General features: G+C 50.1%; 1 long non-coding RNA gene across 1 annotated transcript; it reads left to right on the forward strand.

The window, feature by feature from the left end:
* The first annotated feature begins 110,194 nt into the window (after positions 1-110,194).
* Positions 110,195-113,888, forward strand: LOC144130052 (uncharacterized). The gene is made up of 5 exons (XR_013313946.1): positions 110,195-110,243; positions 111,287-111,451; positions 111,843-111,942; positions 112,453-112,548; positions 112,913-113,888. It is a non-coding gene; the product is annotated as an uncharacterized LOC144130052 (long non-coding RNA).
* Positions 113,889-144,179: the final 30,291 nt, after the last annotated feature.

Raw genomic sequence — 144,179 nt, forward strand, 5'->3', positions numbered from 1 at the left:
TTCTTGCCGGATTCATCTCCGTCGTCGTGGGAAATGCGGCGAATTCAGACAAAGGCTTCGATCGTCACCTGGTATCTACTGATGCTTTTCGGCTATCCGGTGCGGGGGGCGTATTCTTTACGAGCTCCGACGTCTTGGAGTGGCTGCACGTGGATTCTACCTTCTGCGCACGCTGTTCTATCAATTGTGGGGACATTTACACCTCAAGCCAGGTTCTTGTCTATACCAGGAACATCTGCGTCTTCCATGGGCAGTGGAAGCGGCTACTCCGTCCCAATAATGTCAGCTGATTTGCCGCTGTCTGTGCAGGGGTTTGCTGGATTCATCTCTGTCGTCGTGGGAAATGCGGCGAATGCAGACGAAGGCTTCGATCGTCACCTGATATCTACTGATGCTTTTCAGCTATCCGGTGCTGTGGGCGTATTCTTTACGAGCTCCGACATCTTGGGGTAGCGGCACGTTTATTCTAGCTTCTGCGCACCTTCTTCTAGCATAGTGGTGACATTCACACCTCAAGTCAGGTTCTTACCTATACTAGGAACATCTGCGTCTTCCATCGGCAGTGTAAGCGGCAACTCCGTCCTGATAGTGTCAGCTGATTTGCCGCTGTTTGTGCGGGTTCTTTCTGGATTCATCTCCGTCGTCATGGGAAATGCGGCGAATGCAGACAAAGGCTTCGATCGTCACCTGGTATCTACTGATGCTTTTCGGCTATCAGGTGCGGGGGGTGTATTCTTTACGAGCTCCGATATCTTTGAGAGACTGCACGTGGATTCTACCTTCTGCGCACGGTGTTCTATCATATGGCGACATTCACACCTCAAGCCAGGTTCTTGTCTATACCAAGAACATCTGCGTCTTCCATCAGCAGTGGAAGTGGCAACTCCCTCCTGATAGTGTCAGCTGATGTGCCGCTGTTTGTGCAGGTTCTTGCCGGATCCATCTCCGTCGTCGTGGATAATGCGGCGAATGCAGACAAAGGCTTCGATCGTCACCTGGTATCTACTGAAGGTTTTCCGCTATCCGGTGCAGGGGGCGTATCCTTTACGAGCTCCGACATCTTGGGGTGGCGGCACGTGGATTGTACCTTCTCCGCAACTTCTAGCGTAGTGGCGACATTCACACCTCAAGACATGTTCTTGCCTATAGTAGGAACATCTGCGTCTTCCATCGGCAGTGGAAGCGGCTACTCCGTCCCGATAGTGTCAGCTGATTTGCCCCTGTCTGTGCAGGTTGTTGCTGGATTCATCTCTGTCGTCGTGGGAAATGCGGCGAATGCAGACGAATGCTTCGATCGTCACCTGGTATCTACTGGTGCTTTTCGGCTATCCGGTGCGGTGGGCGTATTCTTTACGAGCTCCGACATCTTGGGGTGGCGGCACGTTTATTCTACCTTCTGCGCGCCTTCTTCTAGCATAGTGGTGACATTCACACCTCAAGTCAGGTTCTTGCCTATACTAGGAACATCTGCGTCTTCCATCGGCAGTGTAAGCGGCAACTCCGTCCCGAAAAAGTCAGCTGATGTGCCGCTGCTTGTGCATGTTCTTGCCGGATTCATCTCCGTCGTCATAAGAAATGCGGCGAATGCAGACAAAGGCTTCGATCGTCACCTGGTATGTACTGATGCTTTTCGGCTATCCGGAGCGGGAGGCGTACTCTTTACGAGCTCCGACATCTTGGGGTTGCGGCACGTGGATTCTACATTCTCCGCACGTTCTTCTAGCTTAGTGGCGACATTCACACCTCAAGCCATGTTCTTGCCTATAGTAGGAACATCTGCGCCTTGCATTGGCAGTGGAAGCGGGAACTCCATCCTGATAGTGTCACCGGATTTGCCGCTGTTTGTACAGGTTGTTGCTGGATTCATCTCTGTCGTCGTGGGAAATGCGGCGAATGCAGACAAAGGCCTCGATCTTCACCTGGTATCTACTGATGCTTTTCGGCTCTCCGGTGCGGGGGGCGTATTCTTTGCGAGCTCCGACATGTTGTGGTGGCGGCACGTGAATTGTACCTTCTGCGCACCTTCTTCTAGCATAGTGGCGACATTCACACCTCAAGCCAGGTTCTTGCCTATATTATGAACATCTGCGTCTTTCATCGGCAGTGGAAGCGGCAATTCCGTCCCGATAGTGTCAGCTGATTTGCCGCTGTTTGTGCGGGTTCTTTCTGGATTCATCTCCGTCGTCATGGGAAATGCGGCGAATGCAGACAAAGGCTTCGATCGTCACCTGGTATCTACTGAGCTTTTCGGCTATCAGGTGCGGGGGGTGTATTCTTTACGAGCTCCGATATCTTTGAGAGGCTGCACGGGGATTCTACCTTCTGCGCACGTTGTTCTATCATAGTGGCGACATTCACACCTCAAGCCAGGTTCTTGTCTATACCAGGAACATCTGCGTCTTCCATCGGCAGTGGAAGCGGCAACTCCGTCCCGATAGTGTGAGCTGATGTGCCGCTGTTTGTGCAGGTTGTTGCTGGATTCATCTCCGTCGTCGTGGATAATGCGGCAAATGCAGACAAAGGCTTCGATCGTCACCTGGTATCTAATGAAGGTATTCCGCTATCCGGTGCGGGGGGCGTATCCTTTACGAGCTCCGACATCTTGGGGTGGCGGCTCGTGGATTGTACCTTCTCCGCACCTTCTAGCGTAGTGGCGACATTCACACCTCAAGACATGTTCTTGCCTATAGTAGGAACATCTGCGTCTTCCATCGGCAGTGGAAGCGGCAACTCCGTCCCGATAGTGTCAGCTGATTTGCCGCTGTCTGTGCAGGTTGTTGCTGGATTCATCTCTGTCATCGTGGGAAATGCGGCGAATGCAGACGAAGGCTTCGATCGTCACCTGGTATCTACTGATGCTTTTCGGCTTTCCGGTGCGGTGGGCGTATTCTTTACGAGCTCCGACATCTTGGGGTGGCGGCACGTTTATTCTACCTTCTGCGCGCCTTCTTCTAGCATAGTGGCGACATTCACACCTCAAGCCAGGTTCTTGCCTATACTATGAACATCTGCGTCTTTCATCGGCAGTGGAAGCGGCAATTCCGTCCCGATAGTGTCAGCTGATTTGCCGCTGTTTGTGCGGGTTCTTTCCGGATTCATCTCCGTCGTCATGGGAAATGCGGCGAATGCAGACGAAGGCTTCGATTGTCACCTGGTATCTACTGATGCTTTTCGGCTATCCGGCGCGGCGGGTGTATTCTTTACGAGCTCCGACATCTTGGGGTGGGGCACGTGTATTCTAAATTCTGTGCACCTTCTTCTAGCGTAGTGGCGACATTCACAGCCCAAGTTTGATTCTTGCCTGTACTAGGAACAACTGCGTCTTCCATCGGCAGTGGAAGCGGCAACTCTGTCCCGAAAGTGTCAGCTGATGTGCCGCTGTTTGTGCAAGTTCTTGCCAGATTCATCTACGTCGTCGTGGGAAATGCGGCGAATGCAGAAGAAGGCTTCGATGGTCACCTGGTATCTACTGATGCTTTTCGGCTATCCGGTGCGGGGGGCGTTTTCTTTATGAGCTCCGATATCTTGGGGTGGCGGCACGTGGATTGTACCTTCTGCGCTCCTTATTCTAGCGTAGTGGCGACATTCACACCTCAAGGCATGTTCTTGCCTATAGTAAGTACATTTGCTTCTTCCATCGGCAGTGGAAGCGGCAAGTCCGTCCCGATAGTGTGAGCTTAAGTGCCGCTTTTTATGCAGGTTCTAGCCGGATTCATCTCCGTCGTCGTGGGAAATGCGGCGAATTGCTGACAAAGGCTTCGATCGTCACCTGGTATCTACTGATGCTTATCGGTTATCAGGTGCGGGGGGCTTATTCTTTACGATCTCCGACATCTTGGGGTGGCGGCACGTGAATTGTACCTTCTCCGTACCTTCTAGCGTAGTGGCGACAATCACACCTCAAGTCAGGTTCTTGCCTATACTAGGAACATCTGCGTCTTCCATCGGCAGTGGAAGTGGCAACTCCGTCCCGAAAAAGTCATCTGATGTGCAGCTGTTTGTGCATGTTCTTGCCGGATTAATCTCCGTCGTCGTGGGAAATGCGGCGAATGCAAAGGCTTCGATCGCCACCCGGTATCTACTGATGCTTTTCGGCTATCCCGTGTGAAAGGCGTATTCAACACGAGCTCCGACATCTTGGGGTTGCGGCACGTGGATTGTACCTTCTCCGCACCTTCTAGCGTAGTGGCGACATTCGCACCTCAAGCCATGTTCTTGCATATACTAGGAACATCTGCGTCTTCCATCGGCAGTGGAAGCGGCAACTCCGTCTCGATAGTGTCAGCTGATTTGCCGCTGTTTGTGCAGGTTCTTTCTGGATTCATCTCCGTCGTCATGGGAAATGCGGCGAATGCAGACAAAGGCTTCGATCGTCACCTGGTATCTACTGATGCTTTTCGGCTATTCGGTACGGGGGGGTGTATTATTTAGGAGCTCCGACATCTTGGGGTGCGGCACGTGTATTCTACCTTCTGCGCTCCTTCTTCTAGCGTTGTGGCGACATTCACACCACAAGCCATGTTCTTGCCTATACCAAGAACATCTGCGTCCTCCATAGGCAGTGGAAGCGGCAATTCCGTCCCGATAGTGTTTGCTGATTTGCCGCTGTTTGTGCAGGTTCTTTCTGGATTCATCTCCGTCGTCATAGGAAATGCGCGAATGGAGACAGAGGCTTCGATCGTCACCTGGTATCTACTGATGCTTTTCGGCTATCAGGTGCGGGGGGTGTATTCTTTACGAGCTGCGATATCTTTGAGAGGCTTCACGTGGATTCTACCTTCTGCGCACGTTGTTCTATCATAGTGGTGACATTGACACCTCAAGCCATGTTCTTGCCTATACTAGGAACATCTGCGTCTTCCATCGGCAGTGGAAGTGGCAACTCCGTCCTGATAGTGTCAGCTGATTTGCCGCTGTTTGTGCAGGTTCTTGAAGGATTCATCTCCGTCGTCGTGGGAAATGCGGCGAATGCAGACAAAGGCTTTGATCGTCACCTGGTATCTACTGATGCTTTTCCGCTATCAGGTGCGGGGGGCGTATTCTTTACGAGCTCCGACATCTTGGAATGGCTGCACGTGGATTCTACCTTCTGCGCACGTTGTTCTATCATAGTGGCGACATTCACACCTCAAACCAGGTTCTTGTCTATACCAGGAACATCTGCGTTTTCCATCGGCAGTGGAAGCGGCAACTCCGTCCCAATAGTGTCAGCTGATGTGCCGCTGCTTGTGTAGGTTCTTGTCGGATCCATCTCCGTCGTCGTGGATAATGCGGCTAATGCAGACAAAGGCTTCAATCGTCACCTTGTATCTACTGAAGGTTTTCCGCTATCCGGTGCGGGGGGCGTATCCTTAACGAGCTCCGACATCTTGGGGTGGCGGCACGTGGATTGTACCTTCTCCGCACCTTCTAGCGTAGTGGCGACATTCAAACCTCAAGACGTGTTCTTGCCTATAGTAGGAACATCTGCGTCTTCCATCGGCAGTGGAAGCGGCAACTCCGTCCCGATAGTGTGAGCTGATGTGCCGCTGTTTGTGCAGGTTGTTGCTGGATTCATCTCCGTAGTCGTGGGAAATGCGGCGAATGCAGACGGAGGCTTCAAACGTCACCTGGTATATACTGATGCTTTTCGGCTATCCGGTGAGGGGGGTGTATTCTTTACGAGCTCCGACATCTTGGTGTGGGGCACGTGTATTCTACCTTCTGTGCACCTTCTTCTAGCATAGTGGCGACATTCACAGCCCAAGTCTGATTCTTCCCTATACTAGGAACATCTGCGTCTACCATCGGCAGTGGAAGCGGCAACTCCGTCCCAAAAGTGTCAGCTGATGTGCCGCTGTTTGTGCAGGTTCTTGCCAGATTCATCTACGTCGTCGTGGGAAATGCGGCGAATGCAGAAAAAGGCTTCGATGGTCACCTGGTATCTACTGATGCTTTTCGGCATCCGGTGCGGGGGGCGTTTTCTTTATGACCTTCGATATCTTGGGGCGGCGGCACGTAGATTGTACCTTCTGCGCACCTTATTCTAGCGTAGTGGCGACATTTACACCTCAAGGCATGTTCTTGCCTATACTTGGAACATCTGCGCCTTCCATCGGCAGTAGAAGCGGCAACTCCATCCCGATAATGTCAGCTGATGTGCCGCTGTATTTGCAGGTTCTTCCCTTATTCATCTCCGTCGTCGTAGAAAATGCGGCGAATGCAGACAAATGCGTCGATCGTCGCCTGATATCTACTGATGCTTTTCGGCTATCCGGTGCGAGGGCGCATTCTTTACGAGCTCTGATATCATGGGGTGGCGGCACGTGGATTCTACCTTCTGCTCACGCTCTTCTAGCATAGTGGCGACATTGACACCTCAAGCCAGGTTCTTGCCTATACTATGAACATCTGCGTCTTCCATCGACAATGGAAGCGGAAACTCTGTCCCATTAGTGTCAGCTGATGTGCCGATGTTTGTGCAGGTTCTTGCCGGATTCATCGCCGTCGTCGTTGGAAATGCGGCGAATGCAGACAAAGGCTTCGATCGTCACCTGGTATCTACTGATGCTTTTCGGCTATCCTGTGCGGGAGGCGTATTCTTTACGAGCTCCGACATCTTGGGGTGGCAGCACGTGGATTATACCTTCTCCGCAATTTCTAGCGTAGTGGCGACATTCACACCTCAAGCCATGTTCTTGCCTATACTAGGAACATCTACGTCTTCCATCGGCAGTGGAAGCGGCAACTCCGTCCCGATAGTGTGAGCTGAAGTGCCGCTGTTTAAGCAGGTTCTTGCCGGATTCATCTCCGTCGTCGTGGGAAATGCGGCGAATGCAGACAAATGCTTCGACCGTCACCTTGTATGTACTGATGCTTTTCGGCTATCAGGTGCGGGGGGCGTATTCTTTACGAGCTCCGACATCTTGGGGTGGCGGCACGTGAATTGTACCTTCTGCGCACCTTCTTCTAGCATAGTGGCGACATTGACACCTGAAGCCAGGTTCTTGCCTATACTAGGAATATCTGCGTCTTCCATCGGCAGTGGAAGCGGCAACTCCATCCCGAAAAAGTCAGCTGATGTGCAGCTGTTTGTGCATGTTCTTGCCGAATTCATCTCCGTCGTCGTGGGAAATGCGGCGAATGCAGACAAAGGCTTCGATCGTCACCTGGTATCTACTGATGGTTTTCGGCTATCCGGTGCGGGAGGCGTATTCTTTACGAGCTCCGACATCTTGGGGCGGCAACACGCGGATTCTACATTTTGCGCACGTTCTTCTAGATTAGTGGCGACATTCACACCTCAAGCCATGTACTTGCCTATAGTAGGAACATCTGCTTCTTCTATCGGCAGTGAAAGCGGCAACTCCGTCCCGATAGTGTGAGCTGAAGTGCCACTTTTTATGCAGGTTCTTGCCGGATTCATCTCCGTCGTCGTGGGAAATGCGGCGAATTGCTGACAAAGGCTTCGATCGTCACCTGGTATCTACTGATGCTTTTCGGTTATCAGGTGCGGGGGGCTTATTCTTTACGAGCTCCGACATCTTGGGGTGGCGGCACGTGAATTGTACTTTCTTCGTACCTTCTAGCGTAGTGGCGACAATCACACCTCAAGTCAGGTTCTTGCCTATACTAGGAACATCTGCGTCTTCCATCGGCTGTGGAAGCAGCAACTCCGTCCCGAAAAAGTCAGCTGATGTGCAGCTGTTTGTGCTTGTTCTTGCCGGATTAATCTCCGTCGTCGTGGGAAATGCGGCGAATGCAAAGGCTTCGATCGTCACCTGGTATCTACTGATGCTTTTCGGCTATCCCGTGTGAAAGGCGTATTCAATACGAGCTCCGACATCTTGGGGTTGCGGCACGTGGATTGTACCTTCTCCGCACCTTCTAGCGTAGTGGCGACATTCGCACCTCAAGCCATGTTCTTGCCTATACTAGGAACATCTGCGTCTTCCATCGGCAGTGGAAGCGGCAACTCCGTCTCGATAGTGTCAGCTGATTTGCCGCTGTTTGTGCAGGTTCTTTCTGGATTCATCTCCGTCGTCATGGGAAATGCGGCGAAAGCAGACAAAGTCTTCGATCGTCACCTGGCATCTACTGATGCTTTTCGGCTATTCGGTACGGGGGGGTGTATTATTTAGGAGCTCCGACATCTTGGGGTGCGGCATGTGTATTCTACCTTCTGCGCTCCTTCTTCTAGCGTAGTGGCGACATTCACACCTCAAGCCATGTTCTTGCCTATACAAGGAACATCTGCGTCTTCCATGGGCAGTGGAAGCGGCAACTCCATCCCGATAGTATCAGCTGATGTGCCACTGCTTCTGCAGGTTCTTGCCGTATTCATCTCCGTCGTCGTGGGAAATGCGGCGAATGCAGACAAAGGCTTCGATCGTCACCTGGTATCTACTGATGCTTTTCGGCTATCCGGTGCGGGGGGCGTTTTCTTTATGAGCTCCGATATCTTGGGGTGGCGTCACGTGGATTGTACCTTCTGCGCACCTTATTCTAGCGTAGTGGCGACATTCACACCTCAAGGCATGTTCTTGCCTATACTAGGAACATCTGCGTCTTCCATCGGCAGTGGAAGCGGCAACTCCGTCCCGATAAAGTCAGCTGATGTGCCGCTGTTCGTGCATGTTCTTGCCGGATTCATCTCCTTCGTCGTGGAAAATGCGGCAAATGCAGACAAATGCTTCGATCGTCGCCTGATATCTACTGATGCTTTTCGGCTATCCGGTGCGGGGGCGTATTCGTTATGAGCTCCGACATCTGGGGTGGCGGCACGTGGAATATACCTACTGCGCATGTTTTTCTTGCATAGTGGTGACATTGACACCTCAAGACAGGTTCTTGCCTATACTAGGAACATCTGCGTCTTCCATCGGCAGTGGAAGCGGCAACTCCGTCTCGATAGTGTCAGCTGATTTGCCGCTGTTTGTGCAGGTTCTTTCTGGATTCATCTCCGTCGTCATGGGAAATGCGGCGAATGCAGACAAAGGCTTCGATCGTCACCTGGTATCTACTGATGCTTTTCGGCTATTCGGTACGGGGGGGGGGGGGTGTATTATTTAGGAGCTCCGACATCTTGGGGTGCGGCACGTGTATTCTACCTTCTGCGCTCCTTCTTCTAGCGTAGTGGCGACATTCACACCTCAAGCCATGTTCTTGCCTATAACAAGAACATCTGCGTCCTCCATAGGCAGTGGAAGCGGCAATTCCGTCCCGATAGTGTTTGCTGATTTGCCGCTGTTTGTGCAGGTTCTTTCTGGATTCATCTCCGTCGTCATAGGAAATGCGCGAATGGAGACAGAGGCTTCGATCGTCACCTGGTATCTACTGATGCTTTTCGGCTATCAGGTGCGGGGGTTGTATTCTTTACGAGCTGCGATATCTTTGAGAGGCTTCACGTGGATTCTACCTTCTGCGCACGTTGTTCTATCATAGTGGTGACATTGACACCTCAAGCCATGTTCTTGCCTATACTAGGAACATCTGCGTCTTCCATCGGCAGTGGAAGTGGCAACTCCGTCCTGATAGTGTCAGCTGATTTGCCGCTGTTTGTGCAGGTTCTTGAAGGATTCATCTCCGTCATCGTGGGAAATGCGGCGAATGCAGACAAAGGCTTTGATCGTCACCTGGTATCTACTGATGCTTTTCCGCTATCAGGTGCGGGGGGCGTATTCTTTACGAGGTCCGACATCTTGGAATGGCTGCACGTGGATTCTACCTTCTGCGCACGTTGTTCTATCATAGTGGCGACATTCACACCTCAAACCAGGTTCTTGTCTATACCAGGAACATCTGCGTTTTCCATCGGCAGTGGAAGCGGAAACTCCGTCCCAATAGTGTCAGCTGATGTGCCGCTGTTTGTGTAGGTTCTTGTCGGATCCATCTCCGTCGTCGTGGATAATGCGGCGAATGCAGACAAAGGCTTCGATCGTCACCTTGTATCTACTGAAGGTTTTCCGCTATCCGGTGCGGGGGGCGTATCCTTAACGAGCTCCGACATCTTGGGGTGGCGGCACGTGGATTGTACCTTCTCCGCACCTTCTAGCGTAGTGGCGACATTCAAACCTCAAGACGTGTTCTTGCCTATAGTAGGAACATCTGCGTCTTCCATCGGCAGTGGAAGCGGCAACTCCGTCCCGATAGTGTGAGCTGATGTGCCGCTGTTTGTGCAGGTTGTTGCTGGATTCATCTCCGTAGTCGTGGGAAATGCGGCGAATGCAGACGAAGGCTTCAAACGTCACCTGGTATATACTGATGCTTTTCGGCTATCCGGTGCGCGGGGTGTATTCTTTACGAGCTCCGACATCTTGGTGTGGGGCACGTGTATTCTACATTCTGTGCACCTTCTTCTAGCATAGTGGCGACATTCACAGCCCAAGTCTGATTCTTCCCTATACTAGGAACATCTGCGTCTTCCATCGGCAGTGGAAGCGGCAACTCCGTCCCGAAAGTGTCAGCTGATGTGCCGCTGTTTGTGCAGGTTCTTGCCAGATTCATCTACGTCGTCCTGGGAAATGCGGCGAATGCAGAAAAAGGCTTCGATGGTCACCTGGTATCTACTGATGCTTTTCGGCTATCCGGTGCGGGGGGCGTTTTCTTTATGACCTTCGATATCTTGGGGCGGCGGCACGTAGATTGTACCTTCTGCGCACCTTATTCTAGCGTAGTGGCGACATTTACACCTCAAGGCATGTTCTTGCCTATACTAGGAACATCTGCGCCTTCCATCGGCAGTAGAAGCGGCAACTCCATCCCGATAGTGTCAGCTGATGTGCCGCTGTATTTGCAGGTTCTTCCCTTATTCATCTCCGTCGTCGTAGAAAATGCGGCGAATGCAGACAAAGGCTTTGATCGTCACCTGGTATCTACTGATGCTTTTCCGCTATCAGGTGCGGGGGGCGTATTCTTTACGAGCTCCGACATCTTGGAATGGCTGCACGTGGATTCTACCTTCTGCGCACGTTGTTCTATCATAGTGGCGACATTCACACCTCAAACCAGGTTCTTGTCTATACCAGGAACATCTGCGTTTTCCATCGGCAGTGGAAGCGGCAACTCCGTCCCAATAGTGTCAGCTGATGTGCCGCTGCTTGTGTAGGTTCTTGTCGGATCCATCTCTGTCGTCGTGGATAATGCGGCTAATGCAGACAAAGGCTTCGATCGTCACCTTGTATCTACTGAAGGTTTTCCGCTATCCGGTGCGGGGGGCGTATCCTTAACGAGCTCCGACATCTTGGGGTGGCGGCACGTGGATTGTACCTTCTCCGCACCTTCTAGCGTAGTGGCGACATTCAAACCTCAAGACGTGTTCTTGCCTATAGTAGGAACATCTGCGTCTTCCATCGGCAGTGGAAGCGGCAACTCCGTCCCGATAGTGTGAGCTGATGTGCCGCTGTTTGTGCAGGTTGTTGCTGGATTCATCTCCGTAGTCGTGGGAAATGCGGCGAATGCAGACGGAGGCTTCAAACGTCACCTGGTATATACTGATGCTTTTCGGCTATCCGGTGCGGGGGGTGTATTCTTTACGAGCTCCGACATCTTGGTGTGGGGCACGTGTATTCTACCTTCTGTGCACCTTCTTCTAGCATAGTGGCGACATTCACAGCCCAAGTCTGATTCTTCCCTATACTAGGAACATCTGCGTCTTCCATCGGCAGTGGAAGCGGCAACTCCGTCCCAAAAGTGTCAGCTGATGTGCCGCTGTTTGTGCAGGTTCTTGCCAGATTCATCTACGTCGTCGTGGGAAATGCGGCGAATGCAGAAAAAGGCTTCGATGGTCACCTGGTATCTACTGATGCTTTTCGGCATCCGGTGCGGGGGGCGTTTTCTTTATGACCTTCGATATCTTGGGGCGGCGGCACGTAGATTGTACCTTCTGCGCACCTTATTCTAGCGTAGTGGCGACATTTACACCTCAAGGCATGTTCTTGCCCATACTAGGAACATCTGCGCCTTCCATCGGCAGTAGAAGCGGCAACTCCATCCCGATAGTGTCAGCTGATGTGCCGCTGTATTTGCAGGTTCTTCCCTTATTCATCTCCGTCGTCGTAGAAAATGCGGCGAATGCAGACAAATGCGTCGATCGTCGCCTGATATCTACTGATGCTTTTCGGCTATCCGGTGCGAGGGCGCATTCTTTACGAGCTCTGACATCATGGGGTGGCGGCACGTGGATTCTACCTTCTGCTCACGCTCTTCTAGCATAGTGGCGACATTGACACCTCAAGCCAGGTTCTTGCCTATACTATGAACATCTGCGTCTTCCATCGACAATGGAAGCGGAAACTCTGTCCCATTAGTGTCAGCTGATGTGCCGATGTTTGTGCAGGTTCTTGCCGGATTCATCGCCGTCGTCGTTGGAAATGCGGCGAATGCAGACAAAGGCTTCGATCGTCACCTGGTATCTACTGATGCTTTTCGGCTATCCTGTGCGGGAGGCGTATTCTTTACGAGCTCCGACATCTTGGGGTGGCAGCACGTGGATTATACCTTCTCCGCAATTTCTAGCGTAGTGGCGACATTCACACCTCAAGCCATGTTCTTGCCTATACTAGGAACATCTACGTCTTCCATCGGCAGTGGAAGCGGCAACTCCGTCCCGATAGTGTGAGCTGAAGTGCCGCTGTTTAAGCAGGTTCTTGCCGGATTCATCTCCGTCGTCGTGGGAAATGCGGCGAATGCAGACAAATGCTTCGACCGTCACCTTGTATGTACTGATGCTTTTCGGCTATCAGGTGCGGGGTGCGTATTCTTTACGAGCTCCGACATCTTGGGGTGGCGGCACGTGAATTGTACCTTCTGCGCACCTTCTTCTAGCATATTGGCGACATTGACACCTGAAGCCAGGTTCTTGCCTATACTAGGAATATCTGCGTCTTCCATCGGCAGTGGAAGCGGCAACTCCATCCCGAAAAAGTCAGCTGATGTGCAGCTGTTTGTGCATGTTCTTGCCGAATTCATCTCCGTCGTCGTGGGAAATGCGGCGAATGCAGACAAAGGCTTCGATCGTCACCTGGTATCTACTGATGGTTTTCGGCTATCCGGTGCGGGAGGCGTATTCTTTACGAGCTCCGACATCTTGGGGCGGCAACACGCGGATTCTACATTTTGCGCACGTTCTTCTAGATTAGTGGCGACATTCACACCTCAAGCCATGTACTTGCCTATAGTAGGAACATCTGCTTCTTCTATCGGCAGTGAAAGTGGCAACTCCGTCCCGATAGTGTGAGCTGAAGTGCCACTTTTTATGCAGGTTCTTGCCGGATTCATCTCCGTCGTCGTGGGAAATGCGGCGAATTGCTGACAAAGGCTTCGATCGTCACCTGGTATGTACTGATGCTTTTCGGTTATCAGGTGCGGGGGGCTTATTCTTTACGAGCTCCGACATCATGGGGTGGCGGCACGTGGATTCTACCTTCTGCTCACGCTCTTCTAGCATAGTGGCGACATTGACACCTCAAGCCAGGTTCTTGCCTATACTATGAACATCTGCGTCTTCCATCGACAATGGAAGCGGAAACTCTGTCCCATTAGTGTCAGCTGATGTGCCGATGTTTGTGCAGGTTCTTGCCGGATTCATCGCCGTCGTCGTTGGAAATGCGGCGAATGCAGACAAAGGCTTCGATCGTCACCTGGTATCTACTGATGCTTTTCGGCTATCCTGTGCGGGAGGCGTATTCTTTACGAGCTCCGACATCTTGGGGTGGCAGCACGTGGATTATACCTTCTCCGCAATTTCTAGCGTAGTGGCGACATTCACACCTCAAGCCATGTTCTTGCCTATACTAGGAACATCTACGTCTTCCATCGGCAGTGGAAGCGGCAACTCCGTCCCGATAGTGTGAGCTGAAGTGCCGCTGTTTAAGCAGGTTCTTGCCGGATTCATCTCCGTCGTCGTGGGAAATGCGGCGAATGCAGACAAATGCTTCGACCGTCACCTTGTATGTACTGATGCTTTTCGGCTATCAGGTGCGGGGTGCGTATTCTTTACGAGCTCCGACATCTTGGGGTGGCGGCACGTGAATTGTACCTTCTGCGCACCTTCTAGCATATTGGCGACATTGACACCTGAAGCCAGGTTCTTGCCTATACTAGGAATATCTGCGTCTTCCATCGGCAGTGGAAGCGGCAACTCCATCCCGAAAAAGTCAGCTGATGTGCAGCTGTTTGTGCATGTTCTTGCCGAATTCATCTCCGTCGTCGTGGGAAATGCGGCGAATGCAGACAAAGGCTTCGATCGTCACCTGGTATCTACTGATGGTTTTCGGCTATCCGGTGCGGGAGGCGTATTCTTTACGAGCTCCGACATCTTGGGGCGGCAACACGCGGATTCTACATTTTGCGCACGTTCTTCTAGATTAGTGGCGACATTCACACCTCAAGCCATGTACTTGCCTATAGTAGGAACATCTGCTTCTTCTATCGGCAGTGAAAGTGGCAACTCCGTCCCGATAGTGTGAGCTGAAGTGCCACTTTTTATGCAGGTTCTTGCCGGATTCATCTCCGTCGTCGTGGGAAATGCGGCGAATTGCTGACAAAGGCTTCGATCGTCACCTGGTATCTACTGATGCTTTTCGGTTATCAGGTGCGGGGGGCTTATTCTTTACGAGCTCCGACATCTTGGGGTGGCGGCACGTGAATTGTACCTTCTTCGTACCTTCTAGCGTAGTGGCGACAATCACACCTCAAGTCAGGTTCTTGCCTATACTAGGAACATCTGCGTCTTCCATCGGCAGTGGAAGCGGCAACTCCGTCCCGAAAAAGTCAGCTGATGTGCAGCTGTTTGTGCTTGTTCTTGCCGGATTAATCTCCGTCGTCGTGGGAAATGCGGCGAATGCAAAGGCTTCGATCGTCACCTGGTATCTACTGATGCTTTTCGGCTATCCCGTGTGAAAGGCGTATTCAATACGAGCTCCGACATCTTGGGGTTGCGGCACGTGGATTGTACCTTCTCCGCACCTTCTAGCGTAGTGGCGACATTCGCACCTCAAGCCATGTTCTTGCCTATACTAGGAACATCTGCGTCTTCCATCGGCAGTGGAAGCGGCAACTCCGTCTCGATAGTGTCAGCTGATTTGCCGCTGTTTGTGCAGGTTCTTTCTGGATTCATCTCCGTCGTCATGGGAAATGCGGCGAAAGCAGAGAAAGGCTTCGATCGTCACCTGGCATCTACTGATGCTTTTCGGCTATTCGGTACGGGGGGGTGTATTATTTAGGAGCTCCGACATCTTGGGGTGCGGCACGTGTATTCTACCTTCTGCGCTCCTTCTTCTAGCGTAGTGGCGACATTCACACCTCGAGCCATGTTCTTGCCTATACAAGGAACATCTGCGTCTTCCATGGGCAGTGGAAGCGGCAACTCCATCCCGATAGTATCAGCTGATGTGCCACTGCTTCTGCAGGTTCTTGCCGGATTCATCTCCGTCGTCGTGGGAAATGCGGCGAATGCAGACAAAGGCTTCGATCGTCACCTGGTATCTACTGATGCTTTTCGGCTATCCGGTGCGGGGGGCGTTTTCTTTATGAGCTCCGATATCTTGGGGTGGCGTCACGTGGATTGTACCTTCTGCGCACCTTATTCTAGCATGGTGGCGACATTCACACCTCAAGGCATGTTCTTGCCTATACTAGGAACATCTGCGTCTTCCATCGGCAGTGGAAGCGGCAACTCCGTCCCGATAAAGTCAGCTGATGTGCCGCTGTTCGTGCATGTTCTTGCCGGATTCATCTCCTTCGTCGTGGAAAATGCGGCAAATGCAGACAAATGCTTCGATCGTCGCCTGATATCTACTGATGCTTTTCGGCTATCCGGTGCGGGGGCGTATTCGTTATGAGCTCCGACATCTGGGGTGGCGGCACGTGGATTATACCTACTGCGCATGTTTTTCTTGCATAGTGGTGACATTGACACCTCAAGACAGGTTCTTGCCTATACTAGGAACATCTGCGTCTTCCATCGGCAGTGGAAGCGGCAACTCCGTCTCGATAGTGTCAGCTGATTTGCCGCTGTTTGTGCAGGTTCTTTCTGGATTCATCTCCGTCGTCATGGGAAATGCGGCGAATGCAGACAAAGGCTTCGATCGTCACCTGGTATCTACTGATGCTTTTCGGCTATTCGGTACGGGGGGGGGGGGTGTATTATTTAGGAGCTCCGACATCTTGGGGTGCGGCACGTGTATTCTACCTTCTGCGCTCCTTCTTCTAGCGTAGTGGCGACATTCACACCTCAAGCCATGTTCTTGCCTATACCAAGAACATCTGCGTCCTCCATAGGCAGTGGAAGCGGCAATTCCGTCCCGATAGTGTTTGCTGATTTGCCGCTGTTTGTGCAGGTTCTTTCTGGATTCATCTCCGTCGTCATAGGAAATGCGCGAATGGAGACAGAGGCTTCGATCGTCACCTGGTATCTACTGATGCTTTTCGGCTATCAGGTGCGGGGGTTGTATTCTTTACGAGCTGCGATATCTTTGAGAGGCTTCACGTGGATTCTACCTTCTGCGCACGTTGTTCTATCATAGTGGTGACATTGACACCTCAAGCCATGTTCTTGCCTATACTAGGAACATCTGCGTCTTCCATCGGCAGTGGAAGTGGCAACTCCGTCCTGATAGTGTCAGCTGATTTGCCGCTGTTTGTGCAGGTTCTTGAAGGATTCATCTCCGTCATCGTGGGAAATGCGGCGAATGCAGACAAAGGCTTTGATCGTCACATGGTATCTACTGATGCTTTTCCGCTATCAGGTGCGGGGGGCGTATTCTTTACGAGGTCCGACATCTTGGAATGGCTGCACGTGGATTCTACCTTCTGCGCACGTTGTTCTATCATAGTGGCGACATTCACACCTCAAACCAGGTTCTTGTCTATACCAGGAACATCTGCGTTTTCCATCGGCAGTGGAAGCGGCAACTCCGTCCCAATAGTGTCAGCTGATGTGCCGCTGTTTGTGTAGGTTCTTGTCGGATCCATCTCCGTCGTCGTGGATAATGCGGCGAATGCAGACAAAGGCTTCGATCGTCACCTTGTATCTACTGAAGGTTTTCCGCTATCCGGTGCGGGGGGCGTATCCTTAACGAGCTCCGACATCTTGGGGTGGCGGCACGTGGATTGTACCCTCTCCGCACCTTCTAGCGTAGTGGCGACATTCAAACCTCAAGACGTGTTCTTGCCTATAGTAGGAACATCTGCGTCTTCCATCGGCAGTGGAAGCGGCAACTCCGTCCCGATAGTGTGAGCTGATGTGCCGCTGTTTGTGCAGGTTGTTGCTGGATTCATCTCCGTAGTCGTGGGAAATGCGGCGAATGCAGACGAAGGCTTCAAACGTCACCTGGTATATACTGATGCTTTTCGGCTATCCGGTGCGCGGGGTGTATTCTTTACGAGCTCCGACATCTTGGTGTGGGGCACGTGTATTCTACCTTCTGTGCACCTTCTTCTAGCATAGTGGCGACATTCACAGCCCAAGTCTGATTCTTCCCTATACTAGGAACATCTGCGTCTTCCATCGGCAGTGGAAGCGGCAACTCCGTCCCGAAAGTGTCAGCTGATGTGCCGCTGTTTGTGCAGGTTCTTGCCAGATTCATCTACGTCGTCGTGGGAAATGCGGCGAATGCAGAAAAAGGCTTCGATGGTCACCTGGTATCTACTGATGCTTTTCGGCTATCCGGTGCGGGGGGCGTTTTCTTTATGACCTTCGATATCTTGGGGCGGCGGCACGTAGATTGTACCTTCTGCGCACCTTATTCTAGCGTAGTGGCGACATTTACACCTCAAGGCATGTTCTTGCCTATACTAGGAACATCTGCGCCTTCCATCGGCAGTAGAAGCGGCAACTCCATCCCGATAGTGTCAGCTGATGTGCCGCTGTATTTGCAGGTTCTTCCCTTATTCATCTCCGTCGTCGTAGAAAATGCGGCGAATGCAGACAAATGCGTCGATCGTCGCCTGATATCTACTGATGCTTTTCGGCTATCCGGTGCGGGGGCGCATTCTTTACGAGCTCCGACATCATGGGGTGGCGGCACGTGGATTCTACCTTCTGCTCACGCTCTTCTAGCATAGTGGCGACATTGACACCTCAAGCCAGGTTCTTGCCTATACTATGAACATCTGCGTCTTCCATCGACAATGGAAGCGGAAAGTCTGTCCCATTAGTTTCAGCTGATGTGCCGATGTTTGTGCAGGTTCTTGCCGGATTCATCGCCGTCGTCGTTGGAAATGCGGCGAATGCAGACAAAGGCTTCGATCGTCACCTGGTATCTACTGATGCTTTTCGGCTATCCTGTGCGGGAGGCGTATTCTTTACGAGCTCCGACATCTTGGGGTGGCAGCACGTGGATTATACCTTCTCCGCAATTTCTAGCGTAGTGGCGACATTCACACCTCAAGCCATGTTCTTGCCTATACTAGGAACATCTACGTCTTCCATCGGCAGTGGAAGCGGCAACTCCATCCCGAAAACGTCAGCTGATGTGCAGCTGTTTGTGCATGTTCTTGCCGAATTCATCTCCGTCGTCGTAGAAAATGCGGCGAATGCAGACAAATGCGTCGATCGTCGCCTGATATCTACTGATGCTTTTCGGCTATCCGGTGCGGGGGCGCATTCTTTACGAGCTCCGACATCATGGGGTGGCGGCACGTGGATTCTACCTTCTGCTCACGCTCTTCTAGCATAGTGGCGACATTGACACCTCAAGCCAGGTTCTTGCCTATACTATGAACATCTGCGTCTTCCATCGGCAGTGGAAGCGGCAACTCCGTCCCGATAGTGTGAGCTGAAGTGCCGCTGTTTAAGCAGGTTCTTGCCGGATTCATCTCCGTCGTCGAGGGAAATGCGGCGAATGCAGACAAATGCTTCGACCGTCACCTTGTATGTACTGATGCTTTTCGGCTATCAGGTGCGGGGGGCGTATTCTTTACGAGCTCCGACATCTTGGGGTGGCGGCACGTGAATTGTACCTTCTGCGCACCTTCTTCTAGCATAGTGGCGACATTGACACCTGAAGCCAGGTTCTTGCCTATACTAGGAACATCTGCGTCTTCCATCGGCAGTGGAAGCGGCAACTCCATCCCGAAAAAGTCAGCTGATGTGCAGCTGTTTGTGCATGTTCTTGCCGAATTCATCTCCGTCGTCGTGGGAAATGCGGCGAATGCAGACAAAGGCTTCGATCGTCACCTGGTATCTACTGATGGTTTTCGGCTATCCGGTGCGGGAGGCGTATTCTTTACGAGCTCCGACATCTTGGGGCGGCAACACGCGGATTCTACATTTTGCGCACGTTCTTCTAGATTAGTGGCGACATTCACACCTCAAGCCATGTACTTGCCCATAGTAGGAACATCTGCTTCTTCTAACGGCAGTGGAAGCGGCAACTCCGTCCCGATAGTGTGAGCTGAAGTGCCACTTTTTATGCAGGTTCTTGCCGGATTCATCTCCGTCGTCGTGGGAAATGCGGCGAATTGCTGACAAAGGCTTCGATCGTCACCTGGTATCTACTGATGCTTTTCGGTTATCAGGTGCGGGGGGCTTATTCTTTACGAGCTCCGACATCTTGGGGTGGCGGCACGTGAATTGTACCTTCTTCGTACCTTCTAGCGTAGTGGCGACAATCACACCTCAAGTCAGGTTCTTGCCTATACTAGGAACATCTGCGTCTTCCATCGGCAGTGGAAGCGGCAACTCCGTCCCGAAAAAGTCAGCTGATGTGCAGCTGTTTGTGCTTGTTCTTGCCGGATTAATCTCCGTCGTCGTGGGAAATGCGGCGAATGCAAAGGCTTCGATCGTCACCTGGTATCTACTGATGCTTATCGGCTATCCCGTGTGAAAGGCGTATTCAATACGATCTCCGACATCTTGGGGTTGCGGCACGTGGATTGTACCTTCTCCGCACCTTCTAGTGTAGTGGCGACATTCGCACCTCAAGCCATGTTCTTGCCTATACTAGGAACATCTGCGTCTTCCATCGGCAGTGGAAGCGGCAACTCCGTCTCGATAGTGTCAGCTGATTTGCCGCTGTTTGTGCAGGTTCTTTCTGGATTCATCTCCGTCGTCATGGGAAATGCGGCGAAAGCAGACAAAGGCTTCGATCGTCACGTGGCATCTACTGATGCTTTTCGGCTATTCGGTACGGGGGGGTGTATTATTTAGGAGCTCCGACATCTTGGGGTGCGGCACGTGTATTCTACCTTCTGCGCTCCTTCTTCTAGCGTAGTGGCGACATTCACACCTCAAGCCATGTTCTTGCCTATACAAGGAACATCTGCGTCTTCCATGGGCAGTGGAAGCGGCAACTCCATCCCGATAGTATCAGCTGATGTGCCACTGCTTCTGCAGGTTCTTGCCGGATTCATCTCCGTCGTCGTGGGAAATGCTGCGAATGCAGACAAAGGCTTCGATCGTCACCGGGTATCTACTGATGCTTTTCGGCTATCCGGTGCGGGGGGCGTTTTCTTTATGAGCTCCTATATCTTGGGGTGGCGTCACGTGGATTGTACCTTCTGCGCACCTTATTCTAGCGTAGTGGCGACATTCACACCTCAAGGCATGTTCTTGCCTATACTAGGAACATCTGCGTCTTCCATCGGCAGTGGAAGCGGCAACTCCGTCCCGAAAAAGTCAGCTGATGTGCCGCTGTTCGTGCATGTTCTTGCCGGATTCATCTCCTTCGTCGTGGAAAATGCGGCAAATGCAGACAAATGCTTCGATCGTCGCCTGATATCTACTGATGCTTTTCGGCTATCCGGTGCGGGGGCGTATTCGTTATGAGCTCCGACATCTGGGGTGGCGGCACGTGGATTATACCTACTGCGCATGTTTTTCTTGCATAGTGGTGACATTGACACCTCAGGACAGGTTCTTGCCTATACTAGGAACATCTGCGTCTTCCATCGGCAGTGGAAGTGGCAACTCCGTCCTGATAGTGTCACTTGATTTGCCGCTGTTTGTGCAGGATGTTGCTGGATTCATCTCTGTCGCAGTGGGAATTGCGGCGAATGCAAGACGAAGGCTTCGATCGTCACCTGGTATCTACTGATGCTTTTCGGCTATCCGGGGCGGGAGGCGTATTCTTTACAAGCTCCGACATCTTGGGGTTGCGGCGCGTGGATTCGACATTCTCCGCACGTTCATCTAGCTTAGTGGCGACATTCACACCTCAAGCCATGTTCTTGCCTATAGTAGGAACATCTGCGTCTTCCATCGGCAGTGGAAGCGGCAACTCCGTCCCGATAGTGTGAGCTGATGTGCCGCTGTTTGTACAGGTTGTTGCTGGATTCATCTCCGCGTCTTGGGAAATGCGGCGAAAGCAGACGAAGGCTTCGTTCGTCACCTGGTATCTACTGATGCTTTTCGGCTATCCGGTGCGGGGGGCGTATTCTTTACGAGCTCCGACACCTTGGGGTGGCGGCACGTTTATTCTACCTTCTGCGCACCTTCTTCTAGCATAGTGGCGACATTCACACCTCTAGTCAGGTTTTGCCTATACTAGGAACATCTGCGTCTTCCATCGGCAGTGGAAGCGGCAACTCCGTCCCGAAAGTATCAGCTGATGTGCCGCTGTTTGTGCAGGTTCTTGCCGGATTCATCTCCGTCGTCGTGGGAAATGCGGCGAATGCAGAAAAAGGCTTCGATGGTCACCTGGTATCTACTGATGCTTTTCGGCTATCCGGTGCGGGGGGCGTTTTCTTTATGACCTTCGATATCTTGGGGCGGCGGCACGTAGATTGTACCTTCTGCGCACCTTATTTTAGCGTAGTGGCGACATTTACACCTCAAGGCATGTTCTTGCCTATACTAGGAACATCTGCGCCTTCCATCGGCAGTAGAAGCGGCAACTCCATCCCGATAGTGTCAGCTGATGTGCCGCTGTATTTGCAGGTTCTTCCCTTATTCATCTCCGTCGTCGTAGAAAATGCGGCGAATGCAGACAAATGCGTCGATCGTCGCCTGATATCTACTGATGCTTTTCGGCTATCCGGTGCGGGGGCGCATTCTTTACGAGCTCCGACATCATGGGGTGGCGGCACGTGGATTCTACCTTCTGCTCACGCTCTTCAAGCATAGTGGCGACATTGACACCTCAAGCCAGGTTCTTGCCTATACTATGAACATCTGCGTCTTCCATCGACAATGGAAGCGGAAACTCTGTCCCATTAGTGTCAGCTGATGTGCCGATGTTTGTGCAGGTTCTTGCCGGATTCATCGCCGTCGTCGTTGGAAATGCGGCGAATGCAGACAAAGGCTTCGATCGTCACCTGGTATCTACTGATGCTTTTCGGCTATCCTGTGCGGGAGGCGTATTCTTTACGAGCTCCGACATCTTGGGGTGGCAGCACGTGGATTATACCTTCTCCGCAATTTCTAGAGTAGTGGCGACATTCACACCTCAAGCCATGTTCTTGCCTATACTAGGAACATCTACGTCTTCCATCGGCAGTGGAAGCGGCAACTCCGTCCAGAAAAAGTCAGCTGATGTGCAGCTGTTTGTGCATGTTCTTGCCGAATTCATCTCCGTCGTCGTGGGAAATGCGGCGAATGCAGACAAATACTTCGACCGTCACCTTGTATGTACTGATGCTTTTCGGCTATCAGGTGCGGGGGGCGTATTCTTTACGAGCTCCGACATCTTGGGGTGGCGGCACGTGAATTTACCTTCTGCGCACCTTCTTCTAGCATAGTGGCGACATTGACACCTGAAGCCAGGTTCTTGCCTATACTAGGAACATCTGCGTCTTCTATCGGCAGTGGAAGCGGCAACTCCATCCCGAAAACGTCAGCTGATGTGCAGCTGTTTGTGCATGTTCTTGCCGAATTCATCTCCGTCGTCGTGGGAAATGCGGCGAATGCAGACAAAGGCTTCGATCGTCACCTGGTATCTACTGATGGTTTTCGGCTATCCGGTGCGGGAGGCGTATTCTTTACGAGCTCCGACATCTTGGGGCGGCAACACGCGGATTCTACATTTTGCGCACGTTCTTCTAGATTAGTGGCGACATTCACACCTCAAGCCATGTACTTGCCTATAGTAGGAACATCTGCTTCTTCTAACGGCAGTGGAAGCGGCAACTCCGTCCCGATAGTGTGAGCTGAAGTGCCACTTTTTATGCAGGTTCTTGCCGGATTCATCTCCGTCGTCGTGGGAAATGCGGCGAATTGCTGACAAAGGCTTCGATCGTCACCTGGTATCTACTGATGCTTTTCGGTTATCAGGTGCGGGGGGCTTATTTTTTACGAGCTCCGACATCTTGGGGTGGCGGCACGTGAATTGTACCTTCTTCGTACCTTCTAGCGTGGTGGCGACAATCACACCTCAAGTCAGGTTCTTGCCTATACTAGGAACATCTGCGTCTTCCATCGGCAGTGGAAGCGGCAACTCCGTCCCGAAAAAGTCAGCTGATGTGCAGCTGTTTGTGCTTGTTCTTGCCGGATTAATCTCCGTCGTCGTGGGAAATGCGGCGAATGCAAAGGCTTCGATCGTCACCTGGTATCTACTGATGCTTTTCGGCTATCCCGTGTGAAAGACGTATTCAATACGAGCTTCGACATCTTGGGGTTGCGGCACGTGGATTGTACCTTCTCCGCACCTTCTAGTGTAGTGGCGACATTCGCACCTCAAGCCATGTTCTTGCCTATACTAGGAACATCTGCGTCTTCCATCGGCAGTGGAAGCGGCAACTCCGTCTCGATAGTGTCAGCTGATTTGCCGCTGTTTGTGCAGGTTCTTTCTGGATTCATCTCCGTCGTCATGGGAAATGCGGCGAAAGCAGACAAAGGCTTCGATCGTCACCTGGCATCTACTGATGCTTTTCGGCTATTCGGTACGGGGGGGGGGGGTGTATTATTTAGGAGCTCCGACATCTTGGGGTGCGGCACGTGTATTCTACCTTCTGCGCTCCTTCTTCTAGCGTAGTGGCGACATTAACACCTCAAGCCATGTTCTTGCCTATACAAGGAACATCTGCGTCTTCCATGGGCAGTGGAAGCGGCAACTCCATCCCGATAGTATCAGCTGATGTGCCGCTGCTTCTGCAGGTTCTTGCCTTATTCATCTCCGTCGTCGTGGGAAATGCGGCGAATGCAGACAAAGGCTTCGATCGTCACCTGGTATCTACTGATGCTTTTCGGCTATCCGGTGCGGGGGGGCGTTTTCTTTATGAGCTCCGATATATTGGGGTGGCGTCACGTGGATTGTACCTTCTGCGCACATTATTCTAGCGTAGTGGCGACATTCACACCTCAAGGCATGTTCTTGCGTATACTAGGAACATCTGCGTCTTCCATCGGCAGTGGAAGCGGCAACTCCGTCCCGAAAAAGTCAGCTGATGTGCCGCTGTTCGTGCATGTTCTTGCCGGATTCATCTCCTTCGTCGTGGAAAATGCGGCAAATGCAAACAAATGCTTCGATCGTCGCCTGATATCTACTGATGCTTTTCGGCTATCCGGTGCGGGGGCGTATTCGTTATGAGCTCCGACATCTGGGGTGGCGGCACGTGGATTATACCTACTGCGCATGTTTTTCTTGCATAGTGGTGACATTGACACCTCAAGACAGGTTCTTGCCTATACTAGGAACATCTGCGTCTTCCATCGGCAGTGGAAGTGGCAACTCCGTCCTGATAGTGTCACTTGATTTGCCGCTGTTTGTGCAGGCTGTTGCTGGATTCATCTCTGTCGCAGTGGGAATTGCGGCGAATGCAAGACGAAGGCTTCGATCGTCACCTGGTATCTACTGATGCTTTTCGGCTATCCGGGGCGGGAGGCGTATTCTTTACAAGCTCCGACATCTTGGGGTTGCGGCGCGTGGATTCGACATTCTCCGCACGTTCATCTAGCTTAGTGGCGACATTCACACCTCAAGCCATGTTCTTGCCTATAGTAGGAACATCTGCGTCTTCCATCGGCAGTTGAAGCGGCAACTCCGTCCCAATAGTGTGAGCGGAAGTGCCGCTGCTTGTGCAGGTTCTTGCCGGATTCATCTACGTCGTCGTGGGAAATGCGGCGAATGCAGACAAAGGCTTCGATCGTCACCTGGTATCTACTGATCCTTTTCGGCTATCCGGTGCGGGGGGCGTTTTCTTTATAAGCTCCGATATCTTGGGGTGGCGGCACGTGGATTGTACCTTCTCCGTACCTTCTAGTTTAGTGGCGACAATCACACCTCAAGCCATGTTCTTGCCTATAGTAGGAACATCTGCGTCTTCCATCGGCAGTGGAAGCGGCAACTCCGTCCCGATAGTGTGAGCGGATGTGCCGCTGTTTGTGCAGGTTGTTGCTGGATTCATCTCCGCGTCTTGGGAAATGCGGCGAAAGCAGACGAAGGCTTCGATCGTCACCTGGTATCTACTGATGCTTTTCGGCTATCCGGTGCGGGGGGCGTATTATTTACGAGCTCCGACATCTTGTGGTGCGGCACCTGTATTCTACCTTCTGCGAACCTTCTTCTAGCGTAGTGGCGACATTCACACCTCAAGTCTGGTTCTTGCCTATACTAGGAACATCTGCGTCTTCCATCGGCAGTGGAAGCGGCAACTCCGTCCCGAAAGTGTCAGCTGATGTGCCGCTGTTTGTGCAGGTTCTTGCCAGATTCATCTCCGTCCTCGTGGGAAATGCGGCGAATGCAGACAAAGGCTTCGATCGTCACCTGGTATCTGCTGATGCTTTTCGGCTGTCAGGTGCGGGGGGCGCGTTCTTTACGAGCTCCGACATCTTGGGGTGGCGGCACGTAGATTCTACTTTCTACGCACCTTCTTCTAGCATAGTGGCGACATTCACACCTCAAGTCAGGTTCTTGCCTATAGAAGGAACATCTGCGTCTTCCATCGGCAGTGGGAGTGGCAACTCCATCCAGATAGTGTTAGCTGATGTGCCGCTGCTTGTGTAGGTTCTTCCCGGATTCATCTCCGTCGTCGTGGGAAATGCGACGTAATCAGACAAAGGCTTCGATCGTCACCTGGTATCTACTGATGCTTTTCGGCTATTCGGTGCGGGGGGCGTTTTCTTTATGAGCTCCGATTTCTTGGGGTGGCGGCACGTGGATTGTACCTTCTGCGCACCTTATTCTAGCGTAGTGGCGACATTCACACCTCAAGGCATGTTCGTGCCTATACTAGGAACATCTGCGCCTTCCATCGGCAGTGGAAGCGGCAACTCCATCCCGATAGTGTCATCTTATTTGCCGCTGTTTGTGCAGGTTCGTCCCTTATTCATCTCCGTCGTCGTTGGAAATGCGGCAAATGCAGACAAATGCTTCGATCGTCGCCTGATATCTACTGATGCATTTCGGCTATCCGGTGCGGCGGCGTATTCTTTACGAGCTCCGACATCATGGGGTGGCGGCACGTGGATTCTACCTTCTTCTCACGCTCTTCTAGCATAGTGGCGACCCTGACACCTCCAGCCAGGTTCTTGCTTATACTATGAACATCTGCGTCTTCCATCGACAGTGGAAGCGCAAACTCTGTCCCATTAGTGTCAGCTGATGTGCCGCTGTTTGTGCAGGTTCTTGCCGGATTCATCTCCGTCGTCGTGCGAAATGCGGCGAATGCAGACAAATGCTTCGATCGTCACCTGGTATCTACTGATGCTTTTCGGCTATCCGCTGCGGGGGACGTATTCGTTATGAGCTCCGACATCTGGGGTGGCGGCACGTGGATTCTACCTACAGCACACGTCCTTCTTGCGTAGTGGTGACATTGACACCTTAAGCCAGGTTCTTGCCTATACAAGAAACATCTGCGTCTTCCATCGGCAGTGGAAGCGGCAACTCCGTCCCGATAGTGTCAGCTGATGTGCCGCTGTTTGTGCAGGTTCTTGCCGGATTCATCTCCGTCGTAGTGGGAAATGCGGCGAATGCAGACAAAGGCTTCGATCGTCACCTGGTATCTACTGATGCTTTTCGGCTATCCGCTGCGGGAGACGTATTCGTTATGAGCTCCGACATCTGGGGTGGCGGCACGTGGATTCTACCTACTGCACACGTTCTTCTTGCGTAGTGGTGACATTGACACCTGAAGCCAGGTTCTTGAATATACAAGGAACATCTGCGTCTTCCATCGGCAGTGGAAGCGGCAACTCCGTCCCGATAGTGACAGCTGATTTGCCGATGTTTCTGCAGGTTGTTGCTGGATTCATCTCTGTCGTCGTGGAAAATTTGGCGAATGCAGACAAAGGCTTCGATCGTCACCTGGTATCTACTGATGCTTTTCGGCTATCCGGTGCGGGAGGCGTATTCTTTACGAGCTCCGACATCTAGGGGCGGCGGCACGTGGATTCTACATTTTGCGCACCATCTTCTAGCTTAGTGGCGACATTCACACCTTAAGCCATGTTATTGCTTATAGTAGGAACATCTGCGTCTTCCATCGGCAGTGGAAGCGGCAACTCCGTCCCGAAAAAGTCAGCTGATGTGCCGCTGTTCGTGCATGTTCTTGCCGGATTCATCTCCTTCGTCGTGTGAAATGCGGCGAATGCAGACAAAGGCTTCGATCGTCACCTGGTATCTACTGATGCTTTTCGGCTATCCGGTGCGGGAGGCGTATTCTTTATGACATCCAATATCTTGGGGTGGCGGCACGTGGATTGTACATTCTGCGCACCTTATTCTAGCGTTGTGGCGACATTCACACCTCAAGGCATGTTCTTCCCTATACTAAGAACATCTGCGCCTTCCATCGGCAGTGGAAGCGGCAACTTCGTCCCGATAGTGTCAGCTGATGTGCCGCTGTTTGTGCAGGTTCTTGCCTTATTCATCTCCGTCGTGGTGGGAAATGCGGCGAATGCAGACAAATGCTTCGATCGTCGCCTGATATCTACAGATGCTTTTCGGCTATCCGGTGCGGGGGCGTATTCGTTATGAGCTCCGACATCTGGGGTGGCGGCACGTGGATTATACCTACTGCGCATGTTTTTCTTGCATAGTGGTGACATTCACACCTCAAGACAGGTTCTTGCCTATACTAGGAACATCTGCGTCTTCCATCGGCAGTGGAAGTGGCAACTCCGTCCTGATAGTGTCACTTGATTTGCCGCTGTTTGTGCAGGTTGTTGCTGGATTCATCTCTGTCGTAGTGGGAAATGCGGCGAATGCAGACGAAGGCTTCGATCGTCACCTGGTATCTACTGATGCTTTTCGGCTATCCGGGGCGGGAGGCGTATTCTTTACAAGGTCCGACATCTTGGGGTGGCGGCGCGTGGATTCTACATTCTCCGCACGTTCATCTAGCTTAGTGGCGACATTCACACCTCAAGCCATGTTCTTGCCTATAGTAGGAACATCTGCGTCTTCCATCGGCAGTTGAAGCGGCAACTCCGTCCCGATAGTGTGAGAGGAAGTGCCGCTGTTTGTGCAGGTTCTTGCCGGATTCATTTACGTCGTCGTGGGAAATGCGGCGAATGCAGACAAAAGCTTCGATCGTCACCTGGTATCTAGTGATGCTTTTCGGCTCTCCGGTGCGGGGGGCGTATTCTTTACGAGCTCCGACATCTTGTGGTGGCAGCACGTGAATTGTACCTTCTGCGCAATTTCTTCTAGCATAGTGGCGACATTCACACCTCAAGCCAGGTTCTTGCCTATACTATGAACATCTGCGTCTTCCATCGGCAGTGGAAGCGGCAACTCCGTCCCGATAGTGTGAGCTGATGTTCCGCTGTTTGTGCAGGTTGTTGCTGGATTCATCTCCGCGTCTTGGGAAATGCGGCGAAAGCAGACGAAGGCTTCGATCGTCTCCTGGTATCTACTGATGCTTTTCGGCTATCCGGTGCGGGGGGCGTATTCTTTACGAGCTCCGACACCTTGGGGTGGCGGCACGTTTATTCTACCTTCTGCTCACCTTCTTCTAGCATAGTGGCGACATTCACACCTCTTGTCAGGTTTTGCCTATACTAGGAACATCTGCGCCTTCCATCGGCAGTGGAAGCGGCAACTCCGTCCCGAAAGTGTCAGCTGATGTGCCGCTGTTTGTGCAGGTTCTTGCCGGATTCATCTCCGTCGTCGTGGGAAATGCGGCGAATGCAGACAAAGGCTTCGATCGTCACCTGGTATCTACTGATGCTTTTCGGCTATCCGGTGGAGGTGCGTATTCTTTACGAGCTCCAACATCTTGGGGTGGCGGCACGTGGATTGTACCTTCTCCGCACCTTCTAGCATAGTGGCGACATTCAAACCTCAAGCCATGTTCTTGCCTATACTAGGAACATCTGCGTCTTCCATCGGCAATGGAAGCGGCAACTCCGTCCCGATAGTGTGAGCTCATGTGCCGCTGTTTGTGCAGGTTGTTGCTGGATTCATCTCCGTCGTCGTGGGAAATGCGGCGAATGCAGACGAAGGCTTGATCGTCACCTGGTGTCTACTGATGCTTTTCGGCTATCCGGTGCGGGGTGTGTATTATTTACGAGCTCCGACATCTTGTGGTGCGGCACCTGTATTCTACCTTTTGCGCACCTTCTTCTAGCGTAGTGGCGACATTCACTCCTCAAGTCTGGTTCATGCCTATACTAGGAACATCTGCGTCTTCCATCGGCAGTGGAAGCGGCAACTCCGTCCCGAAAGTGTCAGCTGATGTGCCGCTGTTTGTGCAGGTTCTTGCCAGATTCATCTCCGTCCTCGTGGGAAATGCGGCGAATGCAGACAAAAGCTTTGATCGTCACCTGGTATCTGCTGATGCTTTTCGGCTGTCAGGTGCGGGGGGCGCGTTCTTTACGAGCTCCGACATCTTGGGGTGGCGCACGTAGATTCTACTTTCTACGCACCTTCTTCTAGCATAGTGGCGACATTCACACCTCAAGTCAGGTTCTTGCCTATACAAGGAACATCTGCGTCTTCCATCGGCAGTGGGAGCGGCAACTCCATCCCGATAGTGTCAGCTGATGTGCCGCTGCTTGTGTAGGTTCTTCCTGGATTCATCTCCGTCGTCGTGGGAAATGCGACGTAATCAGACAAAGGCTTCGATCGTCACCTGGTATCTACTGATGCTTTTCGGCCATCCGGTGCGGGTGCGTTTTCTTTATGAGCTCCGACATCTGGGGTGGCGGCACGTGGATTCTACATTCTGCGCACCATCTTCTAGCTTAGTGGCGACATTCACACCTTAAGCCATGTTATTGCTTATAGTAGGAACATCTGCGTCTTCCATCGGCAGTGGAAGCGGCAACTCCGTCCCGAAAAAGTCAGCTGATGTGCCGCTGTTCGTGCATGTTCTTGCCGGATTCATCTCCTTCGTCGTGGGAAATGCGGCGAATGCAGACAAAGGCTTCGATCGTCACCTGGTATCTACTGATGCTTTTCGGCTATCCGGTGCGGGAGGCGTATTCTTTATGACATCCAATATCTTGGGGTGGCGGCACGTGGATTGTACATTCTGCGCACCTTATTCTAGCGTTGTGGCGACATTCACACCTCAAGGCATGTTCTTCCCTATACTAAGAACATCTGCGCCTTCCATCGGCAGTGGAAGCGGCAACTCCGTGCCGATAGTGTCAGCTGATGTGCCGCTGTTTGTGCAGGTTCTTGCCTTATTCATCTCCGTCGTGGTGGGAAATGCGGCGAATGCAGACAAATGCTTCGATCGTCGCCTGATATCTACAGATGCTTTTCGGCTATCCGGTGCGGGGGCGTATTCGTTATGAGCTCCGACATCTGGGGTGGCGGCACGTGGATTATACCTACTGCGCATGTTTTTCTTGCATAGTGGTGACATTCACACCTCAAGACAGGTTCTTGCCTATACTAGGAACATCTGCGTCTTCCATCGGCAGTGGAAGTGGCAACTCCGTCCTGATAGTGTCACTTGATTTGCCGCTGTTTGTGCAGGTTGTTGCTGGATTCATCTCTGTCGTAGTGGGAAATGCGGCGAATGCAGACGAAGGCTTCGATCGTCACCTGGTATCTACTGATGCTTTTCGGCTATCCGGGGCGGGAGGCGTATTCTTTACAAGGTCCGACATCTTGGGGTGGCGGCGCGTGGATTCTACATTCTCCGCACGTTCATCTAGCTTAGTGGCGACATTCACACCTCAAGCCATGTTCTTGCCTATAGTAGGAACATCTGCGTCTTCCATCGGCAGTTGAAGCGGCAACTCCGTCCCGATAGTGTGAGAGGAAGTGCCGCTGTTTGTGCAGGTTCTTGCCGGATTCATTTACGTCGTCGTGGGAAATGCGGCGAATGCAGACAAAAGCTTCGATCGTCACCTGGTATCTAGTGATGCTTTTCGGCTCTCCGGTGCGGGGGGCGTATTCTTTACGAGCTCCGACATCTTGTGGTGGCAGCACGTGAATTGTACCTTCTGCGCAATTTCTTCTAGCATAGTGGCGACATTCACACCTCAAGCCAGGTTCTTGCCTATACTATGAACATCTGCGTCTTCCATCGGCAGTGGAAGCGGCAACTCCGTCCCGATAGTGTGAGCTGATGTTCCGCTGTTTGTGCAGGTTGTTGCTGGATTCATCTCCGCGTCTTGGGAAATGCGGCGAAAGCAGACGAAGGCTTCGATCGTCTCCTGGTATCTACTGATGCTTTTCGGCTATCCGGTGCGGGGGGCGTATTCTTTACGAGCTCCGACACCTTGGGGTGGCGGCACGTTTATTCTACCTTCTGCTCACCTTCTTCTAGCATAGTGGCGACATTCACACCTCTTGTCAGGTTTTGCCTATACTAGGAACATCTGCGTCTTCCATCGGCAGTGGAAGCGGCAACTCCGTCCCGAAAGTGTCAGCGGATGTGCCGCTGTTTGTGCAGGTTCTTGCCGGATTCATCTCCGTCGTCGTGGGAAATGCGGCGAATGCAGACAAAGGCTTCGATCGTCACCTGGTATCTACTGATGCTTTTCGGCTATCCGGTGGAGGTGCGTATTCTTTACGAGCTCCAACATCTTGGGGTGGCGGCACGTGGATTGTACCTTCTCCGCACCTTCTAGCATAGTGGCGACATTCACACCTCAAGCCATGTTCTTGCCTATACTAGGAACATCTGCGTCTTCCATCGGCAATGGAAGCGGCAACTCCGTCCCGATAGTGTGAGCTCATGTGCCGCTGTTTGTGCAGGTTGTTGCTGGATTCATCTCCGTCGTCGTGGGAAATGCGGCGAATGCAGACGAAGGCTTCGATCGTCACCTGGTGTCTACTGATGCTTTTCGGCTATCCGGTGCGGGGTGTGTATTATTTACGAGCTCCGACATCTTGTGGTGCGGCACCTGTATTCTACCTTTTGCGCACCTTCTTCTAGCGTAGTGGCGACATTAACTCCTCAAGTCTGGTTCATGCCTATACTAGGAACATCTGCGTCTTCCATCGGCAGTGGAAGCGGCAACTCCGTCCCGATAGTGTGAGCGGAAGTGCCGCTGTTTGTGCAGGTTCTTGCCGGATTTATTTACGTCGTCGTGGGAAATGCGGCGAATGCAGACAAAGGCTTCGATCGTCACCTGGTATCTGCTGATGCTTTTCGGCTGTCAGGTGCGGGGGGCGCGTTCTTTACGAGCTCCGACATCTTGGGGTGGCGCACGTAGATTCTACTTTCTACGCACCTTCTTCTAGCATAGTGGCGACATTCACACCTCAAGTCAGGTTCTTGCCTATACAAGGAACATCTGCGTCTTCCATCGGCAGTGGGAGCGGCAACTCCATCCCGATAGTGTCAGCTGATGTGCCGCTGCTTGTGTAGGTTCTTCCTGGATTCATCTCCGTCGTCGTGGGAAATGCGACGTAATCAGACAAAGGCTTCGATCGTCACCTGGTATCTACTGATGCTTTTCGGCCATCCGGTGCGGGTGCGTTTTCTTTATGAGCTCCGACATCTGGGGTGGCGGCACGTGGATTCTACCTACTGCACACGTTCCTCTTGCATAGTGGTGACATTGACACCTGAAGCCAGGTTCTTGCCTATACAGGGAACATCTGCGTCTTCCATCGGCAGTGGAAGCGGCAACTCCGTCCCGATAGTGACAGCTGATTTGCCGATGTTTGTGCAGGTTGTTGCTGGATTCATCTCTGTCGTCGTGGAAAATTCGGCGAATGCAGACAAAGCCTTCGATCGTCACCTGGTATCTACTGATGATTTTCGGCTATCCGGTGCGGGAGGCGTATTCTTTACGAGCTCCGACATCTAGGGGCGGCGGCACGTGGATTCTACATTCTGCACACCATCTTCTAGCTTAGTGGCGACATTCACACCTCAAGCCATGTTATTGCTTATAGTAGGAACATCTGCGTCTTCCATCGGCAGTGGAAGCGGCAACTCCGTCCCGATAGTGTCAGCTGATGTGCCGCTGTTTGTGCAGGTTCTTGCCGGATTCATTTACGTCGTCGTGGGAAATGCGGCGAATGCAGACAAAGGCTTCGATCGTCCCCTGGTATCTAGTGATGCTTTTCGGCTCTCCGGTGCGGGGGGCGTATTCTTTACGAGCTCCGACATCTTGTGGTGGCAGCTCGTGAATTGTACCTTCTGCGCACTTTCTTCTAGCATAGTGGCGACATTCACACCTCAAGCCAGGTTCTTGCCTATAGTAGGAACATCTGCGTCTTCCATCGGCAGTTGAAGCGGCAACTCCGTCCCGATAGTGTGAGCGGAAGTGCCGCTGTTTGTGCAGGTTCTTGCCGGATTTATTTACGTCGTCGTGGGAAATGCGGCGAATGCAGACAAAGGCTTCGATCGTCACCTGGTATCTAGTGATGCTTTTCGGCTATCCGGTGCGGGGGGCGTTTTCTTTATAAGCTCCGATATCTTGGGGTGGCGGCACGTGGATTGTACCTTCTCCGTTCATTCTAGCGTAGTGGCGACAATCACACCTCAAGCCATGTTCTTGCCTATAGTAGGAACATCTGCGTCTTGCATCGGCAGTGGAAGCGGCAACTCCGTCCCGATAGTGTGAGCTGATGTGCCACTGTTTGTGCAGGTTGTTGCTGGATTCATCTCCGCGTCTTGGGAAATGCGGCGAAAGCAGACGAAGGCTTCGATCGTCACCTGGTATCTACTGATGCTTTTTGGCTATCCGGTGCGGGGGCGTATTCTTTACGAGCTCCGACACCTTGGGGTGGCGGCACGTGGATTGTACCTTCTGCGCACCTTCTTCTAGCATAGTGGCGACATTCACACCTCAAGTCAGGTTCTTGCCTATACAAGGAAAATCTGCGTCTTCCATCGGGAGTGGAAGCGGCAACTCCGTCCCGAAAGTGTCAGCTGATGTGCCGCTGTTTGTGCGGGTTCTTGCCAGATTCATCTCCGTCCTCGTGGGAAATGCGGCGAATGCAGACAAAGGCTTCGATCGTCACCTGGTATCTGCTGATGCTTTTCGGCTGTCAGGTGCTGGGGGCGCGTTCTTTACGAGCTCCGACATCTTGGGGTGGCGGCACGTAGATTCTACTTTCTACGCACCTTCTTCTAGCATAGTGGCGACATTCACACCTCAAGTCAGGTTCTTGCCTATACAAGGAAAATCTGCGTCTTCCATCGGCAGTGGGAGCGGCAACTCCATCCCGATAGTGTCAGCTGATGTGCCGCTGCTTGTGTAGGTTCTTGCCGGATTCATCTCCGTCGTCGTGGGAAATGCGACGTAATCAGACAAAGGCTTCGATCGTCACCTGGTATCTACTGATGCTTTTCGGCTATCCGGTGCGGGGAGCGTTTTCTTTATGAGCTCCGATATCTTGGGGTGGCGGCACGTGGATTGTACCTTCTGCGCACCTTATTCTAGTGTAGTGGCGACATTCACACCTCAAGGCATGTTCCTGCCTATACTAGGAACATCTGCGCCTTCCATCGGCAGTGTAAGCGGCAACTCCATCCCGATAGTGTCACCTTATTTGCCGCTGTTTGTGCAGGTTCGTCCCTTATTCATCTCCGTCGTCGTGGGAAATGCGGCAAATGCAGACAAATGCTTCGATCGTCGCCTGATATCTACTGATGCATTTCGGGTATCCGGTGCGGCGGCGTATTCTTTACGAGCTCCGACATCATGGGGTGGCGGCACGTAGATTCTACCTTCTGCTCACGCTCTTCTAGCATAGTGGCGACCCTGACACCTCCAGCCAGGTTCTTGCTTATACTATGAACATCTGCGTCTTCCATCGACAGTGGAAGCTGAAACTCCGTCCCATTAGTGTCAGCTGATGTGCCGCTGTTTGTGCAGGTTCTTGCCGGATTCATCTCCGTCGTCGTGGGAAATGCGGCGAATGCAGACAAAGGCTTCGATCGTCACCTGGTATCTACTGATGCTTTTCGGCTATCCGCTGCGGGGGACGTATTCGTTATGAGCTCCGACATCTGGGGTGGCGGCACGTGGATTCTACCTACTGCACACGTTCTTCTTGCATAGTGGTGACATTGACACCTGAAGCCAGGTTCTTGCCTATACAAGGAACATCTGCGTCTTCCATCGGCAGTGGAAGCGGCAACTCCGTCCCGATAGTGACAGCTGATTTGCCGATGTTTGTGCAGGTTGTTGCTGGATTCATCTCTGTCGTCGTGGAAAATTCGGCGAATGCAGATAAAGGCTTCGATCGTCACCTGGTATCTACTGATGCTTTTCGGTTATCATGTGCGGGGGGCGTATTCTTTACGAGCTCCGACATCTTGGGGTGGCGGCACGTGAATTGTACCTTCTGCGCACCTTCTAGCATTTTGGCGACATTCACACCTCAAGCCAGGATCTTGCCTATACTATGAACATCTGCGTCTTCCTTCGACTGTGGAAGCGGAAACTCCGTCCCGACAGTGTGAGCTCCTGTGCCGCTGTTTGTGCAGGTTGTTGCTAGATTCATCTCCGTTGTCGTGGGAAATACGGCGAATGCAGACGAAGGCTTCGATGCTCACCTGGTATCTACTGATGCTTTTCGGCTATCCGGTGCGGGGGGCGTATTCTTTTCGAGCTCCGACATCTTGGGGTGGCGGCACGTTGATTGTACCTTCTGCGCACCTTCTTCTACCGTAGTGGCGACATTCACACCTCAAGCCATGTTCTTGCCTATAGTAGGAACATCTGCGTCTTCCATCGGCAGTTGAAGCGGCAACTTCGTCCCGATAGTGTGAGCGGAAGTGCCGCTGTTTGTGCAGGTTCTTGCCGGATTCATTTACGTCGTCGTGGGAAATGCGGCGAATGCAGACAAAGGCTTCGATCGTCACCTGGTATCTAGTGATGCTTTTCGGCTCTCCGGTGCGGGGGGCGTATTCTTTACGAGCTCCGACATCTTGTGGTGGCAGCACGTGAACTGTACCTTCTGCGCACTTTCTTCTAGCATAGTGGCGACATTCACACCTCAAGCCAGGTTCTTGCCTATACTATGAACATCTGCGTCTTCCATCGGCAGTGGAAGTGGCAATTCCGTCCCGATAGTGCCAGCTGATTTGCCGCTGTTTGTGCAGGTTCTTGCTGTGATTCATCTCCGTCGTCATGGGAAATGCGGCGAATGTAGACAAAGGCTTCGATCGTCACCTGGCACCTACTGATGCTTTTCGGCTATCCGGTGCGGAGGGCGTTTTCTTTATAAGCTCCGATATCTTGGGGTGGCGGCACGTGGATTGTACCTTCTCCGTACATTCTACCGTAGTGGCGACATTCACACCTCAAGCCATGTTCTTGCCTTTAGTAGGAACATCTGCGTCTTCCATCGGCAGTTGAAGCGGCAACTCCGTCCCGATAGAGTGAGCGGAAGTGCCGCTGTTTGTGCAGGTTCTTGCCGGATTCATTTACGTCGTCGTGGGGAATGCGGCGAATTCAGACAAAGTTTTCGATCGTCACCTTGTATCTACTGATGCTTTTCGACTATCCGCTGCGGGGGACGTATTCGTTATGAGCTCCGACGTCTGGGGTGGCGGCACGTGGATTCTACCCACTGGGCACGTTCTTCTTGCATAGTTGTGACATTCACACCTCAAGCCAGGTTCTTGCATATACAAGAAACATCTGCGTCTTCTATCGGCAGTGGAAGCGGCAACTCCGTCTCGATAGTGTCAGCTGATTTGCCGCTGTTTGTGCAGGTTGTTCCTGGATTCATCTCCATCGTCGTGGGAAATTCGGCGAATGCAGACAAAGGCTTCGATCGTCACCTGGTATCTACTGATGCTTTTCGGCTATCCGGGGCGGGAGGCGTATTCTTTACAAGCTCCGACATCTTGGGGTGGCGGCGCGTGGATTCTACATTCTCCGCACGTTCATCTAGCTTAGTGGCGACATTCACACCTCAAGCCATGTTCTTGCCTATAGTAGGAACATCTGCGTCTTCCATCAGCAGTTGAAGCGGCAACTCCGTCCCGATAGTGTGAGCGGAAGTGCCGCTGTTTGTGCAGGTTCTTGCCGGATTCATCTCCGTCGTCGTGGGGAATGCGGCGAATTCAGACAAAGGCTTCGATAGTCACCTTGTATCTACTGATGCTTTTCGACTATCCGCTTCGGGAGGCTTATTCTTTACGAGCTCCGACGTCTGGGGTGGCGGCACGTGGATTCTACCTACTGGGCACGTTCTTCTTGCATAGTTGTGACATTCACACCTCAAGCCAGGTTCTTGCATATACAAGGAACATCTGCGTCTTCTATTGGCAGTGGAAGCGGAAACTCCGTCCCATTAGTGTCAGCTGATTTGCCGCTGTTTGTGCAGGTTGTTGCTGGATTCATCTCTGTCGTCGTGGGAAATGCGGCGAATGCAGACGAAGGCTTCGATCGTCACCTGGTATCTACTGATGCTTTTCGGCTATCCGGGGCGGGAGGCGTATTCTTTACAAGCTCCGACATCTTGGGGTGGCGGCGCGTGGATTCTACATTCTCCGCACGTTCATCTAGCTTAGTGGCGACATTCACACCTCAAGCCATGTTCTTGCCTATAGTAGGAACATCTGCGTCTTCCATCAGCAGTTGAAGCGGCAACTCCGTCCCGATAGTGTGAGCGGAAGTGCCGCTGTTTGTGCAGGTTCTTGCCGGATTCATTTACGTCGTCGTGGGAAATGCAGCGAATTCAGACAAAGGCTTCGATCGTCACCTGGTATCTACTGATGCTTTTCGGCTATCCGGTGCGGGGGTCGTTTTCTTTATAAGCTCCGATATCTTGGGGTGGCGGCACGTGGATTGTACCTTCTGCGCCCCTTATTCTAGCGTAGTGGCGACATTCACACCTCAAGCCATGTTCTTGCCTATAGTAGGAACATCTGCTTCTTCCATCGGCAGTGGAAGCGGCAACTCCGTCCCGATAGAGTGAGCTGAAGTGCCGCTTTTTACGCAGGTTCTTGCCGGATTCATCTCCGTCATCGTGGGGAATGCGGCGAATTGCTTACAAAAAATTCGATCGTCACCTGGTATCTACTGATGCTTTTCGGTTATCAGGTGCGGAGGGCGTATTCCTTACGAGCTCCGACATCTCGGGGTGGCGGCACGTGAATTGTACCTTCTCCGTACCTTCTAGCGTAGTGGCGACAATCACACCTCAAGCCATGTTCTTGCCTATAGTAGGAACATCTGCGTCTTCCATCGGCAGTGGAAGCGGCAACTCCGTCCCGATAGTGTGAGCTGATGTGCCGCTGTTTGTGCAGGTTGTTGCTGGATTCATCTCCGCGTCTTGGGAAATGCGGCGAAAGCAGACGAAGGCTTCGATCGTCACCTGGTATCTACTGATGCTTTTCGGCTATCCGGTGCGGGGGGCGTATTCTTTACGAGCTCCGACATCATGGGGTGGCGGCACGTGGATTCTACCTTCTGCTCACGCTCTTCTAGCATAGTGGCGATCCTGACACCTCCAGCCAGGTTCTTGCTTATACTATGAACATCTGCGTCTTCCATCGACAGTGGAAGCGGAAACTCCGTCCCATTAGTGTGAGCTCATGTTCCGCTGTTTGTGCAGGTTGTTGCTGGACTCATCTCCGTCGTCGTGGGAAATGCGGCGAATGCGGACGAAGGCTTCGATCGTCACCTGGTATCTACTGATGCTTTTCGGCTATCCGGTGCGGGGGGTGTATTATTTACGAGCTCCGACATCTTGTGGTGCGGCACCTGTATTCTACCTTCTACGCACCTTCTTCTAGCGTAGTGGCGACATTCACACCTCAAGTCTGGTTCTTGCCTATACTAGGAACATCTGCGTCTTCCATCGGCAGTGGAAGCAGCAACTCCGTCCCGAAAGTGTCAGCTGATGTGCCGCTGTTTGTGCGGGTTCTTGCCAGATTCATCTCCGTCCTCGTGGGAAATGCGGCGAATGCAGACAAAGGCTTCGATCGTCACCTGGTATCTGCTGATGCTTTTCGGCTGTCAGGTGCGGGGGGCGCGTTCTTTACGAGCTCCGACATCTTGGGGTGGCGGCACGTGAATTGTACCTTCTGCGCACCTTCTTCTAGCATAGTGGCGACATTCACACCTCAAGCCAGGATCTTGCCTATACTATGAACATCTGTGTCTTCCTTCGACTGTGGAAGCGGAAACTCCGTCCCGACAGTGTGAGCTCCTGTGCCGCTGTTTGTGCAGGTTGTTCCTAGATTCATCTCCGTTGTCGTGGGAAATACGGCGAATGCAGACGAAGGCTTCGATGTTCACCTGGTATCTACTGATGCTTTTCGGCTATCCGGTGCGGGGGGCGTATTCTTTTCGAGCTCCGACATCTTGGGGTGGCGCCACGTTGATTGTACCTTCTGCGCACCTTCTTCTACCGTAGTGGCGACATTCACACCTCAAGCCATGTTCTTGCCTATAGTATTAACATCTGCGTCTTCAATCAGCAGTGGAAGCGGCAACTCCGTTCCTATAGTGTGAGCTGATGTGACGCTGTTTTTTCAGGTTCTTGCCGTATTCATCTCCGTCGTCGTGGGAAATGCGACGAACGCAGACAAAGGCTTCGATCGTCACCAGGTATCAACTGACCCTTTTCGGCTATCCGGTGCGGGGGGCGTATTCTTTACGAGCTCCGACATCTCGGGGTGGCGGCACGTGGATTGTACCTTCTGTGCACCTCCTTCTAGCACAGTGGCCACATTAACACCTCAAGCCATGTCTTTGCCTATAGTAGGAACATCTGCGACTTCCATCGGCAGTAGAAGCGGCAACTCCGTCCCGATAGTGTGAGCTGATATGCCGCTGTTTGTGCATGTTCTTGCCGGATTCATCTCCAACGTCGTGGGAAATGCGGCGAATGCAGACAAAGGCTTCGATCGTCACCTGGTAACTACTGATGCTTTTCGGCTATCCGGTGCAAGGGCCTATTCATTACGAGCTCCGACATCTTGGGGTGGCAGCACGTGGATTATACCTTCTCCGCACCTTCTAGCGTAGTGGCGACATTCACACCTCAAGCCATTTTCTTGCCTATACTAGGAACATCTGCGTCTTCCATCGACAGTGGAAGCGGAAACTCCGTCCCATTAGTGTGAGCTCATGTGCCGCTGTTTGTGCGGGTTCTTGCCAGATTCATCTCCGTCCTCGTGGGAAATGCGGCGAATGCAGACAAAGGCTTCGATCGTCACCTGGTATCTACTGATGCTTTTCGGCTATCCGGTGCGGGGGGTGTATTATTTACGAGCTCCGACATCTTGTGGTGCGGCACCTGTATTCTACCTTCTGCGCACCTTCTTCTAGCGTAGTGGCGACATTCACACCTCAAGCCATTTTCTTGCCTATACTAGGAACATCTGCGTCTTCCATCGACAGTGGAAGCGGAAACTCCGTCCCATTAGTGTGAGCTCATGTGCCGCTGTTTGTGCGGGTTCTTGCCAGATTCATCTCCGTCCTCGTGGGAAATGCGGCGAATGCAGACAAAGGCTTCGATCGTCACCTGGTATCTGCTGATGCTTTTCGGCTGTCAGGTGCGGGGGGCGCGTTCTTTACGAGCTCCGACATCTTGGGGTGGCGGCACCTAGATTCTACTTTCTACGCACCTTCTTCTAGCATAGTGGCGACATTCACACCTCAAGTCAGTTTCTTGCCTATACAAGGAAAATCTGCGTCTTCCATCGGCAGTGGGAGCGGCAACTCCATCTCGATAGAGTCAGCTGATGTGCCGCTGCTTGTGCAGGTTCTTGCCGAATTCATCTCCGTCGTCGTGGGAAATGCGACGTAATCAGACAAAGGCTTCGATCGTCACCTGGTATCTACTGATGCTTTTCGGCTAACCGGTGCGGGGAGCGTTTTCTTTATGAGCTCCGATATCTTGGGGTGGCGGCACGTGGATTGTACCTTCTGCGCACCTTATTCTAGCGGAGTGGCGACATTCACACCTCAAGGCATGTTCTTGCCTATACTAGGAACATCTGCGCCTTCCATCGGCAGTAGAAGCGGCAACTCCATCCCGATAGTGTCACCTTATTTGCCGCTGTTTGTGCAGGTTCGTCCCTTATTCATCTCCGTCGTCGTGGGAAATGCGGCAAATGCAGACAAATGCTTCGATCGTCGCCTGATATCTAGTGATGCATTTCGGCTATCCGGTGCGGCGGCGTATTCTTTACGAGCTCCGACATCATGGGGTGGCGGCACGTGGATTCTACCTTCTGCTCACGCTCTTCTAGCATAGTGGCGACCCTGACACCTCCAGCCAGGTTCTTGCTTATACTATGAACATCTGCGTCTTACATCGACAGTGGAAGCTGAAACTCTGTCCCATTAGTGTCAGCTGATGTGCCGCTGTTTGTGCAGGTTCTTGCCGGATTCATCTCCGTCGTCGTGGGAAATGCGGCGAATGCAGACAAAGGCTTCGATCGTCACCTGGTATCTACTGATGCTTTTCGGCTATCCGCTGCGGGGGACGTATTCGTTATGAGCTCCGACATCTGGGGTGGCGGCACGTGGATTCTACCTACTGCACACGTTCTTCTTGCATAGTGGTGACATTGACACCTGAAGCCATGTTCCTGCCTATACAAGGAACATCTGCGGCTTCCATCGGCAATGGAAGCGGCAACTCCGTCCCGATAGTGACAGCTGATTTGCCGATGTTTGTGCAGGTTGTTGCTGGATTCATCTCTGTCGTCGTGGAAAATTCGGCGAATGCAGACAAAGGCTTCGATCATCACCTGGTATCTACTTATGCTTTTCGGCTATCCGGTGCGGGAGGCTTATTCTTTACGAGCTCCGACATCTAGGGGCGGCGGCACGTGGATTCTACATTCTGCGCACCATCTTCTAGCTTAGTGGCGACATTCACACCTCAAGTTATGTTATTGCTTATAGTAGGAACATCTGCGTCTTCCATCGGCAGTGGAAGCGGCAACTCCGTCCCGATAGTGTGATCTGAAGTGCCGCTGTTTGTGCAGGTTCTTGCCGGATTCATCTCCGTCGTCGTGGGAAATGCGGCGAATTACAGACAAAGCATTCGATCGACACCTGGTATCTACTGATGCTTTTCGGTTATCAGGTGCGGGGGCCGTATTCTTTACGAGCTCCGACATCTTGGGGTGGCGGCACGTGAATTGTACCTTCTAACGCACCTTCTTCTAGCATAGTGGCGACATTCACACCTCAAGCCAGGATCTTGCCTATACTATGAACATCTCCGTCTTCCTTCGACTGTGGAAGCGGAAACTCCGTCCCGACAGTGTGAGCTGCTGTGCCGTTGTTTGTGCAGGTTGTTCCTAGATTCATCTCCGTTGTCGTGGGAAATACGGCGAATGCAGACGAAGGCTTCGATGTTCACCTGGTATCTACTGATGCTTTTCGGCTATCCGGTGCGGGGGGCGTATTCTTTTCGAGCTCCGACATCTTGGGGTGGCGGCACGTTGATTGTACCTTCTGCGCACCTTCTTCTACCGTAGTGGCGACATTCACACCTCAAGCCATGTTCTTGCCTATAGTATTAACATCTGCGTCTTCAATCAGCAGTGGAAGCGGCAACTCCGTTCCTATAGTGTGAGCTGATGTGACGCTGTTTTTGCAGGTTCTTGCCGTATTCATCTCCGTCGTCGTGGGAAATGCGACGAACGCAGAAAAAAGCTTCGATCGTCACCAGGTATCAACTGACCCTTTTCGGCTATCCGGTGCGGGGGGCGTATTCTTTACGAGCTCCGACATCTTGGGGTGGCGGCACGTGGATTGTACCTTCTGTGCACCTCCTTCTAGCATAGTGGCCACATTAACACCTCAAGCCATGTCTTTGCCTATAGTAGGAACATCTGCGACTTCCATCGGCAGTAGAAGCGGCAACTCCGTCCCGATAGTGTGATCTGATATGCCGCTGTTTGTGCAGGTTCTTGCCGGATTCATCTCCAACGTCGTGGAAAATGCGGCGAATGCAGACAAAGGCTTCGATCATCACCTGGTAACTACTGATGCTTTTCGGCTATCCGGTGCAAGGGCCTATTCATTACGAGCTCCGACATCTTGGGGTGGCAGCACGTGGATTATACCTTCTCCGCACCTTCTAGCGTAGTGGCGACATTCACACCTCAAGCCATTTCCTTGCCTATACTAGGAACATCTGCGCCTCCCATCGGCAGTGGAAGCGGAAACTCCGTCTCATTAGTGTCAGCTGATGTGCCGCTGTTTGTGCAGGTTCTTGCCGGATTCATCTCCGTCGTCGTGGGGAATGCGGCGAATTCAGACAAAGGCTTCAATCGTCACCTTGTATCTACTGATGCTTTTCGACTATCCGCTGCGGGGGACGTATTCGTTATGAGCTCCGACATCTGGGGTGGCGGCACGTGGATTCTACCTACTGGGCACGTTCTTCTTGCATAGTTTTGACATTCACACCTCAAGCCATGTTCTTGCCTATACTAGGAACATCTGCGTCTTCCATCGGCAATGGAAGCGGCAACACCGTCCCGATAGTGTGAGCTCATGTGCCGCTGTTTGTGCAGGTTGTTGCTGGATTCATCTCCGTCGTCGTGGGAAATGCGGCGAATGCAGACGAAGGCTTCGATCGTCACCTGGTATCTACTGATGCTTTTCGGCTATCCGGTGCGGGGGGTGTATTATTTACGAGCTCCGACATCTTGTGGTGCGGCACCTGTATTCTCCCTTCTGCGCACCTTCTTCTAGCGTAGTGGCGACATTCACACCTCAAGTCCGGTTCTTGCCTATACTAGGAACATCTGCGTCTTCCATCGGCAGTGGAAGCGGCAACTCCGTCCCGAAAGTGTCACTTGATTTGCCGCTGTTTGTGCAGGCTGTTGCTGGATTCATCTCTGTCGCAGTGGGAATTGCGGCGAATGCAAGACGAAGGCTTCGATCGTCACCTGGTATCTGCTGATGCTTTTCGGCTATCCGGGGCGGGAGGCGTATTCTTTACAAGCTCCGACATCTTGGGGTTGCGGCGCGTGGATTCGACATTCTCCGCACGTTCATCTAGCTTAGTGGCGACATTCACACCTCAAGCCATGTTCTTGCCTATAGTAGGAACATCTGCGTCTTCCATCGGCAGTTGAAGCGGCAACTCCGTCCCAATAGTGTGAGCGGAAGTGCCGCTGCTTGTGCAGGTTCTTGCCGGATTCATCTACGTCGTCGTGGGAAATGCGGCGAATGCAGACAAAGGCTTCGATCGCCACCTGGTATCTACTGATCCTTTTCGGCTATCCGGTGCGGGGGGCGTTTTCTTTATAAGCTCCGATATCTTGGGGTGGCGGCACGTGGATTGTACCTTCTCCGTACCTTCTAGTTTAGTGGCGACAATCACAGGTCAAGCCATGTTCTTGCCTATAGTAGGAACATCTGCGTCTTCCATCGCCAGTGGAAGCGGCAACTCCGTCCCGATAGTGTGAGCTGATGTGCCGCTGTTTGTGCAGGTTGTTGCTGGATTCATCTCCGCGTCTTGGGAAATGCGGCGAAAGCAGACGAAGGCTTCGTTCGTCACCTGGTATCTACTGATGCTTTTCGGCTATCCGGTGCGGGGGGCGTATTCTTTACGAGCTCCGACACCTTGGGGTTGCGGCACGTTTATTCTACCTTCTGCGCACCTTCTTCTAGCATAGTGGCGACATTCACACCTCTAGTCAGGTTTTGCCTAGTCTAGGAACATCTGCGTCTTCCATCGGCAGTGGAAGCGGCAACTCCGTCCCGAAAGTGTCAGCTGATGTGCCGCTGTTTGTGCAGGTTCTTGACGGATTCATCTCCGTCGTCGTGGGAAATGCGGCGAATGCAGACAAAGGCTTCGATCGTCACCTGGTATCTACTGATGCTTTTCGGCTATCCGGTGCAGGGGCGTATTCTTTACGAGCTCCGACATGTTGGGGTGGCGGCACGTGGATTGTACCTTCTCCGCACCTTCTAGCGTAGTGGCGACATTCACACCTCAAGCCATGTTCTTGCCTATACTAGGAACATCTGCGTCTTCCATCGGCAATAGAAGCGGCAACTCCGTCCCGATAGTGTGAGCTCATGTGCCGCTGTTTGTGCAGGTTGTTGCTGGATTCATCTCCGTCGTCGTGGGAAATGCGGCGAATGCAGACGAAGGCTTCGATCGTCACCTGGTATCTACTGATGCTTTTCGGCTATCCGGTGCAGGGGGTGTATTATTTACGAGCTCCGACATCTTGTGGTGCGGCACCTGTATTCTACCTTCTGCGAACCTTCTTCTAGCGTAGTGGCGACATTCACACCTCAAGTCTGGTTCTTGCCTATACTAGGAACATCTGCGTCTTCCATCGGCAGTGGAAGCGGCAACTCCGTCCCGAAAGTGTCAGCTGATGTGCCGCTGTTTGTGCAGGTTCTTGCCAGATTCATCTCCGTCCTCGTGGGAAATGCGGCGAATGCAGACAAAGGCTTCGATCGTCACCTGGTATCTGCTGATGCTTTTCGGCTGTCAGGTGCGGGGGGCGCGTTCTTTACGAGCTCCGACATCTTGGGGTTGCGGCACGTAGATTCTACTTTCTACGCACCTTCTTCTAGCATAGTGGCGACATTCACACCTCAAGTCAGGTTCTTGCCTATAGAAGGAACATCTGCGTCTTCCATCGGCAGTGGGAGTGGCAACTCCATCCCGATAGAGTCAGCTGATGTGCCGCTGCTTGTGTAGGTTCTTCCCGGATTCATCTCCGTCGTCGTGGGAAATGCGACGTAATCAGACAAAGGCTTCGATCGTCACCTGGTATCTACTGATGCTTTTCGGCTATTCGGTGCGGGGGGCGTTTTCTTTATGAGCTCCGATTTCTTGGGGTGGCGGCACGTGGATTGTACCTTCTGCGCACCTTATTCTAGCGTAGTGGCGACATTCACACCTCAAGGCATGTTCTTGCCTATAATAGGAACATCTGCGCCTTCCATCGGCAGTGGAAGCGGCAACTCCATCCTGATAGTGTCATCTTATTTGCCGCTGTTTGTGCAGGTTCGTCCCTTATTCATCTCCGTCGTCGTTGGAAATGCGGCAAATGCAGACAAATGCTTCGATCGTCGCCTGATATCTACTGATGCATTTCGGCTATCCGGTGCGGCGGCGTATTCTTTACGAGCTCCGACATCATGGGGTGGCGGCACGTGGATTCTACCTTCTTCTCACGCTCTTCTAGCATAGTGGCGACCCTGACACCTCCAGCCAGGTTCTTGCTTATACTATGAACATCTGCGCCTTCCATCGACAGTGGAAGCGCAAACTCTGTCCCATTAGTGTCAGCTGATGTGCCGCTGTTTGTGCAGGTTCTTGCCGGATTCATCTCCGTCGTCGTGGGAAATGCGGCGAATGCAGACAAAGGCTTCGATCGTCACCTGGTATCTACTGATGCTTTTCGGCTATCCGCTGCGGGGGACGTATTCGTTATGAGCTCCGACATCTGGGGTGGCGGCACGTGGATTCTACCTACTGCACACGTTCTTCTTGCGTAGTGGTGACATTGACACCTGAAGCCAGGTTCTTGCCTATACAAGAAACATCTGCGTCTTCCATCGGCAGTGGAAGCGGCAACTCCGTCCCGATAGTGTCAGCTGATGTGCCGCTGTTTGTGCAGGTTCTTGCCGGATTCATCTCCGTCGTAGTGGGAAATGCGGAGAATGCAGACAAAGGCTTCGATCGTCACCTGGTATCTACTGATGCTTTTCGGCTATCCGCTGCGGGAGACGTATTCGTTATGAGCTCCGACATCTGGGGTGGCGGCACGTGGATTCTACCTACTGCACACGTTCTTCTTGCGTAGTGGTGACATTGACACCTGAAGCCAGGTTCTTGAATATACAAGGAACATCTGCGTCTTCCATCGGCAGTGGAAGCGGCAACTCCGTCCCGATAGTGACAGCTGATTTGCCGATGTTTGTGCAGGTTGTTGCTGGATTCATCTCTGTCGTCGTGGAAAATTTGGCGAATGCAGACAAAGGCTTCGATCGTCACCTGGTATCTACTGATGCTTTTCGGCTATCCGGTGCGGGAGGCGTATTCTTTACGAGCTCCGACATCTAGGGGCGGCGGCACGTGGATTCTACATTCTGCGCACCATCTTCTAGCTTAGTGGCGACATTCACACCTTAAGCCATGTTATTGCTTATAGTAGGAACATCTGCGTCTTCCATCGGCAGTGGAAGCGGCAACTCCGTCCCGAAAAAGTCAGCTGATGTGCCGCTGTTCGTGCATGTTCTTGCCGGATTCATCTCCTTCGTCGTGGGAAATGCGGCGAATGCAGACAAAGGCTTCGATCGTCACCTGGTATCTACTGATGCTTTTCGGCTATCCGGTGCGGGAGCCGTATTCTTTATGACATCCAATATCTTGGGGTGGCGGCACGTGGATTGTACATTCTGCGCACCTTATTCTAGCGTTGTGGCGACATTTACACCTCAAGGCATGTTCTTTCCTATACTAAGAACATCTGCGCCTTCCATCGGCAGTGGAAGCGGCAACTCCGTCCCGATAGTGTCAGCTGATGTGCCGCTGTTTGTGCAGGTTCTTGCCTTATTCATCTCCGTCGTGGTGGGAAATGCGGCGAATGCAGACAAATGCTTCGATCGTCGCCTGATATCTACAGATGCTTTTCGGCTATCCGGTGCGGGGGCGTATTCGTTATGAGCTCCGACATCTGGGGTGGCGGCACGTGGATTATACCTACTGCGCATGTTTTTCTTGCATAGTGGTGACATTCACACCTCAAGACAGGTTCTTGCCTATACTAGGAACATCTGCGTCTTCCATCGGCAGTGGAAGTGGCAACTCCGTCCTGATAGTGTCACTTGATTTGCCGCTGTTTGTGCAGGTTGTTGCTGGATTCATCTCTTTCGTAGTGGGAAATGCGGCGAATGCAGACGAAGGCTTCGATCGTCACCTGGTATCTACTGATGCTTTTCGGCTATCCGGGGCGGGAGGCGTATTCTTTACAAGGTCCGACATCTTGGGGTGGCGGCGCGTGGATTCTACATTCTCCGCACGTTCATCTAGCTTAGTGGCGACATTCACACCTCAAGCCATGTTCTTGCCTATAGTAGGAACATCTGCGTCTTCCATCGGCAGTTGAAGCGGCAACTCCGTCCCGATAGTGTGAGAGGAAGTGCCGCTGTTTGTGCAGGTTCTTGCCGGATTCATTTACGTCGTCGTGGGAAATGCGGCGAATGCAGACAAAAGCTTCGATCGTCACCTGGTATCTAGTGATGCTTTTCGGCTCTCCGGTGCGGGGGGCGTATTCTTTACGAGCTCCGACATCTTGTGGTGGCAGCACGTGAATTGTACCTTCGGCGCAATTTCTTCTAGCATAGTGGCGACATTCACACCTCAAGCCAGGTTCTTGCCTATACTATGAACATCTGCGTCTTCCATCGGCAGTGGAAGCGGCAATTCCGTCCCGATAGTGCCAGCTGATTTGCCGCTGTTTGTGCAGGTTCTTGCTGTGATTCATCTCCGTCGTCATGGGAAATGCGGCGAATGTAGACAAAGGCTTCGATCGTCACCTGGTATCTACTGATGCTTTTCGGCTATCCGGTGCGGGGGGCGTTTTCTTTATAAGCTCCGATATCTTGGGGTGGCGGCACGTGGATTGTACCTTCTCCGTACCTTCTAGCGTAGTGGCGACAATCACACCTCAAGCCATGTTCTTGCCTATAGTAGGAACATCTGCGTCTTTCATCGGCAGTGGAAGCGGCAACTCCGTCCCGATAGTGTGAGCTGATGTGCCGCTGTTTGTGCAGGTTGTTGCTGGATTCATCTCCGCGTCTTGGGAAATGCGGCGAAAGCAGACGAAGGCTTCGATCGTCACCTGGTATCTACTGATGCTTTTCGGCTATCCGGTGCGGGGGGCGTATTCTTTACGAGCTCCGACACCTTGGGGTGGCGGCACGTTTATTCTACCTTCTGCTCACCTTCTTCTAGCATAGTGGCGACATTCACACCTCTTGTCAGGTTTTGCCTATACTAGGAACATCTGCGTCTTCCATCGGCAGTGGAAGCGGCAACTCCGTCCCGAAAGTGTCAGCTGATGTGCCGCTGTTTGTGCAGGTTCTTGCCGGATTCATCTCCGTCGTCGTGGGAAATGCGGCGAATGCAGACAAAGGCTTCGATCGTCACCTGGTATCTACTGATGCTTTTCGGCTATCCGGTGGAGGTGCGTATTCTTTACGAGCTCCAACATCTTGGGGTGGCGGCACGTGGATTGTACCTTCTCCGCACCTTCTAGCATAGTGGCGACATTCACACCTCAAGCCATGTTCTTGCCTATACTAGGAACATCTGCGTCTTCCATCGGCAATGGAAGCGGCAACTCCGTCCCGATAGTGTGAGCTCATGTGCCGCTGTTTGTGCAGGTTGTTGCTGGATTCATCTCCGTCGTCGTGGGAAATGCGGCGAATGCAGACGAAGGCTTCGATCGTCACCTGGTGTCTACTGATGCTTTTCGGCTATCCGGTGCGGGGTGTGTATTATTTACGAGCTCCGACATCTTGTGGTGCGGCACCTGTATTCTACCTTTTGCGCACCTTCTTCTAGCGTAGTGGCGACATTCACTCCTCAAGTCTGGTTCATGCCTATACTAGGAACATCTGCGTCTTCCATCGGCAGTGGAAGCGGCAACTCCGTCCCGAAAGTGTCAGCTGATGTGCCGCTGTTTGTGCAGGTTCTTGCCAGATTCATCTCCGTCCTCGTGGGAAATGCGGCGAATGCAGACAAAAGCTTTGATCGTCACCTGGTATCTGCTGATGCTTTTCGGCTGTCAGGTGCGGGGGGCGCGTTCTTTACGAGCTCCGACATCTTGGGGTGGCGCACGTAGATTCTACTTTCTACGCACCTTCTTCTAGCATAGTGGCGACATTCACACCTCAAGTCAGGTTCTTGCCTATACAAGGAACATCTGCGTCTTCCATCGGCAGTGGGAGCGGCAACTCCATCCCGATAGTGTCAGCTGATGTGCCGCTGCTTGTGTAGGTTCTTCCTGGATTCATCTCCGTCGTCGTGGGAAATGCGACGTAATCAGACAAAGGCTTCGATCGTCACCTGGTATCTACTGATGCTTTTCGGCCATCCGGTGCGGGTGCGTTTTCTTTATGAGCTCCGACATCTGGGGTGGCGGCACGTGGATTCTACCTACTGCACACGTTCCTCTTGCATAGTGGTGACATTGACACCTGAAGCCAGGTTCTTGCCTATACAAGGAACATCTGCGTCTTCCATCGGCAGTGGAAGCGGCAACTCCGTCCCGATAGTGACAGCTGATTTGCCGATGTTTGTGCAGGTTGTTGCTGGATTCATCTCTGTCGTCGTGGAAAATTCGGCGAATGCAGACAAAGGCTTCGATCGTCCCCTGGTATCTAGTGATGCTTTTCGGCTCTCCGGTGCGGGGGGCGTATTCTTTACGAGCTCCGACATCTTGTGGTGGCAGCTCGTGAATTGTACCTTCTGCGCACTTTCTTCTAGCATAGTGGCGACATTCACACCTCAAGCCAGGTTCTTGCCTATAGTAGGAACATCTGCGTCTTCCATCGGCAGTTGAAGCGGCAACTCCGTCCCGATAGTGTGAGCGGAAGTGCCGCTGTTTGTGCAGGTTCTTGCCGGATTTATTTACGTCGTCGTGGGAAATGCGGCGAATGCAGACAAAGGCTTCGATCGTCACCTGGTATCTAGTGATGCTTTTCGGCTCTCCGGTGCGGGGGGCGTATTCTTTACGAGCTCCGACATCTTGTGGTGGCAGCACGTGAATTGTACCTTCTGCGCACTTTCTTCTAGCATAGTGGCGACATTCACACCTCAAGCCAGGTTCTTGCCTATACTATGAACATCTGCGTCTTCCATCGGCAGTGGAAGCGGCAATTCCGTCCCGATAGTGCCAGCTGATTTGCCGCTGTTTGTGCAGGTTCTTGCTGTGATTCATCTCCGTCGTCATGGGAAATGCGGCGAATGTAGACAAAGGCTTCGATCGTCACCTGGTATCTACTGATGCTTTTCGGCTATCCGGTGCGGGGGGCGTTCTCTTTATAAGCTCCGATATCTTGGGGTGGCGGCACGTGGATTGTACCTTCTCCGTTCATTCTAGCGTAGTGGCGACAATCACACCTCAAGCCATGTTCTTGCCTATAGTAGGAACATCTGCGTCTTGCATCGGCAGTGGAAGCGGCAACTCCGTCCCGATAGTGTGAGCTGATGTGCCACTGTTTGTGCAGGTTGTTGCTGGATTCATCTCCGCGTCTTGGGAAATGCGGCGAAAGCAGACGAAGGCTTCGATCGTCACCTGGTATCTACTGATGCTTTTTGGCTATCCGGTGCGGGGGCGTATTCTTTACGAGCTCCGACACCTTGGGGTGGCGGCACGTGGATTGTACCTTCTGCGCACCTTCTTCTAGCATAGTGGCGACATTAACACCTCAAGTCAGGTTCTTGCCTATACAAGGAAAATCTGCGTCTTCCATCGGGAGTGGAAGCGGCAACTCCGTCCCGAAAGTGTCAGCTGATGTGCCGCTGTTTGTGCGGGTTCTTGCCAGATTCATCTCCGTCCTCGTGGGAAATGCGGCGAATGCAGACAAAGGCTTCGATCGTCACCTGGTATCTGCTGATGCTTTTCGGCTGTCAGGTGCTGGGGGCGCGTTCTTTACGAGCTCCGACATCTTGGGGTGGCGGCACGTAGATTCTACTTTCTACGCACCTTCTTCTAGCATAGTGGCGACATTCACACCTCAAGTCAGGTTCTTGCCTATACAAGGAAAATCTGCGTCTTCCATCGGCAGTGGGAGCGGCAACTCCTTCCCGATAGTGTCAGCTGATGTGCCGCTGCTTGTGTAGGTTCTTGCCGGATTCATCTCCGTCGTCGTGGGAAATGCGACGTAATCAAAGGCTTCGATCGTCACCTGGTATCTACTGATGCTTTTCGGCTATCCGGTGCGGGGAGCGTTTTCTTTATGAGCTCCGATATCTTGGGGTGGCGGCACGTGGATTGTACCTTCTGCGCACCTTATTCTAGTGTAGTGGCGACATTCACACCTCAAGGCATGTTCCTGCCTATACTAGGAACATCTGCGCCTTCCATCGGCAGTGGAAGCGGCAACTCCATCCCGATAGTGTCACCTTATTTGCCGCTGTTTGTGCAGGTTCGTCCCTTATTCATCTCCGTCGTCGTGGGAAATGCGGCAAATGCAGACAAATGCTTCGATCGTCGCCTGATATCTACTGATGCATTTCGGGTATCCGGTGCGGCGGCGTATTCTTTACGAGCTCCGACATCATGGGGTGGCGGCACGTAGATTCTACCTTCTGCTCACGCTCTTCTAGCATAGTGGCGACCCTGACACCTCCAGCCAGGTTCTTGCTTATACTATGAACATCTGCGTCTTCCATCGACAGTGGAAGCTGAAACTCCGTCCCATTAGTGTCAGCTGATGTGCCGCTGTTTGTGCAGGTTCTTGCCGGATTCATCTCCGTCGTCGTGGGAAATGCGGCGAATGCAGACAAAGGCTTCGATCGTCACCTGGTATCTACTGATGCTTTTCGGCTATCCGCTCCGGGGGACGTATTCGTTATGAGCTCCGACATCTGGGGTGGCGGCACGTGGATTCTACCTACTGCACACGTTCTTCTTGCATAGTGGTGACATTGACACCTGAAGCCAGGTTCTTGCCTATACAAGGAACATCTGCGTCTTCCATCGGCAGTGGAAGCGGCAACTCCGTCCCGATAGTGACAGCTGATTTGCCGATGTTTGTGCAGGTTGTTGCTGGATTCATCTCTGTCGTCGTGGAAAATTCGGCGAATGCAGATAAAGGCTTCGATCGTCACCTGGTATCTACTGATGCTTTTCGGTTATCAGGTGCGGGGGGCGTATTCTTTACGAGCTCCGACATCTTGGGGTGGCGGCACGTGAATTGTACCTTCTGCGCACCTTCTAGCATTTTGGCGACATTCACACCTCAAGCCAGGATCTTGCCTATACTATGAACATCTGCGTCTTCCTTCGACTGTGGAAGCGGAAACTCCGTCCCGACAGTGTGAGCTCCTGTGCCGCTGTTTGTGCAGGTTGTTGCTAGATTCATCTCCGTTGTCGTGGGAAATACGGCGAATGCAGACGAAGGCTTCGATGCTCACCTGGTATCTACTGATGCTTTGCGGCTATCCGGTGCGGGGGGCGTATTTTTTTCGAGCTCCGACATCTTGGGGTGGCGGCACGTTGATTGTACCTTCTGCGCACCTTCTTCTACCGTAGTGGCGACATTCACACCTCAAGCCATGTTCTTGCCTATAGTAGGAACATCTGCGTCTTCCATCGGCAGTTGAAGCGGCAACTTCGTCCCGATAGTGTGAGCGGAAGTGCCGCTGTTTGTGCAGGTTCTTGCCGGATTCATTTACGTCGTCGTGGGAAATGCGGCGAATGCAGACAAAGGCTTCGATCGTCACCTGGTATCTAGTGATGCTTTTCGGCTCTCCGGTGCGGGGGGCGTATTCTTTACGAGCTCCGACATCTTGTGGTGGCCGCACGTGAACTGTACCTTCTGCGCACGTTCTTCTTGCATAGTGGTGACATTGACACCTGAAGCCAGGTTCTTGCCTATACTATGAACATCTGCGTCTTCCATCGGCAGTGGAAGTGGCAATTCCGTCCCGATAGTGCCAGCTGATTTGCCGCTGTTTGTGCAGGTTCTTGCCGGATTCATCTCCGTCGTCGTGGGAAATGCGGCGAATGCAGACAAAGGCTTCGATCGTCACCTGGTATCTACTGATGCTTTTCGGCTATCCGCTGCGGGGGACGTATTCGTTATGAGCTCCGACATCTGGGGTGGCGGCACGTGGATTCTACCTACTGCACACGTTCTTCTTGCATAGTGGTGACATTGACACCTGAAGCCAGGTTCTTGCCTATAGTAGGAACATCTGCGTCTTCCATCAGCAGTTGAAGCGGCAACTCCGTCCCGATAGTGTGAGCGGAAGTGCCGCTGTTTGTGCAGGTTCATGCCGGATTCATCTCCGTCGTCGTGGGGAATGCGGCGAATTCAGACAAAGGCTTCGATCGTCACCTTGTATCTACTGATGCTTTTCGACTATCCGCTGCGGGAGGCATATTCTTTACGAGCTCCGACGTCTGGGGTGGCGGCACGTGGATTCTACCTACTGGGCACGTTCTTCTTGCATAGTTGTGACATTCACACCTCAAGCCAAGTTCTTGCATATACAAGGAACATCTGCGTCTTCTATCGGCAGTGGAAGCGGAAACTCCGTCCTGATAGAGTGAGCTGAAGTGCCGCTTTTTACGCAGGTTCTTGCCGGATTCATCTCCGTCATCGTGGGGAATGCGGCGAATTGCTTACAAAAAATTCGATCGTCACCTGGTATCTACTGATGCTTTTCGGTTATCAGGTGCGGAGGGCGTATTCTTTACGAGCTCCGACATCTCGGGGTGGCGGCACGTGAATTGTACCTTCTCCGTACCTTCTAGCGTAGTGGCGACAATCACACCTCAAGCCATGTTCTTGCCTATAGTAGGAACACCTGCGTCTTCCATCGGCAGTGGAAGCGGCAACTCCGTCCCGATAGTGTGAGCTGATGTGCCGCTGTTTGTGCAGGTTGTTGCTGGATTCATCTCCGCGTCTTGGGAAATGCGGCGAAAGCAGACGAAGGCTTCGATCGTCACCTGGTATCTACTGATGCTTTTCGGCTATCCGGTGCGGGGGGCGTATTCTTTACGAGCTCCGACATCATGGGGTGGCGGCACGTGGATTCTACCTTCTGCTCACGCTCTTCTAGCATAGTGGCGATCCTGACACCTCCAGCGAGGTTCTTGCTTATACTATGAACATCTGCGTCTTCCATCGGCAGTGGAAGCGGCAACTCCGTCCCGATAGTGTGATCTGAAGTGCCGCTGTTTGTGCAGGTTCTTGCCGGATTCATCTCCGTCGTCGTGGGAAATGCGGCGAATTACAGACAAAGCATTCGATTGACACCTGGTATCTACTGATGCTTTTCGGTTATCAGGTGCGGGGGCCGTATTCTTTACGAGCTCCGACATCTTGGGGTGGCGGCACGTGAATTGTACCTTCTAACGCACCTTCTTCTAGCATAGTGGCGACATTCACACCTCAAGCCAGGATCTTGCCTATACTATGAACATCTCCGTCTTCCTTCGACTGTGGAAGCGGAAACTCCGTCCCGACAGTGTGAGCTCCTGTGCCGTTGTTTGTGCAGGTTGTTCCTAGATTCATCTCCGTTGTCGTGGGAAATACGGCGAATGCAGACGAAGGCTTCGATGTTCACCCGGTATCTACTGATGCTTTTCGGCTATCCGGTGCGGGGGGCGTATTCTTTTCGAGCTCCGACATCTTGGGGTGGCGGCACGTTGATTGTACCTTCTGCGCACCTTCTTCTACCGTAGTGGCGACATTCACACCTCAAGCCATGTTCTTGCCTATAGTATTAACATCTGCGTCTTCAATCAGCAGTGGAAGCGGCAACTCCGTTCCTATAGCGTGAGCTGATGTGACGCTGTTTTTGCAGGTTCTTGCCGTATTCATCTCCGTCGTCGTGGGAAATGCGACGAACGCAGAAAAAGGCTTCGATCGTCACCAGGTATCAACTGACCCTTTTCGGCTATCCGGTGCGGGGGGCGTATTCTTTACGAGCTCCGACATCTTGGGGTGGCGGCACGTGGATTGTACCTTCTGTGCACCTCCTTCTGGCATAGTGGCCACATTAACACCTCAAGCCATGTCTTTGCCTATAGTAGGAACATCTGCGACTTCCATCGGCAGTAGAAGCGGCAACTCCGTCCCGATAGTGTGAGCTGATATGCCGCTGTTTGTGCAGGTTCTTGCCGGATTCATCTCCAACGTCGTGGAAAATGCGGCGAATGCAGACAAAGGCTTCGATCGTCACCTGGTAACTACTGATGCTTTTCGGCTATCCGGTGCAAGGGCCTATTCATTACGAGCTCCGACATCTTTGGGTGGCAGCACGTGGATTATACCTTCTCCGCACCTTCTAGCGTAGTGGCGACATTCACACCTCAAGCCATTTTCTTGCCTATACTAGGAACATCTGCGTCTTCCATCGGCAGTGGAAGCGGCAACTCCTTCCTGATAGTGTGAGCTGATGTGCAGCTGTTTGTGCAGGTTCTTGCCGGATTCATCTCCATCGTCGTGGGAAATGCGGCGAAGGCAGACAAAGGCTTCGATCGTCACCTGGTATCTACTGATGCTTTTCGGCTATCCGGTGCGTGGGGCGTTTTCTTTATGAGCTCCGATATCTTGGGGTGGCGGCACGTAGATTGTGCCTTCTGCGCACCTTATTCTAGCGTAGTGGCGACATTCACACCTCAAGGCATGTTCTTGCCTATACTAGGAACATCTGCGCCTCCCATCGGCAGTGGAAGCGGAAACTCCATCTCATTAGTGTCAGCTGATGTGCCGCTGTTTGTGCAGGTTCTTGCCGGATTCATCTCCGTCGTCGTGGGGAATGCGGCGAATTCAGACAAAGGCTTCAATCGTCACCTTGTATCTACTGATGCTGTTGGACTATCCGCTGCGGGGGACGTATTCGTTATGAGCTCCGACATCTGGGGTGGCGGCACGTGGATTCTACCTACTGGGCACGTTCTTCTTGCATAGTTTTGACATTCACACCTCAAGCCATGTTCTTGCCTATACTAGGAACATCTGCGTCTTCCATCGGCAATGGAAGCAGCAACACCGTCCCGATAGTGTGAGCTCATGTGCTGCTGTTTGTGCAGGTTGTTGCTGGATTCATCTCCGTCGTCGTTGGAAATGCGGCGAATGCAGACGAAGGCTTCGATCGTCACCTGGTATCTACTGATGCTTTTCGGCTATCCGGTGCGGGGGGTGTATTATTTACGAGCTCCGACATCTTGTGGTGCGGCACCTGTATTCTCCCTTCTGCGCACCTTCTTCTAGCGTAGTGGCGACATTCACACCTCAAGTCAGGTTCTTGCCTATAAAAGGAACATCTGCGTCTTCCATCGGCAGTCGGAGCGGCAACTCCATCCCGATAGTGTCAGCTGATGTGCCGCTGCTTGTGTAGGTTCTTGCCGGATTCATCTCCGTCGTCGTGGGAAATGCGACGTAATCAGACAAAGGCTTCGATCGTCACCTGGTATCTACTGATGCCTTTCGGCTATCCGGTGCGGGGGGCGTTTTCTTTATGAGCTCCGATATCTTGGGGTGGCGGCACGTGGATTGTACCTTCTGCGCACCTTATTCTAGCGTAGTGGCGACAATCACACCTCAAGGCATGTTCTTGCCTATATTAGGAACATCTGCGCCTTCCATCGGCAGTGGAAGCGGCAACTCCATCCCGATAGTGTCACCTTATTTGCCGCTGTTTGTGCAGGTTCTTGCCGGATTCATCTCCGTCGTCGTGGGACATGCGGCGAATGCAGACAAAGGCTTCGATCGTCAACTGGTATCTACTGATGCTTATCGGCTATCCGGTGCAGGGGCGTATTCTTTACGAGCTCCGACATCTTGGGGTGGCAGCACGTGGATTATACCTTCTCCGCACCTTCTAGCGTAGTGGCGACATTCACACCTCAAGCCATTTTCTTGCCTATACTAGGAACATCTGCGTCTTCCATCGGCAGTGGAAGCGGCAACTCCTTCCTGATAGTGTGAGCTGATGTGCAGCTGTTTCTGCAGGTTCTTGCCGGATTCATCTCCATCGTCGTGGGAAATGCGGCGAAGGCAGACAAAGGTTTCGATCGTCACCTGGTATGTACTGATACTTTTCGGCTATCCGGTGCGGGAGGCGTATTCTTTATGACATCCGATATCTTGGGGTGGCGGCACGTGGATTGTACCTTCTGCGCACCTTATTCAAGCGTTGTGCCGACATTCACACCTCAAGGCATGTTCTTGCCTATACTAGGAACATCTGCGCCTTCCATCGGCAGTGGAAGCGGAAACTCCATCCCATTAGTGTCAGCTGATGTGCCGCTGTTTGTGCAGGTTCTTGCCGGATTCATCTCCGTCGTCGTGGGGAATGCGGCGAATTCAGACAAAGGCTTCGATCGTCACCTGGTATCTACTGATGCTTTTCGACTATCCGCTGCGGGGGACGTATTCGTTATGAGCTCCGACGTCTGGGGTGGCGGCACGTGGATTCTACCTACTGGGCACGTTCTTCTTGCATAGTTGTGACATTCACACCTCTAGTCAGGTTTGGCCTATACTAGGAACATCTGCGTCTTCCATCGGCAGTGGAAGCGGCAACTCCGTCCCGAAAGTGTCAGCTGATGTGCCGCTGTTTGTGCAGGTTCTTGCCGGATTCATCTCCGTCGTCGTGGGAAATGCAGCGAATGCAGACAAAGGCTTCGATCGTCAACTGGTATCTACTGATGCTTTTCGGCTATCCGGTGCAGGGGCGTATTCTTTACGAGCTCCGACATCTTGGGGTGGCGGCACGTGGATTGTACCTTCTCCGCACCTTCTAGCGTAGTGGCGACATTCACACCTCAAGCCATGTTCTTGCCTATACTAGGAACATCTGCGTTTTCCATCGGCAATGGAAGCGGCAACTCCGTCCCGATAGTGTGAGCTCATGTGCCGCTGTTTGTGCAGGTTGTTGCTGGATTCATCTCCGTCGTCGTGGGAAATGCGGCGAATGCAGACGAAGGCTTCGATCGTCACCTGGTATCTACTGATGCTTTTCGGCTATCCGGTGCGGGGGGTGTATTATTTACGAGCTCCGACAACTTGTGGTGCGGCACCTGTATTCTACCTTCTGCGCACCTTCTTCTAGCGTAGTGGCGACATTCACACCCCAAGTCTGGTTCTTGCCTTTACTAGGAACATCTGCGTCTTCCATCGGCAGTGGAAGCGGCCACTCCGTCCCGAAAGTGTCAGCTGATGTGCCGCTGTTTGTGCAGGGTCTTGCCAGATTCATCTCCGTCCTCGTGGGAAATGCGGCGAATGCAGACAAAGGCTTCGATCGTCACCTGGTATCTGCTGATGCTTTTCGGCTGTCAGGTGCGGGGGGCGCGTTCTTTACGAGCTCGGACATCTTGGGGTGGCGGCACGTAGATTCTACTTTCTACGCACCTTCTTCTAGCATAGTGGCGACATTCACACCTCAAGTCAGGTTCTTGCCTATACAAGGAACATCTGCGTCTTCCATCGGCAGTGGGAGCGGCAACTCCATCCCGATAGTGTCAGCTGATGTGCCGCTGTTTGTGCAGGTTTTTGCCGGATTCATCTCCAACGTCGTGGGAAATGCGGCGAATGCAGACAAAGGCTTCGATCGTCACCTGGTAACTACTGATGCTTTTCGGCTATCCGGTGCAAGGGCCTATTCATTACGAGCTCCAATATCTTGGGGTGGCGGCACGTGGATTATACCTACTGCGCATGTTTTTCTTGCATAGTGGTGACATTGACACCTCAAGACAGGTTCTTGCCTATACTAGGAACATCTGCATCTTCCATCGGCAGTGGAAGTGGCAACTCCGTCCTGATAGTGTCACTTGATTTGCCGCTGTTTGTGCAGGCTGTTGCTGGAATCATCTCTGTCGTCGTGGGAAATGCGGCGAATGCAGACGAAGGCTTCGATCGTCACCTGGTATTTACTGATGCTTTTCGGCTATCCGGTGCCGGAGGCGTATTTTTTACAAGCTCCGACATCTTAGGGTGGCGGCACGTAGATTCTACTTTCTACGCACCTTCTTCTAGCATAGTGGCGACATTCACACCTCAAGTCAGGTTCTTGCCTATACAAGGAACATCTGCGTCTTCCATCGGCAGTGGGAGCGGCAACTCCATCCCGATAGTGTCAGCTGATGTGCCGCTGCTTGTGTAGGTCCTTGCCGGATTCATCTCCGTCGTCGTGGGAAATGCGACGTAATCAGACAAAGGCTTCGATCGTCACCTGGTATCTACTGATGCCATTCGGCTATCCGGTGCGGGGGGCGTTTTCTTTATGAGCTCCGATATCTTGGGGTGGCGGCACGTGGATTGTACCTTCTGCGCACCTTATTCTAGCGTAGTGGCGACATTCACACCTCAAGGCATGTTCTTGCCTATATTAGGAACATCTGCGCCTTCCATCGGCAGTGGAAGCGGCAACTCCATCCCGATAGTGTCACCTTATTTGCCGCTGTTTGTGCAGGTTCGTCCCTTATTCATCTCCGTCGTCGTGAAAATGCGGAAAATGCAGACAAATGCTTCGATCGTCGCCTGATATCTACTGATGCATTTCGGTTATCCGGTGCGGCGGCGTATTCTTTACGAGCTCCGACATCATGGGGTGGCGGCACGTGTATTCTACCTTCTGCTCACGCTCTTCTAGCATAATGGCGACCCTGACACCTCCAGCCAGGTTCTTGCTTATCCTATGAACATCTGCGTCTTCCATCGACAGTGGAAGCGGAAACTCCGTCCCATTAGTGTGAGCTCATGTGCCGCTGATTGTGCAGGTTGTTGCTGGATTCATCTCCGTCGTCGTGGGAAATGCGGCGAATGCAGACGAAGGCTTGGATCGTCACCTGGTATCTACTGATGCTTTTCGGCTATCCGGTGCGGGGGGTGTATTATTTACGAGCTCCGACATCTTGTGGTGCGGCACCTGTATTCTACCTTCTGCGCACCTTCTTCTAGCGTAGTGGCGACATTCACACCTCAAGTCTGGTTCTTGCATATACTAGGAACATCTGCGTCTTCCATCGGGAGTGGAAGCGGCAACTCCGTCCCGAAAGTGTCAGCTGATGTGCCGCTGTTTGTGCAGGTTCTTGCCAGATTCATCTCCGTCCTCGTGGGAAATGTGGCTAATGCAGACAAAGGCTTCGATCGTCACCTGGTATCTGCTGATGCTTTTCGGCTGTCAGGTGCGGGGGGCGCGTTCTTTACGAGCTCCGACATCTTGGGGTGGCGGCACGTAGATTCTACTTTCTACGCACCTTCTTCTAGCATAGTGGCGACATTCACACCTCCAGCCAGGTTCTTGCTTATACTATGAACATCTGCGTCTTCCATCGACAGTGGAAGCGGAAACTCCGTCCCATTAGTGTCAGCTGATGTGCCGCTGTTTGTGCAGGTTCTTGCCGGATTCATCTCCAACGTCGTGGGAAATGCGGCGATGCAGACAAAGGCTTCGATCGTCACCTGGTAACTACTGATGCTTTTCGGCTATCCGGTGCAAGGGCCTATTCATTACGAGCTCCAATATCTTGGGGTGGCGGCACGTGGATTGTACCTTCTGCGCACCTTATTCTAGCGTAGTGGCGACATTCACACCTCAAGGCATGTTTTTGCCTATACTAGGAACATCTGCGCCTTCCATCGGCAGTGGAAGTGGCAACTCCATACCGATAGTGTCACCTTATTTGCCGCTGTTTGTGCAGGTTCGTACCTTATTCATCTCTGTCGTCGTGGGAAATGCGGCAAATGCAGACAAATGCTTCGATCGTCACCTGATATCTACTGATGCATTTCGGCTATCCAGTGCGGCGGCGTATTCTTTACGAGCTCCGACATCATGGGGTGGCGGCATGTGGATTCTACCTTCTGCTCACGCTCTTCTAGCATAGTGGCCACCCTGACACCTCCAGCCAGGTTCTTGCTTATACTATGAACATCTGCGTCTTCCATCGACAGTGGAAGCGGAAACTCCGTCCCATTAGTGTCAGCTGATGTGCCGCTGTTTGTGCAGGTTCTTGCCGGATTCATCTCCGTCGTCGTGGGAAATGCGGCGAATGCAGACAAAGGCTTCGATCGTCACCTGGTATCTACTGATGCTTTTCGGCTATCCGCTGCGGGGGACGTATTCGTTATGAGCTCCGACATCTGGCGTGGCGGCACGTGGATTCTACCTACTGCACACGTTCTTCTTGCAGAGTGGTGACATTGACACCTGAAGCCAGGTTCTTGCCTATACAAGGAACATCTGCGTCTTCCATCGGCAGTGGAAGCGGCAACTCCGTCCCGATAGTGTCAGCTGATTTGCCGATGTTTGTGCAGGTTGTTGCTAGATTCATCTCCGTTGTCGTGGGAAATACGGCGAATGCAGACGAAGGCTTCGATGTTCACCTGGTATCTACTGATGCTTTACGGCTATCCGGTGCGGGGGGCGTATTCTTTTCGAGCCCCGACATCTTGGGGTGGCGGCACGTTGATTGTACCTTCTGCGCACCTTCTTCTACCGTAGTGGCGACATTCACACCTGAAGCCATGTTCTTGCCTACAGTATTAACATCTGCGTCTTCAATCAGCAGTAGAATCGGCAACTCCGTCCTGATAGTGTGAGCTGATGTGCAGCTGTTTGTGCAGGTTCTTGCAGAGATTCATCTCCATCGTCGTGGGAAATGCGGCGAAGGCAGACAAAGGCTTCGATCGTAACCTGGTATCTACTGATGCTTTTCGGCTATCCGGTGCGGGGGGCGTTTTCTTTATGAGCTCCGATATCTTGGGGTGGCGGCACGTGGATTGTACCTTCTGCGCACCTTATTCTAGCGTAGTGGCGACATTCACACCACAAGGCATGTTCTTGCCTATACTAGGAACATCTGCGCCTTCCATCGGCAGTGGAAGCGGAAACTCCGTCCCATTAGTGTTAGCTGATGTGCCGCTGTTTGTGCAGGTTCTTGCCGGATTCATCTCCGTCATCGTGGGGAATGCGGCGAATTCAGACAAAGGCTTCGATCGTTACCTTGTATCTACTGATGCTTTTCGACTTTCCGCTGCGGGGGACGTATTCGTTATGAGCTCCGACATCTGGGGTGGCGGCACGTGGATTCTACCTACTGGGCACGTTCTTCTTGCATAGTTGTGACATTCACACCTCAAGCCAGGTTCTTGCCTATACAAGGAACATCTGCGTCTTCTATCGGCAGTGGAAGCGGCAACTCCGTCTGGATAGTGTCAGCTGATTTGCCGCTGTTTGTGCAGGTTGTTGCTAGATTCATCTCTGTCGTCGTGAGAAATGCGGCGAATGCAGACGAAGGCTTCGATCGTCACCTGGTATCTACTGATGCTTTTCGGCTATCCGGTGCGGGGGACGTATTCGTTATGAGCTCCGACATCTGGGGTGGCGGCACGTGGATTCTATCTACTGCACACGTTCTTCTTGCATAGTGGTGACATTGACACCTGAAGCCAGGTTCTTGCCTATACTAGGAACATCTGCGTCTTCCATCGGCAGTGGAAGCGGCAACTTCGTCCCGATAGTGTCAGCTGATGTGCTGCTGTTTGTGCAGGTTCTTGCCTTATTCATCTCCGTCGTGGTGGGAAATGCGGCAAATGCAGACAAATGCTTCGATCGTCGCCTGATATCTACTGATGCTTTTAGGCTATCCGGTGCGGGGGCGTATTCGTTATGAGCTCCGACATCTGGGGTGGCGGCACGTGGATTATACCTACTGCGCATGTTTTTCTTGCATAGGGGTGACATTGACACCTCAAGACAGGTTCTTGCCTATACTAGGAACATCTGCGTCTTCCATCGGCAGTGGAAGTGGTAACTCCGTCCTGATAGTGTCACTTGATTTGCCGCTGTTTGTGCAGGCTGTTGCTGGAATCATCTCTGTCGTCGTGGGAAATGCGGCGAATGCAGACGAAGGCTTCGATCGTCACCTGGTATCTACTGATGCTTTTCGGCTATCCGGTGCCGGAGGCGTATTCTTTACAAGCTCCGACATCTTAGGGTGGCGGCACGTAGATTCTACGTTCTACGCACCTTCTTCTAGCATAGTGGCGACATTCACACCTCAAGCCATGTTCTTGCCTATAGTAGGGACATCTGCATCTTCCATCGGCAGTGGAAGCGGCAACTCCTTCCCGATAGTGTGAGCTGAAGTGCCGCTTTTTACGCAGGTTCTTGCCGGATTCATCTCCGTCATCGTAGGGAATGCGGCGAATTGCTGACAAAGGATTCGATCGTCACCTGGTATCTACTGATGCTTTTCGGCTATATGGTGCGGTGGGCGTTTTCTTTATAAGCTCCGACATCTTGGGGTGGCGGCACGTGGATTGTACCTTCTCTGCACCTTATTCTAGCGTAGTGGCGACATTCACACATCAAGCCATGTTCTTGCCTATAGTAGGAACATCTGCTTCTTCCATCGGCAGTGGAAGCGGCAACTCCGCCCCGATAGTGTGAGCTGAAGTGCCGCTTTTTACGCAGGTTCTTGCCAGATTCATCTCCGTCATCGCAGGGAATGCGGCGAATTGCTGACAAAGGATTCGATCGTCACCTGGTATCTACTGATGCTTTTCGGTTATCAGGTGCGGAGGGCGTATTCTTTACGAGCTCCGACATCTCGGGGTGGCGGCACGTGGATTCTACATTCTGCGCACGTTCCTCTAGCTTAGTGGCGACATTCACACCTCAAGCGATGTTCTTGCCTATAGTAGGAACATCTGCGTCTTCCATCGGCAGTGGAAGCGGCAACTCCGTCCCGTTAGTGTGAGCTGAAGTGCCGCTGTTTGTGCAGGTTCTTGCCGGATTCATCTCCGTCGTCGTGGTCAATGCGGCAAATGCAGACAAATGCTTCGATCGTCACCTTGTATGTACTGATGCTTTTCGGCTATTAGGTGCGGGGGGCGTATTCTTTACGAGCTCCGACATCTTGGGGTGGCGGCACGTGAATTGTACCTTCTGCGCACCTTCTTCTAGCATAGTGGCGACATTGACACCTGAAGCCAGGTTCATGCCTATACTAGGAACATCTGCGTCTTCCATCGGCAGTGGAAGCGGCAACTCCATCCCGAAAAAGTCAGCTGATGTGCAGCTGTTTGTGCATGTTCTTGCCGGATTCATCTCCGTCGTCGTTGGAAATGCGGCGAATGCAGACAAAGGCTTCGATCGTCACCTGGCATCTATTGATGGTTTTCGGCTATCCGGTGCGGGAGGCGTATTCTTTACGAGCTCCGACATCTTGGGGTGGCAGCACGCGGATTCTACATTTTGCGCACGTTCTTCTAGCTTAGTGGCGACATTCACACCTCAAGCCATGTTCTTGCCTATAGTAGGAACATCTCCTTCTTCCATCGGCAGTGGAAGCGGCAAGTCCGTCCCGATAGTGTGAGCTGAAGTGCCACTTTTTATGCAGGTTGTTGCCGGATTCATCTCCGTCGTCGTGGGAAATGCGGCGAATTGCTGACAAAGGCTTCGATCGTCACCTGGTATCTACTGATGCTTTTCGGTTATCAGGTGCGGGGGGCTTATTCTTTACGAGCTCCGACATCTTGGGGTGGCGGCACGTGAATTGTACCTTCTCCGTACCTTCTAGCGTAGTGGCGACAATCACACCTCAAGTCAGGTTCTTGCCTATACTAGGAACATCTGCGTCTTCCATCGGCAGTGGAAGCGGCAACTCCGTCCCGAAAAAGTCAGCTGATGTGCAGCTGTTTGTGCATGTTCTTGCCGGATTAATCTCCGTCGTCGTGGGAAATGCGGCGAATGCAAAGGCTTCGATCGTCACCTGGTATCTACTGATGCTTTTCGGCTATCCGGTGTGAAAGGCGTATTCAATACGAGCTCCGACATTTTGGGGTTGCGGCACGTGGATTGTACCTTCTCCGCACCTTCTAGCGTAGTGGCGACATTCACACCTCAAGCCATGTTCTTGCCTATACTAGGAACATCTGCGTCTTCCATCGGCAGTGGAAGCGGCAACTCCGTCTCGATAGTGGCAGCTGATTTGCCGCTGTTTGTGCAGGTTCTTTCTGGATTCATCTCCGTCGTCATAGGAAATGCGGCGATTGCAGACAAAGGCTTCGATCGTCACCTGGTATCTACTGATGCTTTTCGGCTATCCGGTGCGGGGGGTGTATTATTTAGGAGCTCCGACATCTTGGGGTGCGGCACGTGTATTCTACCTTCTGCGCTCCTTCTTCTAGCGTAGTGGCGACATTCACACCTCAAGCCATGTTCTTGCCTATACTAGGAACATCTGCGTCTTCCATCGGCAGTGGAAGCGGCAACTCCGTCTCGATCGTGTCAGCTGATTTGCCGCTGTTTGTGCAGGTTCTTTCTGGATTCATCTCCGTTGTCATGGGAAATGCGGCGAATGCAGACAAAGGCTTCGATCGTCACCTGGTATCTACTGATGCTTTTCGCCTATCCGGTGCGGGGGGTGTACTATTTAAGATCTCCGACATCTTGGGATGGCGGCACGTAGATTCTACTTTCTGCGCACCTTCTTCTAGCATAGTGGCGACATTCACACCTCAAGTCAGGTTCTTGCCTATACAAGGAACATCTGCGTCTTCCATCGGCAGTGGAAGCGGGAACTCCATCCCGATAGTATCAGCTGATGTGTCATTGCTTCTGCAGGTTCTTGCCGGATTCATCTCTGTCGTCGTGGGAAATGCGGCGAATGCAGACAAAGGCTTCGATCGTCACCTGGTATCTACTGATGCTTTTCGGCTATCCGGTGCGGGGGGGGGGGGGCGTTTTCTTTATGAGCTCCGATATCTTGGGGTGGCGGCACGTGGATTGTACCTTCTGCGCACCTTATTCTAGCGTAGTGGCGACATTCACACCTCAAGGCATGTTCTTGCCTATACTAGGAACATCTGCGCCTTCCATCGGCAGTGGAAGCGGAAACTCCGTCCCATTAGTGTCAGCTGATGTGCGCTGTTTGTGCATGTTCTTGCCGGATTCATCTCCATCGTCGTGGGGAATGCGGCGAATTCAGACAAAGGCTTCGATCGTCACCTTGTATCTACTGATGCTTTTCGACTATCCGCTGCGGGGGACGTATTCGTTATGAGCTCCGACATCTGGGGTGGCGGCACGTGGATTCTACCAACTGGGCACGTTCTTCTTGCATAGTTGTGACATTTACACCTCAAGCCAGGTTCTTGCCTATACAAGGAACATCTGCGTCTTCTATCAGCAGTGGAAGCGGCAACTCCGTCCCGATAGTGTCAGCTGATTTGCCGCTGTTTGTGCAGGTTGTTGCTGGATTCATCTCTGTCGTAGTGGGAAATGCGGCGAATGCAGACGAAGGCTTCGATAGTCACCTGGTATCTACTGATGCTTTTCGGCTATCCGGTGCGGTGGGCGTATTCTTTACGAGCTCCGACATCTTGGGGTGGCGGCACGTATATTCTACCTTCTGCGCACCTTCTTCTAGCATAGTGGTGACATTCACACGTCAAGTCAGGTTCTTGCCTGTAATAAGAACATCTGCGCCTTCCCTCGGCAGTGGAAGCGGCAACTCCGTCCCGATAGTGTCAGCTGATGTGCCGGTGTTTGTGCAGGTTCTTGCCTTATTCATCTCCGTTGTGGTGGGAAATGCGGCGAATGCAGACAAATGCTTCGATCGTCGCCTGATATCTACTGATGCTTTTCGGCTATCCGGTGCGGGGGCGTATTCGTTATGAGCTCCGACATCTGGGGTTGCGGCGCGTGGATTCTACATTCTCCGCACGTTCATCTAGCTTAGTGGCGACAATCACACCTCAAGCCATGTTCTTGCCTAGAGTAGGAACATCTGCGTCTTCCATCGGCAGTGGGAGCGGCAACTCCATCCCGATAGTGTCAGCTGATGTGCCGCTGCTTGTGCAGGTTCTTGCCGGATTCATCTCCGTCGTCGTGGGAAATGCGACGTAATCAGACAAAGGCTTCGATCGTCACCTGGTATCTACTGATGCTTTTCGGCTATCCGGTGCGGGGGGCGTTTTCTTTATGAGCTCCGATATCTTGGGGTGGCGGCACGTGGATTGTACCTTCTGCGCACCTTATTCTAGCGTAGTGGCGACAATCACACCTCAAGGCATGTTCTTGCCTATACTAGGAACATCTTCGCCTTCCATCGGCAGTGGAAGCGGCAACTCCATCCCGATAGTGTCACCTTATGTGCCGCTGGTTGTGCAGGTTCGTCCCTTATTCATCTCCGTCGTCGTGGGAAATGCGGAAAATGCAGACAAATGCTTCGATCGTCGCCTGATATCTACTGATGCATTTCGGCTATCCGATGCGGCGGCGTATTCTTTACGAGCTCCGACATCATGGGGTGGCGGCACGTGGATTCTACCTTCTGCTCACGCTCTTCTAGCATAGTGGCGACCCTGACACCTCCAGCCAGGTTCTTGCTTATACTATGAACATCTGCGTCTTCCATCGACAGTGGAAACGGAAACTCCGTCCCATTAGTGTCAGCCGATGTGCCGCTGTTTGTGCAGGTTCTTGCCGGATTCATCTCCGTCGTCGTGGGAAATGCGGCGAATGCAGACAAAGGCTTCGATCGTCACCTGGTATCTACTGATGCTTTTCGGCTATCCGCTGCGGGGGACGTATTCGTTATGAGCTCCGACATCTGGGGTGGCAGCACGTGGATTCTACCTACTGCACATGTTCTTGCATAGTGGTGACATTGACACCTGAAGCTAGGTTCTTGCCTATACAAGGAACATCTGCGTCTTCCATCGGCAGTGGAAGCGGCAACTCCGTCCCGATAGTGTCAGCTGATTTGCCGATGTTTGTGCAGGTTGTTGCTGTATTCATCTCGGTCGTCGTGGGAAATTCGGCGAATGCAGACAAAGGCTTCGATCGTCACCTAGTATCTACTGATGCTTTTCGGCTATCCGGTGCGGGGGCGTATTCGTTATGAGCTCCGACATCTGGGGTGGCGGCACGTGGATTATACCTACTGCGCATGTCTTTCTTGCATAGTGGTGACATTGACACCTCAAGACAGGTTCTTGCCTATACTAGGAACATCTGCGTCTTCCATCGGCAGTGGAAGTGGCAACTCCGTCCTGAAAGTGTCACTTGATTTGCCGCTGTTTGTGCAGGTTGTTGCTGGATTCATCTCTGTCGTAGTGGGAAATGCGGCGAATGCAGACGAAGGCTTCGATCGTCACCTGGTATCTACTGATGCTTTTCGGCTATCCGGGACGGGAGGCGTATTCTTTACAAGCTCCGACATCTTGGGGTTGCGGCGCGTGGATTCTACATTCTCCGCACGTTCATCTAGCTTAGTGGCGACATTCACACCTCAAGCCATGTTCTTGCCTATAGTAGGAACATCTGCGTCTTCCATTGGCAGTTGAAGCGGCAACTCCGTCCCGATAGTGTGAGCGGAAGTGCCGCTGTTTGTGCAGGTTCTTGCCGGATTCATTTACGTCGTCGTGGGAAATGCGGCGAATGCAGACAAAGGCTTCGATCGTCACCTGGTATCTAGTGATGCTTTTCGGCTCTCCGGTGCGGGGGGCGTATTCTTTACGAGCTGCGACATCTTGTGGTGGCAGCACGTGAATTGTACCTTCTGCGCACCTTCTTCTAGCATAGTGGCGATATTCACACCTCAAGCCAGGTTCTTGCCTATACTATGAACATCTGCGTCTTCCATCGGCAGTGGAAGCGGCAATTCCGTCCCGATAGTGCCAGCTGATTTGCCGCTGTTTGTGCAGGTTCTTTCTGTGATTCATCTCCGTCGTCATGGGAAATGCGGCGAATGTAGACAAAGGCTTCGATCGTCACCTGGTATCTACTGATGCTTTTAGGTTATCAGGTGCGGAGGGCGTATTCTTTACGAGCTCCGACATCTCGGGGTGGCGGCACGTGAATTGTACCTTCTCCGTACCTTCTAGCGTAGTGGCGACAATCACACCTCAAGCCATGTTCTTGCCTAGAGTAGGAACATCTGCGTCTTCCATCGGCAGTGGAAGCGGCAACTCCGACCCGATAGTGCGAGCTGATGTGCCGCTGTTTGTGCAGGTTGTTGCTGGATTCATCTCCGCGTCTTGGGAAATGCGGCGAAAGCAGACGAAGGCTTCGATCGTCACCTGGTATCTACTGATGCTTTTCGGCTATCCGGTGCGGGGGGTGTATTATTTACGAGCTCCGACATTTTGTGGTGCGGCACCTGTATTCTACCTTCTGCGCACCTTCTTCTAGCGTAGTGGCGACCTTCACACCTCAAGTCTGGTTCTTGCCTATACTAGGATCATCTGCGTCTTCCATCGGCAGTGGAAGCGGCAACTCCGTCCCGAAAGTGTCAGCTGATGTGCCGCTGTTTGTGCAGGTTCTTGCCAGATTCATCTCCGTCCTCGTGGGAAATGCGGCGAATGCAGACAAAGGCTTCGGTCGTCACTTGGTATCTGCTGATGCTCTTCGGCTGTCAGGTGCAAGGGGCGCGTTCTTTACGAGCTCCGACATCTTGGGGTGGCGGCATGTATATTCTTCTTTCTACGCACCTTCTTCTAGCATAATGGCGACATTCACACCTCAAGTCAGGTTCTTGCCTATACAAGGAACATCTGCGTCTTCCATCGGCAGTGGGAGCGGCAACTCCATCCCGATAGTGTCAGCTGATGTGCCGCTGCTTGTGCAGGTTCTTGCCGGATTCATCTCCGTCGTCGTGGGAAATGCGACGTAACCAGACAAAGGCTTCGATCATCACCTGGTATCTACTGATGCTTTTCGGCTATCCGGTGCGGGGGGGGGGCGTATTCTTTACGAGCTCCGACATCTTGGGGTGGCGGCACGTGGATTGTACCTTCTCCGCACCTTCTAGCGTAGTGGCGACATTCACACCTCAAGCCATGTTCTTGCCTATATTAGGAACATCTCCGTCTTCCATCGGCAGTGGAAGCGGCAACTCCGTCCTGATAGTGTGAGCTGATGTGCAGCTGTTTGTGCATGTTCTTGCCGGATTCATCTCCATCGTCGTGAGAAATGCGGCGAAGGCAGACAAAGGCTTCGTTCGTCACCTGGTATCTACTGATGCTTTTCGGCTATCCGGTGCGGGGGGCGTATTCTTTACGAGCTCCGACATCTTGGGGTGGCAGCACGTTTATTCTACCTTCTGCGTACCTTCTTCTAGCATAGCGGCGACATTCACACCTCAAGTCAGGTTCTTGCCTATACTAGGAACATCTGCGTCTTCCATCGGCATTGGATGCGGCAAATCCGTCCTGATAGTGTGAGCTGATGTGCCGCTGTTTTTGCAGGTTCTTGCCGGATTCATCTCCGTCGTCGTGGGAATTGCGGCGAATGCAGACAAAGGCTTCGATCATCACCTGGTATCTACTGATGCTTTTCGGCTATCCGGTGCGGGGGGGGGGGCGTATTCTTTACGAGCTCCGACATCTTGGGGTGGCGGCACGTGGATTGTACCTTCTCCGCACCTTCTAGCGTAGTGGCGACATTCACACCTCAAGCCATGTTTTTGCCTATGCTAGGAACATCTGCGTCTTCCATCGGCAGTGGAAGCTGCAACTCCGTCCCGATAGTGTGAGCTGATGTGCCGCTGTTTGTGCATGTTCTTGCCGGATTCATCTCCGTCGTCGTGAGAAATGCGGCGAACGCAGACAAAGGCTTCGATCGTCACCTGGCATCTACTGATACTTTTCGGCTATCCGCAGCGGGGTTCGTATTCTATACGAGCTCCGACATCTTGGAGTGGCTGCACGTGGATTCTACCTCCTGCGCAAGTTCTATCATAGTGGCGACATTCACACCTCAAGCCATGTTCTTGCCTATGCTATGAACATCTGCGTCTTCCATCGGCAGTGGAAGCGGCAACTCCGTCCCGATAGTGCGAGCTGATGTGCCGCTGTTTGTGCAGGTTGATGCTGGGTTCATCTCCGTCGTCGTGGGAAATGCGGCGAATGCAGACAAAGGCTTCGATCGTCACCTGGTATTTACGGATGCTTTTCGGCTATCCGGTGCGGGGGGCGTATCCTTTACGAGCTCCGACATCTTGTGGTGCCGGCACGTGGACTCTACTTTCTGCGCACCTTCTTCTAGCAGAGTGGCGCCATTCACACTTCAAGCCAGGTTCTTGCCCGCACTGAGAACATCTGCGTCTTTCATCGGCAGTGGATGCGGGAACTCCGTCCCGATAATGTTAGCTGATGTGCCGCTGTTTGGACAAGTTCTTGCCCGATTCATCTCCATCGTCGAGGGAAATGCGGCGAATGTAGACAAAAGCTTCGATTGTCACCTGGTATCTACTGATCAATTTCGGCTATCCGGTGCGGGGGGCGTATTCTTTACGAGCTCTGACACCTTGGGGTGGCTGCACGTGGATTCTGTCTTCTCCGCACCTTCTTCTAGCATAGTGGCGACATTCACACCTCAAGTCAGGTTCTTGCCCATACTTGGAACATCTGCGTCTTCCATTGGCAGTGGAAGCGGCAACTCTGTCCCGACAGTGTCAGCTGATATGCCGCTGTTTGTGCAGGTGCTTGCCGGATTCATCTCCGTCGTCGTGTGAAATGCGGCGAATGCAGACAAAGGCTTCGATCGTCACCAGGTATCTACTGATGCTTTTCGGCTCTCCGGTGCGGGGGGCGTTTTCTTTATGAGCTCCGATATCTTGGGGTTGCGGCACGTGGACTGTTCCTTCTGCGTACCTTATTCTAGCGTAGTGGCGACATTCACACCTCAAGGCATGTTCTTGCCTATACTAGGAACATCTGCGCCTTCCATCGGCAGTGGAAGCGGCAACTCCATCGCGATAGTGTCAGCTGATGTGCCGCTGTTTGCGCAGGTTCTTGCCGGATTCATCTCCGTCGTCGTGGGAAATGCGGCGAATGCAGACAAAGGCTTCGATCGTCACCTGGTATCTACTGATGGTTTTCGGCTATCCGTTGCGGGGGGGCGTATTCTTTACGAGCTCCGACATCTTGGCGTGGCGGCACGTGGATTGTACCTTCTCCGCACCTTCTAGCGTAGTGGCGACATTCACACCTCAAGCCATGTTTTTGCCTATGCTAGGAACATCTGCGTCTTCCCTCGGCAGTGGAAGCGGCAACTCCGTCCCGATAGTGTCAGCTGATGTGCCGCTGTTTGTGCAGGTTCTTGCCGGATTCATATCTGTCGTCGTGGGAAATGCGGCGAATGCAGACAAAGGCTTCGGTCGTCACCTGGTATCTACTGATGCTTTTAGGCTATCAGGTGCTGGGGGCGTATTCTTTACGGGCTCCGACATCTTGGGGTGGCGGCAAGTGGATTGTACCTTCTGCGCACGTTCTTCTAGCATAGTGGCCACATTCACACCTCAAGCCATGTTCTTGCCTAAAGTATAAACATCTGCGTCTCCAATCGGCAGTGGAAGCGGCAACTCCGTCCCGATAGTGTGAGCTGATGTGCCGTTGTTTTTGCAGGTTCTTGCCGTATTCATCTCCGTCGTCGTGGGAAATGCGACGAATGCAGACAAAGGCTTCGATCGTCACTTGGTATATACTGACGCTTTTCGGCTATCCGGTGCGGGGAACGTATTCCTTACTATCTCCGACATCTGGGGTGGTGGCACGTGAATTCTACCTACTGCGCACGTTCTTCTAGCATAGTGGCGACATTCACACCTCAAGTCAGGTTCTTGCCTATACTTGGAACATCTGCGTCTTCCAACGGCATTGTATGCGGCAACTCCATCCCGATAGTGTCAGCTGATGTGCCGCTGTTTGTGCAGGTTCTTACCGGATTCATCTCCGTCGTCGTGGGAAATGCGGCGAATGCAGACAAAGGCTTCGATCTTCACCTGGTATCTACTGATGGCTTTCGGCTATCCGTTGCGGGGGCGTATTGTTTTCGAGCTCCGACATCTTGGGGTGGCGGCACGTAGATTGTACCTTCTGCGCACCTTCTTCAAGCGTAGTGGCTACATTCAAAGCTCAAGCCATGTTCTTGCCTATAGTAGGAACATCTGCGTCTTCCATCAGCAGTGGAAGCGGCAACTCCGTCCCTAAGTGTGAGCTGATGTGCCGCTGTTTGTGCAGGTTCTTGCCGGATTCATCTCCGTCGTCGTGGGAAATGCGGCGAATGCAGACAAAGGCTTCGATCGTCACCTGGTATCTACTGATGCTTTTCGGCTATCCGTTGCGGGGGGGGGGGGCGTATTCTTTACGAGCTCCGACATCTTGGCGTGGCGGCACGTGGATTGTACCTTCTCCGCACCTTCTAGCGTAGTGGCGACATTCACACCTCAAGCCATGTTTTTGCCTATGCTAGGAACTTCTGCGTCTTCCATCGGCAGTGGAAGCGGCAACTCCGTCCCGATAGTGTCAGCTGATGTGCCGCTGTTTGTGCAGGTTCTTGCCGGATTCATATCTGTCGTCGTGGGAAATGCGGCGAATGCTGACAAAGGCTTCGATCGTAACCTGGTATCTACTAATGCTTTCCAGCTATCCGGTGCGGGGGCGTATTCTTTCCGAGCTGCGACATCTTGGCATGGCGGCACGTGGATTGTACCTTCTGCGCACCTTCTTCTAGCGTAGTGGCGACATTCACACCTCAAGCCATGTTCTTGCCTATAGTAGGAACATCTGCGTCTTCCATTGGCAGTGGATGCGGGAACTCCGTCCCGATAATGTTAGCTGATGTGCCGCTGTTTGGGCAGGTTCTTGCCTGATTCATCTCCGTCGTCGTGGGAAATGCGGCGAATGCAGACAAAGGCTTCGATCGTCACCTGGTATCTACTGATGCTTTTCGGCTATCCGGTGAGGGAACGTATTCTTTACATGCTCCGACATCTTGGGGTGGCGGCACGTGGATTGTACCTTCTGCGCACCTTCTTCTAGCGAAGTGGCGAGATTCAGACCTCAAGCCATGTTCTTAATATAGTAGGAACATCTCCGTCTTCCATCGGCAGTAGAAGCGGCAACTCAGTCCCGATAGTGTAAGCTGATGTGCCGCTGTTTGTGCGGGTTCTTGCCGGATTCATCTCCGTCGTCGTGGGAAATGCCGCGAATGCAGACAAAGGCTTCGATCGTAACCTGGTATCTACTAATGCTTTCCAGCTATCCGGTGCGGGGGCGTATTCTTTCCGAGCTCCGACATCTTGGCATGGCGGCACATGGATTGTACCTTCTGCGCACCTTCTTCTAGCGTAGTGGCGACATTCACACCTCAAGTCATGTTCTTGCCTATACTACGAACATCTGCGTCTTCCATCGGCAGTGGAAGCGGCAACTCCGTCCCGATAGTGTGGGCTGATGTGCCGCTGTTTGTGCAGGTTCTTGCCGGATTCATATCTGTCGTCGTGGGAAATGCGGCGATTGCAGACAAAGGCTTCGATCGTCACCTGGTATCTACTGATTCTTTTCGGCTATCCGGTGCGGGGGGCGTATTCTTTACGTGTTCCGACATCTTGGGGTGGCGGCACGTAGATTCTACTTTCTACGCACCTTCTTCTAGCAGAGTGGCGCCATTCACACCTCAAGCCAAGTTCTTTCCCGCACTAAGAACATCTGCGTCTTCCATCGGCAGTATTTGCGGGAACTCCGTCCCGAAAATGTTAGCTGATGTGCCGCTGCTTGGCCTGGTTCTTGCCTGATTCATCTCCGTCTTCGAGGGAAATGCGGCGAATGCAGACAAAGGCTTCGATCGTCATCTGGTATCTAGTGATGCTTTTCGGCTATCCGGTGCTGGAGGCGTATTCTTTACGAGATCCGACATCATGGGGTGGCGGCACCTGGATTCTACCTTCTGTGCACCTTCTTGTAGCGTAGTGGCGACATTCACACCTCAAGTCAGCTTCTTGCCTATAGTGGGAACATCTGCGTCTTCCATCGGCAGTGGAAGCGGCAACTCCGTTCCTATAGTGTCAGCTGATGTGCCGCCGTTTGCGCAGGTTCTTGCCGGATTCATCTCCGTCGTCGTGGGAAATGCGGCGAATGCAGACAAAGGCTTCGGTCGTCACGTGGTATCTACTGATGCTTTTCAGCTATCCGGTGCAGGGGGCGTATTCTTTACGAGCTCCGACATCTTGGGGTGGCGCCACGTTTATTCTACCTTCTGCGCACTTTCTTCTAGCATAGTGGCGACATTCACACCTCAAGTCAGGTTCTTGCCTATACTAGGAACATCTGCGTCTTCCATCGGCAGTGGAAGCGGCAACTTTGTCCCGAAAGTGTCAGCTGATGTGCCGCTCTTTGTGCAGGTTCTTGCCGGATTCATCTCCGTCGTCATGGGAAATGCGGCGAATGCAGACAAAGGCTTAGGTCGTCACCTGGTATCTACTGATGCTTTTAGGCTGTCAGGTGCTGGGGGCGTATTCTTTACGGGCTCCTACATCTTGGGGTGGCGGCTCGAGGATTCTACCTTCTGCGCACCTTCATCTAGCATAGTGGCTACATTCACACCTCAAGCCAGGTTCTTGCCTATAGTAGGAACATCTGCGTCTTCAATCGGCAGTGGATTCGGGAACTCCGTCCCGATAATGTTAGCTGATGTGCCGCTGTTTGGGCAGGTTCTTGCCTGATTCATCTCCGTCGTCGTGGGAAATGCGGCGAATGCAGACAAAGGCTTCGATCGTCACCTGGTATCTACTGATGCTTTTCGGCTATCCGGTGAGGGAACGTATTCTTTACGGGCTCCGACATCTCGGGGTGGCGGCACGTGGATTGTACCTTCTGCGCACCTTCTTCTAGCGTAGTGGCGACATTCACACCTCAAGCCATGTTCTTGCCTATAGTAGGAACATCTGCGTCTTCCATCGGCAGTAGAAGCGGCAACTCCGTCCCGATAGTGTGAGCTGATGTGCCGCTGTTTGTGCAGGTTCTTGCCGGATTCATCTCCGTCGTCGTGGGAAACGCCGCGAATGCAGACAAAGGCTTCGATTGTCACCTGGTATCTACTGATGATTTTCGGCTATCTGGTGCGGGGGGCGTATTCTTTACGAGCTCTGACACCTTGGGGTGGCAGCAGGTGGATTCTATCTTCTCCGCACCTTCTTCTAGCATAGGGGCGACATTCACACCTCAAGTCAGGTTCTTGCCTGTACTAGGAACATCTGCGTCTTCCATCGGCAGTGGAAGCGGCAACTCCGTTCCGATAGTGTGAGCTGATGTGCCGCTGTTTGAGCAGGTTCTTGCCGGATTCATCTCCAAAGTCGTGGGAAATGCGGCGAATGCAGACAAAGGCTTCGATCGTCACCTGGTATCTACTGATGATTTTCGGCTATCTGGTGCGGGGGGCGTATTCTTTATGAGCTCTGACACCTTGGGGTGGCAGCAGGTGGATTCTGTCTTCTCCGCACCTTCTTCTAGCATAGGGGCGGCATTCACACCTCAAGTCAGGTTCTTGCCTGTACTAGGAACATCTGCGTCTTCCATCGGCAGTGGAAGCGGCAACTCCGTCCCGATAGTGCGAGCTGATGTGCCGCTGTTTGTGCAGGTTCTTGCCGGATTCATCTCCTAAGTCGTGGGAAATGCGGCGAATGCAGACAAAGGCTTCGATCGTCACCTGGTATCTACTGATGATTTTCGGCTATCCGGTGCGGGGCGCGTATTCTTTACGAGCTCTGCATCTTGGGGTGGCAGCACGTGGATTCTACATTCTCCGCACCTTCTTCTAGCATAGTGGCGACATTCACAACAAAAGTCAGGTTCTTGTCTATGCTAGCAACATCTGCGTCTTCCATCGGCAGTCGACGCGGCAACTCCATCCCGGTAGTGTCAGCTGATGTGCCGCTGATTGTGCAGGTTCTTGCCGGATTCATCTCCGTCGTCGTAGGAAATGCGGCGAATGCAGACAAAGGCTTCGATCGTCACCTGGTATCTACTGATGCTTTTCGGCTATCCGCTGCGGGGGGCGTATTCTATACGAGCTCCGACATCTTGGAGTGGCTGCACGTGGATTCTACCTTCTGCGCCCGTTCTATCATAGTGGCGACATTCACACCTCAAGCCAGGTTCTTGCCTATACTAGGAACATATGCGTCTTCCATCGGCAGTGGAAGCGGCAACTCCGTCCCGATAGTGTGAGCTGATGTGCCGCTGTTTGTGCAGGTTCTTGCCGGATTCATATCTGTCGTCGTGGGAAATGCGGCGAATGCAGACAAAGGCTTCCATCATCACCAGGTATCTACTGATGCTTTTCGGCTATCCGGTGCGGGGGGCGTATTCTTTACGTGCTGCGACATCTTGGGTTGGCGGCACGTGGATTCTACTTTCTGCGCACCTTCTTCTAGCAGAGTGGCGCCATTCACACCTCAAGCCAGGTTCTTGCCCGCACTAAGAACATCTGCGTCTTCCATCGGCAGTGGATGCGGGAACTCCGTCCCGATAATGTTAGCTGATGTGCCGCTGTTTGGGCAGGTTCTTGCCCGATTCATCTCCGTCGTCGAGGGAAATACGGCGAATGCAGACAAAGGCTTCGATCGTCACCTGGTATCTACTGATGATTTTCGGCTATCCGGTGCGTGGCGCGTATTCTTTACGAGCTCTGACATCTTGCGGTGGCAGCACGTGGATTCTTCCTTCTCCGCACCTTCTTCTAGCATAGTGGCGACATTCACAACAAACGTCAGGTTCTTGCCTATACTAGCAACATCTGCGTCTTCCATCGGCAGTGGACGCGGCAACTCCATCCCGATAGTGTCAGCTGATGTGCCGCTGTTTGTGCAGGTTCTTGCCGGATTCATATCTGTCGTCGGGGAAATGCGGTGAATGCAGAGAAAGGCTTCGATCGTCACCTGGTATCTACTGATGCTTTTCGGCTATCCGGTGGGGGGGGGGGGGGTATTCTTTACGTGCTCCGACATCTGGGGGTTGCGGCACGTGGATTATACTTTCTGCGCACCTTCTTCTTGCAGAGTGGCGCCAATTACACCTCAAGCCAGGTTCTTGCCCGCACTAAGAACATCTGCGTCTTCCATCGGTGGTGGAAGCGGTAACTCCGTCCCGATAATGTTAGCTGATGTGCCGCTGATTGTGCTGGTTCTTGCCCGAGTCATCTCCGTCGTCGAGGGAAATGCGGCGAATGCAGACAAAGGCTTCGATCGTCATTTGGTATCTAGTGATGCTTTCGGCTATCCATAGCGGAGGGCGTATTCTTTACGAGTCCGACATCTTGGGGTGGCAGCACGTGGATTGTACTTTCTGCGCAACTTCTAGAAGGGTGGCGCCATTCACACCTCAGGCCAGGTTCTTGCCTCAACTAAGAACATCTGCGTCTTCCATCGGTAGTGGAAGCGGCAACTCCGTCCAGATGTCAGCTGATGTGCCGCTGTTTGTGCAGGTTCTTGCCGGATTCATCTCTGTCGTCGTGGGAAATGCGGCGAATGCAGAAAAAGGCTTCGATCGTCACCTGGCATCTACTGATGCTTTTCGGCTATCCGGTGCGGGGGGCGTATTCTTCACGAGCTCCGACACCTTGGGGTGGCGGCACGTGGATTGTACCTTCTGCGCACCTTATTCTAGTGTAGTGGCAAACATTCACACCTCCGGCCACGTTCTTGCCTATACTAGGAACATCTGCGTCTTCCATCGGCAGTGGAAGCGGCAACTCCGTCCCGTTAGAGCGAGCTGATGTGCTGCTGCTTGTGCAGGTTCTTGCCGGATTCATCTCCGTCGTCGTGGGAAATGCGGCGAATGCAGACAAAGGCTTCGATCGTCACCTGGTATCGACTGATGATTTTCAGCTATCCGGTGCGGGGGGCGTATTCTTTACGAGCTCTGACATCTTGGGGTGGCAGCACGTGGATTCTACCTTCTCCGCGCCGTCTTCTAGCATAGTGACGACATTCACACCTCAAGTCAGGTTTTCAAAAATTATAAAGCGCACTTAGGACAACAGAGAAGGGAGACCAAACAACACAAGCGCTTACTCGCAACTGCGCGTTTATTCGAGAAACACACAAAAGGAAGAACAATCACAAACAAAACAAAGCCATCGCGCAGGCGTGACAGGAAAAGTGCTCATACAGGTGCGTCAAGATAACAAAACTCTCTTTCATGCAAAACCACCATAGGGTCGGCAACACACGTGTGCTGATTCTTACGGATGTGATAGGCCTCTGAAATCTCTCTGGTTAGGTGATTAGGGTGTCGGAACAAGATTTTAGTTTGGTCAAGCAAAGGCTTGCAGCCGCTGCATTTTGAACAGTGCTTAGCGAGATTAGATGAAGGCGACTTATTCAATGACAAAAAATGCTCTTGCAAGCGCACATTAAGGCAGCGGCCCGTTTGACCGATATAGGTCCGGCCACAAGAAAGGGGAATGTGATACACCACTCCTTTTGAACATCTGACATAGCGGTTCTTGTGATTCACAGTGCAGCAGCGCTTTCGTTTATCACATACACCGCTGCTAGAGCGCGCAGCGACCTTCGCACAAACACTACTAACTTTCTGAGGGGCAGGGAAGAGAACATTAACACCATATCTGTTACCCACGTTTTTTAGTTGATGAGAAAACCGATGAACATAAGGTATGACTGCAATATTTTTCTTTTTCTCCTCAGAACCCTTCAAAAGTGACCTATTGAACTCTTTTACTTTTTTCAGCACCTTGCTAGAAGCTAGAAACAGCACGTCCTCTGGAAATCCAGCCAATCTTAGTCTGTTCACTTGCTCGCAGAAACTTTCCTTCATTTCGTGAGGGCACGACTTGAGCAAAGACGATCCTAGGCAGGAGACAGCAATGCCGCACTTCACAATTTTTGAGTGATTTGATTCATGATTTAAGAGTGGTTTATCAGACCTCGGAGAATACCTCCAGCACACATGATCCTGCACGAAATGATGTTTTGTGTCAAGGAACTGCAGGCAATCGTTTGTAGGAGTTTCAAAGGTGAACTGTAATCCACGCCCATATTCTTTAAAAATCTTAATAATGTCCACCGCCCTCCTTGTAAATTCAAGTCGGTCAACAAACACCAGATAATCATCGACATACCTGAAAATCTTTTTTTCAAGGCCACTCTGATTCTTTTCAATATAAGAGTCAACTCGAGACAGGAAGATATCACTGAGGACGGGCGCTACTTTGGATCCGATACAAACACCTGCCTTTTGAATAAACAAATGCCCATTCTAGTCAACAAAAGTAGAAGCCAGATAAAACGACAGCACTTCTAAAAACGAAGGAACGGAAATACCACAGGCATTGACAAAGCATTGTTCATCATTATCCTCGGTAATGCAATCACTAACAAATTTCATCAGTGTGTCATGTGGCAGCGAGTAGAAGAGGTCCTTAACATCAATACTAAATGCAGACGCTCCTTTAGGATTATGATTCTTAAGGTAGTCGACAACAGCCAAAGAATTTGGCGTCTGATATGGGTCCGCTAAGGTAAGGCCTTTTAGGTGCTTTTGCAGGAAGCATGAAACGGCATGTTGCCAAGTCGACCGCTCAGTGACAATAGCACGGAAGGGTATGTCGTCCTTATGCGTTTTGGCTGAAAAGAAGACTTCGAGCCTTAGGCCTTCAGCCTTTTTAACGCTAGAGCGCAATGAAAAACCAACTAGCTCAGATGTCAATTCTGCCTCAAGTCAGGTTCTTGCCTATACTAGGAACATCTGCGTCTTCCATCGGCAGTGGAAGCGGCAACTCCGTCCCGATAGTGTCAGCTGATGTGCCGCTGTTTGTGCGGGTTCTTTCTGGATTCATCTCCGTCGTCATGGGAAATGCGGCGAATGCAGACAAAGGCTTCGATCGTCACCTGGTATCTACTGATGCTTTTCGGCTATCAGGTGCGGGGGGTGTATTCTTTACGAGCTCCGATATCTTTGAGAGGCTGCACGTGGATTCTACCTTCAGCGCACGTTGTTCTATCATATGACGAAATTCACACCTCAGGCCAGGTTCTTGCCTCAACTAAGAACATCTGCGTCTTCCATCGGCAGTGGAAGCGGGGACTCCGTCCCGATAATGTTAGCTGATGTGCCCCTTTTTGTACAGGTTCTTGCCCGATTCATCTTCGTCGTCGTGGGAAATACGGCGAATGCAGACAAAGGCTTCGATAGTCACCTGGTATCTAGTGATGCTTTTCGGCTATCCGGTGCGGGAGGCATTTTCTTTACGAGCTCCGACATATTGGGGTGGCGGCACGTTGATTGCACCATGGTGGAAGATTAGACTAGGTGTCCGAACGAGGCTGCCGCGCCGGTGATTTTTTTGGTCGAGGTTTACGTCTCTCTCGCCAGATGGTGCGGATTATTGGGGGGTCAACCAGTGTCTGGCGCGGCGCGCGGGGCTCCTCAAACATGCCCGTGCGTTAAATAATCGCTGGTAAATTATGCCATATATGCCTCTGTACCAGTATGAAGTTCTGGCGAGCCTTTGGGAAGCAAAGTTAGGTATTTCCTTTTAAATATCTAAGCGTAGTAGCAATATATCCAGACCTAAATGTGCTTCGCAACTAGTGATCCACCGTAGAGACTGTTTACTATTTCTCTGCTTTATTACTAATGCAAAACAATCCGGCTATTGCGGAATGCAAAATTCTTGCGAGGCGGTTTCTAACTGCAAGCGATTTGGATGTCAAGGCTGTCTCTAGCCGCGCATGTCAGATTAACGGACTCCTGCTAAATAAATGAAGGCAATCGTTGTTTCGTACACATTATTCTCTCTCGCATTATTCGTCAGAAACCTGTAGGTATCTTGGTTTGCAGCTCCATATTAACGCAAAAATTACGACCCTGCGTGAGCTCCGGGCCGCTTTTTTCTAATACCTGCGTCGCCGATGCTGCGTGTTCACTGCAAGCGCACACACATGCCAAGTCACATTTGCAGGCCGGGCCTTTGAAATTTCACGCAGCACTGCCGGGAACACAGCAAAGGAACGTTTATTGCTTGACACGTGATAAGCATGGTAGCACATGAGGAAACAGTTCTACAAGCTCTCAAAGATGTTCATCCTAGACAAGCTTAGAAAGCTTCCTCAGATGCTACATGTTTGTCTTGTAGCCTATCTTTCCTTGTTTGCAGATCTGCATCATCCTCATAGCTATATAATAGTGCAACAAATTTGCCATAATGTCTTCTTTGTGGTCCCTGCATGTGAACGAGAAGGTATGCTTTTCCAGCATAGCCTCTACTGTCAGCTCATATGCATTCCTGAGTGTGGCATGTTGCTGAAACTCTTTTTCAGCCACCTGCAGCAAAGAAAAAAATTCGAATCTTTGGATGTAGGAGGCCACCTCTCGTTTTAAAATTCAACAGTATGCTTTGAGGCTTAGCATGAATCTAACTCTCTTCTATGAGGCTCTCTCGGCACGCTGAGCAAGTTGAATACTTAAGAATTTTTCTGCACATAAAACCAGCCAAGTAATAGACAATGCAGTAAACTGCCTCTCACTCTGAGTAGATATCGTAAAAATCCTCATCACACTCAACCTCAGCGACAACCAAACCATCCAATTTGCATTTCAACTGCTGACGACGAGTCTCTTGATTTTCGTCTGCCTGAAATGCAAACTTGAGATCAGCAATGTGAGCACATGTGCTTCTCGAGCTTGCTCTACCTGGCAGTTTCCGAACTTTGGCGGCTTAATCAGAATGTACACTGAAAGCATATTGTACAACTGAAGAAAAGTGGGCTAGGAGGGATGGTCATTCTGACCTGCTTGGCGGATGGTCCCAAAAAAACGCTGCAGTATATCTTAGTTAAATTTGCCATTCAAGACATACTTAAACACAGTGTTTCAGCAAATACCTTGTTATCTCAAAAGCTAAAAGAACTGTGACACGCAGGCCTGCTGCAGTCTTATCGGTCAAAAAATGTGCACGGGATATCCTCCCAGCCACCACTTCACCCTCACACTTGTTTAACCAGTACAAGAAAGAGGCAAGAAGTCTCAAGTCCTTGCTTCTTGCAGTGATTCCTTCTTTAGGATAAATCCGATTAAGAGCATCGAACATATCATTAAATTTCAAAGTGATTTCCGCAGTTGCTTTAACATTCTCCAGTCCAATTGTCTTTCTGTGCGAGTAAAACTCCAACCCACTAGCCACACATCGACTGAACAGCTGAGTGGCGAGCTTTACTCGCATTTTCTCAGTGTTTGATGGATAGAGATGAGCATATGTAAGCGTTTGGCAAACACGCAAATGTCCAGGCTGCTTTTTGTCCTCAACAAACAGCTTATCATAGTGTGCCCACTGGACACGACCACCATGAAAGTTCAAAACCTTTCGAGCATGCAAACGGTTCCGCACACACTTCTTAAGGTGCGGAGCATCTGAAAAAGCAAAAATGCTGCGCTTGTCATCAACAGGGTGTGTGAAGGAGCTTTTGGTGCACTTTAGGCTGCCACTTACTCCAAACTCTTTCCACATATACCGGTTGGTGTCTGCTCCGTCACACACCACTGCATTAACTAAAGCGCCAGCATCCTCCAGCATAAAAACAGCTTCCAAAACAAGCTGTGCAAGCATTGTTCCTTTTGTCGCTCCTTTGCTGGCAAACACCGCAATGGGCTGAGAATACTGGTCTCCGAATGCACGGAATGCAAACACGAGTCCGTGGTCAGCGAGGTCATCACTGGTCCCTACACCATCACCAAAGTCACTGAACCCTGCATAGGTCATTGATTTCGAACGCACACGCATTTCCTTTCTCACACACATTTCATCAAAGATCAAGATACCGTGGCGCTGATATTCGTCTTTGGTAGCCATCTTTCCTTTAAATGCTGCAAAAAATCTGCTATCAAAGCCGCATTTCAGTCTGATCATGCTAAGATATTTCCGCACTGTTGTCACACATGGACGAGGGAGCACATTGTTTTCACGTAGGAATGTGTACGCTGATGGGCGTCGTATATGTAACAAGAGGCACATCAGGAGCCAATCTTCAGTGTAGCGACGATTTTTCTTGTTGACGAGCCTTGCTGCAGCTAAGCATTCCTTGATTGCAGTTAGCTGCACACTTGGAAGGACAAGCTTGCAAAGCTTGGTCTCGAGCTCTTCCTCAGAAATCTTTTGCAAGCATTCACGGACTTCCTTAAGCTGCAACGAAAGATCCTTAAAGCGATGAAGAAGGTGGTTTTTCGATCTCTTCAGGACATACTTTTTCCGCCGCAGTGCAGCAAGTCTTTCACTGCTTTGCTGGGAACGCGAAAAGTGAATACCACCTGGATTTGAGCTGCTCTTTTTCTTCAGTGCCCGCGTTTGGTGGATCCGCAAAGTGTCTGACAGACTGAGACATTTTTGGCAAACTGACACCTCGCCACTCAGGAAGAATTCACACTCCTTGTGGCGCCACATGCTGCTAAGGTCGATGAAGGCACTCTGGTTCTGCTTTGGGGTATTCAGCAGTGCTTGGTCCACCAGCGCAAAGTTTGATATTTTGCACGTACTGTAGAAAGGACTTCATGCCCCCAACTGTTGCCAACTGTTTGATTGTTGGAGCTTTTCAATGGAGACAGATCTCCCCACCAGCACTGTGCGGACCTCCATGGTCTCGTCAATTTCAACAGGCCGCGGAGCGGCGAACAAACCACCGGCGCCAATAATCTCTGGAGGACATGCTTCCGATGTGCTTCGCACAGAAACCGCAAGTGCTGACTTGGAAGAGCGATTCTGAAGGGTCCTAGTTCGCCTCAACTCTATAGGAAGACGATGCTCTTTGCCTCACCCATTTCAATACCATGATATCCCTTGTCGGAATGGTCGCAACTGGAGCTGACACACCATGGGCTGTTTTTCTTTTTCGATGGGGCGAGAAGCTGTCTCTCGGCTGGCTGCTTCTTGCTTTTCAGCGTTTTAGACAGATAAGCAGGACAATCGGGAAACCTCGTGGGCACGGCGTCCTTTGCTAATAAAGCTCGACGAGGCGTGCTTACCAGGACGTGTCCATTGTGCTCTGTAGTCCAAGTCTTTGACACAATGTGAGGCTCCAAATGCTGCTCACACACCTAGTCTGTCGCCTGCAGTAGACGATCCTATCTTGGGATGGCGCGTCGCCACACGCGTAGTCGCTCTTCATCCTTTGGCGCTGAGAAGAGAGAGAACTTGTCGCGGCAGGACTTGTATCCCATAGAGCAGCGGGGAACAAAACAGCTTTTGCCCATCACCACAGTGCACACGAGTGCATGACGGAAAATGTAATGCGCAAAAAAAAAACACGTGGCGCAAAAGTGCAGCGATCATTGCTTCTCCACCAACTGCGGCCGCCCGCGGGCTTGTTCTGCCTGTTGACCCTCTAACCTGCCAGCGCCATTTCACGGCACTCCCTGAAAACACGACCCGGCGGTCGTCAACATCGACCGCTGGAGAGGCGGCGCCGTTCAGGCACCTAGTCTATTCTTCCACCGTGGATTGTACCTTCTGCACACCTTCTTTTAGCAGAGTGGCACCATTCACTACTCAAGCCAGGTTCTTGCCTGTACTAAGAACATCTGCGTCTTCCATCGGCAGTGCAACCGGCAACTGCGTCCCGATAATGTCAGCTGCAGTGTCGCTGTTTGTGCAGGTTTTTGCCGGATTCATCTCCGTCGTCGTGGGAAATGCGGCGAATGCAGACAACGGCTTCGATCGTCACCTGGTATCTACTGATGCTTTTCGGCTATCCGGTGCGGGGGGCGTATTCCTTAATAGCTCCGACATCTTGGAGTGCCGGCACGTTGATTCTATATTTTGCGCACCTTCTTTCAGAGTGGCGCCATTCGCACCTCAAGCCAGGTTCTTGCCTACAAAAGGAACATCTGCGTCTTCCGTCGGCAGTGGAAGCGGAACCTCCGTTCCGAAAGTGTCAGCTGATGTGCCGCTGTTTGTGCAGGTTCTTGCCGGATTCATCTCCGTTGCCGTGAGAAATGCGGCGAATGCAGACAACGGCTTCGATCGTCACCAGGTATCTACTGATGCTTTTCGGCTATCTGGTGCGGGGGGCCGTATTCTTTACGAGCTCCGACATATTGGGGTGGCGGCACCTGTATTCTACCTTCTGCGCACCTTCTTCCAGCAGAGTGGCGCCATACACACTGTTCCAGCTGAGTATGCTAACCACGAGCAGTGGCATCCACTTGGGTTGAATCCCTACAGCAACAAATCAGTTACAAAACAACGTATGTTTATTTTGTTTATGAGGTTTAACATCCAAAAGGCGACTCAGCTATGAGAGAAACCGCAGTGAAGGGTTCCGGAAATTTCGACCAGCTGGGGTTCTTTAACGTGCACTGACATCGCACAGTACCCGGGCCTCTAGAGCTTCGCATTCATCGAAATTGGACCGCCGCGGCCCGGATTGAGCCCGCGTCTTTCGGGCCAGCAGCCGAGCGCCGTAAACACTCAGCCATCACGGCGGCCACAAAACAACGTATGTTTGCACAACGTATAGAGTTTAACTGGCATTATATGGAGCCGCATGCAGTCAGAACAAATTACATTAAATCTACTCTGTAACATTGCTCGAGCTTTGAAAGTATCATAAAGGCTCCTTCAAGACAGGGCCCAATTGGCATTTAAATTCATTGATTCAACCACAGCAACAAAATACGCACTAAACTTTTCACGAGATATAAAGCAGAATCGATATGGGTGGAAATATTGGCTAGCTTTGGTAACATTAGAAATATGCCATGAATAAGATCTAAAGACTAGGAGGCGCACATACATGATTAATGAGAGAGAGCCAAAAAAGAAAAGGATCACTCTATCTCGAGTGACATTCGAATTAATGCCAAGGAAACCGAACTTGAAACAAAAAACATTGCAAACTAATAAAAAATTATCCGCAGTTTAACTACTGTTGAACGTGGTTAGAGAGCGAAAGCTGTGGTTTATCGGGCAAGTAGACGCGGCTTGACGTCTGTAACGTTGAGTGCGTTCCGCACACTGGATAGGCAGCCCGCCCTGTCAGCTGGCAGTTATTATTAATCGTTGACCGCGAGAGGTGGGTCAACCCAATAAACTCTGCGGCCTATTGCTCCAGTGCCGCGTGTCTACCACAACGTTCTCAGTGCTGATGCACGCAGCGCACATCTCTCTCTCACCACCGCCACGTACCTTAAAGGGCGATTGAGACGTCCACTGACCCAGAGAGCCAGTTATGCACCCTTCATTTCCTCAAAATCATCGGCAATGAACACAATGAACGCCGACGGCGTGCAACAAAAAATCAGGCGCTATGTTTCGGCGGCGTCGTAGCTGTCACATGGTTTCTTCTCGGTTCAAGGTAAAACGCGCACACACGGCGATGAAGCTACAGATGGGAGTAGTAAAGCTTTCGCTATAAAACAGAAAACGCTTTTTCGAGATGCTCTGTGCACATCAAGTTACTATAGCCAGCCAATCAACCAACACTTCCGGCATCCTAGCACTAGAGGCATTCTGCCCGCTGCCGAAACGGTTGCCATTCCCTCCTATAAATTTGGCAGAACACACATACTAGAGCTTCTGAGCGGAATGCGCTACTGCCACACCCAGCCATTCTGGACAAAAACAATTCTCAACGTGAAACGCAGTTTTTTTTCATATAATCTAAGATTTCACTACAACAATCATTATATCCGCAGATCAGCTGACGGCAGTCTTGTATCTTTTTTTCTATTAACGTTTTTGCTGCCGTCAAAAGCATTCCCCATCGGTGTTCTATGGATGTCTTAACTGTTCGATGCGATCTATGGAAGCGCTTTGTCAGAAATATTTTGCTGCATATCAGAAGAATGCACCATTACCTTCAATATTTCCATAAGAGTGGCTTACAATTTTCCAATTTTCAAAATGTTTGCCCGAGAATGCTGTACATATCTGTAACATGCGTTTCGTCAAGACTATAACAGCTGTTAGTCAAATGATTCTCGGTGAACTCCATTAAGTGTTGTTTTCTTCCTAGGATATTTAACAGAATGCACCTTGTCATACTCCAGATTACGGCGCTTAGCCCTTACAAATGGTACAGACTACTGTTTAGAGCTTGCCGCCGAGAGTTGCTACAGTACCGTTTCCAAAGGCCGAAGCACCATAATCTTCAGTATGACCGGCGGCTCTTTTCGTAAGAGATCCTTTGACAAATGGATCATGATCATCATAATCATGATCAGCCTATGCCAACTGCAGGGCAAAGGCCTCTCAATGTCCCTCCAATTAACCCTGTAATTTGCCAGCTACCGCCACTGTATACCCGCAAAATTCTTAATCTAATCCGCCCACCTAAGTTTCTGCCGCCCCCTGCTACGCTTGCCTTCTCTAGAAATGGGTCATTACACGCCAAACTTCCCAGACGTTGCGCTCAGCTATCTCCAACTTGTTCAAAAAATTTATGTAAACTTATTCTAATGTGTGTAATCAAAGCATAAAATTTTTTTGCCGAAAAAGAATTTATTTTGAGGTGAGGGCAGTTCGAATATACAGAAAAGGCGACAGACCAGGCACTGTTTAATAACTATTACAAAATTCAAATTTATATAAAACACTTCAAAATTTTTTCATTGACATTTGCACAGATTCTGGGTTTCGATAAAATTCGACGCACGCCGAAAAATAAAACCGAGAAATGAAACACCGATAAGTAGTATAAAAAAACGTAAAATAGTATAAAAATGTGCCATTTCTGTCGTTTTTTATTTTATATAACTTGCTCTCGGAAATTATAATAATAATAATAATAATTGGTTTTTGGGGAAAGGAAATGGCGCAGTATCTGTCTCATATATCGTTGGACACCTGAACCGCGCCGTAAGGGAAGGGATAAGGGAGGGAGTGAAAGAAGAAAGGAAGAAGGAGGTGCCGTAGTGGTGGGCTCCGGAATAATTTCGACCACCTGGGGATCTTTAACGTGCACTGACATCGCACAGCACACGGGCACGTTAGCGTTTTTCCTCCATAAAAACGTAGCCGCCGCGGTCGGGTTCGAACCCGGGAACTCCGGATCAGTAGTCGAGCGCACTAACCACTGAGCCACCGCGGCGGGTCTCGGAAATTCCCGAAAGGCGATTTGGTTTCTTTAGATGTGTAGTACCTATAACAAATGTTACAGGGGATGAAACTGCGTACATCGATGCAAAAAAATACTAAAGTTGCAATAAGTGCGTTTTGAGCCAAAAGCACTCGCTAATTTCACCCTGAGGTGTTCCAAGTAAACTTTGCAATAATTAGCAGGTTAATAATAATTAATAATTGTATTCAGGGGAAAGGAAATGGCGCAGTATCTGTCTCATATATCGGTGGACACCTGAACCACGCCGTAAGGAAAGCGATAAAGGAGGGAGTTAAAAAAGGAAGCAGAAAAGCGGGGCTCCGGAACAATTTTGACCACCTGTGATGTTTAACGTGCACTGACATCGCACAGCACAGGGGCGCCTTAGCATTTTGCTTCCATAAAAACGCAGCTGCCGCTGTCGGGTCCGAACCCAGGTACACCGGATCAGTAGCCGAGCGCCCTAACCACTGAGCCACCGCGGCGGGTCAGTAATGGAACAGTTTATTGCCTTTCGTTTCTGAAATTTTTATAGAGGTAATTTTTATTTCAAGTGAGAAAAGAATTTTCGAAGTTGAGCTCTCGCGCCGCAGGTTGCGTCGTCTCTTAACCCTCTTCACCGCAGAAACGGCACCTGGAATGGCACGACAGTTATGGCCAGATAACTTCAGTTTGTCGTTGTTTATGGCCAGATAACTTCAGTTTGTCGTTGTTCGCTGTCATGCATTGATAGGACTGAAGCTAAAGAAGATATCGTGTGACATTTGGCGGATGCATGGTATGCAATAAATGAGATCGGTTCCGCGTTCGAAGCTCGAACAGACCCGTTTTGGTGCGCGGCAGCCAATAGAAGAAAAGCAAGGGTATTCAGCGTTCTGTCTCGCATGGGCCACGAGAAGGGCTGGCCAGCTGGCATAGCAGGCGTATCACAAGTGCTTTATTTATATCCAAAAATATGATCGCGAGAGAGCGCGCTTCGGAGCACACGGGAAGGTGTGAAGTGCACATCTGGTGCGGGTTTGCCGCGAGTAAAACCTGTTTCACAAGCAAGCGAACCGCTCCAGAATCTCGTCGCTCGGCGCATGCACCCTCTTTCAAGCGGCGGAGGAAGCTCCAGCGGCTGGAGCGGCGATGTTCGGCAAGTTGGAAATTTTGGCGGCGGCGACACGGCAGCACCGCATCTCAACCAATGACGGCTCGGCGTTGCCACGTGACCAGTAGATGCTTCATGCAAGAAAGCGTGCGCATAGGCCATTGCTTGTGTTTGTTTAAAAAATAAATTATGTAAAGTAGTGTTGAATGCTTAAAAAGCAAGATTTATATTTATTTAAATAAACTTTGAAAACAATGACAAAATAATGCATATATATTACGCTTTTTTGCGTTTGCAGGCCCCCAAAACCGGTTGCAAGCGCATATCTTTTGCCAGCAACATTGGTTTTCGCGGCGGTGGGAAACGCCCAGCGGCGACGCCTGTGAAACGAAAGCTTGCGAAACGCTTCGCAGCGCTGCGCCGCAGTTCGCTCTATTCGCAGAATCGCTTGCATGTGAACTGCCTTTAACGCGACACGCATTGGCGGTGAACCCGGCCTGCTCGCGCGTAGAGCTCTGCTTTGCCAGCAGAGTGGCTCGTCTACAGTTGTCACTCGAGCATTAATTCAGAAATTGCACTGATTGAATTAAACACAACCAAGACATCACATCGAAAAAAAAACGGGCGTGAGCCTCTGACGGTCACAAAGGTTAGGTACAACGTGGTGCTGCTGCGTAGCGGGTAGTTTAAACACCGGATCATTCTGGCCATTCCCAGATCGGCGTCTCACAAGCTATTATGCCGGTGCCTACGTCTGTCATGGCGCTGACAAGAATGACTGACTGCGACAGAACCACACCGAACAACAAGCTCACTTGGTAATGTGCCTCCCCGGCAGCGTTAAGAAAATCTTTTCTCACGTGTGCCTATACGAATGCTTATTTAATTAACTCCCTTGAATCAGTCCAAAATCGTGCTGCGCGTTTCATCTCCAGAAACTATGACCGTCCCTCAAGCGTCACAAACATTAAATTATCGCTCTCTCTTTGTACCTTGCAATCACGAAGATTAATTGCCCTAATCTGCTTATTTCACAAGATAGTCTATAGCACTAATCTTTCGACTCTCCCTCTTGCCCAACCTCACCGCACCTCGCGCCGTTTAAACAACCATCTCAGCTTCAAACGCCTTTCAGGTAAAACCGTTGCATTTAATTCATCCGCTTTGCCGCAGGCTATTGTTCACTGGAATGGTCTTCCGGAACACATCGTCAATATTCGTGATCCAGCTTCTTTTAGGACCGAAATAACAGCAATTTTTTCTAATTACTGACGCGTCAATAACTATTGTATAATGATGTTCTTACTGTTGAATGAGTACTAACAGTCAATCAGCATTATATAATCGTGTCATTCATGCTCCTGTTATTACCCCTATTTATGTAATCCCCCCCTCACACAATACTCCATGCTTGGAGCCTGTGAGGCAACGTGAATAAATAAATAAACGTTCCCACGGTTACCTGCAGTGCACACCTCACTCAAGAACACGAACTCTACATTCCATCTGGCCACAGAGTCGGCAATGTCGTGCTCTGCGGCGAAGAGGCGTCAAGAGACGACGCAACTTGCGGCGCGAGAGCTCAACTTCAAAAATTATTTTTTCACTTTAAACAAACATTATATCGATAAAAATTTCAGAATTTAATGGCAATAAATTGGTCTACGGAACCCGCTAATGTTTGTATTTTTACTTCGACCACCTTGTCGTGAAATTAACTTGTGTTTTTGGCTCAAAACGCACTTTTGCCTCCATAAAAACGCAGCCGCCGCGGTCGGGTTCGAACCCGGGATCCGCCGTTCCCGGGTTCGAACCCGACCGCGGCAGCTGCATTTTTATGGAGGCAGAACGCTAGGGCGCCCGTGTGCTGTGCGATGTCAGTGCACGTTAAAGATCCCCAGGTGGTCGAAATTATTCCGAAGCCCTCCACTACAGCACCTCCTTCTTCCTTTCTTCTTTCAGTCCCTCCATTATCCCTTCCCCAACGGCGCGGTTCAGGCGTCCAACGATATACGAGACAGATACTGCGCCATTTCCTTTCCCCTAAAATCAATTATTATTATTGACACATTTAGTATTTTTTTTACCTCGATGTGCGCGTTTCATCGCCTTTAACATTTGTTATAGGTACTAGACAGTTAGAGAAACAAAACGGTTTTTCAGAATTTCCGACAGCAAATTGATATTTGAAATAAAAAGCGACAAAAATGGCATATATTCATATATTTTTGATTTTTTTTAAACATTTATGCCGTATGAAGCTGCATGCACCGAATTTTATCGAAAGCCAGAATCTGTGCAAACGTCAATGAAAGAATTGTGAAGCGCTTTATATATCTCAGAATTTTTTATTAAATATTAAGCAATGCCTGGTTGGTCGCCCTATAAATATTCAAACTGCCTTCACCTCAAGAACAAATTTTTTTTCGGCAAAAATATTTCAGGTTTCGATTACGTACATTAGGATAAGTTTCCATGAATTTTTTCAACAAATTGGAGATGTACACTTTTCTCTTGAGGGATATTGGTAACCTGCCATTCAATACCTGAGAGAACCTGCCATATGCGCCCTATAACATTATTTTTCTTCTAGTTATTTTCCTTTCATGATCTGGATCAGCGGTAGATGAATTTCCTTTCCGCTTCCATCACCTCGCTACCAATTGTGAAGTGCTGTTCTCATGCGAGGCTGTTGAACGTTACTTTGGTTTTCTGCAAGGTAATTTTTAGGCCTACCGTTCTGCTCTGCCTGTCTAACACATTGATCATGGTTTGCAGTTCTTCACCTGAGTGACATAGCAAGACAATGTCATCAGCTAATCGCATATTACTTAGGTATTTTACATTAACTATTATCCACAACTGTTCGCAATCCAGGCCTCGGAATCCCTCCTGTAAACAGGCGGCGAATAGCACTGGCGAGGTCGTGTCTCCCTGCCTGCCACCATTCTTTATTGGAATTTTTGTAACGATAGCTACATTACGCTAGCATTTCGAGCCTTCAGCGTGGCGGCACCGCCACGTAGTCACGTGGTTGGTCACGTGGTGCGGAGAAGCTACCGACGGAACCGAAGGGGGGAGGCAGAGAGGGGGAGAAAATGACGGAGATGAACAAGGAACGCCCAGCGACACGGAGCGACGAAAGACTGATTTTGCAGTTCGACTGAGCGAGTTCCACTCGGCCAGCTTTAGTTATGGCATCACTTTAGGTTTAACCACAGCTAAACCACGGCCATTTAATTTTTTTTTGCTGAATTTATGGATGCCTATGGTGGCTATGCAGCAGTTATAGATATAATCCAGTATTTTCATATAAGACTATTCCGCCCACTGATTCCGCAATGCCTGCATGACTGCCGAGTTTTCCACCCAGTCAAATGCTTTCTCATAGTAATATATATATATATATATATATATATATATATATATATATATATATATATATATATATATATATATATATATATATATATATATATATAGGTGTTGGTCATATTCTGCGAATTTCCCTATCACATGATTGATAATGGAAATATGGTGTATTGAGGGATATCATTTACGAAAGCCTGCCAGATCATTTGGTTGATTGAAGTTTAAGGTTGCCCTGACTGTATTAACGATTAGCTTGTAGGCAAAGGGCAGTAAGCTGATCGGTCTGTAATTTTTCAAGTCCTTGGCGTCTCCTTTTTTTGAATTAGGATAATGTTACCGTTCTTCCAAGCTTCTGGTACGGTCGAGGTGATAAGGCGTATACCGGGTGGCATGCTTTTATAGCATAATCTCCACCATGTCCTTGAAGACATCTGCTGTCACTTGATCTTAACCAGCTGCTTTTCCCCTTCGCATTGCTCCTAAGCCTTTCTTTACTTCCTCTTTCGTTACTGACGGGATCGCCCATTACTGCGCGCTACTGTCCCTCTCATTAACGTTGTGGTTACATCACATTTGTGTAGAACTCATCGGCTACTTTATCTTATACATGTTACTAATGACATTGCCCTCGTTGTCTCTTAACGCATACATCTGAATTTTACATGTGCCCAGTTTCGTCTTCATCAGTTTTTGGCCACCTCCGTTCTTTAGAGCATTATCAATTCTCTCCACATTAAAGGCCCTTATGTCGGCTACCTTGCGCTTTTTGATTAACTTCTAGCGCTGTCAGTTCTATTCTGTCGGTAGGGTTAGACGCCCTCATGCTTTGGCGTTTCTTAATCTGATCTTTCACCTCCTGAGATAGCTTGCCGGTATCCTGTCGAACCATCCTACCGCCTAGTTCTACGGCACACTCCATAATGATAGCTGTTAGATTATCGTTCATTTTACGAACATTAAGATCGTCTTCCTCAGTTAAACCGGACTATCTGTTTGGCAGCGCTATCCTAAATTCCTGTACTCTTTAACGGGGTTCCGTTTCGCTAGTTTCTTCCGTTCCCTCTTCAAATCTAGGCTAATTTTAGAGCTTACCATTCTGTGCTCGCGACAACCCACCTTTCCGAGGACTTCCAGATCCTGCACGATACCAGGGTGAGCGCATAGTATGAAGCCAGTTTCATTTTTAGTCTCACCATTAGGGCTCTTCCACGTCCACTTCCTGTTTTCTCGTTTGCAGAAGAAGGTATTCATGATCCGTGAATTATTTCTATCTGCGAACTATACTCTCCTCAGCTATTCCTAGAACCTATCCCATAGTCACCAATCGCCTGGTCGCCAGCCTGATTCTTGCTCACCTTCGCATTGAAGTCGCCCATCAGTACAGTGAACGAGGATTTTACATTGTTCATTGCGAAATCCAGGTCTTCAGAGAAACTTTAAACGATCTTGTCGTCATAGCTGGATGTTGTGGGGTTGGTTACGAAGCCGTGCCGAAGTGTTAATTGAGTGGCACTTCGCCCACATATCGCGGGTTCGGGCCAGAGCAAGATGAGGGCATAACCAACTTTCGCAGCGCGGCTGCGCTCTCGCTCCGAAGGAAGGTAGGCGCAGGTATTATAGAGCACAAGTGTTTATTACACAGGAAGCTGCCTTACACAACACTGCACTAATCCCCAGACCTCAGTAAAAACCCATGGCCCAGCTGCAGCACCCGAAAGCGGCCCCGCAGAGGCGCGCGCGCAAAGCAAAGACTACAAACTCGACGGCACAGCCAAGGGCGATAGCATGCCGCACGGCCAACCAATGGGTCAGATCGCGCGCGACACAACACGAGCGAGGATGGGGAATGCGCGGAGCACATCTCGACGACGCAGATCGCACGTCGATGGTCCATCGCGCGTCGTCACCGGCAGTGGCCAGCGATGACGGAGAACCAGCCAAATCAGGCCCTCCCGAATCCGGAGCGCGTGAGCGCCGCACCGGCGGGCGACGGAACTCCGGAGGCTCGGGTCTGGACTCAAGCGTACATACTAGGTGCGCAAGGTTACACCACCCGCGCTCTTGGTCCCCCGGCAAAGGCCGGGGCCCCCGGGAGGCGAAATCTACGCACCTTTCTGCTGCCCGAGTCGGTGGCGGTCTCCCCGTTCATTTCCCGCTCGGGCCTCTCGCCGAAACAACGCCCCCCAGCTGTCACTGGGAGTGACCCAAGGGGGCCGCGAGGTCGAAGCGGGAAGAACGGAAGGGAGGGTGATTTACAGCGGTTCTTCAACAGAGCTTTCCTTTGGAAAGGAGCACAACCAGTGCGGCCACCTGCATTCCGCTCGCGGACACCCCACGGGAGGTCTCTAACGAGCAAACGGCAGCAGCGGGCGCGCACTCCGATCGCTCAAGAGGCCCAATCCCCACATCCCCCTCTTCTTAAATGCTCCCGTCGCTTTTAATGCAGAGCTACGGTCACTACACACAGCACAAAACTGCCTGCGCTAGCATCAATGAGCTACCAGCATTTCGTCATGCCTCCAGCCCTTAAACACACTTACACAGCATTCCCACAGACGCTACAACTATAAATCGCTAAGATGCGGCACTGCACAAGAAGTTCACAAAAGCATTCGCGGCATAGCGATTACAAAATAGGATCACCGAAGCTATACACAGCACAAATATGCAACATTGTAATCTTACTTCTGCTCAAAAACTGAGTTCACGCTTCCGCGCTGCCACAACGACTCCGAACGCGCACGACAGCGCGCTGGCGAAAGTTCGGCACAACTAACCGCCGGAGCCGCGATATCTCCGATGGAATCCGGAGTCGGTCATGATGAGCAGCAACCACCTATCACCGGAACGAGCTAACCGTCGTCGTCCAGCGGTGGCTGCGAAGCTCGCCACGTATCCGAGGCTGTGAATATGGTGTCCATAGCAAGGTGGGGCTATGGGCAGCCCAGTACTGTTCGTCGATGTCCGCAGCCACGGCCTCATTGTCTCTTGTCACGCACCGGTTATCACGGAGCTCTCGCACACTCCGAAACACTCAAAGCACCATGGCTAAGCGACAGGCGTGACGAAAAATAAACATTCCAAGGCCGCGGCCCTTGTCCACTGCAAGGTCCCTGAAGGCACTAAAGCCACTGAACAAGAAAAAGTATTCACAAACAAACGCACTTCTCTCCACCCCAGCAGGCGCGCGCCCGACGGCGCTACAATGGCCAAGGGTGAGGAGGATCTCGAGCAACGTGGACACTGACTTCCCGCGTATTCCTGCGAGCACACATACATTCCGAAACAATGCTAACAGACATGCCCCTCAGCTACTACTTTGCATGCTCTTTTTACTTTCTCTGCCCACATGGCCCCCGCTCAACGGATTCGTACCCGCGCACACAGCCTCTCCCACATCTGAAGACACACTTAGGGAACGAGAAGCGTAAACGATAGCAGCCATGCGGCGACCGGGCACAGTGGAAAGGAAGAGGGCACTGGTTCACGCACGGAGGAAAAGAAAGCTTTTCACCCCCACAGCAACAGACCCTCCCGGGCATTCCGGGAAAAAAAAGGAAACCCCGCACATGACCTTTCGCGCCACAATGAGACAAAGAAGGTCCTCTTCTGAAGCGAACCGAAATACGTTTCATTATCTACAATACTACACTGTACATAGGCGAGAAAACAAAGCACTTCAAAACTCATATTATACAGACGGGAAACCACAACATAGTCTGAGCAGTGGTAGGGGGCGAACAGACGGACTCTACGCTGCTCCGGAAAGCGTGATGCAAGCCCTTGTGCGATTCGCTCTAACTCATCGTTCTCCTCATGTGGAGATCACAACCGAGCTGGTTAACTGCAAGGCTGAGGAGTTCACATTCCGTTCCGTAAAACGATACAAAGCCTTTCTATTTCTTGGGTTTGACAAATATGTTCAAATTTTGATTGTAGTCATCCGTTGTCTTTGCTAAAGTTCGTTTAAACGAGGCCTAGAAATATTTGTAGTTCATCCAATTCGCCTGCCTCTGATTGAGCGAAAGGCTCCTCCACGCGACTTTCCTGCGACGGAAAGCTGTCTCACACGCGTCATTCCACCATGGGGATGGTGATTTATTGCAAATAGCAGAAAGCACAGTGAACTGGGAGCTCTACGTAGCCTTCAAATTGAAGAAAACACTCGCTGAGCCCTGTCGGTTCTACATGAATAAGGATCAGATGTAAGGGAGGCTCACAAAGATGATATATGGGCTACAAAATTAACAAATTTTCGGGCACAACCATGATCTCAGAGGGGGCTCACCAATATGGTGAAATTAATTGACAGGTGGCCACTAGATGTGTCGCAGTCAATTGTGGACCATTGTCAAGATATCGTGGGCGGCTGTTATGTTGGTTGGCGCCGAAGTTACAATTAATCGGGCCAACCTGCACAACCACTGCACTCTGCGTAAGTTCGGAGGGGGAGGAGCGACAAACTTCTCCACCCCGCGTGCGAAAGATTGTGATTCGACTGCTGACCGGCGAAAGGGGCCACGCCTGATTAGTCGTTGACCGGAGGCATGAGGCGTAGGCAAGTTCCGTAGCGACCTAATTTAATTAGGCAAACAACAACCAAGTATTACAATATGCCCGACAAGGTAGCGCCGTACACTGACGTGACGCAAATAACACAAGCAGCAATTGAACACGTTAACACAACAATTAACACAATGAAAGAAACATCTGGGCGATTGCTATACAAAAATATTACGAGACGGAAATACAGTACAAGGATTACAACGAGAAACACAGAAAGCAAAAATACAAAGATAAAATAGTTGAAGTGAGTGGTGAGAAACGATGGCTTAGCTGCCGAGTGGCAAGGTCCGGTCGCAGGGAGTGTCGTACTGCGGTTGCTCGTCGCGGGGCTGATGGGGGCTTGCGGATACCGGCGAACCTGGGCCTCGCGTCTTCGGGACCACCGTCGCCGCGCTCTACGGGTCATATCTCCGCCTAGGCTCCTTGCCGACCACTTCCCTGGCTGACCTCACTCACGACCGCACGCACCGAAATCTCCAGACCAACTGCCAGCGCGCGGCGTTCCCGTCGCCCCCTTCGCAATGCAAAGAATGAAAGAAACAACAATACAGGAAAAAAAGACTCTTCAGGAGCCACGCACAGAGGACTGCAGCTCCCAAAAAGAAAAAAGAACACATGAAGGAATGCCGAAAGAATTCGGCACAATGCCTTAATCCCACGAGGAGTCATTGGGGGCCGCGAACAGTGCCGGGGCATTCAATCCGCTTCTGCTGTTCCCCACACGTGCAAGCGCTTGCCACCTGTATGGCAACAATGCAAGGAGGGGGGGAGTAGTTTTGAGTGACCCCTCCAGCGCTATGGTGAGAATGCCGTTCCCCCGCGGGGAGGGAGAAAAAGTCGTCGACGCCGCTCCGCGACATGTTTTGGGGAAACAAAGGTCAAAGCTGGACAGAGCAGGCTTGAACTCTGTGACACAATCCCCACGAAAAGAATGATATTCTCAAAAACATTCACAAACAAAACACAAATTTCGTGCATGCGCACATGCTCCTGGCAGACAAGCCACCTCAGATGAAAGACGCGCACATCACTGTCACCAGCGCGCACCACCTCGTCGTATCACCAGTTTTCCACGAAGGCTCGCAGGATAGCGCACCGACACACGCCCCACCCACTGCAACACCTCACGCAGTCACGTCCCAGTTAGTCAAAACAGTTCGACACTGCAAATTCGGTCGTAACAGTCCAACACTGAAACACGACCACACGCAAACATCTTGCGCTGCATAACATTTCAAAACACTACCAACAATGCACAAAATAACAATAAAAAGAAAGTTCTAGATAAGAATGAAACTGGGCCGTCGCAACGCGTTTAGTTCACCCCATGGCTATTCACACCCGGCTGAGGTATTCTGCGCCGACGTTATCTTTTCCCTTAATGCTCTCGACCCCGAAGTCGTACTCCTGTAGGAGCAGCACCCAGCGATGCTGCCGTGAATTCATAATTTGAGCCTCGTTCAGATATTTCAGTGGCTGATTATCTGTCTGGACGGTAAATCGTTTGCCGTAGAGGTAGAAATTGAAGCGCTTGATAGCCTATACAATGGCCAAGCACTCCTTCTCAACTGCTGCGTACGCCTTCTCTCTGGGAAGTAGCTTGCGACTCGCGTAAGCGACGGGATGCAGAAGTCCGTCTTTTTCCTGCAACAGTACTGCCCCAACCCCTTCATATGAGGCGTCGGTGCGAAGTACAAATAACTTGCTGAAATCCGCAACCTGTAGGATGGGGGCCTCTGAGAGCAGTTGTTTCAGGCTGTTAAAGGCTTCTTCTTCGTTATCCCCTCACCTAACGCTGTTTGGTGCGAGTTTTTTTGTCAGGTCTGTCAGAGGTGCGCAAACAGTTGCGTAACTCGGGATGAATTCACGATAGTATCCCGTTAGGCCCAAAAAGGCTCGTACTTGGCGTTTGGTTATCGGTCGTGGCGCTTGGCGGATCCTGTCCAGTGTTGATTCCATCGAGCCAAGTGTCCCCTTTCCAATCGTGTGACCGAGAAAGCACAGTTGATCGACGCCGAGTTCGCATTTCTTCGGATGTATGGTCATCCCGGCTTCCCGGATTCGCATGAGAACCTGCTCCAGTGCCTTGACATGGTCCTCCCACGACTCGGTCGCTACGAGCAGGTTGTCGTAGTAGTGATAGACGTTGTCTATCCCGTCTAGGAGCTTCCTCATCAGCTTAGCAAAGACGGCTGGGGTGGTCTTGATGCCGAAAGGCATGTTCCTGAATTGGTAAAGGCCACTGGGAGGCGAAAACGCCGTCTTTTCCTTTGAGTGATCGTCCAGGGGGACCTGCCAAAAGCCTTTTGCGAGGTCCATCTTAGAGAAGAGCTTTTTTCCTCCCACCTCCGTGATGAGGCAGTCGGCACGGGGGATCGGTTCGGCGTCGGCGACCAGTACCTCATTTAATCTCCTGAAATCTACGCAAAAGCGGTTCGAACCGTCGGGCTTCTTTATCAGGACTGTTGGAGCATTATACGGTGAGCGTGACTTCTCGATCACGCCCAACCGCAGCATCGCGGCAACCTCCCTCTCAACTTCCTGACGCACTGCGAAGAGAAGCGGGTACTGCTTTACCTGGATGGGCTTGTTGGTGGTAGTGGTCAAGTTGCACACGGCCCGCGTGGTGAATCCGGGCCGATCGGAAAACATCTCCTTATGTTGAGAAATGAGGGACCGCAGCTCCTGTGCCTGTGGTGGGGTCAGTTTCTCTGACGCCGCGACATCGCGGTGGTCGGCTTGTTCCCCGAGAGGCCACACCAGCGCCCCATCACCTATATTGGAGGCTACCGCCGCAACCACCGGCACGTGAGAGTCGGTTTCAGGGACCCAGCTGAAGTATTTCTTCAGCATATTGACATGGAATGTTTTTGGGTTGCCCTCAACATCTACCAAGTAGTCGACTTCCCCCTTTTTCTCTTTAACCACATAGGGGCCCCGCCATTTCATCGTGAGCTTATTGTGCTCGGTGGGGAGCAGTAAGAGCACCTGGTCTCCAACCTGTAATGCCCTCGATTTAGACCCGCGGTCGTAATACCCCTTGTATCGCTCACCTGCCTCTTCTAGAGCCTCATGTGCTATCTGACAGGTCGTTTCGAGCCTCTCTCGCAGATCAATCACATACTGGTAGGCCGTCTTGGTCTCCTCTTCCAGTTTGTCTCCCGTCCACAATTCCTTCAGTATAGTGAGGGGGCCTTGCACGTTCCGCCCGTACAAAAGCTCGAACGAGGAGAAACAGTGCTTGCCTGGGGGACCTCCCTGTAGGCGAACAAAAGCGGCTCGATAAACCGATCAAACTAATTGGGCTGTTCTGTGCACATGCGGCGGAGCATCTTCTTGAGCGTCCCGTTGAGCCTTTCCACGAGGCCGTTGGCCATCGGTTGGTAGGGCGAGGTGGTCTGCAGGCGAAGAGACAGCAGACGGCCCACTTCTTCTATGAGTTCCGAGGTAAAATTCGACCCTCGGTCGCTCAACATCTCCTCCGGAACACCCACTAGGGCGAAGATTTGTAAGAGAGCCTCGGCCACCCGCTCGGTCTCGATGCTGGGCAGGGCGACGGCCTCTGGGAACCGGGTCGCATAGTCGACTAGCGTCATGATGTAGCGATTCCCCTTCCGAGTTGTGGGCTTGAGGGGCACAATAATATTGACAGCCGCCCGGCGAAACTGCTGTCAACCAGAGGCATTTCCTCAAGGGGCACCTTTTTGACTGATCCCCGTGGGGCTGTCTTCTGGCAGCTGTCGCACGACGCCACAAACCAACTAGCGTCACCATGCACGCTGGGCCAGAAGAAATCAGCCAGAATGCGGTCACAAGTCTTTTTGTGCCTCAAATGACCTGCCATCAGTCCGCAGTGCGCGAGGCGGAGAACCTTGCTTCGGTGCTGAAAGGGGACAACCAGCTGTAAAGTACCCGAGCATGACTCTGGTAGGAACTGGCGATAGAGCATGTCATCTCTTAGCAGAAAGGTGTACGAGCCCCCTCCCTTGCACCGGACCATTCCCTCTTCCCTCCGCATCTGAAAACAACGCCGGAGGGTCTCGTGCGCTTGTTGGTCTCGGCTAATCTGCGTCGGAGTGACTTCTGCCATCGCGGTTGGTACTCGTAACTTGCGGAACGTTTCCGACGATTGCTGCCTGGACTGTTGACGGGTGGTCACGGCCGCCGCGGGTGCGGGCTCGTCCGGGGTACTTGGCTGTCCCTGTACGGGATTCGATGCATCCGCTTCGGCCCCTTCGATACTCAGGGCTATTTCCCTCCAAGTCGCGTCGGGCTCGGACGGTTGCCTGGCGCCATCAATATTCCCGAGAATTAGGTCGAACAGTGGCGATTCCATACATCCGGCCAGCACATCTCCCCTATAGTAAGGTGTGTCAACTTGAATTCGCGCCTCGGGTAGCGTTTTGACCGAGCGGTCCACCACGTAAACGGCTCGGTGTCAGCCAGTAAGTTGGGACTTTGTTACAAGGTTTGTTACAAGGTCTCGGTTGACAGTTACAATGTTACACCCCGTGTCTCTCAACACCTTTATCTTCTGCCCAGCAATGAGGCCTTCAACGACGGGAAGGACCCCGGACTCTTTGGCCCTACCGAGGTTCACCACTGGCAGGAACTGGCCATCTTTCAACTCTAGATAGCTGTTTTGAATGCAGGCCGACACGTCCTTTGCTCCAGGGCGTGCCCGGTTGCCCTGCTCAGGATTTCTCCGGCTCTCCTTGCAATGCGCCGCGACGTGCCCCGGTCGCGCGCAAATGTAGCAGCGTGGTGTGGATGATACTGCCGTGGGTAACGGTTTTCCCTGGTGGCCCTTGCGGCCAGCGTCGGAGGACCTGTCTACGGGCCGGTCTTCACGTTTCAGTTCACGCCGGCCAAAGTATGTGGACCCCCTAGCAGTGACATAGTTGTCTGCCCTTTGTAGCAGCTCATTCTGATAGCCTGCTGTTTTCTCCTTCAGGAAGGTAGCCATCGACGGCGTGCAGTTCTCTAGAAACTGCTCCCTGAAAGGGAGTCTCTTGATACTCTTGTAGGTCTGCTCGCACGAAGAGAGCTGTACCCACCACTCCCAGTAATTATCTAATCGGGAGAAGAACTGGGACGGGGTTTCTTGCTCATGGGGGGCTTCTGTCCGGAACGTCTGTCGAAGTCCCTCCTTCGTCAAGCGGAAACGAAGCAGAAGAGCTCGCTTGACCTTGTCATAGTCTACCGCATGCGCTCCCGTCATGCCGCCAAAAACGCTCAACGCCTCTCCCGCAAGGCACGTGCTAAGGGCAGTAGCCCACTGGTCTCGCGGCCACTTCTGCGCCTCTGCGACTCGTTCGAACCGTGTCAGGTAGGCGTCCAAGTCGTCCGTTTTATCGTTAAACGGCGCCATTAGCTTATGTGGACTGACGACCGTGAAACGCGAAGTAGGTTGGCTTTGAACCGAAGCGGAATCTGAACCAGTGCTCCCGCCACACTCGCCTCTCGCGTGGAGAATTTGTAGTTCAGCGTTCAGTTCGAACATTCGACGAGCGGAGCGCGCCTTGTCCCTTTCTTCCTCCTCGAGCAGCCGCTGCTCTTCTTCTTTCATGTGCTCGTGCTGTTTCGCGCGCTCATATCTGACGAATTCCTGGAGGGCGACCCCCTCGAAGCCTAGCTGCTTCCCGAGAGCAATTATTTTTTCTAACTCTGCCATTGCACCAACGGTTCTTTGTTCTCAGTTCTGACAGTACGTGAGATATTACTTGAACGCTATGCCTCGCGGTCACGGCAATCGTGGCCAGCAAGTCCTGTCGCAGACGGCAGTTTGTCAAGATATCGTGGGTGGCTGTGGTGTTGGTTGGCGCCGAAGTTACAATTAATCGGGCCAACCTGCACAACCACTGCACTCTGCGTAAGTTCGGAGGGGGAGAAGCGACAAACTTCTCCACCCCGCGTGCGAAACATTGTGATTCGACTGCTGACCGGTGAAAGGGGCCAAGCCTGATTAGTCATTGACCGGAGGCATGAGGCGTAGGCAAGTTCCGTAGCGAATTAATTTAATTAGGCAAACAACAACCAAGTATTACAATATGCCCGACAAGGTAGCGCCGTACACTGACGTGACGCAAATAACACAAGCACCAATTGCACACGTTAACACAACAATTAACACAAAGAAAGAAACATCAGGGCGATTGCTATACAAAAATATTACGAGACGGAAATACAGTACAAAGGATTACAACGAGAAACACAGAAAGCAAAAATACAAAGATAAAAAAGTTGAAGTGAGTGGTGAGAAACGATGGCTTAGCTGCGCAGTGGCAAGGTCCGGTCGCAAGGAGCATCGGGCTGCGGTTGCTCGTCGCGGGGCTGCTGGGGTCTTGCGGATACGGGCGAACTTGGGCCTCGCGTCTTCGGGACCACCGCCGCCGCGCTCTACGCGTCAGATCTCCGCCTAGGCTCCTTGCCGACCACTTCCCTGGCTGACCTCACTCACGACCGCACGCACCGAAATCTCCAGACCAACTGCCAGCGCGCGGCGTTCCCATCGCCCCCTTCGCATGGTAAAGAATGAAAACAAAACAACATACGGAAAAAAGACTCTTCAGGAGCCACGCACAGAGGAATGCAGCTCCCAAAATGAAAAAAAAGAATACATGAAGGAATGCCGAAAGAATTCGGCACAATGCCTTAATCCCACGAGGAGTCATTGGGGGCCGCGAACAGTGCCGGGGCATTCAATCCGCTTCTGCTGTTCCCCACACGTGCAAGCGCTTGCCACCTGTATGGCAACAATGCTAGGAGGGGGGGGGGGAGTAGTTTTGAGTGACCCCTCCAGCGCTATGGTGAGAATGCCGTCCCCCGCGTGGGAGGGGAAAAAAGTCGTCGACGCCGCTCCGCGACATGTTTCTGGGAAACAAAGGTCAAAGCTGGACAGGGCAGGCATGAACTTTGTGACAACCATGCCCCTATACCTGCTCCTCTTGCTGCCAAGGACAAATCGAGAACTGAGCGCGAGAGTTAAAAAATTCAAGTGATCCTTGTCACGGCCCCAGTTAAGAGCTCCCAATCAATCCTGGTCACGGCATCGGTTAAATTTTCCGATGATCCTTCTCTGATGGGATGTCTGGATTGGGCTGGTCGGTTGCTCATCGCGAGCGGTGAATGATGATGGGACGCCGGCCGGTGATCGAATATACATGGCGGTTAGCAGTACGAAGAGCCTTCAGGTATTCGTCCGCTCGTCTGGCGACACGTTGCCGGTTGGTGCAGCAGATTCAACATTTTAGCAAAACAAACTGATTTATTAAAGACAGGATGGAAATGCAAGGCAGTGATGATACGGCAGTCAAAAAAAGGTTTGTTTAAAAGCGGCCGAGACTGAGACTCACCGCACTCCCCCGCAGTCTATGTTTGCAGCGGGTTTTTAACCCCTTGGATAATTGGGCGGAGCTTTACTAAACCAGTTTTCACCCAGTTTGAACCAATAGCACGGTGCAGGCAAGTGAGCGGAGCCCAGGGTTCATCATAGCCCGACCAAGTGGCCCCACACCTCCTGGAACGTGCAGGGCGCGCGGTTTCGCGTACGCGGCTCGCTGCATGTGCATTCCATCGAGGCGCCACGCATCGGCTTTGCCGTCTCCCCTCAGAGCAAAGGAACTTCTTCAGCGGTACAAGGTCTTCGGCCCCCTGCGACTCTGACAATGCAGTTCGGGGTCCTTCTCCCGCTTTCCCAGGGCTTTGGGCAGCGTCCGGAACGCGCGATGCACTGTCACCGTTCTACCCCTCGTGCACCGCCAGTCAGCAGGGGATGAGTCGGCACCAGAGCCGAAAGTATTAGCGCGGCTAGCCGGCGTCGAGGCACACTACGCGCGGGCGTCGCGCCTCTCAGTAAACCCCCTCTATTTCCCACGGAGCTGACCGCTCCCAGGAAAAGGGGCGGGGGGGGGGGGGGGGGGCGTGGGCTTCTAACTTCGGCGTCGTGGGCTTCTTCCTTAACGCAGGGTATGTTGCTGTGCGAGTTGGTGGTGATCGAACATCGGCAGTTGCTCCGCTCCATGTCACCAACCACGTGACAGCGTAGCAGTGCAGCCACGCTGAAGGCTCGAAATGCTACCGTAATGTAGCTATCACTACAAGAAACAAAGGAGGGGCGCTTAAATTCATATCCTACTTACAATAACGAAAAGAGCATGTTCAAAAGGACATCTTGTCGCATGTATCTACGCTCACAGTCGTGCATGTTTTTCTCTTTGCGACCAAAAATAACAGTAGAAACACTCATACCTTAAGGAGTCGAACAATAATGCACTTGAGATGGCAGTCCACAAGCAATCACACACACACACACAGGACATAATCAGCACACTGGCATAGGACTGTCCGATCACTTCCAGACTTTCTTAGCGGTGTGCTCCTCACGTTCCCCCACTCTCGCTCACTGCCCCATCGTGTGCTGGATCCACAGGGAATTTTCACACTTATCGCAATCTTGCAGTGGCTGAGTGGGTTAAAGCTGTAAATATGAGGCGTAGGAGCAGTGCTCCTTATAGGAGCCGTGTTTTACCCTCCTCTACCTGTCGTTGCGTCTCCGCGATGGTCGGGCACTGTGGGTTTCCGCCTTGTATGTCTTTTCGCGGAGACGCAACGACAGGTACAGGAGGGTAAAACACTGGTCCTGCAAAAGTGCCGTCCCAAGAAACCGTAAGAAAACCTACGGCTCATGTCCGAGATGGCCAGTGCAAGATCAACCTTGACCTAACGCAGAGCTCTACTGCCGACACCAACGCGGGCACTACCTGTTCGCAAATTGGGCAGTAAAGTTGTTCCCGCAACACCGAAGTTGCCCAGGGATGCCACACGAGACAGCAACCCCGAGAGACGCACTTCAGCAACAGGCTTATCCGTTGGAAGCAACCAGCAGTAACCTCCATCTAAGTCCAACCAAATCTATACCCCCCCCCCCCTTACTCCCAGAGCAACACCGAAATCCGGAGCGAGCGGCGCTAGCAGTCCAGCAAGCCCCGCCGGAGCATCGGGTCCTTCTAGTGCAACGCAGCGTCAGCTGCCTTCCACAATGGATGGCCAGGTTGATACGATATTCAGCCGGAAGTAATAACTTTCCAGCGCCCCTCTTTCACGCTACGATCTCCGCAAGCGCTGGGCTTCGGCACAATGGCTTCGTCAACAGTGACATTCAGGCAGCGTGAGTGCGCCGACTCTCTCTCGCTCATCCTACCGACAGCCTTCCTCAAAAAACTGCAAATATTTAAAAATAAGAAAAATTGTGGATATACGAACCAGGCATTAGCTACATATTCATAGCCTAAAAGCCTATCTTCAATCAAAAATCGTACCAAAAGGTGTGCAAGTTTCTTTAACACCATCAATGGGTGACATGTGTGACGAGGAGAAGGATAATTGGAATCGTATACTACAATCTGCCTCTTTAAATTTGCTTGTAGTTACCATTACATACTTTGAGAAGCAGTTGGTGGTTCTGAGAATGGAAGAGAATCTTGCTCGTCAACAAATTCCCCTTACCGCGCCGGAGGTCACCGAGCTTATGCTCTTTGAGAAAAAGAGAGCGACTGAGGTACGCGAGACGAAACGCAAAAAATTTATTCGAGACGGGGTTTCACACCACGTGTGGTCAAATTAAATAACAAGCGAAAAAGAATCTAGAACGGAGGCAGCTACTAATAATAACCCCACTATTGCAGTAAGCTGCAACCACAAATCCAACAGCACGGCACAAACATCAACGACAACAACATCAACGACGGAGGAAAGATCCGTCCTCTCTCGACGCCTTACATTTTGCCCTACCCCCGGTAAATACTACGAATTCTCGGTGTTAAAATATTTGGAAAACTGTGCACGAATGTTGCGACTCCGGGAATACTTTTTAATCGGGCACAGGTTACCGCGGATAGCAGAGAATTCTTAGTTGCTAACCATCACTGGACTCCTAATATAGGAAGGGACAAACACCTGGACATGTACATTTACGCCGTCCAGGAGGACATAATTTACGCCTACAAGAACCACACTCCAGGGAGGCATTGGAGGCTCTCAGCAGAAGGACAGATATAATCATAGAGCCAGCGGATAAAGCAGTGGTAGAGTTGTCATGGACAACGAAAAATACATTGAAGAACGCTTGGGACAACTCTATAACATTTGTTTCTATCACCGTCTTGAAGCAGAACCAACTCCGCAATAACAGCATTTTGTAGCAGATACTCTGGATCAACTTGCAAAGAATGGGGACATATTTCGACGGTTATCTAAAGCCCTCACCGCACCACACCCGTCGCCAGGCCGATTCTACATGTTACTGAAAACCCACAAAAAGAATAAACCTGGCCGCCCTATAGTATCCGGCATCGGCACGATTACAGAACTAATTTCCAGTCATTGACACACTAAATAGACATATTCCAACAACACACTAATCCTACATACGTGGCACAAACAATTTCGTTCGCACAATAGCAGGTCTCAAACTATCGGAAGAAGCCCTCCTAGCAACAATAGACGTAGTCTCTCTCTACGCTAACATTCCTCATTTCGATGGCATCAAATGTCTGATCGAAGCATATGAACAAAACAGAGAGGAGGAATCCCCTGCTCTACGATTTTTAGAAATACTGGCGAAAACCGTACTCGAATATAATAACTTCGAATTAAACAAGCAACACCACTTTCAAATCAACGGCACAGCCATGGGTACAAGAATGGCCCCCACCTACGCCAAAATCTTCATGCATAGTATTGAATCTAAATTTTTACAAAGATTGCCCCATTAAGCCCACCCTATACAAACGCTACTTGGTTGACATATTTTTAATATGGACTGACCCCGAGCAAGAAATCATACGTTTTATTGAAAACTTCAACCTCATCTACCCCAACATACCTTTCGCTTACACGTACTCCAACACCACAATTAGCATCCTAGATGTTGAGATTTCGTTAAACGAAGGCTCACTTACCACCGGTGTATAGGCGGCGTGCAAAGCGACGGCCGCGCCACAGGTGGCGGCTTTGCTCCCAACTTCCGGGAGTGAAGCGCGCCGTTTGCCGGTCGCTTCTGTGTTGTTGCGACGTGGCTTTATCTTTCTCGGTCGTTTCTTCGTTGAAATAAGGTTTGTCCGAGCATCTTCATTGCGATAGGAGCCCGAAGGGATGTCCAATAACAACTGTTGTGTGGTTGGTTGCTCTAACACATATAAAAATACGCCGGAGACGCGATTCTACTCGTTCCCAGCGCGGCCCTATGAGCGGGAGCGACGACAGCAATGGATCGCCGCTGTTCGACGGCAGAGGTGAGGTACTGATTTCATTTACTTTAAAACGTCAAATTTTACGCCTCTTTTTTTAATGATGCTAGGAAGTGTTTGGGACAGTCGTCGTCTCATCATAAATCGTCATGCTGCTGCAACTCAAGTTCACATTGGTAAGCAATTGTCTTGACTGCGCATCGCAGCTAGGGCATGTGCAGGGCGCTGTTGCTTTGGTGGTGGTATTTTGAAAGAACTCGTTACGGGTATTGCCTGCACCGTGATTATGCGCTCAATTGTCGACGGTATACGTGTGTAATTTGCCCCTGCATGAGTGCATTTTGGTGTTACTGTCGAGATAGTTCCGCTATCGCTCGAAAGTTTCGCATGTTGATATTTTTCGCGCCTCTGTGTTTTCGTGTTGAAACGTTTGCTTTTTAATGGCGATAATTTTAATGCACTCGTTGTGGGTATTGTCTGCTCCGTGATAATGTGCTTTATTTCGATTAGGATATGTGCATGCTGCGTATGTTGCCCCCTGCATGAATGTGTCTCGGCGTCATGGAGATAGTTTCGCTATCGCTAGAAGCTTGATCTTCATTTTCCGCATGTTGATGTTTTGGGCCTGTGTGTTCGCGCATTGAAACTTCAGATTGCTACCGCGTGCAAGACCTCTGCTCATTTTGCATGTATGTGGTCTGAGCTTCGTTTGTGACGCGATGACCGCATGCTTGCAGTGATTTTGTGTCCATTTTTTTGTAGTCAATTGTGTCTAGAGGCAGGACAGCACATTGCATTATCAGGTCTCTCCCGCCGCGGTAGCCCTGTGGATTCGGCTGTTGATCCCAAGGACATGGGTTGGACCCCGCCGCCGGAGGCGGCATTTCGATGCAGGCGAAATAAAAAAAAAATGCCCGTTGGCTGTACGATGTCAGCGCAAGTTAAAGACCCTTAGGTAACATCATAATCGCTTAATTTAGCGCAAAGGACAGGACAAAAGAAAAGACGAACACGCTGTCCTGTGCTGTTAAATTAGACGGATATGATGTCAAAGTACCAGCTAGCCCAACAGCAAACTGTTTTGAACTCCAGGTGCTAAATTAATCTGAAGTCTTCCGCTACGGGGACCCTCATTGCCCATGTAGCCATAAACCAAACAATTTATTCCCTTTTGCTGTAATGGCTGTGTTTATGTGTGCTTCTGTCATAATTTTATTAGAAAAGACGGGAGCCTGTGGGAGCCGACCAAACACAGCAGGATCTGCAGCAACCATTTTTTAAATGGTGAGAAATCCAACGACCCTCGGAGTCCAGCATATCTGCCCACCCTATTTCCAAGTGAATACAGACGCACCAAGACACCTTCTGCTTACAGATATGAAAGGTAAGATGAACTAGCAAAAAAATTTTAATCAAATGGTGTGCTTTGTAGCTGGCATTATTAAATGTGAATGGAACGGAACTTGGAATGAACTGTGACAGAGAGAACCAAACAGGGCAGGCGATACTGGAAATTTTATCATTGTTTTACATACTGTAGGTCCTAGTGGCTAGCAGTTGTGGTGGTAGGATTATAACTACGCATTGTGTCATGGCTTTAACTATGCAGCTAGTATGAAACTGATTCAACTAGTGCTAGACCAAATACAGCAATAGTATCCAAAGATTCATTAACTGTGGAGCAATTTTTGTTGCTTGTTCTATCTAGGTAATGACTTTTCTAGATTAATATTGATTCACAGTGTAACAATCCTCAAAGAGTTGTCTTAATCCAGGTTGCGGTCACGTGAACAGAGCAAAGAACCCACATCAAGCTGTGTGCAGGAAGTGGCTACTGATGAAGAAGGCTACGATTCCACAAATGGACTCATAAGTGTATGTCTCTTCACATACCCATCCTGAAAAGCTTTCACAATATCAACGTTACTAAGCTGATTTCACAAATTTCTGTGTTGACTTGAACAACAAACAAAGCTTTGGAATTTCTGGCAAGCTAGATTTAATGCTTTCTCCCAGTTTCCTTGCCCTTAATATGCTTGTGTCTATGGACATGACGATGTTCTAGTTATTGGTTTCTTTCTTTGTATCAGTTTGCACATATCATGCTGACATTTTGTGCTTTCAGTTGTGTTGTTATCTAGAAAAGTTGCCCTAGACATTTTTAAAACATTGTGTCAGTGAACATAACACACCAGAAGTCTTCAATAATCATTACAGCACTCTTTCAGGTCAGTTGCACATATGTCATTCATATTTTTTCTTTAAAAGATTGCAGTTTATACTGGTGCTAACAAAGCACTACGATTCACTGCATGACTGCATTGTGTATTGTGGGGAGGAAATTTTGAACAAAAAAGAAGTGACTGTGCCTTTCAATGAATGCAGGTAGAAACACAAACAGACCCCTGTACTTGGACCTTGGAGCCAGATATGCCGAGTCTGTTCCTTTGCTGCATGCAAGATTGCAATGCTGAGACACAGGTAGGATGGGAACTAGTATGCATATTTGCTATAATTTCATTGCACCTGAATAGACTTGTACCTAAAGTTACATATATTTTCTTGTTGATACCTTTCTGCAGCGCCCCAATTTTTTGAAGTGTGGACTGGGGGTTGGGCTGTGTAGGTACAGTTTTGAGATAGCAGCTAGCGTGTATGATAGATAAAATACTTCAGTTTGGGAAATAAACTGTGTGTTAGTATTTATCTTAAGCACATTTTCAGTTTTGTCATTGTTCACTGCAATAATCTTTAAGCAATATTTAATGCAGATGTGTACATAAAATAGCTTTGTTACCCTCTAATAAGCACGGCTTCAAATTATTGTGTGCGTAATTTCTTCCAGGCTACCTTTCCTAGCAAGAAGGAAACAAAGGATGCCGCATGGGGCACTTCCTATGGCGTCAGGGACAGCGCGTGTGACCCAATGAACATCGACAGCTTGAAATCTACCTGTAGCTTTCGAGGCTACCCAAGTGTATCTGCCTGCTCCAGTGAAAAGGCCTCAGACATTTTAAAATCCATTGCTGGTGTGTCACTGCCAGTATTTTCAAAATTGCAGAGCATTGTTGTGGAGGCGCTTAATGTCAGTGGGGAAGAGGAATTTGTAAATGCATCAAACAAACTCCTCCTCTTTCTCATGAAGCTAAAGCTCAACCTTTCCTATTCGGCTTTAGCGGTCTTTTTTGGTATGCATAGGACAACTTGTTCACGACATTTTTTTCTGATTTTGAATCTTTTACATGCCAAAATGCGCTGTCTTATCTACTGGCCCTCACGATCAACCATTGAGCTCATGATGCCTGAATGTTTCAAGCCTGAGTATGCAAAATGTCGAGTCATTATAGATTGCACTGAGGTTTTCTGCTCAGCACCAAACACTGTACATGAGAAAGTGCTGATGTTTTCTAATTATAAAGGCACATACACTGTCAAATTTCTTGTAGGAATAACACCTAGTGGAATTATCAGCTTCTTATCAAGGCCTTATGGTGGCCGTGCCACTGATTCATTCATAACAACTGATTCTGGCATTTTGCACTTGCTTAGCCCAGGAGATCTTGTGCTTGCTGACAAGGGCTTTCCTCAAATCAGAAGTGCACTTGTGGAACGAGGCGTGCTATTTCAGATGCCTACTTTTGCACGACCAAACCAGCCTTTTACTCGTGAGGAAGTTTTTACCTCATACAAAGTGGCAAGTGCAAGAATACACGTTGAAAGATGTATTCAACGTATGAAACTTTTCAGGATATTGTCAGAAAAGTTGTCTGCTGATTTGCTTCCTCACGTCTCAAAAATAATTGATATGTGCGGTGTGCTTACAAACTTAAACAGCCCAATCAATAAAGCTAAAGAGTAATGTGGTAATGTGCAAGCTGTCATGTTCACCATGTACAAAATAGACTGAGATGACGTTACAGTGCAAGTATATTCTTTTCAGGGCTGTTTATTACCATGAATGCTCAAAACCTTTTTTTACTGCAGGAAATCAGTAGTTATTTTTTTAGGATCTTCATGTATCTCTAGCGAAATTGTTGCACCCAGGATGTGTTTAGTAAAAGGTACGCATTGCAGGATACATTTCTTTGTCAAAATTTTGAAACATCTATTGGAAAACATCGAGAAACTTGGGACTTGTTTGACTGTTGGGAACAGTGATCTGATTGAGACACGAAAAACTTAGGCTGCTATTACTACACAAATCTAGAAACCTGACTGTGTGAGAGCACAATGAGCACTCAACTTCCATTTATACTTAGGTTGCATAACTGATATAGGCATTTAAAAAAATACCATTAAAAGTAGGTAAGCCTTGCAATGCGAGTATGTATGTCTCAGCAAGATCTCTGGAGTGCAGCCATAGCTAATTTTTGGTAACAGCCTCCACGGTGGCTCAGTGGTTATGGCGCTCGGCTGCTGGCTCAAAAGACGCGGGTTCAATCCCTGCCACGGTGGTCGAATTTCGATGGAGGTGAAATTCTAGAGGCCCGTGTGCTGTGCGATGTCAGTGCACGTTAAAGAACCTCAGGTGATCGAAATTTCCGGAGCCCTTCACTACAGCGTCTCTCATAGCCGGAGTCGCTTTGGGACGTTAAACCCCATTAATCACAAACCAAATTTGTAAATAAGCAGATTTTTTGTCAAAATGCAATATGTATATTTTTAAAAATTCAGGTTTTGGTTTACACTGTTGAGAATCCTGTTTTCATTTACTTTCCGAGTGACCATGGCAACTAACAATCATTGCTATCTTTTAATTCCCCGACTGAACTTATAGCGTGACTTTTTTGTAACATTTACAGATTTTAATTTTAAATACAAGAGATACTTTGGCATGTTTTGTGCAGGTGGATTGCACAGTCAGGCGTACAATATGTCCAGGGTCGTCCAGTTCGAGCTAGAACACAAATGTGCCACATTTTGGATACTTGTGAACTAATGGGCAGGCAGAGAGAGTGCATGCAGCTGCCATGGTTGCCAAACTTCTCTCAGGTGGTCAAAAACTAGACATCACTCTCGTGTGATGCTATGCAGAGTAGGGATTTAAATTCATCGAGCACTCCTTTGTTTCAGCTTGAAGTGCGATTGCTTTGTTACTCGGAGTTTCTTAAGCACTCACCGCTTCAGGCTGTCATATGCATTCAGAACATCTTGAAGCATTTCTTTGGTGCTCTGCGTTTCACACTGAGTTTATGTGTACAAATACTTTTTCTGCAGTATGTGCACAATGAGAGCTGAAGGGCAACTGAGTTTGTCAAACTGCTTTTACGAAAAGCCCACTTTTTCTGCCCCATACATTCAAGTAATTGAATGAAAACACCTCACCCTTTTTTGTTCTATCTTATGAGCTCATTGGCAGTGATTTGCGGTGCCAGTTATCCAGTTGTAGGAAAGCGCACTTGCATGTTCAGTGCTCTAGACTGTAAATACAGTGGCTGTGGTGTATGTTTGATAATCTATTAGTTGTTTTGTTGATTTATAAAAAAACGTGGCTAACGTATGATTTTTTTATGAAGTGAAGCAACCAGACAATGCTGATTCCATGCTGAAGGTGAAGATGCAACTTTTGGTAAAAAGATCTCACTTCTCCGAGGGATCAATGTTTACAATAAATTATTTTTTATTTAGCCTTTCCATTGTGCTCGTACCTTGCTTACTTCCTTAGTGTTGAAAATAGTCTTGACACTATGTCCCTAGATTTCATCAGTGGCACTCAATCCTTTTCTAGTTTACATTTTCCACACTGATTTAGTTCTTGTCCTGTCTTGACAGAAGCCATAAAAAAGCCACCAATGTCTTCAAACCTGCTTGGATGATGTTGAAAACTGTCTTGTTGTCTTTTCTGCAACACTTTTCATTTTGACTGCTTCCGTCATTCTTGCGCTTTATTCCTTTCCATGCACCAGGGTCATGCATCGTGGCCATGTATCACTGTTGTTGGCGTGGCACCCCACCACGTTTTCTCGCCATGGTCCCTCTAATGCACTTGCATTAATATCTGAAGTAAGTTATCACGCTGGCATCCTGGGAACAAAAAGCCGTTTATTCACGGGCACAGAACACATATATAGCATAAGGTGACGTCACGCACTCCAAACCGTGGCGACGCTTCCGCGGCTGATAGCGCGCTGATAATGCGTGCTCATCGCGACCACGCGCTATTACAATATCCAACACTGAATTGAAATCTTTTTCTGATGGACAGAAGAATACACACCAGTTTACCTGAAAGTGGGCATCACTTCTTTTGTTAGTGCCGGTAAAAAATACTTAAAATAGAAGTTTTCAAGCTGCGGAACAGCCTGAGCAATGAAGGCGTTGTCAATTGGTACCTTGACTGTAATGTGCTGCTGTTTCGAGTACACATAGAGGAAACACGCTTCTAAACCGAGGACGTACATTGAAACTTGAACTTGCGTGTAATACATGTGTGTACGCTTAAGCTCCAACTTGCCATCTTGGAAAACCAGGTATGGAACACCAGATATGTTGCTTTCAAAATCTACAATAGGTTTGTCTCTGCACGAGTAGGGACACTTCACTTCAAGAAGCGATGCAGTAGGGCCTTGTACAACAATAGCATCTGGTGTGCAGCACAGCCAAGGCTGCTCCAGCATAATCACAAGCCCACACTTGTGGACTTCTGCTTCTATTTGCCTCGAAAATGACTCTATGGCTTCTTCTTCAAGGGCATTCCCATACGCTGTAGCTGATGACCAAAATGACCGTTCGGACAAGAACTCCTCAGCCAGTACATGGCGCTCCTTTCTTGATTTCAGTATGTTGTGCGGCCGACTGCTGGCTGAAATACGGCATGCCCGCATTTTTTTCCATTGCAGGAAGTCTCTTTCTGACCCTCGTGTTTTTCTTTCAGTTTCTACTATTTGCTCAGCAGTTTGTACAATGTTGGCCATGTAGTAACTCATATCTTCGTCGTTTTCATTGGTTGCCAGGCAGCGGTAGAGACCAGACTTTCGCAAGTTGCCTTGCACCACTGGTGGCCCATACACAATTGTTTCTTCCACTGGTTCTTTAACGATGTTCACAGATAGCTCATGCTTGATGGCTGTAACGAGTGAGCAGTTATGGTCCCACAGTTCATCAAGTAATGCGGCTACAGCAGTTGCATCTTGAGGCGGCGGTACTGCTGGTGCCATTGGTTCAATGTCTTCAACCGTCTTCCCAAGAAAACCATCCAAGCAAGCTCCCTTTTTATACGTCCCCAGTGACCGTACTGAAGGCTTCCCCCATTCTCTTGGTCCACTTGTACGTGATGCATTTTCTTCTTTGTTTATGTACTGCACTAAAGCAGCAACATGCTTGCATCGTCCACCTGGTCCTGCCTTACAGGAGCAATTGCCATCTTCCAGTGAAAAGTCTGGAACTGATGCCTGCCAAGAAAATAATGAACTGAAGTTTAAAAATGTGTATTACTCTCTTTTTCATCACAAGCTGCCAGTATGCAAGAATCATCGGGTAAAATTGATGAGAAAAATTCTTTGTGCAATCAGCTGAAGGGTGAGATTTTAAACATAATTAAGGCTCTGTTATTTCAGAAAGATTCAGCAGTAACTAATTTTGTGGAACACGAGCAACGCAATAAAGCTTGCATGAATGCCGATGGTGTATGCTGCAATTAAATGTTCCTTGCATAACCACAATGGTCCAATAATTTTTTTTTAATGTGTGAATCTAGTATCAAGAGGAAATAAGTTTTTTACACAATTGGACCCGTGTGGCATGTAGGTATTTAATATCCACATGACGTGCTGTAGTGAGTGCAAGAAATGCCGAAAAAAAAAATTAACGACCATCCTCCGTACGCGTCTCCTCGTTACAAAAAGGTAATTATGTGAGATCTGTGCCGGAAAAGGTAAAAGAGACAAGGAGGGTGTCTACTTGGGCGGTAGACTCGCGAACTGGGCGCTGCAATGGCAATTCTCGTACAGGCGCGGACACCAGTAAACGGAGCGCGCTGTGATGATCTGCATATCTCGATGCAGCAAGAATGAGCAGTCAGGGTTATGCATGCACGGCAGCGCAGCCGACACTACACCTGCGTATGCGCAGCACCTCCCGTTCTTGCTTTCCAAAGGAATGGTGGGAGTTAGATTGTGACAGCGCGCTAGTCTGCTTCTGCCATTCGTGTATCCCGGTCGCCAGCGCATATCAGTACGTCAGTGAAGCGATGTTTTGAGGACCGGATACATGTACATGAGCATGTGCGCTGGGTCCATTTAAAACGCGCGACTCGCGTGTGCTCACCACATACGTGCAGTGCGGGAGATGTGTTTAAAAAAAATTGAGGCTCTGTTGAAGTGATTTTTTTATCGACAAAGCGGCTACTCACCACAAGCTCCACTTCGTAGCTGGGCTTCGTGACGCTCGTCTGCGCCACGCACTTCACACGTATGCGGACTGGGTTGTCCCAGACGGCTGCGACGTCGTGGACATGCCCGCTCTCGTACAAAGCCCGGCCCTTTCTCTCGCTGTCTCCACAGAAATATTCGTCGGGGACCCGAACAACCGGGAAATCGCAGCTGCGAACATCAGCCATTCTCGCAGTGGCAACGGCAGGCGCTGAACCGGACTCCCGGAAGATGGTCCGAAAACGGCCGCTAGGCGGCTTTCAGTGGCGCCTCTATAGGCGGTGCACGGGGCGTATATAGAAAACCGACGGACCGTCAACAATACCTACACTTCCAAAGCTGCCATCCTCGTCTCTCTAAAACAACCATCCCATACTCTCAAGCACATCTGTTTAAAAGAATATGTCATCAAGATGAAGATTTCGTAAAAAATTTCAAACGCATGCGAGAAGTCCTCATTAAGCAGTGTAGACGATGTCATTAAAAGGGCATCTAAACTTAACCGAGACCAAATGCTAGAGAGACGCCGATACAGCGAGCAAACAGATCACCGGGCAAATCACGTACTTACCTTCACCAGTAACCCGCCTAACGTAAACAAAATCCTCAGAAAACATTTCAACATTCGCGAACAAAGCGAGCGCCTCGTCAAAATTTTCACTGCTCCCCTTCACGCAGTCTACAGACGACCGAAGAACATTCAAAACATTCAAATGCACTCAAAAACAATTAACCAGCCGGTTTTATGGTGTCGGCCCTGTGTAAATGTAGATGCCGGGTCTCCAAACACATACTAACATCAAGCTGTGCAGTAAACACAGCTTTAGGCTTCAAATGGAAAATTAGTGGCAACTTTGATTGTCATTCCTGCAACGTAATATACCTCCTAGAATGCAGTGTGTGCAGTATGCAGTACATTGGGCAGACCGTCAACTCTCTACGAATTCGCTTTTGTAACCACCGTGCGCATATCTTATCCCTACCCAACCTCCCCATGTAAAAACACATTAATGAGAAAAACCACCCATTTCATGCAATTAAGTTAACAGTCCTACAGGGTGGGTTCTACAACACCCGGGAAAGAGAGCAACGCGAGTCGTACTTTATTTTGCATATTTGGAACAATTCCTCACGGCCTTAATGAAAGTCCAGGTGTATTGTCCTCCATCCACCCCTTGCAGAGCCAGTGCTGACCTTACGAGTGCCAGCTTGACATACCTCGGTCGTTTCTCCCCAGTGGCATCTTTTACAAGCTTCGCCCATCCACTTACAAAAATTTCATCCCCCACCCCATCCTACCCCTATCTTCCCAGTTCAACCACCTTGGCGAGCGGGGTGCAATTGAAGATCCATCGCTTAAATACTCCGGCCATTCCCATTTACTCCCACACGACACTTTCCCAAACTTGTATGTTTTGCCGCCTTTTTTCATTTTATCTTGTGTGTGTCTGGGTCGTGAAACGTCGTGAATTAAATCCTATTATGTTTTTCAAATTTTGGTGGTTTATATTCTATATATATATATATATATATATATATATATATATATATATATATATATATATATACGTGTGTGTGTGCGTATATAAATTGTCACAGAGTAGAAGACAACAATGCGGACAGTGGCGCGGAACCATTAAATCATATCATCGCCGTCTTTCATCACGTCTAGTTCTTCGTCTTGCCGTCACATAACATTTGGTGTGAGGTGCGCAGTTCATTCTCATCCTGGTCCTGGAGTTTCGGCGTCCTTCATGTGCCGTGGTCGTCCGTCGTGTGTTCCTGTCCGCACCGCCCGGTTATGCCCCAGCCCGCCAGACCAGAACCGACCACACCATTCACCCTTGCCCCGTCTCCCGCCCCGACCAGATGACACGACGACATGACGACGACGCCGCAACTCGAACCTATGACCCCACCGACCCTAGAAGCCGCCAACATATTTGAAATTCGAACACATGCAGCCCCCGCCCATTGCGTTCGGTGTGTTCATGGGCCTCGGCCGTCGGCTCAAGATGACCTACCTACGGCCCGGAAGCTTCCTGGACCAGCGCTCATCCGATCATCGTCTGCTCATCCCTTTCATCGTGACGGCAAGCCTGACATCTTCTCTTCTGTGTTCATCCCTTCTGTCACGCCTATCGCCACGTCCTGCGTTTCGTCGTGACTGCCGTTCTTCTAGTTCGCGCGATCGGGGCGATCGCTTGGCAGCCCCGGGTAGTGTCACAGACTAGAAGACGGCACAGTGGACAGTCGCGCAGAACGAAGCGCTCGCGCTAGGCCCACCATCATTAAATTATATCATCGCCATCTGTCATCACGTCTAGTTCTTCGGCTTGCCGTCACGTAACAATATATATATATATTGTTGCAAGGATGAACACAGACTTTAGGGGGAGTGCAAAAGGCCTAGATAGCCTGACGCAGCCCATCCCCCCTAGTGCACCTGACACAGCAACACAACGATATTCATAGCGGTAGAACATGTACAATTTCGCACTTACAAACATTACCGCTGTAAATTACCAATACATGCAGACACGAGGAATGAATAAATAAAAAATAACGTATTCATCAGTGACAGGGAACAATTTCGACAATGTTGATTTATTTCGGGTCTGCAAGCAGCATTTGTATTATTTTTTATTAAATAAGCAGTAGCTTGTGTATTTATTGTTGAAGTATATTTTGGGTGTTTGAATCTATAAGAACAATTATTTGGCAGAGTGTGGTCTGAGAACCGTAATTTTTTCTTATTCTAGCTGACCTGTTAGACTAATTTTTTAGCTGGTATGATTTCTGTTCTTCAGTGCACATGATATCAGAAAGTGTTTCTCTTTAAAATAAGTGGTGAGCATGAGTGGAAAGCCAAAGTGCTAATTCGTTTATAAAAATTTCATATCTCTAAAGTACTCCAATGTATAACTGTGCCGTCAAAGCAAAGAATGTCAGATATGGGTCTTATTGCTCTTTTTTGTAATAGCAACAGTGCTTTCAAATCTGCGTCCGATGTGCCAACCCAAAATAGCCGGAAGTATTTAAGATGCTACAGCACAAGTGCAAATTAGTCTTTTTTAACCAAAGTGGCAGAATGGACCTAAGTTTAATGATAATACCTATGGAGTGTGTGCGACTTCTAATCGCACACAGTTGATATGGTCCTTCCACAACAACTTTTCGTTAAATATAACACCAGGAAAACATATTGACCCGGCACGCGGGAAACGCTGTTTCGTTAATTAATCCGTTGTTTCACATCCATAGCTTTGTCTCTTGGTTTAAAAATTACGTACATTGCCTTATTGACGTTTTGATCCAAATTGCTGACGTTTAACCAAACAGACAGCTCTTTCAGCCACAGATTGCAGGTATTGACTATAGTTTCAATATGTTCATCCTCAAAAAGCACACTAGTATCATCCGTGTAGAGTATTATTTCAGGAGTTTTGGGAATATTGACAACATCATTACGTGTAAAAAGAAGAGAAGTGACGCTATAATGGAGCTCCATTTTACACCAGTACCTATTATGCCATATTGAGATGGAATGTGATTAAAAATCCTGCAGTTTTCACGATTGTAGATAACTAATTATTATTGTAAGTGCAATGCCGTGCACTCCGTAATAGCCAAGTTTTTTATCAACATGTTTTGATGAACGGAATCGAGGGATTTTTTAAACTCCAGGTGTTACCGAGTGTTACCAATTTATTTTCAATATTGTTGATTATTTTTTCTGCATTCGTAACGATGAAGAAGTGCCCGCACGGCAGCGAGACTGCTCTTGGCGAGCGCGTGCTTCGGGTTGGTGCTGCTGGAACCGCTGAATGTCTGTGAACGCCGTTCTGCGCTTTGTGTTTTGTGCCGTGCTGTGCTCTGTGCCCGAAAAACCCATTGCAAATGATGGAGGTGGACTCTGATCACGTCCTGGAGCTGCGAAACGGCACCGTCACAACCCAAATGCCGAGAGACACCGCACAGCCGCCAACGCCGCCGCCAGCACCTGTTATCTGCGCCGGCGTGCCACGGCAGCAGGACACCGCTGTCTACAGCGGCACGGGCGACAATGATGTCGAGGACTGGCTGGCGTCCTATATATATGTATACGAGAGGGTAAGCACGCACAACCGCTGGGAGGACACAATGAAGCTCAATAACGTCATCATCTACCTCGCTGACGGTGCCAACCTGTGGTTCCGTAGCCATGAAGCGGAAGTCACCACCTCGTCGGCTTTAAAGACGAATTTCACCGTGGTATTTGGCTGTCCTGGTCTGCGCAACCTGCGCGCTGAACAGCACTTTCGTGAGCGGGCTCAGCAGCCGAGTGAGACGTTCACCTGCTACGTGGACGACGTGGTGGTCCTGTGCAAGCGCGTCAACTCTCCGATGTTTGAGGGCGCTAAGATCGGACACATTATGGAAGGTATCGACGAGGACGCCTTTCAAATGCCTCTTGTTAGGCAGCCGGACACCGCGGCCTTCGTCATCAGCTTGTGCCAGAGCTACGAGGAGCTCCGCAAGCAATACGTCCTCGCTCGTCGCTTCATACGACAGACCGAGGCACTGTCCGCTGATGCCGTGGTCGCAGGAGAGACCCAGTTCATGCAGAAGGTCAAACGGTTCACCCGTGAAGAAGCCACCCGTCAAGTCGCGCTCGTGCATGGGGCTCCAGCTCCGTCACCAGCTCTTCCACCGGCAGATTCTGTTGATTTACCTTTTTGAAAAGAATGCTGTGCTTTGAAAGTGACCGAGGTTTTGTGTAGGAAATTCACCAAGCGGGAGTTAATAGCTTCTGAAATTTTCGCAAATACCGACAGGACAGATATTGGACGAAAGTTACCAAAATCACTCTGGCAACCTCCTTTCAGTATAACTTATATTCTTCCGACTTTATGTTCGACTGGAAAATACCTTCTTTCAGCATTAAATATTAAATATCGAAAGAAATGGGAGCACTAATTCCACATACTGCTTTCAGAGTTACGGGTTTAATGTGGTTCACTCCAACAGCAGACTTATCTTTTAGATGCATTAAACACTGGGCGGCTTGAGCTGCAGTTTTGGGAGTTAGATATTATACGCGCTTCATAGCAGGTGAGAAAACTGCGGTCTAGCTTACTGACGGAAAGTGTTGATTGAATTTGTTGGAAATTGAAGCCCCTCTGTAGCTGTAGCCGTCAACTAGAGTCAAGAAACTTGGAATTGCCGCCACGAGTGGGCGTTGTTTTCATGCGGTGAGCATCACTTTGGCAGTGGCGGCGATGGCGTGCGGACGCTGAATACTCAAGCGCGTTTATTTTTGCAGGTTGGTGGTTATTTGTGTTCTTGTAAACGGCGTCATCGCATTGCCGTCGCTGTTGCTGCCGAGTGTCTTGTGGTTTGCTGGTTGTGGTTGGAACTGGGCTGTCGTTCGATTGTCCTGGCCGAGTTACTAAGCGCTAAAATGGGGGACCGTAACACGGGACCACTGAATGAGGTCACTAAACCTCTTGTAGAGGAACCTCCGAGTAGCATCAAAGAAGTTGTGAAAGCACTAAGTGAACTAGTAGCTAAGCTGGATGCGTTTGCCTCTAGAATCATGACTAATGTAGAAAAAATGGGGAGCTCCAATAGAGGAATTTGCGCTGAACTCACGGACATAAGGCAATCGATCGATTTCATGAATGAAGGGTTCGAGTGTTATAAGGTTGATGTTGAAACATTTCGTCGTGTCGTGAACTTGCTGAGGTGAAAGGGGAAAATGTTCAGTGTCAAAACACAAATGAACAGCTCCGCACAGAACTAAAGGAAGCTAATAAAGAAATCCCGGAATTAAAACTGTTCAGTCGGAACTCAAACCTCGAGATCAAGGGTCTCCCAGTTGTTCAGAGTGAGAACCTTTCAAATGCTGTACAGAAAGTGGCTACTTCCCTGGGCGTTGAGATTGCCGAATCCGATATTCACATTGTGCATAGAGTTCGCTCTAAAGATAAAGACAAGCCGAATGTCGTGGTCAAGTTTGCAACCAGGTCAGCCCGGGACAGAGTTCTGAATGCCGCTAAAAAAACTCAACTGAACGTGGGCCTCCTTGGTTTTAACGGGGAGCAGCCACTGTATGTCAATGAGCATCTCTGCGTGGAAACTAAGGTACTCCTCACTAAAGCGAAGCAAGCAAAGCGGGACAAAGGTTGGAAATTTGTTTGGGTGACGCAGGGGAAGGTTTTGATGCGCAGAACAGAAAATTCCACTATATTACACGTCACCTGCGAGGATGATCTGTTGAATGTTGTGCGAGTCTGCTTTTCCTATTTTTTTTTGGTGATGTGGAATTTGCTTGTCCTTCACCATGGCTTTTTTTTTTCATTTTCTGAAGTTGAAGAATTGATGCGCGAAAATAGTTCTTTTCAGTTTGTCATTGCAACGTACGCAGTGTTAGAAAAAGCCTGAATGATTGGGTTGCACATTTGTCAAGGTACGAATCATCTTTTGATGTCATTGCATTGAGTGAAACGTGGCTCAAGGATTATGAATCAGTCTGTCTTCCTGGTTAAAAATTCTTGTCTCAACCTCGTGAATCAAACACGAGAGGAGGCTGGGTTGCACTCATTGTTAAAGATAACGTTGTCTACCAAGTGTTAACCGTGACATCTCTTTGTGATAACTGTATTGAAACCCTTTTTATAAAGCTTTCCAGTGGACTAATAGTTCGGGTTTTATACCGGCAACCCAATCCATCGACAACAATCTTTTTTGAAAAGTTTGAAACTATCCTTGCAGAAAAATTTCGTGGGAAAGGCAATGTAATCATTGGGGGAAATGTTAATATTGATATATCATCTAGCACACAGAATAACTATACCGATCTCCTCGAATCGTTCGCATTGCATAATCTCATCTAAGAACCAACCCATATAAAGAGTACCTCATGTACTTTAATAGGTCATGCCCTGTGCAACATAGACACAGGTGTGAAAGCTGGTACTTATGGTGATATGGTTGCTGACCACCGCCGATTTTGTCCTATTTGAAACAGAACTACGTAAGCAAAAACAGACACCACTCAGCAAAATGCGTACTAAAATCAATTACGTTTTACTGTGCAAAATTCTTAATAAAACCACTTCTAATTTTGCCTATGGCAAGGATGTTAATGTTGAGTACACACAATTCTTCGCTCTTCTGAAAACGGTTATTACCCGGAGCTCTACAGTGGCCACTAAAAAATACAGCCAGCCAACATGTCCCTGGATGAAAACTGAGATCTTAAACATACTAAAGGAAAAGGACAAATGGCACCATAAAAGGAAGCAACTAAGAACAAACGACTATTATCTAAGCCAGTTTAAACACTACCGCAACCTATCTGTGTCTCTTAAGAGGAAGAGGAAAACAGAATATTTTTCGTCACTTGTAGAGGAGACGCGAAGTAATACGAAAAAAAAAATGTGGGACACAGTTCATGATGCAATTGGCCTTCGTTCAAGAGTGGATGTTTTGCATGAATCAGCTGACGAAGACACGGCTGAATTATTTATTGCCCATTCTGCCTCCATAGTACCTTCGCTGGCTTTACGGATTAATATTGATGTAGCCTCGTTAAGAATGCCTGAGCGTGTTCCCAATACTTTCGCATTGCCTGACTTATCAATACAGGAAGTGATAGCAGCAGTCAGCAGTCTCTCAACAGGCAAAGCAGCAGGCTTAGACGCAACACCTGTGAAACTTATCAAAAACAATATAGATATACTAGGTACCCATTTGTTGCTTTCTTTTAGTTTTAAGGGGTTTAACGTTCCAAAGCGACTCAGGCTGTGAGAGACGCCGCAGTGAAGGACTCCGGAAATTTCGACCACCTGGAGTCCTTTAACGTGCACTGACGTGATCTTGCCACGGCCGGTCCCGCCACGGCTGCCAACGTGATCCCGCCACGGCCGGGATCGAACCCGCGTCTTTCGGGCCAGCAGCCGAACGCCATAACCACTCAGCCACCGCGGCGGCTCCAAATTTGTTGCACCTTTTAATAATTCCCTGAGAAGTGGAGTGTATCCTGATGAGCTCAAAGCCGCTAAAGTCAAGCCTGTCTTTAAAGGTAGTGAGCGGTCCATTATATCAAACTATCAGCCAATTTTAGTATTAAGTGTAAATAATACAGTATTCGAAAAGGTGCTCTGCAAGCGAATAAAGAGCTCTTTAACTAAGTACAATGTCCTCTGTCCAAATCAGCACGGCTTCTGACCCCAAAGATCCACTTCGTCGGCAGTTCTGGTCCTTACACAGCTGATAAACACCGCAATACATAGCAACAAACTGGCCGTAGTTATTTACTTAGACATATCAAAAGCCTTTGACACGGTTGACCATTCGATATTAGTGCAGAAAATAGAGACTTATGGTTTAAGGGGGAGAATTTGTGATTTAATCAAAAGTTACTTTTCTAGTCGAGAGAAATGCGTTGTTACCAGAAACTATATCTCCTCTCCTCAAAAAATCACACTTGGTGTGCCGCAGGGCTCTGTACTCGGGCCCTCCATTTTTCTGTATACATAAATGACTTTCCAATGTTTCTGAACTATTCTAAAGCTGTTATATACGCTGATGACACTGCGCTATTTTTTACAGGAGATACATTAGAGGATCCAGAGGGCAAAATTAACGAGGAACCCAGTAAAATTTCCCAATGGTTCGTAAACAATCGGCTCACACTTAGCACCGAGAAAACAAAGTATACTTTATTTCACTCAAGATAAAGAATATTAGCTGTGATAACTTATTTCTAACCTTAAAGGGTATGTATTTGCTTAATGTCTCCCACACAAAGTATTTGGGTGCAGTCTTTGAATCGGACATGCATTGGAAGCAGCAAATTAAAAATGTTTGCTCTAAATTAGCTTATGGCTGCCATATTTTATTAAGGGCGAGGGAATGTTTTCGTGCACCGATTTTACGCTTATTGTACTTCGCGTTTGTCCATAGTCACATATGTTACTGCCTAGAAACATGGGGTGGTACCTATAAAACGTATTTAGAACCAATCTTAAGCTTGCAGAAGCGTGCTGTTCGTACCATAACCTTCGCAAAGACAATCGACCCTAGCCGACCACTCTTTCAAGAACTGCGAATATTACCGGTATCAGCTGCATAAAAACTAAAGATACCTCAAATAATAAACGGAGTAAAAAGAACTAATGACCCAATTCCTTTTAGACTGTTTAGATCGCCGCTGAGACAAAGAAGAGGCACGACTAATAATACATTTTACCCACCACCTTGTCATAACACTTATGGTCAAAGGCTATTAGGGTACAATGGTGCCCAGATATGGAATTAGATTACCGACGACATCCAACTCAAACATAATTTTTCGGCCTTATTGAAAAACATTTTTCTTGTCTGTCCAGAACTGTGGGACAAAATACGTTTGTGTTTGGTTTTGTATATTTATAAACCTATTTTTTGTTGTTTTTCAGAATATGTACGTGCTTAACATATTTGCAATGCCGCTATTGTAGCATCTCATGTCTTTTTGTACATGTATTTTTAATTTCTACCAGTTTTTTAGTGAATATCTTGTATTTGGACCTTTCACTAGCCGAGCTGGCTATGGGTCCAATCAAGTTTTGATGTATTGGTTTTATAAAATAAAATGATGGAAAAAAAATCTCTTGAGGTACGGTTGCTGTTTTTGTGGTTAGTAAATTGTTAAACGTTTTTCATCTCTCTGCAGGGTTGTCTATGTTGGAAAAGGCTGTTTCGTAATGCGCGAACCATATATGTCCTATCTAAAAAAACGGGCAAAAAGTTTGCTCTTCTGTGGTGTCCTTTTATATAGTTGTTTCTTTATCCAAGGTTTCTTTGCATTTTTAAATTTAACGTAATTAGAAAGGCGAAACGTTGTCTTGTATATCTTTCCAACTTTTTACTAAAAATATTTTCACGATCGCGTTAAGCGGACGAGAGCCGCGTTGGCGTTAAGTGGCAAAGAGAAGCGGCGTAAACCTGGATCAGCGCTGCCACAACACTTTTCTTTTTTTGACAGGCGCAATCGTCTGCACGAGCGCTGGCGTCAACATTATAGGATTCATTCGAACCATTGTTTTTTATACACGGCTGTCAAGTCAGCCTCGAGTGCGAGATTATAAAATGCATTGATTATTTCATTGCTGAGTCGTTTTCCTTAGCAGTGTGCTTCCGATGGGGTAAAAGGACTAAAACAGATGATTATCACTGGCATCATAAGCAAATGCACCAGACCGCACTTCTTGAAATGGAAAGTCACTGAAAGACAAATCAGTAGTGGTTTGATGCCTGAAGTTAATAATATAGGCACATTAAGAACATTTCTGCAACTGTAACTAAGCATGAAATCAGTTTCTAGCAGCAAGGCTGTTACTTTGTACATCAATACTAAAATCTCCTAGCACAATAGTAAAGTTGCTGATTAGCACCAGAGCTTCATGTCTATTATCAGTATATCTCAGGAAGTTATTTATATTTCCTGAGGGCGAACGATACACCACATCAAAGAAATTCCACGAAAAAAACACGAGGGACAGCATGACGAAATACAATAATACACCAACCTCTTTACTCTCAAGTTTTTCTGCATAGAAAGAATAAGAACTATACCTTAACTATCCATGTGAACTATATTTCAACTATTTGCAAACCAACTTTCGGTAAATGCTAAGACATCAAATTTGTGCTCAAGAAAATTTATGTAGGTAGTGACGTCGTTTGCCTTTTTTCAGTAAGATCTGTTTGTTAAGGCAGAACATTGAAAAGCATTTGTCCTTTGATATTACAGGCTTTAGGACAGTTTTAAAATCTTCAACACTATAATATCTATCAGTGAGAAGCGGACTACCGTGGAGCATTTCCACTCTGTTTAACAACTGCGGATTAACTTTCAACAGGTGGCCTAAGCAACGCCTGCATCATTCTGTGCGGTGTCAGCGGGTATAGAAGGTGCACGTATCTTTGAGAAATCGCAATGCCAGTTTACCGGGAGCTCGGCGATCAAAATCCTTGCCGTCTTTTTGTCTAGTCAATAGATAACCCATCTCGAGAGCTCGTGTGTCAGGCCAACCAAAGAAGGCGTTTGTTCTGCGGCGTCATGTGTTCATTGAAGTGTAATTCTGATATTATTTGCGTGAGGTTATCATGCAATCATATTTCAGGGCTGCTTTGTCGCTTCTGCTCTGCTTTTTCTTTCCAATGCTCCTTAGTTTTTCGCGAGACGAACCACATTAAGGAACGCCCACGTTCAGCCTCTGTTGGAAGCTGGTGCATGCCGTAAAACTCTTACTCTTTTAGGGGATGAACACCAATGGTTCTTGCCAACTCATTCGCCTTGTATAACAGGTACTCATTCACTTGAAACTCAAGAACATGAATCTTTAAGTTATTTCGTCTAACGTATTGTTCTCGCGAGTTGTTCTCTCAGGCGTAAAACGTGTGTTCCGAGGGCAGCATTTTCCTAGCGTTCAGTACGAGTTCTTATATTGTAAATATCTAGGGCTTCCTAAGTCAGTTTGTATGGAACATCATCATATATATCTGACGTAGGCTGAACACTAGAAACACGACACTACACCACGGTACCTCAAAAAACACGGTCGAAAATGCATCTAGCGTCAACTACAGACCCTGACTCACGCAGACAACGAAAGCGGAGGAAAAAAAAACACCGAAGGCACGAAGGAACCGGCGGCGCTCTGGCGGCAGAAATGAAGTTTCCCGTTCAGTTTTATTTCGAAAAAAAAAAAAACTTTTTGCGATGCGTACGAAAGCTGGACTGTATTTGCAACATCAGAACAGCATACACAGCAATTTCAAACAGTGGCCAGTTATAGAAAATGCGAAGTAAATAAATGTGATATTTTTCATCGGATTGAAAAGTTGGATGTTTTTCCCACTTATATTTTTTTCTATTTTCACTCCGCCTGCTGCATTTCGATTGGTCGGTAACAACTTCGTTTAAAAGTCATCATCATCATCATCAGCCTTACTACACCCACTGCAGGGTGAAAGGCAGCTCCCATGTCTCTCCAATTAACGCTATCCTTTGCCAGCTGCATCCACCCTTTGCCTGCAAACTTCTTAATCTCATCCCCCCACCTAACCTTTTGCCGCCCCCTGCTACGCTTGCTTTCTCTTGGAATCCACTCCGTTACCCTTAAGGACCAGCGGTTATCTTGCCTTCGCATTACATGACCTGCCCAAGCCCATTTCTTTCTCTTGATTTCGACTAGGATGTCATTAACCCGTGTTTGTTCCCTCACCCACTCTGCCCGCTTCCGGTATCTTAACGTTACACCTATCATTTTTCTTTCCATGGCTCGCTGCGTTGTCCTTAACTTAAGCTGAACTATTTTCGTTAGCCTCCACGTTTCTGCCCCGTAGGTGAGTACCGGTAAGATTAAGCTCTTGTACACTTTCCTCTTGAGGGAAATTGGTAAACTGCCACTCATGATCTGCGAGAATTTGCCATATGCGCTCCACCCCATTCTTATCCTTCTAGTTATCTCCCTCTCATGATCCGGATCAGCTGTCACTACCTGCCCTAAGTAGACGTATTCCGTCACAACATCTAGGCTCTCGCTGCCAATTGTGAACTGTTGTTCTCTTGCTAGGCTGTTGAACATTACCTTGGTTTTCTGCATGTTAATTTTTAGACCCACTGATCTGCTCTGCCTGTCTAACTCATTGATCATGATTTGCAGTTCACCTCCTGAGTGACTCAGCAAGGCAATGTCATCAGCAAATCGCAGATTATTTAGGTATTCTCCATTTATTCTTATTCCCAACTGTTCCCAATTCAGGCCTCGAAATACCTCCTGTAAACATGCTGTGAACAGCATTGGCGAGATCGTGTCTCGTTGCCTGACAACCTTCCTTATTGGAATTTTATTGCTGACTTTATGGAGGACTATAGTAACTGTGCAGTTGCTATATATATCTTCCAGTATTTTGACATAAGACTCTTCTACCCCCTGATTACGCAATGCCTGTATGACTGCTGAGGTTTCCACTGATTCGAATGCTTTCTCGTAATCAATGAAAGCTATATATAGAGGTTGGTTATATTCTGCGCATTTCTCTATCACCTGATTGATAGTGTGAATATGATCTATTGTGGAATGTCCTTTACGAAAGCCTGCCTGATCATTTGGTTGATTAAAGTCTAACGTTGCCCTGACTCTATTAGCGATTACCTTAGTAATTACTTTGTAGGCAACGGATAGTAAGCTGATCGGCCTGTAATTTTTCAAGTCCTTGGCGTCTCCCTTCTTATGAATTAAGATAATGTTTGCATTCTTCCAAGCTTCTGATACAGTCGAGGTCATAAGGAACTGCGTATACACAGGGTGGCTAGTTTTTCTAGCACGATGTGCTCTCCGTCCTTCAACAGATCTGCTGTTACGTGATCCTCCCCAGCTGCTTTTCCCCTTTTCATAACTTCTAAGGCTTTCTTTACTTCATCTTTCGTTACTGGCGGGATGACGCATTGTTGTGCACTCCTGTCTTTCTCATTAACGCTCTGATTACATTGGCTACTGTACAGGTCTGTGTAGAACTCTTCGGCTACGTTAACTATCTTATCCATATTGCTAATGACAGTGCCCTGCTTGTCTCTTAATGCATACATCTGGTTTTTACCTATGCCTAGTTTCCTCTTCACTGCTTTTAGGCTACCTCCGTTCTTTAAAGCATGCTCGATTCTCTCCATATTAAACTTCCTTATGTCGGCTACCTTGCGCTTATTTATTAACTTTGATAGCTCCGTTAGTTCTATTCTCTCGGCAGGGTTTGACGCACTCATGCTTTGGCGCTTCTTAATCAGATCTTTCGTCACCAGAGATAGCTTCCCGGTCACCTTTCGAACTGTCCTACCGCCTACTTCTACTGCGCACTCCGTAATTATTGATGTCAGATTATCGTGCATTGAATGAACATGAAGATCGTCTTAAAGCCGAATATCTGTTTTGCAGCGCTATCCTAAACTCCTGTGCTTTCCCTCTTACGGCTAACTCGTTAATGGTCTTCTTCTTCACTAGCTTCTTCCGTTCCCTCTTCAAGTCTAAGCTAATTCTAGACCTTACCATTCTGTGGTCGCTACAACGCGCCTTTCCGAGGACGGCCACATCCTGAATGATGCCGGGTTTAGCGCATAGTATGAAGTCAATTTCATTTTTAGTTTCACCATTAGGGCTCTTCCAGGTCCACTTCCTGTCTTCTCGTTTGCGAAAGAAGGTATTCATGATCCGTAAATTATTTCTATCCGCGAATTCGACTAATAACTCACCCCTGCTATGCCATAGTCACCTACCGCGTGGTCGTCAGCCTGCTTCTTGCCCACCTTCGCATTGAAGTCGCCCATTAGTACAGTGTACAGCAATTTTACTTTATTCATTGCCGATTCTACGTCCTCATTTAAACGTACTGCAGAGCTTTCGCCGACGGGGCCTTAGATCTCCCACGTGGGGAGGTTGAGGTGTTGCCTCGCCGTCGCCTCTCGGGCCTGCTGGACGGCCCAGAGTTGGTCACCGAGGCTGGGGCTGCGCACGGCAGCGGCCCACCACGGCGGGAGGGTTCCGGAGTTAGCACCGTCAGGGTTTTTGCTACAGTCCCAGAGCATGTGGGGTAAAGTTTCTAGAGCAGTGTGATAGACCTTGAATATATTTGTCGGGTATGTTCCGGGGTAGAGCCGGTGGTATTGTGCCGGTTTAGGGTACGTGAGCGTCTGCAGTTGTCTGAGGGCCACCGCGTGCGCCCTGTCCAGCTTCTCGATGGGCGGAGGGAATGTTCGGCGGGTCAGGCAGAGGGCCTTGGTAATTTCGTTGTAGCTGGTCAAACAGTCTTTAGTGATGTCCCATGGACGACGGTCGCCGGTGCGGTTCGCGAGCTCGCGCGCCTTGGCGTTTGCCGTGTCGTTTCGGTTGCGATATGTGTTCGATACTTCTCCCATGTGCGCCGGGAACACTGGATTCTGGTTTGAAACGCTTCCTGCCACTGGACTTTTCGATTGCTCAGGATTCTGGCCGCTGACTGTGAGGTCCATCCTTTGGCGAAGTTTTTGACCGTTTGTCGCGAGTCGCAGAGAACTGTGGTGCACGTCGGATCCGTGAGGGAGAGGGCCACCACCGCTTCATCCGCTTCTTCTGCGCGCTCGCACGCTGCACTTGCCGTTATGCGCGTTTCGCCACTCGAATCGACGACCGCAACCGAGAATCGCGAGGGTTCTGCGTATTCCGCGGCGTCAAGGAACCTTGTCCCCAATTCGACTCCGTGGCTGTGTAGGAGAGCTCTGGCCCTGGCCACTCTTCTTCCCCGGTTGTGTTCTGGATGGACGTTCCGTGGAATCGGGTCGACTCTTAGAGTTTGTCTGATCGCGTCCGGAACAGCGACTTTCTGGCCTTGTTGTGCATGGTAACGGATGCCGACACTTTCCACGATCTGGCGTCCTGCTCTCGTGCCCGCTAATCAATCTAGTTGTGAAGTGCGCTGCGCCTCGGCGATTTCGCTAAGCATGTCGTGAAGCCCGAGCTGGAGCAATCAGTGCGTGCTGGTGGACTCGGGAAGACCCAGTGCTATCTTGTACACCCTGCGGATAAGGACGTTGATCTTGGCTTCTTCTCCCTTGTACCAGTTGTGGAATGCCGCGACGTTTTCAATATGGCTCATGACGAAAGAGTGTATGATTCGTGTGAGACTCGTCTCCCTCATTCCGTTTCTTCTGCTGGTGACAGTCTTGAGGATTCGCATGGCGTTAGCCGTCTTGTGCTGGAAGTTAATAATTGTTTCGCCGTAGACGCCATTGAGTCGATTATCATGCCAAGGACCCTAATTCTGTGCACTTTCGGGATGGTTGCTCCTCTGCTCGTGCGTAGTCTGATCTCTTCGTATTCTCGTCTGGTCGTTGCCGCATTCCGACCACACCCGGGTGGTCTGCCCCTCTGCCTAGGGCGGTGGAGTAGGAGTTCCGACTTTGTAGGCGAACATCGTAATCCCGTACCCACAAGGTATTCCTCTATTGTCTCGATTGCTAGTTGCAGTGCCGTTTCGATGTGACCGTCGCTGCCTTCGTGCACCCAGAGTGTTATGTCGTCGGTGTATATGGTGTGCCGGATGTCTTCGAGTTATTGTAGCTTTTCTGCTAGCCCGATCATGACGAAGTTGAAGAGCACGGGCGGGGTGCCGATGCTTCCCAGCGTTTGCTCTTCTAGCTGGATATCCCCTGCCACTGAAAAAGCTCGCCTGTCTATCAAGAAATCTTTAACGTAGTTGTACGAGCGTACGCCTAGGTTTTGCCGTGATATCTGGTGTAAGATCGCCGAGTGCGCGATTCTATCGAACGCGCTTCCAAGGTCGGGGCCAAGAATTGCTCTGGTGCCTCTCGTCCTGCCATCAAGCACCTGGTGCTTGAGTTGTAACATTGTTCTCACCGAAAAAAGCGCGCTTACACGGGACACGAGAAAGGAGACACGCACACACATAGCGCTGACTTATAACTGCAGGTTATATTGCATTGCTCACAATAAATACTAGAAAGGAAAAAACAGAAACAGTGGAAGACGAGGAAGAATTCCTTCTGTGGCATCATGTCGTCATAGTTATTCAAGATATTGAATCTCTTTTCTTGTCAATGCCATCGATGGTGTGCTAACGCATGACGCGGCTTTCCTATCAATGATGAAAGCTTCATACAGCTCGCGCTTGTGCTGGTGATTATATCGCCTCAAAATCTGGCTTCGTCCAAAGTTAGGTGTGCAGTGACAGCCAGACACGTGTTTTGCCAGAGTGCTGCCGTATCCCGTGAGGATGTTAGTGGCGTGCTCTCGTAAACGGTCGTTTATGCAACGTCCACTTTGACCCACATACGATGCACCGCATGACAGCGGGATCTCGTAAATTACCTCCGTGTCACAGATGGTGAACATTTGTTCATGCTTCGTACTACACCGCGCTGGTTTTGGGGCATCTTATCACCAATCTGCAAAGCAAATTGAGCTTTCTGGGTGCAGTTAGAATCAAATCCACTCCAGCACGCCCTACTATCTTCTTCAACGAGTGGCTGATCCCGTGTAGATACGGCATAACAGCCCTCTTCTCTTTTTCTTTCTGTGGCTTCTTCGGGTGGCAAGATTGTCGGAGATCTTTCAGGAGCTTGAATCCGATCCCTGAAATTAGGTCATCCGGGAAGCCCGCATCGCGTAGACGTTTCAGCTGGGACTCTGTGCTAGCTTGCTGACGGGGATGGCACGATCTTTTGAGGGCATTCTTCAAGGCGCCAAAGGCTATTGCTCGTTTGACGAGCTTCGTGTGCGAGAAGAGCATGGCAAAAGGCTTTTCTTTGACCTCGGAGCGTAGCACCAGCACAGATGGTCCTCACTTGGAAACAACCGTAGGTCAAGGTACTGAATTTGGCCTTCATCAGGCAAAATTTTTTCAATTCAAATTCTCCTACGTTTTCAGAAAATACCTTGAAAAGTGCCTCCACGTCCTTGCCTGGGTCCTGATCAGACGTTTTGTAGACGACGAGGAAGTCGTCGACAGAACGAAAATTCTTTACTACGTTGGTGTTGAACAACGCTTCTTTTAGCCGACGATCCGCCTTTGCAAGAAGAAGATCGCTGAGTATAGGTGCGACACAGGAGCCGATGCACAAGCCCTGCCTCTGTACGAACAGTTCATTATTGAAGCTGATAAACGTCGACCTTAGGTAAAAGGCCATAGCTTCTAGGAACTTCACTGTGCTGATTCCGCAGGCGTTCTGAAACCGTACGGTACCCATTGCTTCAATGCCTTCTCTAAGCGCATCAAACAGAGAGGGGTGCGGTAGTAAGTAGAAAAGATCCTTTCCATCGATGGAAAAAACACTCACACCTTTCAGGCATGAGCCATGAAGGAAAGCAAAGACTTCTTCAGGCTTCTTATCCTGGAACGGATCTTCCACGGCTAACAAAGACAGTGAGTCTTGTAGAAACTTGTCCATGGAGTGCTGCCAGGTGCCTTTTTCCGACACGATCACCCTGAAAGGCCAGTTGTATTTATGTGTCAGGGTGACCTCCGTGTCACCATCTGTGACACGGAGGTAATTTACGAGATCCCGCTGTCATGAGGTGCATCGTATGTGGGTCAAAGTGGACGTTGCATAAACGACCGTTTACGAGAGCACGCCACTAACATCCGCACGGGATACGGCAGCACGCTGGCAAAACACGTGTCTGGCTGTCACTGCATACCTAACTTTGGACGAAGCCAGATTTTGAGGCGACATAATCACCAGCACAAGCGCGAGCTGTATGAAGCTTTCATCATAGATAGGAAAGCCGCGTCATGCGTTAGCACACCATCGATGGCATTGAGAAGAAAAGAGATTCAATATCTTGAATAACTATGACGACATGATGCGACAGAAGGAATTCTTCCTCTCCTTCCACTGTTTTTGTTTTTTCCTTTCTAGTATTTATTGTGAGCAATGCAATAAAACCTGCAGTTGTAAGTCAGCGCTGTGTGTGTGCGTGTCTCATTTCTCGTGTCACGTGTAAGCGCGCTGTTTTTCGGTGAGGGCATGTACCAACTGACCCGGCAACTGTCCTTAATGTAACATTGTGTCTTGCGTGGATAATTGGCGCAGAATCCTATTATGGATGGTAAGTATGCCCCTTTCTGCTCTAAGTGGGCTTGCCAGCGGTTAAGCAGTGCGTGCTTCATAGTCTTGCCGACGCACGACGTTAGGGGATATGGGGCGAAGGTTGTCGAGGCTCGGCGGTTTTCCGGGTTTTGGGATTAGTATCATTCTCGCAGTTTTCCACCGTTGCAGGAGGCTGCCGCGCTGCCAGCACTCATTGATGAATGCCGTTAACTGTTCCACGGATCGGTCGTCGAGATTCTTTAGGGTGCGATTCGACACCCCGTCAGGTCCCGGCGCAGATATGCTGTGGAGGTTGTGCAGCGCCGTCCTGATCTGTTCTACGTTAAAGTCTTTATCCAATTCTGCGTTCGGATCCCCCTCATATGGGCCGTGTTGTGCGGTCGAGGTGTGCGGCAAGTACTTCGCTCGTAACCGGATGGTCACTGCATCTTCACCGTGCTTCTCGAGCTGCTTGTGTAACAGACGTGCGAGGAAGCTCCTCTGGTGGGACTTGGTCTTCGTTTCGTGCAACAGTCGCCTGAGCAGGTCCCACGATTTCCCGTTGTGTAGTTGGCCGTCGACTGCATTGCATAACTCATCCCATTGCTGGCGTTTGAGCGTTCGGCAGTGCTCCTCGATGTTGTGGTTGATCTCCGCTAGTTTCTTTCTTAATCTCCGATTGAGTCTCTGTCCTTTCCACCTGGCCAAGACAGTGTTCTTGACCTCGATGAGATGCGCCAGGCCATATTGTCAGTTTCAACCTCGGTTTCGACGGTCTTGGTGGACGCTTTGGCGTCTGCAACCGGCGAGCGGGTCCTGGCTTCGATGTCCGTGATCGTATCTCCTGAAGACTCTTGTTGGTCTCGTTTATTTCTGAAATCTTCCCAATCGGTCGATTTGAAATTTCGCTTACTGCCCTGCGCCTTGTCCGGAGTCTGTACGTGTATTTCGACGATCATGTGGTCACTCCCCAGGTCGGTCGACGTGTTTTTCCACGTGGTAGCCGTCGTCCAGGCATTTCGGACGAACGTCAGGTCAGGGGTCGTGTCTCTGGTAGTGGAGTTACCGATTCTCGTCGGGTGCGCCTGATCCGTAAGTAACGTGAAGTCGAGTTCCTGCGCATCTTGCCCGAGTTGTCTTCCCTTGGTCGTGCTGTAGCCGTAATTCCATGCCGTGTCTGACGCGTTGAAATCTGCCCTTGAAATCATCGTTCGGGACTGTCAGGAGCTAGCGCCACACTGCGGCGGGCGAAGACGCTCAAGGGGAAGAAAAAAAAGAAGAAGAAGAAGAGCGCGTCCTGTTCATCGCTGCCCCGACGGCTCTGCTCTGCTGGGAACGATCGGCTAAGTTTCGGGTGGCTGATTGTGGCATTTTCTCTCTGCGTCTTTGCGCGGTAAGGCAGTAAGCCCGGGCTATGTCCACCCAGTCTCCCGGCCAGGGGAGTTCCCTCTGGTCGGCTTCTCTGTCCACTGATCTCCTACCGTTGGAAGCTTTTTTGCGCAGTGGTGTCGGCAGTATTCCTGTCGCGCTGGTGCCTAAGGATGGTGGTGCTATCAAGATGGACAACCCTGGTGCTTTTCGGGCTGCTCTCCAGTCGGCGTCTTCTCATTATGAGTCAATCTCAGAGGTTCGCCAGTTTGGACGCGGCGGGATTCTGTGCAGATCGCCAGACCTCGCCTGTGTAAGAGATATACTAAACTCCTCATCCTTTGCCTCCCTTCGGGTAAGTTCCTTCATCCCTTCACATCTGGCGTGCACGAAAGGTATTGTACGAGGCGTAGACTCTTCCCTGTCTCTGGCAGAGACTCTCGAGCTTCTGTCGGCTGCAGGTGTTGTTGCTGTGCACCGCTGTAGCCGGGATGTAAACAACTTGCGGATGCCCACTGAGTCAGTGATTGCTACCTTTGCCGGCACTTCCTGCCCCTCTGAAATCAAGGCATGGCCTCTAATTTTTCGGGTAGACCAATTATCATCTCGGCCTCTGCAGTGTAACAACTGCTGGCGCTATGGCATAGCGCCGGCGGTTGCAAATCCAACTTGAGGTGTTGCAACTGTGGGGATGGTCATTCAACGAGCACCTGCACTGAGAAGAATAAGAACTGTTGCTTTTGCGGTGGTGCTCACTGTGCAAACTACTCAAATTGTCCCTCTCGAGCTCAGGAAATTCAAATTCTGGAAATAATTGACAGGAAACGCTGTTCGCGCCGTGACGCTATTTCAGAGGTCAAAGAACGCGCCCATGGTTATGCCGGTGTGACCGCTCGGCAAGGTGTCATGTTAGACTCAACGCTGTCCCAGGCAATCGCGGCTGCTGTGGAGGCTTCGATGTCTGAAATGGTAGAAAAGAATGTAGCAAGTGTGTCGGAGTGCCTTACAAATGTTCTAGCAACTCAGATTACACATGCCGTGCAGGCTAGTTTGGCACCTCTTTCGACAGCAATTCCCTCTCCTCTTATCCGGTCTCCAATTCCAGTTGCATCACAACCCCAGGAACAAACTTCTGTCCCTTCCGCTGTGCCTACCTCAGGTACTTCGAGGGATGTTGATATAATATATGATTCCGAGATGGTGGAGCCTGATGCGCGGCTTCTTAAGCGCAGTGGGTCCCCCATGTCTCATTCGTTTTCTTCTCTGGGCACCCAGCCCAAATCAAAGAAGAAGCAGCTTGGCACTAAACCCAAGGATACCATTTTGGAGCAGGCAGTTGCTGCTGCTAGACTTTCGCAACCATAGCGTCGTTGCGAGTTCTGCAGTGTAACTGTCGCTCTATTCTTTCCGCTTCCACAAATTTACACTGCCTTTCTACTCAGCTTAATCCGGATGTCATAATTCTGCAAGAAACGTGGCTTTCAACCGACAAACATTTTCATATCAAAAATTACCGTTCATTTCGCCTAGACCGCCAGTCAAGAGGCGGAGGTTTACTAACTTTAGTCTCTTCAAAATTTTGCCACGGGGCTGTGGTATCTTTTCAACAAACGTCTCCTGACTGTGAGATTTTGGCAATAGACTGTACTTCCTGGGTGCTCTTCATTTCAATAGCAAATTGTTATTTCCCCAATGGAGTCCAGGATGTTAGACCTCTGGACTTTTTACTCGTAAACTGTAAAAACCCAGTTCTCGTGGCTGGGGACTTCAATTCTCACCATGTGTCTTGGGGTTTTAGGACTAATACATGCGGCAAGCGCCTTTGGGACTGGGTTTCTGATCACAACCTGATGTGCTTAAATTCAGGATCGGCCACTTATCTTCGCTCAAACACTCAATCTGTTTTAGATCTCACGTTCATTAGTCCTGGAATTGGCGTAACGAATTGGTCGACAGATGATAGCGGCACCTCAAGTGATCATATATCTATTCATTTTGATATCATATGTCGTGTTACTCCGGCGTCTTCTCAGTTGCGGTCACATGTAAATTATTACAGATTTCAGACGGCGTTGCGCTCTGCCCTTGCTCCAGTGTCTAGCATCGCCGAGGTCCACCATTCAGCAAGCATATGTCTGGCTATTGAGGAAAGCCGTAAAAAGTCGGAGTTCCTGGTGAGGCCAACAAAAGGGAATTATTCTAACTGGTGGAATGCAGACTGTACAAGAGATTACAGGCGGAGGAAGGCAGCATGGAAAAAGCTTCTTAATAACCAATGTCCGAATAACTGGAGTGATTATAAATTTATTGCAGCCACCATTAAACGCACAGTTTCTCGCGCAAAGGAAAAATATGACTCAGAACACTTCGATTATCTTTCAAAGGCGGGCAACCGACGTGCACTATTCGGTTTTCTACGGTCTAGGAAACAGCTCATGTCCTCTCATAATTTTCAGTCATTAGTTATGTCACCTGTAGAAGCTATCCAGGCGGTTGAATTAATAGCCACAGGCCTGCAAAAGCGGTTCTCGTCTTTACTATTTTTGCGACCATTGTTGTTTGCACCAATCGTGCCAAATGATAATGCCTCACAAGTAAATCTATCAGAGCTTTCACAAGTTGTCCAGAGATTGCCAGCTGCTGCTCCTGGTCCTGATAGTGTTATCACAAAGATGCTCTAGATTCTATTTGAAGAGTCTCCCAACTCCTTATTGCACCTAATAAGCTACTCTCTCAAACACGCTTGGATGCCTTCTGAGTGGAAGCTGTCCAAGGTGATCCCTTTACTTAAAAATCAGGGTGGAGGCTATGAAATGGATAATATTAGGCCAATGTCTTTAACATCAAACGTGGTAAAGTTGATAGAAAGGGTGTTACTAATTCGGGTGTCAGCCATTGTGGACCGCAAAAGTATGCTCAGCCCGTGCCAACTCGGTTTCCGGCCACGGTGTTCGATATGGAATGTGCATGCTGATCTTGAGAGCAGAATTCTCCTTGCTGGTCGTCAACGCCTGGTCGCGGCTTTGGTTACGTTAGATGTCGCCAAAGCTTACGACAGTGTAGAACACTCCATCCTGATACATAGGCTACAGTCTCTTCAATTTCCAGATTATATAGTTGCATGGATATCTGCATTTCTTCATAACAGGGAATTCTTTTGCGCCCATAATGGTGTTCATTCAGAGAGGTATAGACAAACGCGAGGTGTACCGCAAGGAGCTGTTCTTTCTCCTGTGCTCTTTAATATTCTGTTGAACTCAATTCCTCTCCACCGCCATGTACGCCTTACGTCTATGCGGACGACATTGCGTTTTTTGCTGCTGCGCCGGATATACATTCTCTGTATTGTCTGTTGCAGTCATATTTGAATATTCTTGAGCACTAGTTGAGCGCATTACACCTGAATTTAAATGTTGGCAAGTGCGCCACTCTTGTTTTCCCTCTATTAACTCCTGTAGCGGTCTCTCTCACTTGCCAGTTAAAAATAATACCGCAGGTTCAATCCCTAAAATACCTAGGGGTCATTTATGACAACAAACTCACCTGGCGACCTCACATTGACCATGTCGCGGCGAAATGGGATCGTGCCGTGGGAATGTTACGGAGATTATGTCATCACCGGTACGGCATGCGCAGAGATGCGCTATTAATGATCTACATAATGTATGTCAGGCCAATTTTAGAATTTGGATCAGTGTTGTTTTCAGGATCGGCTACATATAAACTTCGCCCTCTCGTCCTTTTAGAGAGGGAAGCACTTCGCATGTGCAGTAGTGTTGAAATCTGGGTCAGTTGGTACATGTTCAGGAGTAAAACCAGTCAAAAAACGGGATACAGCGAAGAGACGAGGCACACACACGACGACTGGACTAGCAACTGTGCTTGTTAGAAGAAAACAGACTCCCAGGAAAAGTGGCAAAATTTGTGCAGCTCAGTTAACAGCAACCTACATCAAAAGATAAGCTGTAATCTAACGCCGTTGCGAAAGGATGCTAAGTTCCTTCTGCATGAGGTAGATAGAAGGACTGCTGATACAATCATCTCCTTGAATACTAATGAAGAACGCTTCGAGGATTTCGCGCTCAACTTTTCCCTTGCCTCTGCCGACAATACTAACATTGGAAAATAGCGGGTAGCAACCGCATTCCCGGCAATGTCGAGGCAAGTTAGCGCCGTCAGTAGGGGACAGACAGTTGTGGTGTTCTCTTAGTCTGTCATTAATACATCGGCCTGTTTGCCCAATGTACACTTTTTCGCAGGTCAACGGAATTTTGTAAACAACACCTGTGGCACAGTTGACGTAGCGGTTTTCATGTTGCGTCGAACAAACCGGCCGATAAGTCCCGCCACGTGCAACACGTGAGCACAGGCGTGAAAGCTTGCAGGGAGCTGAAAACACAACATTGACGCCCTGCTTTCCGGCGACCTTTTTGATGGTGTGGGCAACTTTATGCACATAAGGCATGACTTCAAAATTTCTCTTTTCCACTGTCTTTGGGTAAACCCTTTTGACGTCTCTATCATTTATATTTTGCAGGAGCGCTTCGGCCACTGCCCTCAGAAGTTCTTTTGGAAAACCGGCCGCCTCCAAACGTTCATACTGGTTATAGAAGCTAGTCTTCATGCTGTGGTGGCAACTCTTTTGCAGTGCATTACGGAAGCAGTTAGTAGCAATCCCCCTCTTGACAATCTTGGAATAAGCTGACGAATAAGGTAATAAGGACTTTTTAGTTCTAGGCATGAGGCACCAGCAAACATGGCCATCGTCACGAAATGTTAATTGAAGTTCTAAAAATCTAATCGAGTGGTTAGCGGGTAGTTCATATGTAAAACTGAGGGCACTCGAGCAAGCTTTAAAAGCTGTCAAAATCTGGTTTACAACCACATGCAATGAGTCACTGGGTGAAAGATTTAAAAGAATCAGGAAATCATCAACATATCTAAACATTCTGCACACATGTTTGTCAAAAAGAACGCCTTGCAACGTGTTGTCAAACTTTGCTAAAAATATATGGCACAATACTGGTGCTACGCTTGCCCCAATACAGATTCCTTTTTTCTGCACGTACATGCTATCCTTAAAATCAACAACTGTGCAAGAAAGATAAATCGTTAACAGCTCAAGGAACGTATCCACAGAAACGCCACAAGCATTTTGAAAGGCGACTTGACCCTGCTGTTCAATCAGCTCACGCACCGCAACCAATAGATCACCATGGGGGATGCTGTAAAACAAGTCCTCAATGTCAATGGAAAACGCACTGTTGGCTCCAGGGATGCCTTTGTCCAAAACTTCAATCACTGCAGCCGTGCTCGCAACACAGTAAGGGTCCTGAACAGAGATGGACCATAGATGTTTCTGCAAATACTGGCCCACTAACTTCTGCCACGTGCCTGCCTCTGTCACAATGGCTCTCAAAGGGCAGTCAGCCTTGTGCGTTTTTGCAGAGAAAAACACGCGGAGGCGATTCCCTTTGCAATTCTTCACCCTTTGAGACAGGCTGTCCAGGTTGTTGGCCAACAGAAGTCTCATAGCTGCGGATTTCAATTTGGAGGAGTTGCGCTTCGCAGGCTGGAAGTTCCTGTCAATGGCCGCCAAGGCCTTCTCACCAAACGCGCCCGTGGGAAGCACCACAAAACCGCCTTCTTTATCAGCCTGAAGAAGTGTCAACTCGTTTTCTGTGAAGTAGTCCACAACTCGGTGAAGAATGTGGTTACTGTGCCGTTTCTGCTGTCCATCTGCATTGCAAACCGCGTCT

This window comes from Amblyomma americanum, chromosome 4 (assembly GCF_052857255.1).
Source record: "Amblyomma americanum isolate KBUSLIRL-KWMA chromosome 4, ASM5285725v1, whole genome shotgun sequence".
NCBI lineage: Eukaryota > Metazoa > Arthropoda > Arachnida > Ixodida > Ixodidae > Amblyomma > Amblyomma americanum.